Source organism: Borostomias antarcticus (assembly GCF_949987555.1).
Source record: "Borostomias antarcticus genome assembly, chromosome: 23".
NCBI classification, from domain to species: domain Eukaryota; kingdom Metazoa; phylum Chordata; class Actinopteri; order Stomiiformes; family Stomiidae; genus Borostomias; species Borostomias antarcticus.
In genome coordinates this window covers 12,803,915-12,948,093 of record NC_140256.1, presented here as the reverse complement: position 1 = coordinate 12,948,093, position 144,179 = coordinate 12,803,915, and the positions used below count along the sequence as shown (strand labels likewise).

The 144,179-nt window shown below is 44.3% G+C and overlaps 1 protein-coding gene across 2 annotated transcripts; it reads right to left on the bottom strand.

Moving 5' to 3' along the window:
- Positions 1–37,807: 37,807 nt before the first annotated feature.
- Positions 37,808–124,349, bottom strand: atosb (atos homolog b). Of its 2 annotated transcripts, none has more exons than XM_084457356.1 (11): positions 124,075–124,349; positions 96,537–96,686; positions 72,536–72,725; positions 72,138–72,255; positions 70,501–71,835; positions 68,539–68,597; positions 68,258–68,357; positions 40,114–40,272; positions 39,705–39,773; positions 39,222–39,427; positions 37,808–38,888 (listed from the first exon to the last, which is right to left on the bottom strand). In XM_084457356.1, exons 5-11 carry the CDS (start codon positions 71,653–71,655, stop codon positions 38,735–38,737), a joined length of 1,902 nt encoding a protein of 633 aa, XP_084313482.1. In that variant the 5' UTR covers positions 71,656–71,835; positions 72,138–72,255; positions 72,536–72,725; positions 96,537–96,686; positions 124,075–124,349; the 3' UTR covers positions 37,808–38,734. The 2 variants fall into 2 exon arrangements, with proteins under 2 accessions (XP_084313482.1, XP_084313483.1); XM_084457357.1 differs by lacking the exon at positions 124,075–124,349 and adding an exon at positions 97,075–97,184.
- Positions 124,350–144,179: the final 19,830 nt, after the last annotated feature.

The window sequence follows — 144,179 nt, the reverse complement described above, 5'->3', positions numbered from 1 at the left end:
CAGCAGGTGTCCCTGCCTCCCATGCACCTGGTCCCCTGCGTGTCCTGGCTGATCTCCGTCTACGTGAGGGAGGCGGCCAGTAGAATGGAGGAGACCAAGGCCAGGGTCACCTCCATCTTTGGAGACATCCTGAAGATGGACTCCACCAAGAAGGCAAGCTTCACTACTACTTATACTACAATGTATAGTGCAATTCATATATTATAACAACAGCTGACATTATAACATATATATTGTAACAGTGACAGTTGATTTTATATTTCAGATGACAAAGAAGCTTGCGGGTGCCGCTGCTCACACGGCTGCCTGGGTGACCAACGTCGGCAACGAGTACGGGCAGGTGTTGATGTCCGTACTCACCGACCGCGAGGGCGACGGTCTTCTGCCCATGACAGCCGGTCTGATGCAGCGGTACAGAGAAGCCGGACAGGCCCCTCCCTCGGTCCTGTACGTGGACCGGGACTGCTGTTCCCTCTCCGGGGGACAGAGCAAGGTACATGTTGACATGTTGTTTTAGTTAATGCATTCTATTATGAGCTGTGTTCTTGGCACTTACCTTTTTATCAAATCACACAACAGGTGGCGGCGATGTTCCCGGAGTGGGACAAGCTGGTGATCCGGTTGGACGTGTGGCACCTGATGCGGCGCTTCGCCAGGGGGGTGTGCACCGACAGCCACCAGCTGTATGGCCTTTTCATGGCGAGGCTGTCCTTTGCCATTTTCGAATGGGACAGTGGCGACGTCGCTCGCCTGGAAGAGGCCAAGCGGTCCGAGGAGGGGGACGCCGTGGTGAAGCTGTCGGCCAGAGAGCTTGCCCGTCACTGCCGTCGCCGGACGCGAGGCACGGCTGAGACGGAGCGGCTCATCCGGGAGGTCCTGGACGCCTTCTGGGACGTGGCGGACACCAACGGCGTCAAGCTAATTGACCACGCCCAGATGGACAACATCTGGAGCATGCAGCGTCGGCATCTCCACTGCATCCAAGACCCAGAGGAAGTGGAGCTCTACACCAAGACGGGGGAGTTGACCAAGGGAGGGGTGGTTCTCCCAGTCTACCGGTGTGCCAGAGGCTCCAATTCCCTGGAGTCATTCCACCTCCACCAGAACCGCTTCATTCCAGGTAAGTGTTGTCACCAGAGGGAAAGAAAGAGGGAGGGAGAGAGAGATAGATGGAGAGGAAGAAAGAGAGAGATTATTGAACATGTCCCACCTCTTTGTTCCAGGCACAGCAGCCAACACCCTCCACTTCCAGGTGTACCTGCTGGAGGGCTTGGTGAGGTGGAATGAGGACCGTGGCAGGGCTGCAGTGGAGGATGCCAGCAGGTCAACGCTGCGTTGCTACAGGTAGATGCATGATGGATTGATATTAACACGTAATTATTAATATTTGGGCTGGAATAACATCTGTGTATTACTGGCGCTGTATAAATCATCTGCTTTTTCCTTGCCTACAGTGCCAAGCTGCAGCAGTCCTTCAGCCAGCTCACCCAAGAGTTTATGGGTATGACGCTGGTTGAAAATTACACCAAACTCAGGGAGTACACAGGTAACTAATGAAACTAATGATCATCACCCATGATTTGCGCTCATCAATCAATCAAAGCTTTATTTGTATAAACGTTTTAACGGTGTTGTGTCCTGTTCAGGGGAACTCATCGGTGTGGAGTACCTGTTGTCCCAAACATCAGGTGATGCGGTGGAGGACCTGGGCAGGGATCCTGACACCCCTGATGGGATGGACGACGCTGCGGTGGACCAGTGGGATGAGGGGTTTGGAGAAGAGCCGGAAGACGACCCGGAGGAGTTACGTCTCCTGGAGCACCACCACCAGCTCCTGCGCCAGGAGCAGACGCTCCCCCAGCCCAGCGCCTCTCTTCCCCCTCCCGCCGCCTCTCTTCCCCCCCCGGCCGCCTCTCTGCCCCCTGCCGCCGCTTCACCATCCCAGTCTGGTCCCGTCCATGGAGAAGGAGGGAGAGGCGGGAATTTTTTTTTTTTTTTTCTTTTGTTAGTTTTTTTGGGATGATGATGTTTTTTGTGGGGGGGGGGGGGGGGCGAGTTTATTGTATTGAGTTTAAATTTAGTTTAGTTTTGTATTAAATAAATAAATATTTGGACAGTTGAAGACCTATCAAAGTTGTGTTCATTTCAGCTGTTTTCCAATTCTAATAAGGCTCTCATAAGTACTTTTGATTACTAAAAGCAGATACAGGTTTCATCCCTGGTACATTAACAGTAATATAGTAACAGTTATATTTTATCATGTACATAAACATATTTAACAATGTTACAACACAGCCTCTGAGGCGGCTAGAGACGCACGGTCTTCACTGGTGAAGGCAGGTGGGTAGCCCGGCGCGGCCTACACTGTTCAATACCGGCTCTGACCCAAGGGGGCGGAGTCTCGCCACCACGCCACTGAACACGCCACAGACACCACAACTCAGCCCTTGAGTGGGCTAGAGACACATGATCTTCACAGGTGGGTGCATGGCGATTGCCCGGATATCATTGCACTGCCCCCAACCGGCTCTGACCCGAGGGGGCGGAGTCTCGCCACCATGCCACGGACCTCACAACACAGCGTCTGAGGTGGCTAGAGACACACGGCCTTCACTGGTGAAGGCAGGTGGGTCACCCGGTGCGGCCTACACTGTCCACAACCGGCTCTGACCCGAGGGGGCAGAGTCTCGCCATCACGCCACTTCAAAATAGACAGATATTGATAGTAGTGGCTCTTCTTGCTGTTGTTCATGCTGGGCACATGCAGTAGTCTACATACAATAAAGTCAGATTTTGTTCTAAAAACATAGTCACCTAGTCTCCCGATCTCTCACAACACTTCCGGATGGAAGAGATCTACAACAATAGCAGGAAAATATATAATGCATTAAGATTGGGCCTAAAATAAATTAACCACAGTGTTAAATACACAGGTCTATATTCAGGCATGGACAAAAATATAACAAATTGTATCTTATTAGCATATATACCATCCCGCCTACTCCAACTGGTCTATTACCAGTAGTTGAAGAGACTTCTAGTAAGCCAGAGTGAAGTGTTTGTATATTCATGTCTTTGGGTCAGAATTTGAAAAGCCATTTATGAAGTATGTGGGACTATAGTCAAGTTAGGGACATTCTGAGGCACCCCCCATCAACTTGTTTTGTTTTTGCATTGTTTATGTACTGCGATACTGTATTGTTTTATTCACTTGCAATTGAGATATTCATGTGCATTCATCACTTGTGATTTCAATAGATTCATTATGGCTAGAACGAGTTATGCTCCCAAGGGCACAGTAGAGGGCAGCAGTGGGCCTTGGGTACAGGTCAGGACGTCAGTGCGTGCGGACGTTCAGTTCTCCCAGAGGCAGCGTTGAGAATGAGAGACTGCTGCGTGAATGATGTGTGCCACGTTTTGTATTTTGCAGGTGAGATAATGTGACAAAATGTATGCAACGCCACTGTATGATGAATATGTAATGTATGGAGGATCTGCAATGTAGACGTTCGTTATGTTGTAATCTACCGGAGTTTTGCTAGTTGCATAAAAGTACGGAGCTCCGCCTAGCAATACAGATTAGCCATGTAACGTTAGCTAGCTGAGTGGTTAATCCCTACTAACACACGCAGGTTGCGCAAACGTTCTACATACGGCCGCTATAGGTGACGATTCATCTGCGCCGCGTGCGGAAATTAAGCGGCCATTTACGGAAACGCGAGATCTGCCGTTTAGTAGACGCTACGTTAGAACGACACGTCATTCCGAAGTTGCGGCCGCGTGCAAAGAACGCACGTGATCACGTGGGCAGGAACCTCCATTATAAACTCACTTGGCTGACACTAGATTAACAGGTATTTATATGACTTGGTCTGCACGTCTTTTTCGCACGGTGCAAATATGGTGCGGCCGCGTGCAAAAAACGTGGGCAGGAACTTCCGTAATAAACTCACTTGGCTGACACTAGATTTACAGGTATTTATATGACTTGGTCTGCACGTCTTTTTCGCACGGTGCAAATATGGTCACTTACTGACCACTGGCTATATTTAGCATTTGCAGTACCACTGGCTATATTTAGCATTTGCAGTACCACTGGCTATATTTAGCATTTACCAGTACAAAAACAAATTAATGCTATATGGGGATATAGCAGCAAGCATTATGATACAAACCAATATAAGACTGAACAGTTTAGAACATTTTATTACACAAAGTACATTACAAATTAAAAGTATACATATTTACAAGGATGAGGTTTACGGTCTGTCACATTACTCATAGCCAGAAAAGCAAAAAAAAAGCATGTACAAGCTCTGGCTAGCAACCCATTATCTGACAATTGGAAAAGTTCTAAAAACAAAAATGAAACAGTGCGCATTCTGTGGCAGGCAGACCGGGAACAGACCGTTGTATCCCACAAAAAAAAGGTTAAAATTTACAAAAACTATTTACAAAAAAGGCATCCATCCTGGCAGGCTGGAAAGGCAGGTTTAGGGAGACGGGCTGGGGGTCATTGGCACAATTCAACCTGGATCAAATAATCATATATATTTCGACATTGACTTTTTTTTTTCAGAATAAGGTCCCATGAGGTAAACCGGAAGGATAAGGGATTTAGGTGAGATACATATCATTATTTGATTAAATTATGTTTGTAGATTAAGTATACAAACCAACTGCAAATTACGTTCTCGGTTTGGATTATTATATTTGTAATTCTTTCAACAGGAAGGGGAGGGACTTGGTGCTCTGGATTACCACTTTCCTCTGTAGGACGTTGGCCGCACAGTAACAAGTAAATTGCAGCTTTGTCTCGTGGTGAAGAAGGTTTAATTGACTATAAATAAGTGCCCGTTAATTTTGACATTCAAACGCATTATGAAGTCGTTCATTTGGTTATGTGTTAGTCTGTTCAAAGATTAGCTAGCCAGCCGCGCTGTGTAGCTTCACTTCAGGTTAGCTAACGAGAAGCTAGTTAGCCAACGTTACCGTGAAATACTCGTATAAATTAGTTTCGACGCAGATCAAGTAATAATAATCTCCCTCACACTAATAATTGCATATATAGTTGCTGTAATTATACCAAACATTAAGTAACGTTAACTCTTACTATTACTATACGTAAAATATTGTGTACTTATTATTTGTTTCACCTTTGGCAATCCTGTGGCCATCAGAGGTTGCCTAGCTAATGAGCATAATGTAAATGTGTGGTGTGTAGGATCACAAATACTGATCCTACATCAGTTTGTTGGCTGACTTGACTGACTGACTGACTAACTGGTTGGCTGGCTGGAATAACAAGCTAACAATCTGCTTTATTCAATAAAGGTTGAAAAAAAGTTACTTACTGAAGCCTCATCACCTTGGCTGATCATAGTTAGAAGGATGTTGACCGTGTGTGTGTGTGTGTGTGTGTGTGTGTGTGTGTGTGTGTGTGTGTGTGTATGTGTGTGTGATCCATCCATCCAACAGGATGACCTGGGGGGCCACAGGAGCCTGGTTATTAGTGGGCCACCTTACTGAATGGATGCTCTCTTCGACCCCTGCAGCGCCCGGTCCCAGCATGGCAGACTTCTCTCTTCAGTGGTGTCAGGACCCTGCCTGCAAGGGGATCAGGACAAAAGTCTGTGCACCGAAGGTGGAGTTCCTGAATGATGTATCTCTGAATTCCCACGTAGGGAAGGGAGGATAAGGGCCCCATTTGATCTCCTTGTGACTACAGCTGATCCAGGTCATATACAGTATGACAATGGTGCTATCACCACAGATCGGTGTACAGCCGCAAAACCTCTGTGTAGACACAAAAGGCTCCCATGCAGATCCCTCGGTTCGGTTCTGCAGGCTAGTTTACAACCATGAAGGAGCACCACATCCAGCCAGGTGTGGCGGTGGTGGGCGGCAAAATCAACGTGCTGGCAGGGTGAGAAGGGCTGCTGGGAATGGGCTGATGTACTGTTGATGGTTATTTGGCTATATAGCTTTGAAGTTATCGGACACTCCATTTGGTGTGCAGGTAATTGGATCTCTCTGAATGGTATGATATTTCAATGTCAAACCCACAATACTGAAAGCATACCCTTTGACCTCCTCAGATCCATGTGCGGTGTACAACCCTAAAACCTGTGTGTATGGGTATGAAGCGGGTGTGCTGAAAATATTGGTAATGTGATTTGTATTTTTCAATGAGGTGTGCAACCCTAAAACCTCTGTCCTGTGGACAGAAGTGGCTCCTATGTAGATCCCTCGGTTCGCGGTGCATCTGGCTCAAGGCAACGAAGGGGATGTCTCATATCCCTGGCAAGCAGAGTCTCCAACGGCAAGTTCTGGTATTCTCATAGTTCACAGAATGTACACTATATTGACAAAAGTTGGGACACCTACACATTACACCTACAGGTGCCTTTATGACATCCCATTCTAAATTCATAGACAATAGTATGGACACAAAGCAAGGTCCATAAAGGCTTGGTTAGGTGAGGTTGGTGCAGAAGAACTTGACTGGCCCGTTCAGAGCCCTGACTTCAACCCCATCGAACACCTTTGGGATGAACTAGAATGGAGATTGCGAGCTAGGCCCTCTCGTTCAACATCAGTGTCTGACGTCACAAATGCTCTTCTGGATGAATGGGCAAAAATTCCCACAGACGCACTTTAAAAAGAGTGGAAGCTGTTATAGCTGCAAAGGGGGGACCAACTCCATATTAATGCTTATGAATTCAGAATGGGATGTCATAAAATCTCCTGTAGGTGTAATGTCTAGGTGGCCCCAATACCTTCGTCCATATAGTGTATTTGATTGTCATATGTTTTGGGCCCAGACATTAAGATGTCATATGGTTTGTAACTAGATACTTAACAGAAGAATGTTAACTAGCTAGTTATGGCACTTCTCTTCAAGGGAAACGATGACAGTTCACTGTGTCAGTGCCTTATATACCTTTTCATCAAGCAAACTTGACTTTCATTGGACGCTTCACTCTGGATCAAACATTTTAAAATATTAAAATCGTAATATTTGTTTTGTTTTGTTACTATTACTATACTTAATATATATATACTACGTTATCACCACAGATCGGTGTACAGTCGTAAAACCTCTGCAGACACAAAAGGCTCCCATGCAGATCCCTCGGTTCGGTTCCGCAGGTGGTTCCTTTTCATTTATTTTCTCTTCTGCTTCCTCTCCTCTTCACTATTTTCACTCTGTATTGCTCTACTTCTCCAGTAGTGTTGTTTTCGCCTGCTGCCTTTTGCAACGTGACTGAATCGTCAAGATACAAGATCAGTTTATTAGCCAGGTATATGGTTTACACATACCAGGAATTTGTCATCTCTCAAACACAACCTGTGCTTCTCTCTTAGTGACTGACTTGCAATTCACAGCTCTTTTCATTCACTCTCCCTCTAATAGCTGGTGTATTCATGTTTGATAGTGTATCTACATGATGAGTATGTTCTAACTTTGTGTGTGTCTGTCTGTCTGTCTACACAGGCTGTCAGACTGTTTGGATAAGAAAGCAGAGACCAATGAGCTCAGGGAGAAGGACATGAAGCTGACAACATCCGCTTTCAGGCGCTTGGCTCTGCCCACCAGCTGGACCAGCTCAGAGAGTCCATGAACCGCATGCAGGTAACTCCACACACACAGTCTCAACTACACAGGTAAGCCAGGACAGCAAATGGGGGAGAGGTGAGACAGACCTTGAGGTCGAACCTGTGACTCTCAGCCTCCTTCTGTTACTCAAGCCTGTCCTATAGCTCAAGCGTAGAGGAGGAGGAGAGAGGACTACTGCATGAACTAACAGCCTGCTGTCAGGCCTCTGCCTATCAGAGTTTGATGATTGAGACTGTCACTCTGAGAAAGTGAGTAGCAGAGGGACAGAGAAGCAGAGTGTTACTCTTTATACCTTACTCTGCAACTGCTGTGCTTTACAGACTCAGAAGAAGAGCTGGACAGTGCATGGCCCTTCAGCTACAGGGCAGGAATGGTCAAGCCATGGAAGAGTCGGAAGAGGAAGATGAAGAGGATGATGACGACGACGACGAGGGTGAGTTCAGAAAGCGACCCAAAATCTTTAATAATAAATGTATACCTGCACATTATGAGGGGGAGGACCCGTATGCACACACACACACACACACACACACACACACACACACACACACACACACACACACACACACACACACACACACACACACACACTCTTCTTGAAGGGTGGCTGTGTAGTCTGTGAAGGAGGAGCTGTGGACCCGTCACCCCAAAGAGACACACCTCCCACTCTGCTATATGATGCGTTTATGTTTTGCTGTGATTATAGCAATATGTGAAATTCAGCACTTAACGGCTTACTGCTGCTGCGTGAATATCCCACACACCGCCACACTAGTGTGTGTGTGTGTTTATAATGCAGGTTAAATGCCTAGATTAACCTCTTTCTTTCTTTCTTTCTTTCTTTCTTTCTTTCTTTCTTTCTTTCTTTCTTTCTTTCTTTCTTTCTTTCTCTGTCTCTCTGAAGGCTCATCTGTTCGTGTTGCAGCTTGTCTATAGTTAGTTAGTGTTAGTGAGACCTGTTCTACCGGGTTTGATTAAAAAGAGACTACTGATTTCTGATCACTGTATCAGAGTGAGTGAGTCATGCTGGCACACACACACAAACAAGGTGTGAGCCGAGGTGGGCTAGGGTTGATATGAGATAGGTGTACAAGCTTGGTGGTCTTCTCTCTCTCTCTCTCCTCTCTCTCTCTCTCTCTCTCTCTCTCTCTCTCTCAGGACTGAATGGTGAGGATGGTTTGGAAGAGACGGCCATCAAAGTCCCTGAAATGTCCAAATCACATTCAGACATGCAGCTGCTGAGACAAGGGCATGACTGCAGATACATACAGGTGAGAACAGTGAAATGTAAAAATACACATACATGTAAAGGCGCACAACCCACATTCACTCATACACAGAACAAGTCACACTTCTTCCTTTAATGCCCGCTCTTTCTCTCTCCCTCTTCACCTGCAGTATTTTGATCTGGAGTCTTACTGTACCTGCAGCTGAACTGAGAGGGATCTGAAGATGCCCTGTGTGCATGTAGGTCCTGGCTGGCATATCCTCATTACGTCCATGATGGTCTGATCTGCATGTCTGACTCTCGATTCATCACAGTAATCCTGGGCTCACACTACAGGATTTTAAAAATCAATTTCTAAATCGGGTTGCATTACACAAGGAAATCTTAACAGATATTCTTCTTGTGAATCTCAAACATGCACCCACCACAAGATTTGTGAATAAGGCATATAATCACACATCTGGGTCTGTGAGCCGATCGGGAGGTTTAAGATTTGGCCTATAAACCCCTCACATTTCACAAGATAATCTGTGTCGAACATCAGTAATGACCAACGTTCCAGACCAGATTTCTCCTCCGATTGTCGGGAGTGGTGAATCGGGGATGAATCAGCCCAAATATCCTGTAGTATGAGCTTGGCATACGACAGCCTTATTAGAGTGTCTGGAAGGGGTTGTCTTTGTGTTAGTGTGTGTGTTTTGTATGTCTGTGTGTTTGTGTTCTTATTTAAAAATATTTTTCTGTCTCTCACCTTCCTCCCTCCCTCCAGTCTATGAGGAGGTCTCCATAGACCCAGTGTGTGGCTGAAGGCTGGTCCCGGTCAAACCAGACCTGCACACAAGGGAGGAAGCAGACCGGCCGGTGCTCCAGTCAGCTCCAGTCACATGGTCCTGTCTTACGCCATGGAGATGATTGCGGCCCTGGGCTGTGTGTGTGCCAGTGCGCATTAAAGTTACAAACCTATTGAGACTTGTGTTTGAGTTGTCTTTGGCATTATTCAGCTGTGATGTCCTCTCCAAGTACAGTAGCCTAGTTTGATTTTGACACATTTTCCCCCTGCACTGCTGCTGTACTTTTCAGCTGCTAAAACACCCAATTTCCCCACACAGGATTCCTATCTATCTATATGTTCTCATTTGTTAATGGCAAAAACGTTTTGGGAGAGAATAAAGATGTGAGTTTTCAAAATCACTTTACACTAAGCATTTCAAGACCAGGATCTTCACCGTCTGAATCCATCTCATGCAGGGTTTGCAATAGCCTGAGGTCAATATTGCCTGTGCATAATGGTGTCTTTGCACCATGCTATACTGGAGTTATATGTACATATTGTGCACAATGCACACTTTCATATGCTGTGCACCATTCACCATAACGGAGAACGGAAGACATCAAGTTCGATATACATATCCAGGTGTCTACTGCTGCAACAGTTGAATATAAAATGTGGACTAACCTTGTTCAGACCAGATTTGAATGAAGTACTGAGACGCGCGTGTGCACGCTGTGTTGTCAAGCTGCCCTGGCAACAGCTCATTCCGTCACCTTTAAATCGAAGGTAAGTTGACGTTAGCAATGTTAAGACAGTTGGCTAGCTAATATATCATAGCTAAACCATGTCAATGTTATTACTATGCAAAGTATTACTAAAATACAGTTAACGCACTTTTTCCAGTTAATTCTGCTTAAGTTAAAATGTTTTTGTCGACCAGTGTTTGAACGCTAGCTAGTAATGCTAAAGCAAATGATAGCACTAACGTTAGCTAGCGAGCTGTAGGGTGAATGAGAATATTTAAGTCCAACATTTGATGTTTATTGACATAGCGACAGGTTTAACAAGAATAAATCACGAAATGTTATTGTAAACCTCCATATTCATGAAGCAAGAGACGTTGGCGAACACCTAAATTGGACAGGATTAGCTAGCTTGATAATCTTGGCACCGTCAGTTTGCTCTGTTAGCTAGTTAACGGTCTAGCCTCCTGAATGAGGCCCAAACTCAAACTGCTGTTTGGTATGCACGTTGAATTTATCCTAGCTATTTGGGATTAGTGTGACCTGTGTGTGTGTGTGTGTGTGTGTGTGTGTGTGTGTGTGTGTGTGTGTGTGTGTGTGTGTGTGTGTGTGCGTGCATGCATGCATGTGTGAGACAGTGTGGGTCGATACACGTGCAGTCCTATATGCATGCACATTAGGGCTAAACTATGAAGTTTATTATAGCTTCCCATAGAACCACAATGAACATAAAGGCTAGTGCCTCCTCGTGGACAGAATAAAACACTACCTAATTATAAAATAAGATATTCATGGATTAGATTTGGCATTTCAATGTACTAATCGTACTAACTGGTGTACTTTTTTCCCTCTTTTCTTTTTCTCCATAGATTTGATAGTGACTCAGGTAAGTCAACCATTGTGTGAGATATATTTTGATTATATAGTTGTGGGTAGGACCTGGAGAGTGGTGATGTGATGTCGTCATTTTGGAAATGCATTTTTCTAGATGGCTTTAATGATGTGTTTTAACTTTTAACTGCAGTCTGGAAGTTTCTGTTAAACACATAATGACATCAGACTTCACCAGTTTATTGATCTAATGTCTAGTAATTTATATAGCCTTACACTTTGAAAACCTCTGGGCTACATATTGTGTATTTACTAATTGTTAATCTCTCTTCACAGAGCAACTTGTTGGTTCAACTTGTTGGATAGTCTACCCTTATCAGTAAGTCACACTGCACTCATTACTATTACCATCTGAGATGGGAGGGTGGGGGGCATGCTTTAAACCAATCACAATCGTCTAGGGTGGAGCTAAGCCCTGGATGCAATGACAGTTGTCAGCTCAATGCAGACAATAGACCATGCTTGAAATATAACAATTCTTCCATAAGAAGTAGACAAACATGTAGGAACGTCCCTATTACCCCTTGGCCCCAATGTGTCCATCAAAAATCAAGAAATGAACGTCGGACGCAGGCATCGAACACCACGCCGCTGTCATTAATTACAATGGATTCATTTCTTTAGCGTCTGATAGTTGATGATTGATGCAGACGCCAAGCTGTCAGACAGCAAGTTTTGTAAACATATTCTTTCTATCGCCTGTCCTTAAAATCATCTACCGAAAGAACCAAGCAGGCCTGCAGTGGTGGCCGCTGATCGCCAATGACATGGCTCATCTTCAAGACCTACATCTGTTGAGTTAGACTATGTCCAACTCAACCCTGTAATAATAATAAGAGACTAGTCTGACTCGCCGGATGTAGTGTTCATCTTCAAGACCTACATCTGTTGAGTTAGACTATGTCCAACTCAACCCTGTAATAATAATAAGAGACTAGTCTGACTCGCCGGATGTAGATTTTGGATATAATTATTATCGGGAGATTCTCCTTGCACCAATCATCCAGAGTCCTTCCCTTCTGCTGCGTGTTACTGTTTTCAACCGTCGTTGCATCTGGGGCCCTAACAATTGTGATTGAGTGGTTTAAAGAAAGTGTTTTTCCCCAGACAGTGTCCAGCCAGACCTTTCTCCAGCGCTGGCACAGCATAAACAATGTTTAGGTCTGGCTTTGCGAGACTAATAAGATACACACTCTGTCTCTCCTGTTCAACAAGTTCTACCCAAGTGAAATATAATTTTAATTGTTGAAATAGTTTTATTTGAAAACACTAACATAAAGAGGTATATGGGGATGCCACTGATTTTAAGAATTTACATGTAATTCTGTACCTAAGGCAACCCATATTTGCACCACTCCTAAAGCTGGAATGATAACACTTGATATGTGTGATTCAACATGGATGTAGAAATAAAATATATATTTTTAAAAACATAATATACAAGCAGGTTGGCATAATATTTGCTATCTTACCAGCACATGTATTTAAATGGAAAGATTGCTGAAACTTAAACGCTTCTGAATTATATAGACTATTTTAACACCCTTTTTTCTTTGTCTTACAGGTGTTCCACCGCTACTGCCACCAAAACAGCTTTTATCAAAGCTTTCTACTTAACAAGCATTCTATCTTTATCTCTCTCTCTCTATCCCGCTCTCTCTTTTTTACAAGCAATCTACATAACAAGCATTCTATCTTTATCTCTCTCTCTGTCCCGCTCTCTCTTTTTACAAGCAATCTACATAACAAGCATTCTATCTTTATCTCTCTCTCTGTCCCGCTCTCTCTTTTTACAAGCAATCTACATAACAAGCATTCTATCTTTATCTCTCTCTCTGTCCCGCTCTCTCTTTTTACAAGCAATCTACATAACAAGCATTCTATCTTTATCTCTCTCTCTGTCCCGCTCTCTCTTTTTTACAAGCATTACAGCAATTCCAAGCATTAACAGCAATTCCAAGCATTAACAGCAATTACAAGCAATTTACAGTCCTCATTTTACAGCGCCCAAACTTTGCCCTATTTTCTCAGCGCCTGATTACTACAAAGCCTCTCCTTTACCAGCATTTCATTTACAAGCATCTCTTTTACCAGCCTCTTAATTACATGCGTCTCTTTTACCAGCATCTATTTATAAAGCATTTCTAATTACAAGCATTTCCATTTACAAGCCATCTTTCTGTCCCCTATCCTGTTCTGTTCTATACTGAAGCAAAGTGTCAAGAGTAGAATTTATTATCCACAGATTTACATCTACATTGTTTAGACATCTACATTGAAGTAGTTAAACATTACTTCTTTGGACTTTTTTTGCACTGAATTGTATTTGCATGTATTCATATAGCCGTGTCTGAAGTTAAAATAATACAAACTGTTGCTTTGATATATTTGAAAAGTGCATTTCATTACTCATTGTACCTATCTACATATACAGTACATTTACTAAGTAGAAGTAGTCTAATTTGTGTAGCCTTACCAAAGTTTTTGTTCTTGAGACACTAATAAAAATACACAAAGGAGGAACTCTACTCATCTGAAGTACACAAGGAGGATTCATCTGAAGTGATCCTGTCAGCAGATCAACATAACTGGTTCCATTGAACGATAAACAGGGTGTACAATACAAAGTGCAAGACATCTAATTAAAATTCAATTATATAAGTAGTAATACTGTTGTTGCTTTGCTAGATTACAAAGTATTGTGTTTAATATATTGGTTGCGCACAATAAAAGTAAAACATTCAGATTTGTGGTTTTGGAGCACAACAACAATGCCAAAGAAGAGTAAAAGGTCCCAAGTTCTAAGACAGCGCTGGCAAGGGTCGACTGAGATTCACCGTGCAACAACTGAACAGGAAGAATGTGCTGGTCCTCAGAGCCCTGGAGAGGTCAAGGTGTCTGCAGCGTCTCGTGCTCACAGTGTAACACAGGGAGGTCAACGTGATGCATCGTGTGTACCACAGGTATCTTATGCAGACATTGTAAAGAGAGGACATCAGAGTGATGATCTTTGTGTACCAGGGCCATCTCATGCTTACCAGGTGAACCACAGTCAAAGTGATATGTCATGTCGACCACAGGTATCCCACGCAGACAGTGTAACAAGGGGACGTGATGATCCATGTGTAGCAGGACCTTCCCATGCAGACTCTATAAACCTGGGAGATCAGCCTTCTGTGAAACATGTCTGTGCATCCCGCAGCCAGGATTCTCCTAGATACGGCCCATTTAGAAATACCCAGTGTACATGTAATTCACTAACTTTCCTTGCATTCCTTCATGAGAATGAAAACATCACCACAGCAGACCTCAACCTCGTTTTGGATAAGGGTGACGTTATGTATCAAAAGGCCAGGAAAAGGTTTCCTCAACACATCTTTTTGACTACTGACGAGCTACCCCATGAAGCCCCTGCACGCAGGTTTACACACCATGTGAACATGGAACACCTTTCCAGATATGGCACATTAGGAGACTACCTGGAGCTGTAGATGGCTTTCTGGACCTAGAGGCAGGATTGAGCTGCTTGTTATCAGATGTGCAGTATGCGTTGCTGTTGATGACAGGGTTATGTATTGCCGTATTCAGAACCAGAACAGGCAGATATGGTTTCTATGACCCACACTCCAGAACAGCCGATGGTTTGCCCTTACTCCCGGGATCACACACTCGTGGTACTGCTGTCATGCTGACATTCACACATCTTAGTGATATGATTGACAGGCTCATAAAGTATCACACGATTTTGGGCACACAGTCCTCCTGTAACTATGAGTTGAAGCCTGTGGAGTTTTACAATGTGAACAGAGTCAACCTGAACAATGCCATCCCAGACACAGAGAGTCGGCCTACAACTCACACTGCTGCTCTATCAACTGCTCTTCAAAATGAGTCAAGCCTGAGTGCTGCAAAGGTAAAAACTGTTGACTCTGATGTATGTGAAGTATTATCCACTGATATGGAACCTGAACCAGAACCATCAGGCTTGAATTCTGTCACGTCACATGACACTCCTCAAAGTGAGTCAAACTCAACTACAGCAAGGACAAACACTGATGCCACAGAGGGAATGTCTACTAACATCACCTCTATACCTGTGAGACACGAATCAAACTTATCTGCTCCACTGATAGATACTCTTGCCAGTGATAATGTCTTACATGACATCTCAAGTAAACTCTCAAAACTTACTAAACAGCAAATGAAAAAATTTAAAAGGAGACAATTGCTCTCTGAAAAGGCATCCCAAAGAAAGGAGAATCAAAAAATGAAAGAAAAGGAAAAGTATGCTTCAAATGAAACGTATAAAGCAAAGAAAAAATCTCACTCAAGAAGGAAATATTCGAATGAAGAATTCAGACAAGGAAAGCGAGAGTACGTTACCCGCTATCGTAACAATTCTGAATTACGACAAAAGAAAATAAATAATATAGCAACACGTTATAAAGAAAACATTGACTTTAGGCAGAGTAAAAAAAAATATATTAACAACAAATACAGACAAAACATTGATTTTAAGCAGAGAAAAATGCAGTACATTACTAACAGGTACAGACACAATGTTGACTTCAAACAGAGACAAATGCATTATATTACAAACAGGTACAGACACAATGTTGAATTCAAACAGAGACAAATAAAGTACGTTACTAACAGGTACAGAGACAATGTGGATTTCCAGCAGAGACGAAACAAGAGGCAGCGATCTTATATCACTCAGCGTTATGTACATGACCAAGCATTCAGGGTGAGACACAGACAACTAATGAAACAGAGAATGCAAGACAGGTATAAGAACAATCTTGCATTTAGGAGTAACATGAAATGTGCAGCAAAAATAAAACATAAATACAGATGGATACATAAACAAACACGTGAGAGTGTGTTTATCTCTGTTTGCCTCTGTGATCAAAGAGGCCATATCTCTTTTCAGATCAAAAATAAAGGCCGGCCCCACTTATGTGTGCACTGTCTGTCATAAGGCATCATTTCCAAACCAGGTACGACCCTGCACAAGGTCATATTACATCAAAAATCCAGCCGTGGTTGCAGCATGCCTGACAGGAAAGTATGTCCATGTGTGTCATGATGACTGCAGGAATGAACAACAGTGCAAGGTGCCTGATGAGAGAAGGAGAGAGTGGATTTGTTACACCTGCCATAATCATCTAAAGAATGGAACCATGCCAACCCTCGCTGTGGCAAATAACTTAATGCTCGCCGACATCCCTCCTGAACTGTCTGATCTCAACATACTGGAGAGACATCTCATAGCCAAATGCATTACATTTGCAAAAATTATTCCTCTTCCCAAAGGCCGACAGAGAGCAATCCGCGGTAACGTTGTTTGTGTCCCATCGGAGGTACAGGAGACAGTCAATGCTCTGCCCAGACTGAGAAGTGAGTCTCAAGTCATGAGAGTAAAACTGAAGAGACGGTTGTGTTACAGAGGTCATCAGCTGTTCCAGACTGTTACCTGGTCCAAACTAGTGCAGGCGCTGCATAAACTCAAACACATTCACCCACAGTATGAGGATGTAACTATCAGAGATGAGGCTGAGTTATGTGATCCAACACTTCCCGATGATGATGATGAGGATGATGATGACGATGATTATGATGAAGCTGATTTGATGGAAATTGACAGGTGTGAGAGCAATGCACTGCGTGAGGCAGAAAAGGATCCTGAAAATGAGCAACAAAACAATGACGTGCTGCCTAGTGATGACGGTCAACCTCAGGAGCAGAGAGATGATCCAGAACAGGAGGGTGACATGCCTAATGGAGGTCTTGCTCTAGAATCATGCCTGCAGCCACGTGATGTTTCAGAGGAGATATTATGTTTTAGTGAAGGAATCTACTCTGTTGCCCCTGCAGAAAGGAATACTCCAGTCAGCTTTTTCAGAACACCTAAGCTAGAAGCCATGTCTTTCCCTGTTCAGTTTCCCACTGGTCAAAACACACTGGATGAAAAGAGACCCATTCGATTAACACCTAGTAGTTATTTCAAAACAAGGCTTTTCGGTGTCGACAATCGGTTTGCCAGAGATACAAACTATTTGTTCTTTGCACAGTTTGTGACTGAAATACATTTGGCCACTTCCAGCATGACAATACAGTTACGTAAAGGAAAACCTTTCACCAGAGATGGACGCAGAATAACCTCAGGAATGTTGCAAGACCGACGCGAGGTTGAGAGACTGGTGAGAAATAAAGATGCAGTCAGATTCATGCAGCCATTGAGAGGGACGCCAGCCTACTGGGAAAAAACAACAAAAGATCTTTTTGCCATGATCAGACAGTTGGGAAGTCCTACATTCTTTTGTACATTTTCAGCAGCAGAAATGCGTTGGCCTGAGGTGATTGAGGCAATAAAAACTCAGCAGGGTGAGGAGGTTAATTTTGAGGAGCTTGACTGGTCCACAAAGTGTGATATACTGAGAAGCAATCCTGTGACAACAATGCGCATGTTTGATAAACGTGTTGAGGCCTTATACAGAGATTTAATCTTGTCTCCTGCGCAGCCCCTTGGCAAAGTTGTTGACTTCTTTTACCGCGTGGAATTTCAACACAGAGGAAGCCCACACATACACTGTCTCATATGGGTAGAAGGTGCACCTGTGTTTGAGCAAGATGATGACCAGACTGTATGTAATTTTGTGTCCAAATATATCACAGCCCAGCTACCCGATCCACATACACAACCTGAACTGTATAAGAAAGTAACAGAAGTGCAAATACACAGCAAAAACCACACAAGGACATGTTTTAAAAGTCTAGGCTCTGGATGCCGTTTTGGATTTCCCAAACCACCCTCCAAAGAGACAATGATAACAAGACCTGGAGATGATCCGCTCGAACTGGAAACAGCTAAGGAAAAGCTTAGACCACTGAACCTGCTGTTGAATCAACCTGCCGCCGCCTCCCTGAGTTTAGAGCAGCTACTGGCTCAATGTAACTTAACACTCGGTGATTATGAGGGATACCTGCACATGATGAACAAATCCAGCGTACTGGTACTGAAACGTGACCCAAAAGACTGCTGGGTAAATGGATACAACCCCTATCTACTCGATGCTTGGGACGCTAACATTGACGTGCAGTTTGTACTCAATTATTTCAGTTTAATACATTACATTTGCACATATATATGCAAAAGTGAGAACGCTGTAAGTGAGTATCTTAAAACACTGATTCTGAACTCAGGAACCCGGGAGTATGCAAATGAATGTGATGAAATGAGGGAGATTATGCAGGCTTATTCCAAAAAGAGAGAGGTCAGTGCTCAGGAGTGTGTGACTCGTGCATGTGGAATCAACATGAAGAAGTGCTCACGCGGTGTCATATTCATACCAACAGATGACAACCCCCTGAGAATGAGTCGCCCCATGGCATACCTAGAGAGCACAACATCAGAAAGTGACAATGTGTGGGCGACGTCTTTGACAGACAAATACAAAGCCAGACCTGAAACACCAGAGTTTGAGGAGATGTGCTTGGCTGATTTTGCCTCTACTTGCAGAATTGTCTATGGCCGACAGACAAAAGGTAAAAATGTTTTGCCCCTGCTGAATGACATGGGATTTGTTCAAAGGAGAAACACAGACAAGCCCGCTATCATCAGATATTATCGCACATCACAGGAGAAATATCCCGAGAAGTATTATGGCACATTCCTCACCGATCAGACCAGGAACTGAAAAGACAGTCTTTACCCACGTATGAGTCATTCTACAATGGTGGCTGGGTTCAACTACCAGGTTCTAACTATGGAGAGTATGTCCCACACGTTGTCAAACGAAACAGAGACAAATATGAGAAAAACAGTGAAGAAATTGAGAATGCAATGGAGGAGTTTGAACAGAACAGAGGCGCGATTGATGAATGTTGTAATCTGGCGCCAGAATCCGAAGCAGTGAGGTTGGAGTGTATTGAAGAACTGGAGGCAAGAGAGCCAGATCATGAACATGTACAAGATAATGTCCCAGAGTACAGTAATCAGGCTGCTGCAGCAACAGAAGTCAGAGCCATCAGAGAGCCCCCTGCAATAGACCCCACACTGTTACGCCACATGTATCAGAATCTCAATCAGAAACAAGCATGTGTATTCTATGCAGTTAGAGACTGGTTCATAAAGCGCGTCTGTTGCCTAAATCCAGAGCCGTTTTTTTATTACATAAATGGTGGTGCTGGAACAGGAAAGTCACATCTCATCAAGTGCATCTATTCAGAGGCATCTAAGATACTGTGCAAGCTGCCGAGACGTGCTGAGGAGGCTGACATATCAAACCCCACTGTCCTATTGACTGCTTTCACTGGAACTGCAGCCTTTAATATATCAGGTACAACACTGCACTCTCTCCTCAAGCTGCCGCGAAGCCTAAAACCTCCATTTCAAGGACTTGGTAACAAATTGGATGAAGTCAGATGTGAACTTTTAAATGCTGAAATCCTTGTCATTGATGAAGTGTCCATGGTGTCAAAGCCCCTTTTTGCCTATGTGGATGTCAGACTCAAGCAGATCAAAGGCAGCCAGAGTCCCTTTGGAGGTATGTCAGTCATAGCTGTTGGAGACTTTTATCAGCTACCACCTGTGAGACAGTCCAAGACCCTCTGTGTATACGACCCACGTGAGATTGACCTCTGGCAGGAACACTTTCAGATGATAACTCTCACTGAGATTATGCGTCAGAAGGATGATGTCGCCTTTGCAGAAATGCTGAACCGCATCCGCGTGAAAGACAAGTCACATGCGTTGTCTGAAGCAGACAGAGCTTTACTGTCACAGACCATCACCGAACCAGCACTTTGTCCAACTGACGTCCTGCACATTTTTGCAACTAATAAACAAGTTGATTCACACAACTCTGCAACATTGGCTGTGCTCCATTCTCATATCACCATCATTGATGCAGATGACTATAAAAAGGACCCACACACCGGCAGAATGGCACGACAAGTCAAACCATTTAAAGGAGGCAAAGATGATTTACCAGATACACTCAACGTTGCTGAGGGTGCTCGTGTCATGCTCAACAGAAACATAGATGTGTCTCAGGGATTGGTGAATGGATCGTTCGCTACACTAGTCAGGGTAGTAACCTCTGAACACAATGGTTTTGCACACGTCACTATGCTTGGGCTCAAAATGGATGATGAAACGGCTGGAAGGAATTACTGTAACAGAGTACCAGGAGGACCCGACAATCTAGTGTACATTGAGAGAGCAGAGGATAATCTGAAACAGAAAGGAGTGGTACGCAGACAGTTCCCTATAAAGCTTGCCTTTGCTTGTACAATACATAAGGTTCAAGGTATGACAAAGACATCAGCTGTAGTCTCGCTTAAACACATTTTTGAACCCGGCATGGCCTATGTAGCTGTCAGCAGAGTGACCTCTCTCAGTGGACTGCACATCCTGGATATGGATGAGAGAAAAATATATGCCAACCGAGAAATCACTGCAGCCCTAGAGACCATGAGACAAGTCAGCTTGGACGACATGATGCCTCTTCTTCACATCAAACAAACATTAAACAGACACGACACTCTGACCATCGTTCACCATAACACAGAAGGATTGCCATCTCATGTCAGTGACATCAAGAGCCACCATGAACTGTGTCTTGCAGATGTTTTGTGTCTCACAGAAACTCACCTACAAGGCTCTTTCGTTGCACAGAGTCTCCATTTAGAGGGCTACAACATGTTCAAACGCAATAGACACCTGTCCTACACCAATTTTCCTCAAATAAACAACATAGGTGGTGGTGGAGTTGCTGTTTATGTTAAAAACCACATTAGAGTGTGTGAAAAGCGGTACATAGATAACGTAACTGACCTTGAGTTTTTGGCTTTGAAGGTTGAAGCCCCAGTGAGTGCACTGATTGCAGCCGTATACAGACCTCCAGACTACAGTGTGAGATCATTCCTGTCTAACCTGGGAAGCCTTTTGGACTCATTGGAGATCATGGATTGTCACCCCATCCTTGTCTGTGGCGATTTCAACGAGAATCTCTTCTCCAACGCACGTAAACCAATACTTGAGCTGTTTCAGTCCAGGGGATATGCACAACTCATCACTGCTGCAACTACAGAGAAGAACACACTGCTAGACCTCATTTTCATTTCCCAACCACAGCGTTGTCTCCATTCTGGTGTAATGAAAACCTACTATAGTTACCACGACCCTGTATACTGTGTAATGTCCTCGAACAGTTCATAAAGAAGTCAGCTGAGTTTTAGAGATAAAGAGAAAATGCAAATGACTTGCGAGTAAACTTAAATATTTTCAGTATGAGCTTGTTTAGCTGGTCTACTCAGTATGTGATATTTTACAATTCAATAAAAATGAAGGCTAACTTATATAAAGCAAGACATATTTGACAACAATTGCTTCAAGCAAAACTTTGTGGAATTTTCTCTAACAAAGCATAGTTTAAAGTATTAAAGTATTAAAATATTCAGATTCAAATATAGATTAGCAGTTTAACAAGGCATAGAATGAAAGAGCATAGTTTAACAGATATTGTTTAAAAGAGTACTTTGACATAGCACATTAGATCACAATTTATCAGAAATGTAGTACAATATTCTCAATGCATCCAAAGTAGATAGATCCTCCATTGCAGCAGGCCTCACTACTTGGCCTGCTGCCCCAGCCTCGCAGAGTGAGGGACATAGAGGCTGGGAGGGAGGGACGGATGGAGGATCTAACTAATATAAAGCAAGACATATTTGACAACAATTGTTTCAAGCTAAACTTTGTGGAATTTTCTCTAACAAGGCATAGTTGAAAATATTATATTAAAGTATTAAAATATTCAGATTTAAGTATAGATTACCAGTTTAACAAAGCATAGAATGTAAGAGCATAGTTTAACAGACATTTTGTAAAAGAGTACTTACTCTATATTTTAATAGATCACAATTTATCAGAAATATATATATATTCGCTGCAAGCAAAGTAGGTGGATCCTCCGTTGCAGCAGGCCTCACCACCTGGCCTGCTGCCCCAGCCTCGCAGAGAGTGAGAGACATAGAGGCTGGGAGGGAGGGAGGGATGGATGGAGGATCCCACCTCACAGCAGAAGTTGACTCGGTCACCCACCTCAGCCCAGAGGGGCTGCTAAGCCTCTTCCCGAGCTGCCATTCGAGGTGGAACTGTCCCCAGCCCAGTACAAGCCCACGTCTGTACCAGCAGCCCCCAGACGATCAAGAATTCGTTTCAAGGTACAGTATGGAATCAAAATAGAAAATTGTGTTTTATATCATTGCCACCAAATTTGTATATGTTCTTGATTGTTGTCCTTGGGATGCACTCTAGAACAATGTGTCTTGTTGCAGGTGGAGGTCAGTGATGAGAGAGGACCAGAGGCCCAGGTGGAACACCAAGAGAAATTGTGTTGGTGTCAAAGAGGCGCCCTATCTCCATCAGGGCAGCCTGCATCCCCCAAGCCTTCCCCAGAGCCCCCTGCAGAGAAGGCCAGGAGGCCCGCCAGGGGCACGATGAGAACCCTGCTGGCTCGGTCCTACTCCTCTTCCAAGGACATGGGGGCTGTGGTGTCCCTTGCTTCCCCAGCCCCAGCCAGGAGGGGGCGGGCCCAGGAGCCACACAAGACTGTAAAAGGATTCACAACACCACTGCCCTCCTGCCTACCAGACAGTTTAAGCTCTTCTACTGCTCTCCTGCTGCAGAGAGGTTGCCACACCAGGACCCCATGCTGGCCCTCCTCAATCTTCAGACTGTTATGACTTTATTCCTGACAGAACAACATTGACAAAACACAACACTGGAATTGCAAGCAAAATGGACAGGTTACCACACCCCCGCTGCACGTCCTCATATGAACTTGACAAAACACTGAACACCACTGTAAGCTAAATGCACTTGCAATGCTTTGTAGTTTGTAGTTTGGTTAGTGGAGTAATCCTTTGAGGGTATAATCAGTCCCTGACTGGTCCGGTCACAATGTAATTTCTGGAAGTAATTTTTTCTTTTTCATTTCAAATCTTTATACTTGTAAAGCACTGAGGTTTCCCTCATTTACAGTGTTGACGAGACACAAATATTAGCTGAACCAATGCAAAGATTACTAGCCTCAATCATTGCCTGGCTATTGACACAGGTTTGAAGCAAACAAAACAAACCAGAAACTGCTAATGATGGCATTCATGCCATTGCTGATGGACACAGCCAACTATGGTGATTATGACATTCATACCAAGTCAGTTTCCAACAATAGGCGAGTATGGAAGGTTGGTTAGCCAATGACAGGTAAAATCCCACTCAAACTTTTGGGACAACCTAAGGCAGGCACAGTCACAATTACTCAGCCAAAAAGTGAAACTGGTATCCTACAATAGGCAAGTATGGAAGGCTGAATAGCCAATGACGGGTAAGATCCCACCTTCAAACTTTTGGGACAACCTAAGGCAGGCACAGTCACAATTACTCAGCCAAAAAGTGAAACTGGTATCCTACAATAGGCGGGTATGGAAGGCTGGATAGCCAAAGACGGGTAAGATCCCACCTGCAAACTTTTGGGACAACCTAAGGCAGGCACAGTCACGATTACTCAGCCAAAAAGTGAAACTGGTATCCTGCAATAGGTGAGTTAGCCACAACCTAAGGCAGACACAGTCATGATTACTCAGCCTCAGGATAGCCTAAAACATGATCACGATTACTCTAGACTGGTGAGACTATCCTGACCTCACAAGCCCACATTCCGTTTCTCTCCACAGATTAGTCTGGCTTTCCCCCTATCTAGAACAATTTCCAGAAATTGCTTTGTGACCGGACCAATCAGGGGCATACAGTGTCTTAATAATTTTTAAATTGTGTTATATTTAATATTATTTTTAAATTTATAAACCAAACATTCATGATCATTTTAAATTATTTATATAGTTTTTTGTTATAATGATTATTCATTTAATTTCACTAAATTACACATTTAAATATGAAAACATTTCTAAGTTAATATTTTATTTTAAACAACCACTTTATCTTATCAATTTATATATCATATCTTGTTTTGTTATTTATGTTGTTTTCTTTTTTTGCATTTTCCTTTATTATTATTTATTATTATTATTATTTATTAGTTTTTGCAATGCACTATTTACTGGTCTCTCTTGATCTCTTTTAACTGACTAGAAGAATGAGCACATCTCTCCTGTTTTAGCTGAACTGCACTGGCCACCTGTTTCTTTTAGAATTGATTTTAAGGTTCTTTTAAGCTTTTGCTTGTGGCTACCTTCTTATTATAGTGTTTCAGGCCAAATTTGACTGGTCTGTTTTAACTGCTCTTATTAACATAACAAACCATAAATCACCACCACATTGTTTCACAGGTTAAAAAGGCATTAAACAAAATGTGGTGATGAGTTATGGATTTTGCGTTAATATTAGAGCAGTTAAAACAGGCTTAATCTTTTCACACCATGAATTGTCAGAATGACAATCTTTAGGCTGTAAACTCATTAATACCTTTTATTTATTTATTTTTACTTTTTGTACAGCTTTTCAATTTATGAAACTATAAGTCACCATAGTGGTCTAATACATTTTATAATCTACTGTATAATCTTTTTTTCTTCTTTTTTATTGTATTTAATTTTAGATCATTAGATATTATATGTGAATTTTTCTTCTGATGTAGCTAATTCTTAGAAAAACTACTTTCTATGTTCAGGTCATCATGAACAAAATGTAAGACACAACTGGTAGGCTGCTCAATGATGACTTATGCTTATGTATAAATATACTTTTCATGCTTTATACTCATTTAGATATTATTCAAACCGTTTAAAAATTATTTTGTGTATATACATATATATATATATATATATGTGACCGCCGCTGGTGATTTGGTCCTCAACTAGGCATTTTCATTTTTCAGTTTTTTACAGATTATGAAAGTGCAGATTGTAAGCTTTCAAATGAGGTCTCATACATTGAAATCTGAACATATTTGAAGAAGATATGCTTATTTGAATGCTAGTACTGCCAAATCAACTTAGCTGAGAAATCGCCCTCCAAAGTTCTCCAACAATTTCACACCTCTGACTGCCAGGTAATGGGCGTGAACAATAGCCTGGTAACCGCACCCCCAGCCACTCCCCCACTGGACGATCTGTCATTATCTGTCAGAGTGGCTGTCAACTTGGGGTATTACCTGAGAGTGGGGTGCTCTCTCACTGATGACCCCACACTCTTTGAGTCAGTATTAATCTTGTGTTGTGAATGCAGTTAAGAACAATATAAGATGAAGTTCAAATTTAACGTTCTTTATTGTCAAATACATGATATACATTACAAGCATAAGTAGTAAAGTGTACAAAAAAAGGCAACAGTCTAAGTGTTAAAGTGTACAGTCAGTTGTATAGACAAGGTGCATAGTGTTCATTGTGATCAAGTGCACAACAAAGTAATAAGGTGCATAGTGTTCAATGTGATCAAGTGCACAACAAAGTAATAACAAGGTGCATAGTGTTCATTGTGATCAAGTGCACAGCAAAGTAATAACAAGGTGCATAGTGTTCATTGTGATCAAGTGTACAACAAAGTAATAACAGTCCCCAGCTCAATACTCAAGGTAATAACAGTACTCGGCTCAGTATTCAATATTCGAACAATGCAGTCTGTGCAAGTGTGCGCAAGTCTGTGCAAGAGAACACGCAATGCTTCAGTATACAAACAGGAAAAGGCTGTGGCCTTTCTCCTGCAGTGCTGTCCATCCTGATGATCTGCAGTGAATCTACAAGCGGACAGTCTTGTTCTGAGCTGCTGTGGAGTTTGGCGGGGGACATGTGATGTCTCGTCCCTCATCAGAACAGAACTCTCTGATCTTGTTAAAGAGATATGTCTGTCTGGCCATGTCCAGTCCGGGTGGGGCTTGCACAGGAAGACCTTCTCTGGGGGGCAGGACATCAGGCTTGCGCAGCAGCTGAAACTCGACTGCTGGTGCATCACGGTGTTCTCTGGCCACAACCATGCCAGGTCTCTCTGCATCAAAACTGCAATAGAATAGAAGGAAGAAAGTACATTAAACTATTGCCCACAGTACTGGCACTCCATATACATAAAATAGTACCAGAAAGTGTTGATTAAATAGACTAGCTAATGCATGATAATTACCTGAAGTGCTGGTAACTCGAAATCTGTGGGAGTGCCCGGAAGTAGGGTTTCAGATGCTCTTGCCAGTTGTAGCATTTGCATGTCCAAGCGCATGGGGGTCTGCACTTGTCCACCATTCTCCTGGTAGTCTTGGGCTATGGCCTGGAGCTTGTTCTTGCTCATGCTGTAACCAAAACAAAAAACAAGGTGTCAGACTAACATACCTCTCATGCTCTCTCATTCTGTTTCTCTCTGTAATAGCTACCTAGCTAGCTAGATATTAGCTGCCTCGCTGGCTAGTTTAGGAACACAGGGCTAGCTCAGCTAACTAGCATGTTAGCTAACGTTAGCTAGCTAGATATTAGCTGCCTCGCTGGGTAGTTTAGGAACACAGGGCTAGCTCAGCTAACTAGCATGTTAGCTAACGTTAGCTAGCTAGATATTAGCTGCCTCGCTGGGTAGTTTAGGAACAAAGGGCTAGCTCAGCTAACTAGCATGTTAGCTAACCTAGCTCAGCTAACTAGCATGTTAGCTAACGTTAGCTAGCTAGATATTAGCTGCCTCGCTGGGTAGTTTAGGAACAAAGGGCTAGCTCAGCTAACTAGCATGTTAGCTAACGTTAGCTAGCTAGATATTAGCTGCCTCGCTGGGTAGTTTAGGAACACAGGGCTAGCTCAGCTAACTAGCATGTTAGCTAACGTTAGCTAGCTAGCCTTTGTTAGTTAGTGCTAGATTTGTTATGCCAGCTAGACTCAGTCACTTGTTTAGAAATGAGCTACTGCTAAACGACTAACGTTAATGTAAACAGCACAGATAGTATAAAGATAGCTTACTCGAAGCATTGTCCTCTTCTTCACTACCACATTCCGAGTTTGTACCATCGTCAACATCCATGTAGTCCTTTAGGTACGAATCCATAAGTTCTCCATTGTCGAATCGTTGAGCGGCGTTGAGCAGATCTTTGTTCAGAGCTTTCGCAAAAGCTGTAGCATCCATGGGTAAACGTGGAACTGAAATGTAAACAAACACGGCGTGCAGTTCTTATGGGCAGGGTGGGGGCGGAGAACCCGGAAGCAATAGCCAATGAAAACAAATCATGCTAATCGATCTGCCCGCCCCCAAGCCCGGCTCGAAATCAGCTAAAAACGAGCTTAGTTTGCAGACTAATTAAACGTATTTCGTGAACCTAAAACTGTTGTCTGTTATAGTAAGTAGGTTCTTCACAACTTCAACTTTGGTAATACGCAAAAAAACAAAAAACGAAAAAAAACGTTTTTTTAGCTATTTTGCCCTCTAGCGCATTTCGGGGTTTGCCGAGTTGCGGACCAAATCACCAGCCGCTGTCACATATATAAATATTTTTTCTCATTAATAGTACTATTATGCCTGTTTTCACACCGCAAGGACACATTTTCTTCAGAGGGGTCAATAAACAGAATTTAAACAACTTGCAAGCTAAAGGCTCAGTTCAAAGCTTAAACTACTCTATACGTATATAAGTTCTTCTTTAGGTAATGCAGTTAAGCTTCCAATTCTGACAGTTTGAAATTTCAGCTAAGCTTCCCGATTTTTCAGCTTCCTGACACAGTGGAGATACAGATGCATTGGAGGTTTCACAAAACCAAGTTTCAACTTTCCAACAAGTTTCACTTTGTTTTTTTTATTTTCATCTAAGCTTCCAGGTTTTCCAGCCTACAAGCTTTTTATCAATAAAATCCATCATTTATTCCATGTTTCAGCTTTGACAGTATTCAGTTGATCTTCCAGCTTTTGTAGCACTGTATTAACGTTTTAGCTTATTAAGGCAATGCAGTTCAGATTCCAACTCTCCCAGTTTCATATTTCAGCTAAACTTCCAGGTTCTTCAGCTTCCAATCTTTTTAGCTATACATTCCATCATTACAGTGTAACAGTTTATCTTCCAGCTTTTGTAGCAATGTATTTAAGTTCTTAGCTGCTTTATGTAATGCACTTCAGCATCCAATTCTACCAGTTTCACAGTTCAAATAAGCTTCAAGGTTTTTCAGCTTTCAGGCTTTTCAGCTTTCAGGATTTTCAGCCGTTCAGGTGTGATGCATTTGACATTTCAGATTTTTGACATTCATGCATTTTCAGCAATGCTTTTGCTATTCCGTTCAGCTGCTCAGCATTCACACGCATTTTCTGCAGGAAATGCAATTTTCTAGTTAGGTGGGCTAGCTTGTAAAAGCTAGCCCAACTTGTGATATTCCCACTATTTCTTTCTTTATTATTATTATTATTATTATTATAATTCTCCCCAGTTTTTTGGCCCTTAACTACTTCTTCATACTTTGTGCTAGAAACTTCATTCAAACTTTAAAATGTTCATCGTCTTTAGCTGTTTCCCGGATGTATTCAGATTTTTGATATTTTTTATAGTTTTTTAGTAATTTAACTTTTAATAGTAATTTTTGTGCCATTGAAACTGCTGGTGGAATGTTCAGTATCATTATGTTTTTAGAGTGGTGGCAGCTGTTGCTTTGAAAATATTCACACAATTTGTAAACTGCTGGCACTCCTACAGTTTTGAAAGCTCACACACATATTATGCATCAAAACATTCACACAACTGTGCTGATTCGTACAATATAAGTATCTAAGCTGTGTGACTTATAGTTTTCACGGTATGACGATTTGTTCGGCAACTATGCTCCCCATTGAAACGTATGGGCCCACACTCTAGCTTTTGAGATGCTAATTTTGCATTTTTACCCTTTTTCTAACTCGTCGCCATGCCTACAGTTTTTAAGCTACACGGACATATCATATCCTAAAATGTTCAGCATTTTCTCAGGATTCCTACGGTGTCAATATCTAGGCTGTGACATTTATACTTTTTGAGAGAGAGCTGTCTGAATCGGACATGCCTTTCCATTGAAGTGAATGAGAGGATGCTCACAGTGTCAGTTGGGATTTGAATTTGGGGACACGTGCAGGCTCTCTGTACAGGCACCCTTTTATGACTATTATATTGTGGTAGCATTCCTATTCCTTCCTTCCTTCCTTCCTTCCTTCCTTCCTTCCTTCCTTCCTTCCTTCCATCCATCCTTCCGTTCTTCCTTCCTTCCTTCCTTCCTTTCCTTCCTTCCTTCCTTCCTTCCTTCCTTCCATCCTTCCTTCCTTCCTTCCTTCCTTCCTTCCATCCATCCTTCCTTTCTTTCTTCCCTTCCTTCCTTCCATCCATCCATCCTTCCTTCCATCCTTCATTCCATCCTTCCTTCTTTCCTTCCTTCCTTTCTTCCTTTCCTTCCTTCCATCCATCCTTCCATCCATCTTTCCTTCCTTCCTTCCTTCCTTCCTTCCTTCCTTCCTTCCTTCCTTCCTTCCTTCCTTCCTTCCATCCTTCCTTCCTTCCTTCCATCCTTCCTTCCTTCCTTCCTTCCTTCTATCCATCCATCCATCTATCCTTCCTTCCTTCCTTCCTTTCCTTCCTTCCATCCATCCTTCCATCTTTCCTTCCTTCCTTTCTTTCCTTCCTTCCTTCCTTCCTTCCTTCCTTCCTTCCTTCCTTCCTTCCTTCCTTCCTTCCTTCCATCCATCCTTCCTTCCTTCCTTCCTTCCTTCCTTCCTTCCTTCCTTCTTTCTTTCTTTCTCTTTCTTTCTTTCTTTATTTCTTTCTTTCATCCATCCACCCTTCTTTCTTTCTTTCTTTCTTTCTTTCTTTCTTTCATCCATCCTTCTATCTTTCTTTCATCCATCCTTCTATCTTTCTTTCATCCATCCATCCATCTTTCTTACTTTCTTTCTTTCATCCATCCTTCCTTCCCTCCTTCCTTCCTTCCTTCCTTCCTTCCTTCCATCCTTCCTTCCATCCTTCCTTCCTTCCTTCCTTCCTTCCTTCCATCCTTCCTTCCATCCTTCCATCCTTCCTTCCATCCTTCCTTCCTTTCTTTCTTTCTTTCTCTTCGTGGTGGCGTGGTGGTCTCGCCACCACGCCACAGACCCCACAACTCAGCCCCTGATTGAGCTAGAGACACACAGTCTTCACCAGTGGGTGCAAGGAGACTGCCCGGAGGTCTTCATGGTGGAGTCGGGTAGGTGGCCCGGAGAGGGGTACACTGTCCCCGACTGGCTCTGACCTGAGTGGGTGGAGTCTCATCACCACGCCACTATCCACGCCACGGGCCCCACAACTCAACTCTTGAGTGGGCTAGAGACACAGTCTTCATTGGTGGATGCATTGAAATTGCCCAGAGGTCACTGTACTGTCCCAGACTAGCTGTGACCCAAAGGGGCGGGGCCTAACCAGCACGCCACTATCCACGCCACGGCCCCACAACTCAGCCCCTGAGTGGGCTAGAGACACATGGTCTTCACCGGTGCGGGCGGGTAGGTGGCCCGGAGAGGGGTACACTGTCCTCGACCAGCTCTGACCTGAGGGGGCGGAGTCTCACCACCATGCCACTGTCCACGCAACAGACCCCACAACTCAGCCCCTGAGTGGGCTAGAGACGCACGGTCTTCGCAGGTGGGTGCATGGAGATTGCCTGGTCCATAGTAGTTCTAGCAGTAGCTGTTACATACAGCTGCAGCAGCTAGCCCACCTCACATTTTCTCCAGGAAATGTACTTTCTAGTTATTATTATTCTCCCCAGTTTTTTGGCCCTTAACTACTTCTTCATACTTTGTGCTAGAAACTTCATTCAAACTTTAAAATGTTCATCGTCTTTAGCTGTTTCCCGGATGTATTCAGATTTTTGATATTTTTTATAGTTTTTTAGTAATTTAACTTTTAATAGTTATTTTTGTGCCATTGAAACGGCTGGTGGAATGTTCAGTATCATTATGTTTTTAGAGTGGTGGCAGCTGTTGCTTTGAAAATATTCACACAATTTGTAAACTGCTGGCACTCCTACAGTTTTGAAAGCTCACACACATATTATACATCAAAACATTCACACAACTGTGCTGATTCGTACAATATAAGTATCTAAGCTGTGTGACTTATAGTTTTCACGGTATGACGATTTGTTCGGCAACTGTGCTCCCCATTGAAACGTATGGGCCCACACTCTACCTTTTGAGCTGCTAATTTTGCATTTTTACCCTTTTTCTAACTCGTCGCCATGCCTACAGTTTTTAAGCTACGCGGACATATAATAGCCTAAAATGTTCAGCATTTTCTCAGGATTCATACGGTGTCAAAATCTAGGCTGTGACCTTTATACTTTTTGAGAGAGAGCTGTCTGAAGCCAACATGCCTTTCCATTGAAGTGAATGAGAGGATGCTCAGTGTCAGTTGGGATTTGAATTTGGGGACACGTGCATGCTCTCTGTACAGGCACCCTTTATTGACTACTGTGGTAGCATTCATATTCATTCATTCCTTCCTTCCTTCCTTCCTTCCTTCCTTCTTTCCATCCTTCCATCCTTCCTTCCATTCCTTCCTTCCTTCTTGCTTTCTTTCCTTCCTTCCATCCTTCCTTCCCTTCCTTCTTTCTTTCCTTCCTTCCATCCTTCCCTTCCTTCCATCCTTCCTTCTTTCCTTCCTTCCTTCCTTCCATCCTTCCTTCCATCCTTCCCTTCCTTCCATCCTTCCTTCCTTCTTTCTTTCTTTCCTTCCTTCCTTCCTTCCTTCCATCCTTCCTTCCTTCCTTCCATCCATCCTTCCCACCCTTCCATCCTTCTTTCTTTCCTTCCTTCCTTCCATCCTTCCTTCCTCCTTTCTTTCCTTCCTTCCATCCTTCCTTCCCTTCCTTCTTTCTTTCCTTCCTTCCATCCTTCCCTTCCTTCCATCCTTCCTTCTTTCCTTCCTTCCTTCCTTCCATCCATCCATCCTTCCCTTCCTTCCATCCTTCCTTCCTTCTTTCTTTCTTTCTTTCTTTCCTTCCTTCCTTCCTTCCTTCCATCCTTCCTTCCTTCCTTCCATCCATCCTTCCCTTCCTTCCATCCTTCTTTCTTTCCTTCCTTCCTTCCATCCTTCCTTCCTCCTTTCTTTCCTTCCTTCCTTCCTCCTTTCTTTCCTTCCTTCCATCCATCCTTCCATCCATCCTTCCTTCCTTCCCTTCCTTCTTTCTTCCTTTCCTTCGATCCTTCATTCCTTTCCTTTCCTTCCTTCCTTCCATCCTTCCTTCCTTCCATCCTTCCTTCCTTCCCTTACTTCCATCCTTCCTTCCTTCTTTCCATCCTTCCTTTCCTTCCTTTCCTTTCCTTCCTTCCATCCTTCCTTCCTTCCTTCTTTCTGTCCTTCCTTCCATCCTTCCTTCCATCCATCTTTCCTTCCTTTCCTTCCTTCCTTTCCTTCCTTCCTTCCTTCCATCCTTCCATCCTTCCATCCTTCCTTCCATCCTTCCTTCCTTTCCTTCCTTCCATCTTTCCTTCCTTCCATCCTTCCTTTCCTTCCTTCCTTCCTTCTTTCCTTCCTTCCATCCTTCCATCCATTCCTTCCTTCCTTCCTCTTGCTTTCTTTCTTTCCTTGCTTTCCTTCCTTCCATCCTTCCCTTCCTTCTTTCTTTCCTTCCTTCCCTTCCTTCCTTCCTTCCATCGTTCCTTCCTTCCATCCTTCTTTCCTTCCATCCTTCCTTCCATCCTTCCTTCCTTCCATCCTTCCTTCCTTCTTTCTTTCTTTCTTTCTTTCTTTCTTTCTTTCTTTCTTTCTTTCTTTCTTTCTTCCTTTCTTTCCTTCCTTCCATCCTTCCATCCATCCTTCCTTCCTTCCCTTCCTTCCATCCTTCTTTCTTTCCTTCCTTCCATCCTTCCTTCCTCCTTTCTTTCCTTCCTTCCATCCTACTTTCTTTCCTTCCTTCCATCCTTCCTTCTTTCTTTCCTTCCTTTCATCCTTCCTTCCTTTCCTTCCTTTCCTTCCTTCCATCCTTCCTTCTTTCTTTCCTTCCATCCTTCCTTCCTTCCTCCTTTCTTTCCTTCCTTCCATCCTTCCTTCTTTCTTTCCTTCCTTTCATCCTTCCTTCCTTTCCTTCCTTTCCTTCCTTCCATCCTTCCATCCATCCATCCATCCTTCCCTTCCATCCTTCTTTCTTTCCTTCCTTCCATCCTTTCTTTCTTTCCTTCCTTCCATCCTTCCTTCCTTCTTTCCTTCCTTCCTTCCTTCCTTTCTTCCTTCCATCCTTCCTTCCTTCCTTCCTTCCTTCCTTCCATCCTTCCTTCAATCCTTCCTTCCTTCCTTTCCTTCCATCCTTCCTTCCATCCATCCTTCCTTTCCTTCCATCCTTCCTTCCATCCTTCAATCCTTTCTTCCTTTCATCCTTCCTTCCATCCTTCCTTCCCTTCCTTCCTTTCCTTCCTTTCATCCTTCCTTTCCTTCCATCCTTCCTTCCTTTCATCCTTCCTTTCCTTCCTTCCCTTCCTTCCTTCCATCCTTCCCTTCCTTCCTTTCATCCTTCCTTCCTTTCATCCTTTCTTCCTTTCCTTCCTTCCATCCTTCCTTCCTTTCATCCTTCCTTCCTTTCCTTCCTTTCCTTCCTTCCATCCTTCCTTCCCTTCTTTCTTTCCTTCCTTCCTTCCATTCCTTCCTTTCCTTCCTTCCTTCCATTCCTTCCATCCTTCCATCCTTCCTTCCTTCCTTCCATCCATCCTTCCTTTCCTTCCTTTCCTTTCCTTTCCTTTCCTTTCCTTTCCTTTCCTTTCCTTTCCTTTCCTTTCCTTCCTTCCTTTCCTTCCATCCTTCCATCCTTCCTTCCATCCTTCCATCCTTTCTTTCTTCCTTCCTTTCTTTCTTTCTTTCTTTCTTTCTTTCTTTCTTTCTTCCTTCCTTCCTTATATTCAAAGAAATATTCAGAATGACACTCTTTTTCAGGCTGCAAACTCATTAATATATTTTCTCCTCTTTCAGCTATTGAACTCAATAAAACTATGAGTTATGATGAGTGGTCTTATCTATTTTTGAGTGTAGTACTAGCAGTACTTATAACAAACACCTACTGCAACACCTCCACAGCTACTGCTCCGCCCGGGGTGGGCTATAGACACATGGTCTCCAATGAGGGGTGCATGGGGATGGCCTGGCAAACACTGACCTGCCCCCGCAACCTCTGACCTGAGGGGGCGGAGTCTCGCCACCACGCCACTATCCACGCCACCGTCCCCACATCTCAGACCCTGAGTTGGCTAAAGATGCAGTTTTCACGGTTGGGCGCATGTGGGTGGCCCGGGGAGCAGTACACTGTCCTCGACCGGCTCTGACCCGAGGGGGCGGAGTCTTGTCACCACGCCACTGTCCCCACCTCTGCCCCTGAGTGAGCGACAGACACACGGTCTTCACTGTTGGGTGCATGAAGATTGCCCGGATGTCAATGCACTGCCCTCGACCTGCTCTGACTGGAGGGGGCGGAGTCTCGCCATCACGCCACTATCCACGCCACTGACCTCACAACACAGCCTCTGAGGTGGCTAGAGACACACGGTCTTCACTGGTGAAGGCAGGTGGGTAGCCCGGCACGGCCTACACTGTCCAAGACCGGCTATGACCCAAGGGGGCGGAGTCTCGCCACCACGCCACTATCCACGCCACAGACACCACAACTAAAGACCCTGAGTGAGCTACAGACACACGGTCTTCACTGGTGGGTACAGGGACATTGCCCGGACGTCACTGCACTGCCAGCTACCTGCTCTGACCCGAGGGGTCGGAGTCTCGCCATCACGCCACTACCACGCCACGGACCTCACAACACAGCCTCTGAGGTAGCTAGAGACACACGATTTTACTGGTGAAGGCAGGTGGGTAACCCGGTGCCGCCTACACTGTCCACGACTGGCTCTGACCCGAGGGGGCAGAGTCTCGCCACCACGCCACTACCACGCCTCGGACCTCACAACACAGCCTCTGAGGTGGCTAGAGACACACGGTCTTCCCTGGTGAAGGCAGGTGGGTAGCCCGTTGTGGCCTTCACTGTCCATGACTGGCTCTGACCCGAGGGGGCGGAGTCTCGCCACCACGCCACTATCCACGCCACAGACACCACAACTAAGACCTTGAGTGAGCTACAGACACACGGTCTTCACTGTTGGGTGCATGAAGATTGCCCGGATGTCAGTGCACTGCCCTCAACCTGCTCTGAATGGAGGGGGCGGAGTCTCGCCATCACGCCACTATCCACGCCACGGACCTCACAACACAGCCTCTGAGGTGGCTAGAGACACACGGTCTTCACTGGTGAAGGCAGGTGGGTAGCCCAGTGTGGCCTATACTGTCCATGACTGGCTCTGACCCAAGGGTGCGGAGTCGCGCCGCCACGCCACGGACACCACAACTCAGCCCTTGAGTGGGCTAGAGACACATGATCTTCACAGGTGGGTGCACAGAGATTGCCAAGAGGTCACCAACGGGTTGTGACCAAAGGAGGCGGAGAATTGCCACCATGCCACTATCCACGCCACAGATCCCACAACTCAGCCCCTGAGTGAGCTAGAGACACACGTCTTCACCAGTGGGTGCACTGCCCCCGACCAGCCCTGTGACCCAAGGGGGTGGAGTCTTTCCACCACACCACTATCCACGCCATGAACCACAGAACTCAGCCCTTGTGGGCTAGAGACATACGGTCTTGACCGTCTGGTGCATAGAGATTGCCCACAGGTCACTGTACTGTCCCTGACAGGCTTCGAAGCTATACATTCCATCATGTATTCCATCAGCTTTGACAGTATTACTCTATTGCTCATCTTTCAAGCTAAAGGCTCAGTTCAAGGCTTAAACTACTCAGGTTCAAAAGTTTAACAGTATTTAAGTTCTTAGCTTCTTTAGGTAATGCAGTTCCAATTCTGCCAGTTTCACATTTCAGCTAAGCTTCCAGGTTTTCCAGCCTACAAGCTTTTTAGCAATACATTCCGTCATTAATTCCATGTTTCAGCATTGACAGTATTACAGTTTATCTTCCAGCTTTTGTAGCAATGTGTTTATGTTTTGAGCTTCTTTAGGCAATGCAGTTCAGATTCCAACTCTCCCAATTTCATATTTCAGCTAAGCTTCCAGATTTTTCAGCTTCCAATCTTTTTAGCTATACATTCCATCATTACAGTGTAACAGTTTATCTTCATGCTTTTGTAGCAATGTAGTTAAGTTCTTAGCTTCTTTAGGTAATGCACTTCAGCTTCCAATTCTGCCAGTTTCAGCTAAGCTTCAAGGTTTTTTCAGCTTCCAGGTTTTTTCAGCTTTCAGGATTTTCAGCTGTTCAGGTGTGATACATTTGACATTTCAGATTTTTAACATTCATGCATTTTCAGCAATGCTTTTGCTATTCAGTTCAGCTGCTCAGCATTCACACGCATTTTCTGCAGGAAATGCAATTTTCTAGTTTTATATTTGATGTTTCTATATTTTTATGTGCCTGGTTAGGCACAAACGGGGAATTGTCATAGAAATTGTAGTTTCACCACCTCACCACCTCCCTCAACCTTTCACATAGCTGTGCTAATCTAATTTATGACAGGATGACCTCCAGGAGGTCAACACACCTAGACGTTGTCTGCTCCAGAATAACCATCCTTTGTCCCATTGTCCCTGCAAGAATTACCGCTTTTTCTCATGTCACGTGTCTGTATTCTCGACCACTGTTGATGATGTCTGCCATTTAATATGACGTGTACAGATGGGTTAGTCAATCACATCCCTGGAAGCCTCATACCTGTGTATTGCTTTGAATATAAGGCCGCGCAAGACCAGACTGCAGACTTCTGTTGGATGAACCACTCACGTGCGTTGTCCTGAAGTCCTTGCGCTCATATGTTTTCTCAATAAACCAGACTTGACCTCTTTGAGCGAACCTTGGCAAATCCTTTTTGACTTTAGATCAGTTAAAAATCTTCTACAGGTCCCCCTCGAAAACGAGATGCTTTATCTCAAGAGGTTTTCCTTCAATAAAGTTACCAAAAGATTAAATGTAGTGGTTCCAGAATTCAAAGGATTTTTAAATTTCTAAAATTCCTCCCTATTGGTCAAATATTCATGCTTAGTTGTTTATTTGGACCACAAACATCTGAGTTGTACAATAGAGGCTATATTTAGTTCTGGAGTTTAGCCAAGCCATCTCTACTTACAGTATTATAAGCTAGGAGACGCTTATCATAGTCACAACTGTCACCTTCACAACCATCTGCAAAATGTATTTACACATCATAAGATGATAGTTCAGTGGAGCATCTGTTAAGTGATAGGAATACCCCATGTAGGGTTAGTTTTCTAGACACGCCTAGAGGTATTTTCAATGGAGAATGCATTTAAGTTTATTTAATTTATTTTCTTTCTTTTTTTTTTTTTACTTTAATCTTTATCCAGGAATGGGGGAACATAAGTGTTCAGATACCATGACGCTGTAACATTCACTTGAAGACACAGGTATTACTCGCCAGTCGCAGAGTTTAATCTTTTAAATATACATTGTCTTTTTTCCATATTAAATACCCCGGCCTCCCACCCCACCCTCTCCCTCCCTCAACTCCCTTTGCTATCTCTGATTCCTCTGTACCTCCTCCACAGAAAGAGCAAGTCCAGCTGAAAACACACTCTCTACTTGTGCAGCATATTGCTTTTTAAGACATTTGCGAACATAAATTAAAATACTACATCTTTGTTTTTTTCTTTTCTGCTCCCATACAGCACTGTTTTGAACAGAATCTAAAAAAAACAACAGTGTCCCTCAGTCTGGCTACACAAAACAAAATGGCGAGTCCCCTGCCATTCACAACATGGTATAATCCCACACCCTTTCAGTCCCACATTGTGGTCTATACCATGACACTTGTTTGGGGGAGGGTTACTGGGTCATCTGTAGACATCAATACAGTGTGTCCTGGTTGTGACCAATTGACTGGGCGTTTACAGGATGTGTAAAATGGCTGATGTCCAATCAACAGGCTTCTTTTGATCTCGTTGACTCACTAGTGTTCCTGTCTCCTTTATCATATTCTCTCGTCTTTGCTGGCTAGAATGCTTTGCTTATGCTTTCCAGCCCTCTCAATGGGATGTGCTTACAGTCTTCTCATTCAGGAAGTGTGCGCTATTCGCGGCTTGCTATTGGTTCACATGTTCAGGCGACAGGGTTGTCATTGGTCCACCCCCGGGGTGAGGGGCGGGGTGCAGGCAGAGTGAAGGACAGCGTGTAATGGCACTAGAGGAAAACTCGGTTTAGTCACAAGGCATGCATGTTAACACTGAACTCAAGAGTCTCACCAGAAGTATTCATGTGTACTGTGCGTGTATACATGTATGTGAGTTTGTTTGGGTGTGTGTATCAATGCTTGTGCATGTCTGTGTGTGAGTGTGGTATGTCCAAGTCTTTTCAAGTTTCTTGTCCATATTTTTAGCAGTCTGTTCCCCCTGCCCCCTCTGGGAGTGGGAGGGGGCTGCGTAGGCATCGGGTTCAGGGTTGAGGAGGGGTCAAACGCGAGGGGAGTATTTGGGGCTTCTTGGCACCTCGGTGAAAGATTTCAGCTCGTAAGGGATCCCCGTGTCCACCTCAATGGATTTGCGGGAGAATAGCAGCCGGATATCGTTGTGCAAGTAGATTTTCCCAGATTTGGAGCTCTGGAATCTGAGTTAAAAACAAAAACAATTCTAGGAATGAGTTAATACTCTTGTCAAAGCCAACTAAACTGTATTGAAACAGGACTGCTTTGGCCAAGTGTGCAAACAATTTCAGAAATATATCCTCAAAGAAAGTTGCAGCTGTGACATGCCTACTGTATAAGGATAGACTGTGATTGAAATTCTCTATTTCACTATAAACAATAGATTTGTGTACTGTATTGATGAAAATTGATGGATGCATAAAGGCACATGAATAAACACTTGCACTGCCCGGATAAACAGAAAAATTGATCTTAATTGCAAAGGATGAATAAAAACAGCTGAAATGTAGACATACCTGAGGTGTATCAGGTAGCAGAGAATCTTCTTCCTGTCCACAGCCCCGCCCTCTGGAGGCCCCTCGCCTTTCCTCTCTAGCCCCTCCTCCACAGGCATCAGGAAGATGCGGTGACGCAGGAAGGTCATGTGATTGACAGGCATGTCCCCAAAGTTGTACGTCACCAGGAACATCTTCACCACAGTTTTGTTGGGGTTGAATAAGGTCTGAGGAAAGTGAAACAGTGGAGAACAACAGTCCAAAAAATCAAATAATTATGTCACTCAATAAAAGTCCATTGAAAACCTCACATGAAGGCTGGCGTACAGCCAAATAGACAGTGGACAACTGTGACAAGTTATGACAGAGGAGTACAATACCCGTCAATGTCAAGAAATAAGTCAAGGACTCTGTGACCTTTAAAAGACACATTTAAAAGTGATGAAACGGGAAGCAAACAACTCAAAAATAGCTGTGCAGAGGAGAAAGGGAGGGTGATCTCACCACTTGGATGGTCCCTGCCCTGGGTACGCTGTATCCTCTCTTTCCAAGAGGGTCAAGGGAAATCACCCCCTGAGAGAAGAGGAAGATGATGCAACATTACCACACATCACATAGATATACAGTAACACATATTACAGTATAGCTATTTACTGTACACTATATACAACGAGCATGCAGTACTCATAAAATATTAGAGATCCAGTGGTCCAATAGATGATGACTTCATAAGCAATTTCAAAGCCCTCTGTGAGAACCAATTATGTAAACTCTTCCGTCTCTTTTGGACCTTACGGCTTGAGAATATCCTTCACACACACACGCACGTGTGCGCACGCACGCACGCAGGCGCACGCACGCATGCTCGCACTCACAACACACACACACACACATTCAAAGCTTGCCAACTGACCAGGAAGGGTGAGGGTGCACTGTGCTCTGAAATGTCGTAGTAGGTGACCTGTACGGGCAGGGTGACATGCTGTGGGCAGTAGGATCCGCTGGCCCCGATCTCTGCTGTGAAGCCCTCGATGTGCCCCGATGGAGAGAAACGCCCCTTTAAGATGGATTCCTGCAACACAGGGACACATGAGTGGGACTGGTAAGTTTATCTCAAGTGTCCCCTCATAGATGGACTACAGACACACAACATCGACAAACATTAAACTCATCAAAATCTGCAGTGGGAAAGCCAGTTGTTAGGTTTCTGTACAACTATCATCTTTAGGGACACTCAAAAGAAAGAGTATGAACTCAGATTTTCTATATGCAGTTGTGATGGGAAGAGTTTAAACATAGGTCCCCTGCAGGAATCAAGATCGTGTCAGCCTGTTGAGCTAAAACCGAGGTATCACCTACAACGCCAACTGTAAAGGACCTGGGCCTGTATTCACAAATAATCTTATACTATTCTTAAGAACACTCCTAAATAGCACTTAAAATGTATTACCAAAGAGATGTGCTTAAAGCTGCAGGATGTACGATTTCGGTAATATTTTTAACATTTAAAGGTGCAATATTTGGCTGACACTAAAATTAAATAAAATACATAATCTGTGGAAGTCGCAGGACTGCAATAAGTGCGTCCAATCATTTTGAGTTGCCAACTTGAAATGATTGGATGTTTACCTGCCTGTCAACCTACCTACCTGCCTTGTGAGTGTCATTTGTTTTCCTCACATTTTAAGGAGTTTTGGTGGGAGGCCTGAAGGGAGGGGTGGGAATTTTGTTGGTTGCATTTAAAGCCTTTCAAAATCGTTCTCACAGGAGATCACTGCATACTGCACCTTTAAATATTGCTATATAGCTATGATAAATCAAGAGAAAACCATGTCTTTGTAGAGCGGTGTTTGACTCAACTAAAGTAATTATAATAATAATTTGGTGTCAAGTCAACCCCAGAACAATTTTTTTAAAGTGGGGGAAAAGCATGGAGCTGGGGGTGCCTCCTCCCATAGAGGTGTGGCCACATATGGTTCAAAGCGTGTGCGTGTGCTGAGATACAATGAGCAACAGAGGGTATTCTTCTATGGCCTTATGGGAGTGTGGGCATACCCAAACCCACAAACCATGAAGGTGAAGCTGAATTTATCCTGGCAGATGGAATTTTTGTTCACTGCTAGCTTGTAGTTTGTTTGTAGCAGACTCATAGCACTGATGTTTCATACTGCAGCTTCAAGAGACCCATTTTGAGTACAGTCATGAGGGCAAATATGAGTGAGAAAACTAGCTAGAACAATTACCAACTACCATCTGCATTACAAAACCATGGTCCCTTTGTGGGCAGACCACGGCAGTGTTTGGCGACAGTACAAGTAGAAGTGTTTCAATCCTAACCTAGAAATGAGATCCGATCAACTAATCTCTGCTGTTGTGTACTTTTCCTCTTCCATAGACTTATGAGATAAAGATGACATTCCATGGCTGGTACACTCTGTGCCAACCAGCAATTGTTGTGGTTAGCGCCAAGGCGGCGTAGGTTAACTTGACAAAACAAGGCCACAGAAGAGACCAGAAAGACAGTCTTATCGGAGAAGAGACGAGGGGGGGGGGGGACACTCAAACCACATTAGAACGTTGCAACGAGACCAAAGCTTTGATTTGGGTCCAGACAGCATACAGAGAGGTCAACTGTACATTAGACCAGGGGTGGCCAACCCGTGGCTCGCGAGCCGCATGCGGCTCTTTGCCCGTCAATGTGCGGCTCCTCCATCCATTTATTTTAAAAAAGTTGGCTTGCCTTTCATAAAAAAAATAAAATAATTAATTCCATAAGAACGTTTCTCTCTCTCTAGTTTCACTGTGCATTTCTTCCAGCCCATTTTAGTTTATTGTAGATTTGTCATAAAATCATATGATTCGCTAGGTCGCGAGGAAGTCGCGTGAGAACCACTTCAAAACAATCATATAGGTAGCAAATCACCTTGGTAACAAAATAATTGTAAACAAAATAATTTGCTTTGCGTGGGTCATTCTCTTTTACGACAAAAGCTAACGTAGCCTAGGCTACTGTACACAACCAAAGAATGGCTGGAAAGAAATGCGCAGCAAAAAGAAAATATGAAGACGAACACAGGACATTTTTTACCCGAGTGGGAGAGTCATTTTTTCTTCATAAAACGTAATGGTAAGCCATTCTGTCTGATATGCCAGACATCATTGGGACATTTCAAAGCCTCAGATGTCCAGTCCAGCCCAACCCAGCCCAGCCCAGCCCAGCCCAGCCCAGCCCAGCCCAGCCCAGCCCAGCCCAGTCCAGTCCAGTCCAGTCCAGTCCAGTCTAACCCAGCCCAGCCCAGCCCAGTCCAGTCCAGTCCAATCCAATCCAGTCCAGCCTAACCCAGCCCAGCCCAGCCCAGCCCAACCCAGCCCAACCCAGTCCAGCCTAACCCAGCCCAGCCTAACCCAGCACAGTCCAGCCCAGTCCAGCCCAGCCTAACCCAGCCCAGTCCAGCCTAACCCAGCCCAGTCCAGCCTAACCCAGCCCAGTCCAGCCTAACCCAGCCCAGCCCAGCTTAACCCAGCCCATCCCATCCCAGGACAGTCCAGCCTTACCCAGCCCAGACTAACCCAGTTCAGTCCAGCCCAGCCCAGCCCAGTCCAGTCCAGTCCAGTCCAGTCCAGTCCAGTCCAGTCCAGTCCAGTCCAGTCCAGTCCAGTCCAGTCCAACCAAGCCCAACCTAACCCAACCCAGTCCAAAATATATTATGTCAGAAAATATCTTGTTGTAGGCTTTGTATTAATTTTAAATAAATTAACTTTAAATGTATATTTAATGGACAATAACGTTTTTCTTCTTATTTTAGACTGGGGTGCCTTGGGATTTTAAGTACTTATGAAGGGTGCGGTGACTGAAAGAAAGGTTGAGAAACGCTGGTATATATGGTGTGGCTCTTAGTCTCTGACTGGTTGGTCACCCCTGCATTAGACTATATGCCATCGTCTTTTGTATGTCAAACCTTCTGGAATAAACAGCTTTTGATGTCGCTCAAATCCTGTGTTGGAGAGAATCATTTGGAATACATAAGAACAAGGAGACACTGGACTGTGTGGTATTGTGTGAGATTGGGGGCCGTCTTTTATTGTCATCAAAGCACAACGCAGAGCTTAATAAGGACAATGATAAAAGACAACGAAAGTCAACACTACCCACCAGCCCCCACTGGTGAAGACCGTGTGTCTCTAGCCCACTCAGGGGCTGAGTTGTGGGGCTCGTGGTGTGGATAGTAGCGTGGTGGCGAGACTCCGTCCCCTCGGATTACACTGGGTCGAGGGCATTTCAGTGACCTCCGGGCAATTTCCGTGCACCCACCGGCCCACAGCTTGTGTCTCTAGCTCACTCAGAGGCTGAGTTGAGGGTTCCGTGGCGTGGTTAGTGGCGAGACGGCAAGACTCCGCCTTCTCATGTCATAGCAGGTCGTGGACAGTGTACCCCAATCCGGGCCACCCACCTGCCTTCACCAGCGAAGACCGTGCGTCTCTAGCCCACTCAGGGGCAATCTCCATGCACCCACCTTTAAGATACCTTCCAGCTCTCTCCTGTGAACTGTCACCATAGCAAGCACAGCGCAACAGCAGCTCTACAGCACCAAAGCACAGAACACACAGAATTCACTTGCCTACGTTTCAATGGGGAGCGCTGTTGCCAAACAAATCGTGTGAACATTTTGATATATATGTGTGTGAGCTGTCAAAACTGTAGGAGTGCTAGCAGTTTACAAAATGTGTGAATATTCAAAGCAACTGCTGCCACCACTCTAAAAACAAAGTTACTGAACATTCCAAAAGCAGTTTCAAGAAGTTTCAAAGGGACAAAAAATAGTTTTAAAAGTTAAATTTCTAAAAAAATATTAAAAAAAATAAAAAATCTGAATGGATCCGTTAAAGAGCTAAACATTGTGAACATTTAAAAGTTTGAATGAAGTTTCCAGCACAAAGTAGTTAAGGAGACAAAAACTGGGGAGAAAGGACATTTCCTGGAGAAAATGTGAGGTGGACTAGCTGCTGCAGCTGTATGTAACAGCTACTGCTAGAACTACTACGGACCGTGCGTCTCTAGCCCACTCAGGGGCTGAATAGTGGGGTCTGTGGCGTGGACAGTGGCGTGGACAATGGCGTGGTGGCAGAGACTCCACCCCCTCAGGTCAGAGCTGGTCGCGTACAGTGTACCCCTCTCTGGGCTTTCTCAAAAGTGCTAGTTTTGTCAATGTTTTGATCTGAACCATTGTATATGATCATAAGTAACCTTAAAACAGGGCTAAACATGCATTTTCCCTTTACTACTCCTTTAAACACTGCAGGCATGGCGACTAGTTAGAAAAAGGGTAAAAATGCAAAATAAGCAGCTCAAAAGTTAGTTTCAATGGGGAGCGGTTGCCGAACAAATCGTCATACCTCAAAAACGGTAAGTCACACAGCTTAGATACTTACATTGTACGAATCAGCACAGTTGTGTGAACGTTTTGATATATAATATGTGTATGAGCTGTTAAAACTGTAGGCATTGCAACAGGTTAGAAAAGGGGTAAAAATGCTAAATTAGCAGCTCAAAAGTTAGTGCGGCACCATACGTTTCAATGGGGAGCGCAGTTGCCAAACAAATCGTCTTACCGTGAAACCGTAGCAATTAGTTAACACACACACACCTACACAGACATACACCAGTCCACTTCCGGCTTTAGGCTTAGTCCCCCCTTCCCCTAACCCGGGTCTGTATCTTTTTCCTACCCCCACCCTACCCCTGACCCCTGCCTCTACCTGGACCCAGGCACACTCACACACACACAGACATACACCAGTCCCGGGCTCAGATCCCCTTCCCCTCATCCCTCCCCTCCCGCCTTGTTGAGAGGGGTCAGGGAAGAATTTTTACTTATCTGGTCACTTATCTGGCCCCTGGATGATACTGTTTCTTTGCCTAGGACAGCTGGTTATCTTCACACTTAGGGTGGCGTGGAAAGGGCAGCAATTGGATGTGTCCTGAGAACTTTAGCACCTGGGACTGGGAGGGTCCAACAACAGGTTTATGGACAGGAAAGGGGGAGTTGCAGAGCTTCTGGTTAAAAGCAGAGACACAGATCAAATTGGGCGCTCTCTCAACTGACCAGCCTTGATGCAGGTTGCTTGACAAGAAGCCACACTCGAGTATTTGTAACAATCCTTGGATGAATAAACTCTGGTAACTTTGTTGAACTGTTTTGCTTCTTAACCCATATTGAACGAGAAATTCTACAACTGCCCTACAAAGCCAAAACACTAACTTAATTTTTGTCAAAAATGAGTTTGTCATTTTTGGGACTTTAAGCATCTACTTTATCAAGTATCTTTAGTCAATTGTGTTGTTTTTTCGAGAAAATAGTGGGTTGATTTTACCTTAACTTCCAAAAGTGCTACAGAAGCCAAGGCAGAAGAATGTAACCTCAGTTACGGTTCTTTGCCATGGCTTCATGGCACTCTTCAACTTTTGATTTGAGATATGGTAGACTACTCTGCCTTTGTTTTGCTGTGCATCAACGTGGAGTTAGCCTACTGTTTACTGCACTCAAGTTACGGTTCTATATTAGTATAATAGTCTATCTGTCACTGAAACATTTCTGACACACTTTAGCTAGCTAGGTTATAATTTGAGAAACAACACTATATGCAATCAGAACAATGCAAACAAAGCATTGGAAACAAGCAATGCTTGCCAGCTATAAGTTATCGTAAATCATGTCAGCCTTTGACAGCTCGACAGCGAAACAAACTTGGCAGACTGTGATAGCCCAACAGTGTGAGACACTTTCCAGGACAGGCGCGAGTGCGAGTGAGACACCTCCTAGCCTAATCACACACACGCACGCATATGCATATGCATGTTCAGCACTAACGATTCACAATTAGGCCTAAATAAAGATAAACATTGCCTACCTTTAATCTATTGCAAACGCCGACAAATTATATCTACAGCTGTTTTGAGTACACTGCATTCAAAACGTTTAATACATTATTCTTTCTTGACAGGCTGACAGGTTTCCTACTGGCATTCATTCAATGCAATACAAAACGCGAGTCTGAGTCCACTATCCTTGCGTTGGTTGTAATCGTTGCATTCAATATTGTCTAACATTGTTTGCAGAAAGTTATCCTCCACATGCATGAACGTGTGTTTGTTGACCGAATGGATGTTGACGTTTGTGATGTCAAAAAAACAACATCCAATCACGTTCGCTCTGAATTGAGATCTCTTTTTTTCTTTCGATCTTCAAATGCTGTGGTCACAGCCATTCTCTGGACTGGTTTACACAAGGTATTTAACCACCTATAGGTTTAATAAATATATATATAATTGATCCAGTGAGTAGATCTCCATGAGTGTGGGCACCCCTGTCATAATGTAATAAATAGGTCCTAATGATATGTGAATTTGTAGGCCTAATGCCTGCAAATACACATTAATTCATACTCATTTACATGATATTATACGTATGTTTATATTACATCAAGCCTAATTGTGCCATGATCAGTAGGTTTTATGCAGATGTTATCATTATCATATACAGGTACTGATTTTGTATAGTGATCATCAACCAACCAATTGATTGATCAAATTGAAGTTACTGCCTTTTGCCTTGGCATGACTCATTATTTGCAGGCAATGCAAAGGCAGAGTACAGTAACCTCCAAATAAGGGTCAAAGGTCAAGTTTTAACTAAATATTTTTATGTAGATAAATTACTTTATAGAAAAACAAATAATTGCCAAATTTTCAATATCATACCTACAATAGATTTGGCTGACTTTAAAGTCATTTTTCTCAGTTCTGCACTCTGGTGAGTTAAGGTCTTTTGCATTTGTAGGGCAGAATAGTGTGAATGCTCTAAAGCATTCACACTAAAACTATAAAGAACTGGATAACTAGTGTGAATGCTGACACTTTAATAATTAAGAAATAGTGGGAATATTACAAGTTGGGCTAGCTTCTACAAGCCTCATAAGAAAGAAAGAAAGAAAGAAAGAAAGAAAGAAAAATAAATAGTTGGAATATCACAAGTTGGGCTAGGCTCTGTAAACTAGCCCACCTTAAAATCCATGATGAAATCTACACGCCAAAATGATCAAATTAAAGGGCCTTTCCCCACTTGCCCCAGCACGCATGCGCACAGGCCAGCGCGCAGACTGGCTATTCTCCGGCTCACATTCTCTGCGCTACGATCGGATTGTTGCTGAGGAATGACGCCGACAATATTCTCGGCACCAACAACGATCGTAGCGCAGAGAATGTGAGCCGGAGAATAGCCAGTCTGCGCGCTGGCCTGTGCGCATGCGTGCTGGGGCAAGTGGGGAAAGGCGTGTAAATATCATATTACAGAGGCTAAAGACCCCGTATTTGAAAACAACAACAATGCCTCGCGTTGAGGAATCGCAACTGTCGATTCATTCAATCTGATTGATGAAAACAACCGTTTAGCGGCCGAAAATGGATTTTGAGAAACTGCATTCTCGGTGCCCCGATCACCGTCATTACATGGATATACTGGCTCGCGCTGGATTTTAAATTTCTTCTACAGGCCTCCGAACAACACCAAAGTGATCTCGGTGAGTCAAACTTCTTATAATATGTCGTAAATAAGGTCCAGGTTGTCAAAAACGAGCATTGCCCTTTAGGATGCAGTTTTCACGGTTGGTTGCATATGGGTGGCCCGGGGAGCAGTACACTGTCCTCGACCGGCTCTGACCCAAGGGGGCGGAGTCTCGTCACCACGCCACTATCCACGCCACTGTCCCCACATCTCAGCCCCTGAGTGAGCTACAGACACACGGTCTTCACTGTTGGGTGCATGAAGATTGCCCGGATGTCAGTGCACTGCCCCCAACCTGCTCTGACCGGAGGGGGTGGAGTCTCGCCATCACACCACTATCCACGCCACCGACCTCACAACACAGCCTCTGAGGTGGCTAGAGACACACGGTCTTCACTGGTGAAGGCAGGTGGGTAGCCCGGCACGGCCTACACTGTCCAAGACCGGCTATGACCCAAGGGGGCGGAGTCTCGCCACCACGCCACTATCCACGCCATAGACACCACAACTAAGACCCTGAGTGAGCTACAGACACACGGTCTTCACTGGTGGGTACAGGGACATTGCCCGGACGTCAGTGCATTGCCCCCAACCTGCTCTGACCGGAGGGGGCGGAGTCTCGCCATCACGCCACTATCCACGCCACGGACCTCACAACACAGCCTCTGAGGCGGCTAGAGACACATGGTCTTCACTGGTGAAGGCAGGTGGGTAGCCCGGTGCGGCCTACACTGTCCACGACCGGCTCTGACCCGAGGGGGCGGAGTCTCACCACCACGCCACTATCCACACCACAGACACCACAACTAAGATCCTGAGTGAGCTACAGACACACAGTCTTCACTGGTGGGTGCAGGGAGATTGCCCGGACGTCGCTGCACTGCCCACGACCTGCTCTGACTCGAAGGGGCGGAGTCTCGCCATCACGCCACTACTACGCCACAGACCTCACGACTCAGCCCTTGATTGGGCTAGAGACACACGATCTTCACTGGTGAAGGCAGGTGGGTAACCCTGTGCGGCCTACACTGTCCACGACCGGCTCTGACCCGAGGGGGCGGAGTCTCGCCAGCACGCCACTCTCCACGCCACAGACACCACAACTAAGACCCTGAGTAAGCTACAGACACAGAGTCTTCACTGGTGGGTGCAGGGAGATTGCCCGGATTTCAGTGCACTGCCCCCGACTGGCTCTGACCCGAGGGTGCGGAGTCTCGCCACCACGCCACTACCACGCCTCGGACCTCACAACACAGCCTCTGAGGTGGCTAGAGACACACGGTCTTCACTGGTGAAGGCAGGTGGGTAGCCCGGTGCGGCCTACACTGTCCACAACTGGCTCTGACCCGAGGGGGCGGAGTCTCGTCACCACGCCACTATCGACGCCACAGACACCACAACTAAGACCCTGAGTGAGCTAAAAGTTTAAAAGTATTACTATAGTAGTACTATTCTTGGCTGTGATATTTATTGTACCGAGTAAATGTTTACATTGTATATTGTCTTGACCCATTGAGGAAACTAAATGTGAATATAGGCTAAGCAATACCTGAATTTTAATGTGCAACATGAACAAACTCTAGCCTACTAGAATAGTCGATATTTTCACATTGCACTTGCAGACCTTTATTCTAAGCCACAAGAGACACTTATTCAAAAATAAAGTGTTAACTGAATCAGATTATTGTTGGAGTCAATTTATTTTTCAGTAGCCTTTATATTGCATAGAAAACTGTGCTCATGTGTCACGCTGTGTTTGTAGCCCTCTGCAAATACCAACCCCACCCATACAGCAGTAGGCCTACAACTACATAACATTGGTTGGATAGGCTTATAATAGCCTAATAAAAAACTAAGTTTGAGCTAGCTAACGTTACCTACCATTAGCTCAACCGGGACAGTTGCCAGTTAGCGATGAGAGGCAAAGTCCCAAGCCCAGTTGATAGCCTCCATCGTGGGATGAGGGTGGTGCAATTGGCCACTATCCAGCTTCATACACCCAACGTTAGGCTAGCTAAGCTAGCTAGCAAGCAAGCAGTTGCAAAGTCGAACAATACAGGTTGTAAAATGATGCGGGGGCATATCTCTCGCTAGCTATGCATGCTGTATTATATTATTTTAAGAGTTGGCCCCAAAACACAAAAACGTTAATTTGAAGTTAAAAGCTAACAAAAGCTGGGGCAGTCTATAAACTGGGGCCGTCTCATTCATGACGGCGACAGGCACTAGCCTGGCAGACTGCATCGAATAGTTATCAAACAAGCTTGGGAACTAACGCGTCAGACTAAACAAGCTTTTTTAGGCAATGCAGTTCAGATTCCAACTCTCCCAGTTTCATATTTCAGCTAAGCTTCCAGGTTCTTCAGCTTCCAATATTTTTAGCTATACATTCCATCATTACAGTGTAACAGTTTATCTTCCAGCTTCTGTAGCAATGTATTTAAGTTCTTAGCTGCTTTATGTAATGCACTTCAGCTTCCAATTCTGCCAGTTTCACAGTTCAAATAATCTTCAAGGTTTTTCAGCTTCCAGGCTTTTCAGCTTTCAGGATTTTCAGCCGTTCAGGTGTGATGCATTTGACATTTCAGATTTTTCACATTCATGCATTTTCAGCAATGCTTTTGCTATTCCGTTCAGCTGCTCAGCATTCACACGCATTTTCTGCAGGAAATGCAATTTTCTAGTTTCCTCAGTTCTTCCACTGGCTTCCGAACTCACAGGTACGTTTGAACGAACCCTCTCATGGTTTTGAGTTGTATTTGCCTTGTTTTCGTTTCGGATTGTGTTGTTGGTCTGGCATATTGTTGAAAACAAACTCCCCGGGGAAGGTGGTGGCGATCTAAGGCATTGTTTTTAACAGTGGCAGTTTAGGATTGGTGATATTGCATTGTTCTCTGACTTCGTCCTTGTTTAGGCTACCGGGGTTCTCTTCAGAAGAGGTGTAATTTTGGGTTTGGGACTCGCTCCCTTACAGTTGATGTAGACTACAGTTTAGATTGTTTGTCGGCTTGGCTGTAGTTAAGAAGTGAGAGTGCACTTCTAGGATAACGTTTTGGGTTGTTTTAGTTCGATGTTCCAGAATTAGCACAGAAGGGAACCTGTTGAAGTTCGCAGGGAGTGCGATTTCCAAATAGGCCTAATTGAAGTTCGCAGATAGTGCGATTCCCAAAGGGGTTGAAGTTCGCAGTGGGTGCGATGACCAGCTAATCTCCGGAGTGTCTGTTTTTGTCCCCGAACGGGGTTGTGTTGTCTTTGTGTTTGTCTAGCGCTATTTCGCCGGCTCAGTGGTATTTTTGATTGCATTTTTGAGCTTCGGCTCTTGCCTTGTATTGTTTGTTAAGCACGCTTTTATCCAGGTAGGTATTGTTCACATTTTGTACATTGTTAAATCGTAACTGCTAGATTTCCAGTAGGCTAGCTGGTCGTCTGGGAGACGCAGAAAACACCACTCCGCTCTCCCGTGATCCACCATCGAGCCAGAGGGAGAACAAAGGACCAGTTGCTGGGTGAGTTACTTAGCGGTTTAATGTGTCTTTGTTTCTTTCAAAATTGTATTCTTTCCCGCCGTGAGTTAACTATAAGGTTTCCTTTCATTGCTGTTTTGGGGTTTTAGGCTGCGTCGTGTTCATTAGGGATTCTACTGCTAGCTTGCCGCTTGATATCGTCAGTTTGTCTAGCCCTGATGAGATTGTTGCGCTGAAGCATTATTCTGCGAGCGTTTGTTGGCAGATTTCGTTATGCGCTAAAGCATTTTCGATTTCTTACATCCCCATCTGACACTTAGTGTTCAATTTTTGCTAAGATTCGGGCTCAGCTAGAGGTGTTTGAGATGTCTAGGTTAAGGGAAAAGCCTGTTAATTCTATAGACTGGTCTGCTTTTAAGATTTGGGAGAGAGTAGCACGAGAGGGGTTTTTTAGGTCAGGAAGGAAAGATAAGGAGGTTCAGCAGACGGTCTCTCCGCCATTTCCCCAGCAGAATAACTCTGATTTAAGATTAGATCTGTCCCCCTCAACTCTTTGCCCCGTGCTCACACCACCCAACCAGGCTGTTGTTCTTTCCCCTTTTCATGCTCCCGCCATTATTAGCCACGTCCCTTCTCTCTCTGCCGTATCCCCTCCCAGTATTGCCTCTGCGCCAACCGATCCTTCTTCCCCGCCCATGCAGGCGCCTCCACAATACGAATTAAGCGCGCCCCTTTCTACGAGATATTACACCAAACAAGAACAGATCAGGAAGGAAGAATTGGCTAGAGCTATATCTGAGGCTAAGTTTAATTTGGAACAACTGCAAATGGCTAGAGATAGTCTGGAGGGACCGCAAATACAAGCCCCACTGATACGCTGCCCAAATCCTGTTCCTCGCCCTTCTCAAATAAATGATGCAGCTGGTTACGCGGCCTGGACTCCAGAGATTAGGGTTTATAGACCGTGGCGTTCTGATGAACTGCGTGATGTAGCTAAAACCTTGCCCGATCCAACCAAAGACATGAACGAGTTCGAGAATCTTTTTAACAGTTTAGTTCAAATGTATGAGCCTCACGCAGAGGAAATCGCCATGATCATGAGACAACTGCTTGGGTTAAAATGGGGGGATGTGAAAGATACGTTTGACATTACGTTGCCTTTTTCTCATAACGATTTTACTGGCCAAAACGCTGCGCTGTTGAACAGAATCAAAACTCGATTCCCTAAGAACATGGATTGGGACCGTATCACTTATTGTAAACAAAAATCCGATGAACAGTTCGAGAAATTTTGGGAACGGTTAGAATCAGCCTTCGCCACACACAGTGGCATGGACAAAGCGAATGCTGACTACAAAAAGATCTTGAAACAACAGCTAATGAATAACACTCTTTCTTCGTTGTCCGACCTTCTTTGTCTCTCGCGGAAGTTGTTGACCATTTCCGCTATGCGGAACGTCTCCGTGATCACATTCAACAACGTGATTTGCAAGAGGCGAGAGCGCGTGCAGCCAAATTGCAAGCTGCTCAGTTACGACAGCTGGACAATCAAACTGCTGGTGCGAGGTGGAACCACACAATCAAACAATAGGAAGCGTTCTGGTAGGGTTAGGCGAGGGAAAAGGTATAATCGAAGTGAAGACAGAGACGATTCATGCTTCCATTGTGGTCAGTATGGCCACTGGATTGAACGGTGTCACAGTTACCGCAGGCAAAATGAGAAGAAGAATCCTGCAACCTGGGATTCGGCGCCACCTCCTGGAGTGAACAACCCACAACAGTCATGACTAGGCCAGGAATAGACAGTCTAGCTGAGGGACCGTCAGATAGTACAGCTTGGAGGATGAAGAGCAGGTTGTTCATATTTGTCAAATACCTTCATCTGCATACAGCATCGCCTAACAACCCAATTATATATTTTTTAATGTTTATGTTAAATATCTGATGTTTATAGTTTGAGGCACATTCATCGGGTCTGAGTGTTTTTCTGAGTGTTTTTACAGACAACTGTTGTGACGGGTGAATGCCGAACCAGGAGAAGGGCACAGGATCGGAGGTGGAGATGGAGGTTACCGGCCTGCTTCCCTACAGATGGGCGACACCTGTGGTTCGTGGGATGCAGGGCCAACGCCATGTCACCGACTCACCGTGACAACAGATAAGTATGACATAGGGAAGAGACCATTTTGTCCGAAGCGTGCCCAATACTCTGTCCTCAAATGCAGAAGAGGGAAGTTTTAGATAATTGATATTTTGTTAATTGTAAATGAAGCGAGTTCATTTTAGTGTTATTTTATTTGAGTAATGCATTTTTTTTTTCCCATCTCTGTTTTATCCTGACTTCAGGGAATTTTCGTTTTCACCCTTAGGGGGTGTTGTTTTGTTGAGACAAGAATGTTTTTATTTTATTTTTTATTTCATAAAATGGCGAGAGAAATTCTAAGAGCAAAATCCAATTGCCTTGATCACGACTGGGGACTGGGCATGTTAAAGTAATTCTTACACTGCCCCTGATGTCACTGTAGGCTACTGCAGAGCCTAGATCCCTGCTACTGTCCGATTCGGTAAATGGACAAAAGCTAGGTCCCCACTGACAAACTACATAGACTGACGAGCCTGACTGGCTCTAACGACACTTGAACAGACACCCTGTTTAAGTTTTCCTGACTATGACTAACACCATGTTCCCCAAAGCAGGATCATCTCCTGCCAGGAAGAGGAGATGATAGAATGTGACTTGCACTTAACGATGTTTCTGAGTATCTTCAACAGACTGCTGATAACCGTTCCTGACCAAAGAGGGGAACAGGGAGACCACACCAGACCAGAGGACTCTCCTCTTGCTCTCCTGTTTTGTCTATGCTGTCTCTGTCATATGTGGATTCACAGGTCTCTCCTCCCATGTCTCTCAAAGACATTGCCGACCTGCAAGACTCTGCTCCCCGTATGAAATCCCCACTAAGGGAAGGCGACCATTCCGGACGCCAGAGAGGGCTTCTTGCATCATCTCCAACCAGGCCATTGGGTCCTGATCCGCGACCTGGGGCAGTACCAGATTCAACTCACCACACAGACGGCTGCCAGAGTAGCTGAGAGAACTTTGTGGGTCCATGAGAGCCGTTGCGTCCCAGACCAAGGAGCAGACGAGCAGCCTGAGAAGAAGAGGCCAGAAGACATGGAAGAGAAGTAGAAGTAGCGGGGTGAACCTACCCGTCAAAGATGGAACAATCAGGACCATGGCATTCAGGCCTGTGTGGAATAGCTGTCAAAAGTAGCTGAGAGGACGGTCCATGCAGCCGAACCAGAGATCTCAAGAGCAAAGCAGTGGGCCGCCACACTGTCCTCTCCTCTGATGAGCAATCGGAGAGTGACCTTGCCGGTCACCGCCACATTGTCCTCTCCTCTGATGAGCAATCGGAGAGTGACCTTGCCGGTCACCTCCTTCTCGTGGTCGTTGTTATGACAACGTGAACAAGCTCAACAGCAATGACTGCACCACATAAACACTCACACTGGAACCTATATTGGACATTCAGAGACGCAAACATGGAAGCTACGATCCAGAAGAGGAAATGACATTCGATTGTTCACAACAGGAGTGAATGAACTTTGAAATTATCTTGAAAAAATATCATATTTGTTTAGAAGAGTTGCAATGGTTGAAACATGAGTTGATAAATGAATTTGAAGAGTTATTTCTTTGGGTTTTTCCTCTAAATTGACCAAGAGGTTTTTTGCCCTTTTGGTAACCATGTCATTTTTTTTACCTTGTTTCTGTCAAACTTTAAATCAAGGTTTTTGGTGAATGGTTGTCCACTTTTAGACTAGTAATCATGTCATATTTTTTACCTTGTTTCCTGTCAAATTTCTGAAACAAGGGAGTTTTGGTGCGTGATTTGCATGTGGAAAGAAAATCTAATTTTTGTTAAATATTTCACAATAAAGTTCCTTTTTACTCTGCGCCACCTAGTGGACAAGAATAGATTATGTCCTTTCCACATGTATAGCATAGCTGAATGTTTACACTTTGTTTGGATTTTATATTTGACCTCCGGGAGGTCCACACACCTAGAAATCTGTCTACACCAGAATAACCATCCTTCGTCCCTTTGTCCCTTTGTCTCCAAGAAATTGCCGCCTTTTTCCCATGTCACATGTCTGTATTCTCGGCCACGCCTGCCATTTCATATGACGTACAATGGGTTAGCCAATCATATCCTGGAAGCGCCTCATGTCGGGTTAGTTTTCTATACACGCCTAGGGGTCTTTTCAATGGAGAATCTCCACTTAAGTTTTTATTTATTGATTTATTTCTTTTTTTTTTTAACTTTAGGAATAGTCTTAATCTTTATCCAGGAATGGGTTCAGATACCATTCATAACATTCACTTGAAGACACAGGTATTACTCGCCAGTCGCAGAGTTTAATCTTTTAAATATACATGGTCTTTTTTCCATATTAAATACCCCGGCTTCCCACCCCACCCTCTCCCTCCCTCAACTCCCTTTGCTATCTCTGCTTCCTCTGTACCTCCTCCACTGAAAGAGCAAGTCCAGCTGAAAACACACTCTCTACTTGTGCAGCATATTGGTTTTTAAGACATTTGCGAACATGAATTAAAATACTACAGCTTTGTTTTTTTTTCTTTTCTGCTCCGTACAAGACTGTTTTGAACAGAATCAGAATCTAAAAAAAACTGTGTCCCTCAGTCTGGCTACACAAAACAAAATGGTGAGTCTCCTGCCGTTCACAACATGGCATAATCCCACACCCTTTCAGTCCCACACTGTGGTCTATACCATGACACTTGTGTGGGGGAGGGTTACTGGGTCATCTGTAGACATCAATACAGTGTGTCCTGGGTGTGACCAATTGACTGGGCATTTACAGGATGTGTAAAATGGCTGATGTCCAATCAACAGGCTTCTTTTGATCTTCTTGACTCACTAGTGTTCCTGTGTCTCCTTTGTCATATGCCCTCATCTTTGCTGGCTAGAATGAGGGGTCTTATGCTTTCCAGCCCTCTCAATGGGATGTGCTTACAGTCTTCTTAGTCAGGAAGTGTGCGCTATTCGCGGCTTGCTATTGGTTCACATGTTCAGGTGACAGGGTTGTCATTGGTGGTCATTGATCCACCCCCGGGGTGAGGGGCGGGGTGCAGGCAGAGTGAAGTACAGCGTGTAATGGCACTAGAGGAAAACTTGGATGGAGAACACTTTCACGTATAGTATATTTTTATACTGTATTATACTGTATTACATCAATACATTTGTATTACTCGCATGTAGTAATCATTTTATTAAGAATAATGAATAAACTTCACTTTAGTAGGAACTGTGTTATTATGAGAGAGGGCTGTTAGTAGTTTAACAGGTCAGTTACAACAGATGTTCTGTCCTGAGTCAGCATTCCTTTGTCCCTGTGCCAACAAGATAGCCAAACAGTCACCTCTAGAGTGAGTAGCCTACAGTTGTAATGTGATCCCAGGAAGCCCCGTGTCCAAAGAGGGGGCAAAAATGTTTGCCAGCAAGGTTGAACAGAAAACAAGAGAAACTAAATGGAAAGGTTTACATTTATGAGATATAAAGTGCCTATTCGCGCAAGTTGTCATTAGCCGGTGCTAGCATGTCCAGTGAGCAGCAGGGAGATGAGGCTAGCGTTAGCATGTCCAGTGAGCAGCAGAGAGATGCGGCGCGTTTGAATGAGCTGATAACTGGGTTGATTTGTCCTAATTGTGCAGGGACTGTTCTTAAAATTAACATAGATCCTCAGAATAGTGGGTTCTGTAGTACTTTGCTCTTAGAGTGCAGTCTTTGTGAGAAATGGCTATCGCAAAAGTGTCTACACATCGACTCGGCTTCATGATACAACTAGGAATGATGTTGCATTTGATGTCAATGTGAGGATGGTCCTCTTAGCGTACGAGTTAGGGTTGGGGTATGCAGCTCTCCAAAAGATTAGTAAGTGTTGGATCCCAGGGCTTCATCTGAAAATGTATCAGAAACATGACAAGAGGGTGACAGGTAGGCTATTGAAACGTGTTCCCTCTCTCTCTCTCTCTCTCTCTCTCTCTAGCCAATATCAGAAGCCTATACATATGCACAGTAGTCTCCCTCTCTCTACCTGTGGCATTTCTACATGCATCCATAAACTGACCAAATAAACTGTTTTAATTTCAGTTGCTGAAATAGAGAGAGGTCTGGAGTCCTTGCACAGAAGCAGAGAGCAGATTAGGCAGGCATATGCAGATGTGGACCCAGAGGTAGGTAAGCTGACTGCCAATAAATGCAAAATGTTACAAAATTATTACAGTTATTGAGAATTATTACAATAATTCTCAATAACCAGCGTTCAGTGGACAACATGAAGGCGGCAATATGGGGTAGTCTGTTTCACTGATGACAACCCCATGCGCACCAGGAACATATTGTGGTTTTAGGACAGTTTTGTGGGCTGCAGCTGAGTGGGTTCTACAGACCAGGGGCCTCATTTATAAACATTGCGTAGAATCCACGTAACTAAGTTAGCTTAGCTAAGTGATTACTAAAATATACGCACAAAAAATCTCCGATTTATAAAACGCTGCGTATCACAACCCATGTTCACTCAGGCACGCCTACGCCAGCTGCCCTTTATAAATCACAATCAACACTTAACTTGGCGCACGTGAACGCGCGTTCTGATCACACCCCAATTAACGCCCACAATTGCCTATAAATGGTCAGTGATACGCCTATACATATGCAACGACAATGGAGCCGAGTGCAAAAGGCAGAAAGAGAAAGATACATTTTACCGATGCGAGGTGGAGGTATTGGTCAACGAGGTAGAGACGCCGCAAAAGTATCTTTTCGGAACGATGATTTCACATGTGCACGACTGATAAGAGCACCTGTTAGGCCTGAGTGGTCTGTTAGATAATGAATTATCTATCATGCAGGCTATATTGGCATTCGTTTAGTGCGGTAGGCCTTATATAGGTGGCTGCTTATATCCAAACTGATAATCATTATAAGCCTATAGTGTTGTTACATGGGTAATGGGGTTTGGATCTATATTGCACGTAATCTAATGCTTCACAGGGTGGCCCATGAATAAAATGCCTAACTTATCAACGTATAAACGGGTCAATTTACAATGACATCCATAACAATGCAAACATGTAGGCCTATAGTGACTACTTAAGGCAAGTATCCCCAATTTAACTGTACGACAGATCTGAGGGTTCTTTGCAGCAGCCAATTTGTGTATTTTCCGGGATATCATGCATTTCACATACTTTCTCAAAACATTCTGTAGGCATATAGAAGCTGCGTGTTCTAATGGATGTTGCGGGATAGCCAAGCACATATTAGAACATCTGTGCCAAGTACCGGCATATCCAAGGCCCAGTGCGTCATGGCCTACTATAATCCAGCTATATCAGTGCCTGTATCGAGGTCTTGTAAAAATATGGGGTCCATGGATGAGTTTCATGTGATTCTATAAAGCGTAATTATAGCTACACACATGACGATTCGTCATTCAAATTAATAATCTAACTTGCTCCCTTGTGCTCTTACAACTTGGAGACGCATCACCTATGCGCTGTTTTGCGCACAGCTAATTCTACCAAAGCGGCATGTGAGCATTGGGATGACATGCGTTTTTAGGCCCACATTCCTCGTATGCCTGCTACATGACAATCATAAGACAATATGAGGATATATGATGATGTACAATATAACCTAATGTAGCCTACAGTTGCCTCAAGTAGGACATTTCCATTCACCGCTCAACATCATTGTAATTGCGGCTTGCCTCAGTGGTCATTCGGGTTTACATAAAAGCCTAATCAAATATAGGCTATAAATACATAAATACATTAACGAATGAATAGGTGGATAATTAAACATACGAATAATTAACTAAATAAATGATTAACTGAATAAATATACTTCAACGCCGAATGCAACATTTGTTTGGTGCGGTATAGGCCTTATAGTTGTAGGCTAACGACATACGGAATCATTACTATGATAAGCTATAGGCTCGTGTCGTGTTGTGTTATCAACGTAATGTGGCTTTTATTCATAGGCTACTGCCCGTGATGCTTCTCGGGATAGCCTATAAATGAATAGGCCTACAACATAACATTATATTATGACACAAATGGGTAAATTCACAGACACATCCAAAGCAATGCCGACATTATTTCGTGATTAGGCTACGGTGGCGATTGATTCCGTTTAAACTGTGTGACACATTGGAGGGTTTCTTGCAGCGACCAATGTATTTATTATTCAATATGTCATGTGTTTCGCAGACTTTCCCGAGTTTCATCCCTCTGCCATCGGAGTCGCGTTTTCCCCTTTCTCCAGAAACGTGCTTATCGTAGTTAAAGGAGGGTCGAAGTGTGCGTAGAGTTACGCACACCTTCCGCCAACTTATCGCTCAGCTTGTTTTTTAATAAATACCGAAAGTTGCGTAGAAAGTTGCTCAGCATGGGTTACGCACGCTTTTGTACTTACGCAACGTTTATAAATGAGGCCCCAGCTGCTTAGAACAGTTTTGTGAACTCCAGCTGAGTGGGTTCTACAAACTAGCTGCCTAGAACAGTTTTGTGGATAGCTAGTGTGGTGCCATCTGAGGAGTGACTCTGTAGACCTATGACGGCGTAGCTTGATGTCTCCTATGGTGTTGCTTTTGACGATGGTTATATCACTTGTTTGTTTGGCAATCTATATTTAGCTTCTATTGGTTTTTACCCTGCATTGTTTACCACATCTTGTCCTGTGTATTTATGAATCAGCTTACTCTTCATGTTCATTCATTCATTCATTCATGTTTTCTCCATGTAAAACGCTTAAAAAAAACCAAAAGGTTAGACAATCTGTTTTCTCATGCATGTCCTCGTCAAATGTGTCTATCTTTGTCCATGATCTGTTTAACAAAATAATACAAGCTTTTTAAAAGGGAATGTTCTCTTCCCTACTAACATTGTCTCGTCTCTAGTCTCGTCTTACTAACACCCCACTCGTGGGCTGTACCTTGACGTGGTGAGTGGGCTTCCAACTAAACAGGTCTTGCTTCTCTATACAAAATGTCTACTCCTGGACTATTTTGAATCCAAGACATGCTGTGTTATTCAGTTTTCAGTTTCTATGTGTTTTCAGATGTTGTGTAATGTTGTTACTAATGATGTGATTGGATATTGTGTTTGTAAATATTGGTTTACAATGCAAATGTATGGTTTTTTACAATACAAATTTTCAAAGCCCGTTTTCTCAAAATGAGTTATTTCTCATCTTTGGGACATCAAAACCACCACTTGAGTAGCACCTACATACACCTAACTTTCCAGTTTTGTTCCAATCCATATTCTGAAGGGTTTGGCCAAGGGGGATTTTTTAAATTTCATTCATAGCCTGATTTATATAAGAGTTTATCCCTAAAACATGGCGAAAATTGGTCTTTTTATGACTGTTGGCAGTATTTTCTGATTTCTGAAGTGAAGAAAAGAGATATAAAAAATCCCCCTTGGCCAACGTTTTGAATAGGGATATGTGAACAAAATGAAACAAGAATTTTGAATCTGGCTTGAACCAATTAAAAAAATGGATGTCCCGAAATTATGCAAATTAGCGTATATTTAGCGCATATAATGCCTATGACTAATATTTGCATATTAATCCATAAGATTTCAGAAAACTTGTAATACAAAAAAGATGCTCCTTAATGTACCTAACAAACTGGGGGAGTTTGATGGTGATACCTATTAAGGATTTCTTTTTTCCTATTCACCTGGGGTGTCTCCCCTTAACAGGTCAGTTACAACAGATGTCCTGTCCTGAGTCAGCATTCCTTTGTCCCTGTGTCAATAAGATAGCCAAACGGTCACCTCTAGAGTGAGTAGCCTACAGTTGTAATGTGATCCCAGGAAGCCCCGTGTCCAAACAAGAGCTCAGCTGATGCAAAGACCAGCTGACACATTGACCAGTCAGAATATCAGTTGAACTGTTTGTGACTATATCTGTGTTAATGAACATTACTTGTATGCAAATTTGTTTGTCATGTGATTCCTGGCCTGAAGCCAGATATAAGCTCGGCGCCTCGTATGAGAAAGTAGTATTTGCCTAGAGATTCGGCCCTGTGTAGGCATGCTCAATAAAGTGATGATTAGACGTTTGTGGCCTCCTTGAAGTTCTGTTACATACGAAGATTGATGCTTTTGAAATACACTGCACACGTACTGGCGTTAGCGGCATGCTAATGCTAGCACAATCGAAATGGCTAAGATAACTCACTTACTGTATAAACACTCGAAACAATGATCAACAAATTAACTAAACTCCTCATCAAAGCCAGACACATCCCTTTCGAACCTGGCCATTGGAAATTGTTGTGTTGATAGTTGCTGTGTTGAAGAGAATAGTCCACTCTTCTGCTGTGAAGACACAACTGGCTAGTTACACATTGCTACACCTCCCGATTTACAGAGAGAGCCATTAGGTCTGAACAAACAAATGGGTTAAATGATAGTTGGACTTCAAAAATGATGGTATAGTCGTAAATGAGGCTCCATGTCCAAAACTCTGGACTACTTGGACATCTCCTGTAACAATTGAAACCAATTAAATCTATCCCTCACACCCCAAAGAACAAGAGTGGACAAAATGTGAAAATTATGGACCCTGAAAAAAAAGAAGAAAACCAAACTGGATTCAGGAGCAATGCCTGTTTCTGGCACAGCTGGTGGATGAGAGAAAAGCTGTGATTAGATGAAAATGTGGCATGAGCTTATCATCGAAAAGCAAAAATAACTAGGGCTGCGAGCAGCATTGAGCGGGCCCTCGCACCCCACGCGAGTCGGGGTGTGGCGCCGTTAAAGGCTGTGCTATTTCGGTGTCCAGTACTGAGAGAAACTTCATGTCACCAGTAGGTGGCGCTCTAAGCGTGACTCAATACCGATGCATAGATGTGTTCAGGACGGTACCTTGATGAAGCGTGAGAAATGTTGAGCAAATTGGACAATGTATGTAGGAGTTATGATGACTTCCTGCTTGACCTGTAGGCGGCGCTATAAGTAGGACTCAATACTGACCTACAGATGTGTTCAGGACGTGACCTTCATCAACCCTGAGCAATTTGTTGTAAATCAGATAACGTATGTAGGAGTTATGAGTACTTCCTGTTTCACCAGTAGGTGGCCCTGTAAGTGTGACTCAATATCCATGCATAGATCTGTTCAGAAGGTGACCTTCATGAAGCGTTAGCAATTTGGTGCAAATCGGAAGATGTATGCAGGAGTTATGAGGACTTCCTGTTTCACCAATAGGTGGCGCTATAAGTATGACACAATACGGACACATAGATCTGTTCAGGATCGAACCGTCATGAAGCGTGAGATATATTGGACAAATTGGATAATGTATGGAGGAGTTATGAGGACTTCCTGTTTCACCAATAGGTGGCGCTATAAGTATGACGCAATACTGACACATAGATGTGTTCAGGACAGAACCGTCATGAAGCGTGAGATATATCGGACGAATCGGATAATGTATGGAGGAGTTATGAGGACTTCCTGTTTCACCAATAGGTGGCGCTATAAGTATGATGCAATACTGACACATAGATGTGTTCAGGACAGAACCGTCATGAAGCGTGAGATATATCGGACGAATTGGATAATGTATGTAGGAGTTATGAGGACTTCCTGTTTCACCAATAGGTGGCGCTATAAGTATGATGCAATACTGACACAGATGTGTTCAGGACAGAACCGTCATGAAGCGTGAGATATATCGGACGAATTGGATAATGTATGTAGGAGTTATGAGGACTTCCTGTTTCACCAATAGGTGGCGCTATAAGTATGATGCAATACTGACACAGATGTGTTCAGGACAGAACCGTCATGAAGCGTGAGATATATCGGACGAATTGGATAATGTATGTAGGAGTTATGAGGACTTCCTGTTTCACCAATAGGTGGCGCTATAAGTATGACGCAATACTGACACATAGATGTGTTCAGGACAGAACCGTCATGAAGCGTGAGATATATCGGACAAATCGGATAATGTATGGAGGAGTTATGGGGACTTCCTGTTTCACCAATAGGTGGCGCTATAAGTATGACGCAATACTGACACATAGATGTGTTCAGGACAGAACCGTCATGAAGCGTGAGATATATCGGACAAATTGGATAATGTATGGAGGAGTTATGAGGACTTCCTGTTTCACCAATAGGTGGCGCTGTAAGTATGACGCAATACTGACACATAGATGTGTTCAGGACAGAACCGTCATGAAGCGTGAGATATATCGGACAAATTGGATAATGTATGGAGGAGTTATGAGGACTTCCTGTTTCACCAATAGGTGGCGCTATAAGTATGACGCAATCCTGACACATAGATGTGTTCAGGACAGAACCGTCATGAAGCGTGAGATATATCGGACAAATTGGATAATGTATGGAGGAGTTATGAGGACTTCCTGTTTCACCAATAGGTGGCGCTATAAGTATGACGCAATACTGACACATAGATGTGTTCAGGACAGAACCGTCATGAAGCGTGAGATATATCGGACAAATTGGATAATGTATGGAGGAGTTATGAGGACTTCCTGTTTCACCAATAGGTGGCGCTATAAGTATGACGCAATACTGACACATAGATGTGTTCGGGACAGAACCGTCATGAAGCGTGAGATATATCGGACAAATTGGATAATGTATGGAGGAGTTATGAGAACTTCCTGTTTCACCAATAGGTGGCGCTATAAGTATGACGCAATACTGACACATAGATGTGTTCAGGACAGAACCGTCATGAAGCGTGAGATATATCGGACAAATTGGATAATGTATGGAGGAGTTATGAGGACTTCGTGTTTTATGGCGAAATGTCAAACTTTGGCAGGGCGCCACGGCAAGGGTGTTTGGTGAAAACTCATTTTTTTTGATAACTTTTGATCACAAAGGTCTTAAGATGAAGCTGACCCGATATGAAGTTGATCGGATGAAATCTGTAGGAGGAGTTCGTCGAAGTACGAGGCATGGAAATGGTCAAAACAAGGACAAAATGGCACATTAAGAGCAAAATGGCGGACTTCCTGTTGCATGTTGGGTATAGCTCCAAGAGACATTTAAGTGTGGCTCGATGAAATACATATGCCCACCGAATTTCGTTAGCCTACATCAAACTGAAAGGTGGGGCTCGCCATTTTAAACTTTCCAGGGGGCGCTCTTGAGCCGTTTTGCCATGCCCATTTCCGTCACCCATGAATTATCAAATTTTTCACCGGGACTGACGTATCTGCAAAGTTTCATCCGTTTTCATCGATGTTCAGGCCGCCTAAAAGGCATTTGTTTGGAGTAAAGGAGAAGAAGGAGAAGAAGGAGAAGAAGGAGAAGAATAATAACTAGGGCTGCGAGCAGCATTGAGCGGGCCCTCGCACCCCACGCATGTCGGGGTGCGGCGCCGTTAAAGGCTGTGCTATTTCGGTGTCCAGTACTGAGAGAAACTTCCTGTCACCAGTAGGTGGCGCTCTAAGCGTGACTCAATACCAACACATAGATGTGTTCAGGACAGTACCTTGAAGCGTGAGAAATGTTGTGTAAATCAGACAATGTATGTAGGAGTTATGATGACTTCCTGTAAGCAGTAGGTGGCGCTATTAGTATGACCCAATGCTCACGCACAGATGTGTTCAGGATGCGACCTTCAACAACCCTGAGCAATTTGGAGTAAATGGGATAACGTATGTAGAAGTTATGAGGACTTCCTGCTTGACCTGTAGGCGGCGCTATAAGTATGACTCAATACTGACCTACAGATGTGTTCAGGATGTGACCTTCATCAACCCTGAGCAATTAGGAGTAAATGGGATAACATATGTAGGAGTTATGAGTACTTCCTGTTTCACCAGTAGGTGGCGCTGTAAGTGTGACTCAATACCGACGCTTAGATGTGTTCAGAATGTCACCTTCATGAAGCATCAGCAATTTGGTGCAAATCGGATGATGTATGCAGGAGTTATGAGGACTTCCTGTTTCACCAATAGGTGGCGCTATAAGTATGACGCAATACTGACACATAGATGTGTTCACGACAGAACCGTCATGAAGCGTGAGATATATCGGACAAATTGGATAATGTATGTAGGAGTTATGAGGACTTCCTGTTTCACCAATAGGTGGCGCTATAAGTATGACGCAATACTGACACATAGATGTGTTCAGGACAGAACCGTCATGAAGCGTGAGATATATCGGACAAATTGGATAATGTATGCAGGAGTTATGAGGACTTCCTGTTTCACCAATAGGTGGCGCTATAAGTATGACGCAATACTGACACATAGATGTGTTCAGGACAGAACCGTCATGAAGCGTGAGATATATCGGACAAATTGGATAATGTATGGAGGAGTTATGAGGACTTCCTGTTTCACCAATAGGTGGCGCTATAAGTATGACGCAATACTGACACATAGATGTGTTCAGGACAGAACCGTCATGAAGCGTGAGATATATCGGACAAATTGGATAATGTATGGAGGAGTTATGAGGACTTCCTGTTTCACCAATAGGTGGCGCTATAAGTATGACGCAATACTGACACATAGATGTGTTCAGGTCAGAACCGTCATGAAGCGTGAGATATATCGGACAAATTGGATAATGTATGGAGGAGTTATGAGGACTTCCTGTTTCACCAATAGGTGGCGCTATAAGTATGACGCAATACTGACACATAGATGTGTTCAGGACAGAACCGTCATGAAGCGTGAGATATATCGGACAAATTGGATAATGTATGGAGGAGTTATGAGGACTTCCTGTTTCACCAATAGGTGGCGCTATAAGTATGACGCAATACTGACACAGATGTGTTCAGGACAGAACCGTCATGAAGCGTGAGATATATCGGACAAATTGGATAATGTATGGAGGAGTTATGAGGACTTCCTGTTTCACCAATAGGTGGCGCTATAAGTATGACGCAATACTGACACATAGATGTGTTCAGGACAGAACTGTAATGAAGCGTGAGATATATCGGACAAATTGGATAATGTATGGAGGAGTTATGAGGACTTCGTGTTTTATGGCGAAATGTCAAACTTTGGCAGGGCGCCACGGCAAGGGTGTTTGGTGAAAACTCAATTTTTTTGATAACTTTTGATCACAAAGGTCTTAAGATGAAGCTGACCCGATATGAAGTTGATCGGATGAAATCTGTAGGAGGAGTTCGTCGAAGTACGAGGCATGGAAATGGTCAAAACAAGGACAAAATGGCACATTAAGAGCAAAATGGCGGACTTCCTGTTGCATGTTGGGTATAGCTCCAAGAGACATTTAAGTGTGGCTCGATGAAATACATATGCCCACCGAATTTCGTTAGCCTACATCAAACTGAAAGGTGGGGCTCGCCATTTTAAACTTTCCAGGGGGCGCTCTTGAGCCGTTTTGCCACGCCCATTTCCGTCACCCATGAATTATCAAATTTTTCACCGGGACTGACGTATCTGCAAAGTTTCATCCGTTTTCATCGATGTTCAGGCCGCATAAAAGGCATTTGTTTGGAGTAAAGGAGAAGGAGAAGGAGAAGGAGAAGAAGGAGAAGGAGAAGAATAATAATAATCCTTCGAGTTTCAATAGGGCCTCGCACCGCCAGTGCTCGGGCCCTAATAATCCTTCGAGTTTCAATAGGGCCTCGCACCGCCAGTGCTCGGGCCCTAATTATTGGGATGAGATCGTCCAAAATACCAAAGGGGCATTTCCAGTACAATGAGGCACAGAGGATTGTGAGAAACTATGGTATAATGTGCATTCTAGGGCAGTGGCTCTCAAATATTGGAGTATTGCAGGGGGTTCATGAAACTTGAACATGTTGAAACTAAAAATGTTACTTAAAAACATATACATACTATAATAAGCTCAATAAAAACATCTAAATGTACATTTTAAGTGTACGTTTGATAGACCACATTTTATATTAAATAGTCTCCACAACATCAGCTAAAACACCCAAGTCTTCATGCGTTGTCTTTGCTTGTAGCAAAAGCTAAAAAGCTATACACCATACTGAAGCCGAAGACCTGTTACTTCCAGCTGCTGTTGAATTGGGCTAGATGCTGGACCAAAACGCAGCATAAAAATTTAAAACTGACTTTGTCAAATGTTAAATTTCAAACATTTGAAATGTACAATTAAAGTGTTTTTCAATTACAAGGCTGTTCTTTAAATCAGACACTGTATTGTACATCTTTAAAGGATTTTTTTTCTACCAAAAATGCTTTGCGCTGGTCAGGGGGTACTTGGCTGATTTCTATTTTTTATTTTTTTTAAGGGGCACATTATTGGAAAAAGTTTGAGAACCACTGGTCTAGGGCTCGCACGTAAATGACTGAAGCATCTATTAAATGGTTATTTGAGTGTAACTTATTGCACAACCATGTTGTGATGGGTTATGTATACAGGTAGGTTCAGCAAACTGTGCATGAGTATGATAAACAGGAATGTTAAATATTATAGGGGGGAGTTCAGCAACCAAAATGCTTAGTCATGTGGCCAGAAAATGCAGGGTTGCCCTTATTTTCATTTCAGGCATGATTACATGACTGTGTTGTGTTGGTGAGTCCTGTAGCCTACTAAACCTACAACGTACATAATTCCGTCCCGTTCTAGTCTATATCTCTTCAGCTATTCCATTTGTTCTGATCTGCTGCTGTTTTACTAAGAAAATTGACTGACTAAGAAAATTCCCAGCATCTTAAAAGTCCTCTCCAGCACTCCTGACTTCTTCCTACTTTAGGACTGTTCTTAACCACTAAAAAGACTTTAAGAATCACTTTTAGGAAAGCTCCTACACAGGAATTCTTACAAATGTCTGATAATTTTGCCACTTAGGAGTGTCTTAGAGATTCTCATCAATAAGTTGTTTTGTGAATATGGGCCCCGACGTTTTGTATTTAGCCTGGGTAAAGGACAGTGTGTGTGTGTGTGTTTGTGTATCTGTGCGTGCGACTATACCTCAAAGTTGCCCAGCAGAGATCGGCTGATGGAGGAAGAGGGCCAATCTGAACGAGAAGAGCGGCAGGTGTCCGTACGCCGCCCACTACGCAGCTGACGACTGGAAACACACACACACACACACACACACACACACACACACACACACACACACACACACACACACACACACACACACACACACATAGAGGGAATTACTGTAGGTCACTATTACATGCTGGGCATTTGACAATTGCTCAAAATGGCAAATTATGGGTAATTTCCAAGTGCAGCAAATATACCTTTTCAATCGCATCCCACTCTTCAGCCTCCTCCCTGCTCTAGTGCAGTCGGATGCACTCTGAAATCACAACACATCTTAAACATCATGTGCAATAGATTGTGATACATATGTGATGTGCTCTAACAGACTCAGTCGCAAGTCACAATGGCTAATTTGCATAGGCATGCATTTTAATGTCTATACATTGATTTCTGTCCATTTGGGGTTTTTAACATATTATAATAAAACAAAGCTTTCATTATCTGTAGGAATTATTTATAATTTCGACTGGGAAATATAATTTTGAAGCACAGAAACAAGAGATGTTTTTTATATGGCTGACGTAGTAACTAAGTATAACAAATACACATCCATGTACAGTATACGCTTAGACATGGCTATACATGGCTATGTATACGCATGTGTATGCACATGTGCGTGAATGCACGTGTGAATGTGCAGGGGAATGTGCACATGCATATGTCTGTACGTAAACACCTATAATGGGCACGCCCGCCTGGCAAAGGATTCAATGTTACCATGTTTGATATTGTGTTAATAGTTGTGTGAATAACAAAATCATTGAATAAATGTCTCAAAATTAACTGAAAACTTTGAATGCGTTTTTTCTACAAAACATGATTTTGTGGCCTCCGATATGTATTAGGGCATAGCTCTGGTCTTATTTGGAGTAGAAAGATAATATTGGTATCATTGCAAAGCTAACATTGTGTTTTCGGGTCAAAGTGACTGAATCTGTGAGAGCAGGTCACATATAACTGAGAAATACTCTGATACACTACACAATGCACTTAGATTTGTCAAATAAAATGCACAAGACAACAGCAATAACAGTCTACCCTGCTGAACCACGCACAAATGACCATGCAGTATGTGTGTGTGTGTGTGTGTGTGCGCGTGCGCATCTCTACTCTCTACTTACAGGGTACTGAGTCCCGGACACTGTCTCATACACACACACATTCCCCATATCCAGGCTGCTGCTCATAGTAGAAGGTACCCAGTCTAGTCTTCTCTCATGGGCTAACGCTTCACTAGTTAGCCAGTCACCAGCTGACCCTTTGCTAACTAGCCCCTCTACAGAGCACGGGGCTATCTGTCAGCTCGGCTTAGTTTCGCCGCACTCACTCTCAACCATGGTGGACATGTTAGAATCTCTCTCTCTCTCTGTCAGTTTCTCACTGTCCTGCCTTCTTCACAGTCTTTTCTTAACCTTTTTTCTTTCTGTCAGGACCTCACTTCCTTCACTCCCTCTTAATCACGCAATCTCTCTTTTCTCTACCTTCACCTCCCTCTGTGCTATGCTGCTCTCCCGGGTCGCTGTGCTCACTCTTGTGTATGAACCTATGGGGGGGGAAGTAGGCATGTAAGCCTCTTTTTTCACCAAAGGCAACCCTGCTGCCCGTTGCCTCCACTCTTTCTGGAAACTGGAACGTGCCATGCCAGAGCGCGGGGGGGGGGGGGGGGTTGTAGAGTGTGCAGTGGAACAACGTGCCACATGTGTGGGTTGGGGGAGACAATGGAAGCCCCCTCAATGGACTTCATTCTGGAGCCACTCAGTGTGTTCCAGCACTCTGGGATAATGAGTAGGGAATCCCCCCCACACACACACGCACGCACGCACGCACGCACCAGCACTATAGCTCTACAACACTATTATTGTGATGGTCATTATCATTGCCCATAGCAATGTATTTTTTATCCTTAGCTTTTTCATCCTCAGTGTTATATTTATATTTTTATAGTTTATATTTTTTTATGTGTAGTAGGTATGTATTCTATTCTATATGGCTGTACACAATGACTATCCAATCACTGTGCTATGACTGTCTGTCACTGTTGTATCTGTCTTATGTGTCCACTGCACAAATTAAGTGAAGTGAATTGAATTGTATGCCTCCACTGTGTTTTAGCGTGGAACGGTGTTAGAAAGTGTGCAACCATGTGTGATTGTGCTCACCTTAGGGCGGTCCCGCGCCGAAAGCAGCAGGTGGTTCCAAAATGGCGCGGCCTTGGAGTCGGTGCTGCGACAGGAAGCCAGGCCCAGCCCCGGTGCCAGCAGAGCCAATCGGCTCCTCTTGGAAGTGGACGGCCCCTCGTCCTCCGAGCACGACTCCCCCGTGTCACTGGGTGACAGCAGCTTCTTCTTGGCGGGGCAGGGGCCCGAGCGGAGCCCGTTGCTCCCAGGGGTCTTTTCCCAGGAGGCCAGCCCATTGGTGGAGCAGGAGGCAGCCTGGGTGGCGCTCCGCTCTGGCGGTGACTCCTCCAGCCCGGCCCCCCACTCGGTGGCTTCCTCCGGCTCCTGGAGCTCCGTTGGGAGGGGGGAGAACGTTCCTGGGGGGCTGGAAGGGCTGGGGGGCTGAAGGGACCCGTATGAGCCCCCGTCAGTGCAAGAGGTGGGCTGTCCCGCTGAGGAGACGCTACTGCAGCCCTCACCTCCAGGGCTGCCCGTGGTGCAGGCCGGCGCGTGCACCCCGGGAGGAGGCTCAATCCAGGGCAAGGGCCCCACGGAGGGTCCCTGGTCGCACGGCTGGCTGCAGGGGTCACACATGGGAGGCGCTTTGGGCGAGAGCGGCGCCCATACATCAGGGACGGGCCGGTCGTGGTTGTGCTGGGCAGGGCGCCGGGCGGGGGTGTGGCTGGGAGAAAGAGGCGGAGACCTGGGCGAGAGGCCGCCCTCAGACTCTCTGTGATCCACAAGTGTGCAGGAGAAGATGGAGCCCAGCCCCCCTGGTCCCCCGATGGGCGGCCCCGGCCCACACAGCACCACTCCCTCCAGGCCATCCCTGTCAGGAGAGTTCCCTGCCAGGTGGGGGTGCTTGGGAGTCAACTGGGGCTCATCCAGCCCTCTCTTCACCCCCACCCTGACTGGCCGAGTCTGGGCCTCCATGGGGGTGTCTGTGGCTGCAGAGAAGCCCCCCAGCTGGGAGAAGATGGAGAGCTGGTAGACCTTCTGGAGCCGGATCTCCTCCTGGCCAAAGGGCCTGGGGATCCCCGGTCTCACCCCAGGATCCAGGATTGGTGTTGGGGCCGTGGGAGGAGGAAGGTCCCCCTCCTGGGCTGGAAGCTCCACAGGAGCCTCCTTACGCGCCAGCTCCACATGAATGTGCCGCATGGCTCCTACTGATTGAAGTGAGTGTCTCAGCGACTTTGTGCAATGAGGTCAAGTAGCGAATGGGAGTTCTACAAAGTGCAATTAGGAGGAGAAGAGATGTCCCACAGGAACAGGAAGTCCTATAGTCCCTGCTGAGATGTCATCACACGGTGTGAATCAGGAAGTCCAGCCGCACAGCACCTGAAACCAGCAAAGATGAGAAGTTATTACACAGTACAGCAGTACTATTATAAAGAGACATAAAATGTACAAAAGTAGAAAGATATGAACAACATACAAATAAACACAACAACAATGCGTAAACCAGTGAAATCAAGCAAAAATGGTCGTTTAGCCCATATATTCAGTACGAATCCGTTTCAAAATTTTGGTCCACTTTGCCCACAGGTATCTCACCTCTGTGCCCATCCTTGTCCGATTCTGCCCTCCTGCCCACTCCACCCCTGGCACAACATCTGGAGATTGTGCCAAAAAGTTCTTACCACAGGAATCTGTTCATCCCCATGGCAACCACCCCAAGATGGTACCAGCATCCCCAGATGGGCAGACAGGAAGAGGCAGGGTAGGAGCAGGAAGTAGAGGAGATACAGGGACTACCACCTGGGGAGAAATGTATGGAAATTTGCATTAGCATTTTAGAGATGTCTAATATGTACTGTATTGACATTGACAGGTGATGTTTATGACCGAAAAGGACTCATTTTTTATGTCACTGAGTAATGGGTCAACTTGCTTGACAATGGAATTAAATCATTCAAAAGGACCATTGTGAGTAATGTGGCGGTTCCTTAAATGGGAATCAAACAGCTAAATTGCTAACTGCTAACATTACAGATTTGAACTAGTGAAACTCATACTCCTGAGAGTGTAGCGGTCTTACCAAGGGGCGGAACGTCAGTGAGGTGGGAGGGTCCTGAGAAGAGGAAGTACTGAGGAACAGAGACAGGAAGTGTTTCTTCTAAAGCTCCCCCTGTGATTGGCTGACAGTCGGACACGCCCTCCCTCGTCACCTGGGCGTGGGGTGTGACTCAGTGGCCGCATCATGACACAGGCATTCCACAGAGAAACCCCTGGAGATAGAGAGACAGACACAGACAGACAGACAGACAGACAGACAGACACACACACACACACACACACACACACACACACACACACACGTCAATCAACATATCGATTCACTATCCACCCTATCAATGATTCCAGGAAGCCTTGGCATGGGAGTATTCAGCAGACACTGTTAACCACTCGATATACCAGTCCATTAGAGGCTTCCAGAGAAAAACCACAAGAGAAGTCAATAAAGTAATCAATCCATCAATGTGTTTATATTATTATTATTCTTCGTTTGGGTTGGTTGTTATTGTCCTCTCCCCCCAATGTGTTGAATCAACTGATCCTTTAGAGTATTTGAAAGCAAAGTAGTCTTTACATAGTGACACTGTCACTTTTCTGTTCTTTTTTTCCTCGAAAACACCTCCTTAAAGATACTTGAAGATGCATGAAGAAAGTACAATGGGCAAGGGAGAATAGGGAGTTAAAGAAGCATAGATAATTTCAGTTGGACCATTAAAAGACATCCCAAACTAAACCAAACAGGAGCAGGTCAGGCACAATGGGACAAATCTCAACCCACTTGGCCCGGAACCTGGGACAGCAGCTGCCATGACAACCACCAGCCGCCATGACAACAGCTCTTTTGTACTGGGCCATAGAGCTAGGGGTTGAAGATGCTTGTCCAAGAAAATCACCCAAGAAAATCGCCAGACTCGACAAAATGGCTGCTTCCAAAAGGTCAACATGGGCACTATGTCAACTGAAATATGAAACCCTTTTTCGGTTGACATGCCAGATTTGAAACCCCTAGCCTTCTGAACGTTGTTGTTCAGTTGCACTGAATTCTACCAATTAAGAGAGGGATTGAGTAGATGGTTAATTGACTAGCTGAATCAGGCTAGTGTTTGAAAGGACCTAAACCATGTCCTGGCTGGTGTTCCTAATGTATTAAAGGGTTCCACATATGCTAAACTCAATCAAAAATGTATTTTTCACCCTCATTTCGGTTTTTGAGAGTCTTACTGATATGCCCAGTCCCAATTCCTAACACTCCCTGCTCTCTCTGTATTGCCCGTGAGCGCTTTCCCCGCCTCCCCCCTCCTATCAATTGCTTCATTTTCCGGAAGTGTCGGCCCTGACGTCACGTTTTTTGAGAATTTGCATACTTCGCGTTGCGTAGGCCACCTTATCATTTACCTAGCCTCGGGTCTCCAGTCTCTCCTACGAGGTGGACATTAAATTTGGTAAACCAAACAAGCCTCTCCACTCCCTCCCACACGATGAAAGAAAGGATAAGTGGTTGAATTTTATTTATAATTGTAATATTCCCGAAACCCTTCCTAAATCAGTCTTAGTGTGCCCTGCGCACTTTACTCGCGAATCGTTCATAAATCTCGGCCAGTTTGAACAAGGACTTGCAAAGTTCCTGCTTCTAAGGAACGATGCTATACCAACTGTTCGTGAAGACGCTGAAACTGTAAGTACAAAAATACCAAACTCCACGAATTGTGCTTTGTGTGTGTGGATGGTGGCTGTTGTAGCCGGCGCGCTAACGTTAGTATTATTCTAACAGGCACTTAGATTGTTTACAGTTGGCTCGCCTATTTGCTATTTTGGTAATAACGTTAGGCCTATGTGACTGCTATTTTAGCCTCCTGGTTTAACTAAAAAGGCTCGGGTACATTAGCCAACAAGTTGCTGGTAAGCTATAGACCTTTTTCTGTGCAACGTCATCATCCTGTTTCGAAATTGCACACGCATCGCTGTAATGACACCTGTCAATAGAATCGATGCATTTGATTGATGCACCTGGTGGCAACCCTAACCGTAACGGCTGGTGGTTGTCGTTTTCTGGAACGCTAGGCAGGTCAAAATCTTAAGGAACCAAATTAGCTGCCATCTTTTCAAAACAGCAAAGTGGGCGGTAACATTACCTGGCGGGAACAAATTTAAATAAATAATTAGCATACTCTGAATCAAGTCAATTCAGCCTGGGGGGGAGGGGGGGGGATACTAAAATAGCCCTGATAAATAAATACATGTTTATTCAGACCAAAGGACATTATAGAACACATTTTTTCGGGACCAAAGGTAGAGATAGAAGGTAGGTTAAATTAGCATATGTGGAACCCTTTAAATGATGGGTCAAAAGAAAGAGCTTTAGCATGAAGTGCCATAGGGATACAGTATTAATCTCAGAGCACACCCTAAAGCCTAACGTATACTCAGTTGACAAGTGTCGTAGGGCAAATGTTTGTCGACAGAAAAAATATGTTGACCGTCATTTAGCATTTATACTTCAGCGAAGTGTCTGATCACCTCCATGGTAACTTGCCGATGCGTGGCTGATTAATCCATGACAACGAACATGCCTTCTATCTATCTATCTATCCAATCAAAGCTGTGCGACGAAAGTGACGGCGTCTGCAACATTAGAAAGTTTGATATGCGCAAGACACCCCTGTCCGACACCAAAAAACTGTCAACAGTGGGGAAATTTCTGTCTGTCGACACTTTCAAAAGTGTCGTACGACGAAGTATAAATTGGCCTTAATGCATTAGAGATACAGGTACACGTCTGTGTTACGACGAGCATACTGTCCTTCCTCCCAGTGTTCCCTCCAAATAGCAACAAGAAAATAGCAGCAAGAAAATTACACAACAGTCTGCTGATGACAAGGGACATTTGGACCCACTGAGGCTTGTATAAACAGGTGTATAAAGAGAATAGGGATGGAAAGAGAAAGAGAGGGAAAAATAGAGGGATTCCCCATCTAGGGAGGAGGGAGGAGGATGGATTAATAGGGGAGGTATGCAGCAGAGAGAGAGGGGGATGGGAGAGGGAGAGAGTGGCTGAGAAGGATAGAAGGGGAGAAGGTATGACCAAAGAGGAAGACACAGATCAGATAGAGCATGTGTTTGAGATAGAGGGAAGGGGGAGAGAGAGAGAGAGATAGAAAGAGAGAGAGAGAGAGAGAGAGACCATCAACGGTCTTGTTCCGTGTTTGTGTGACATAAATGAGAATCAGGTTGCCTTCCAGTGGGTCATCATGTTCTCACCGAAGGCACGGTGACAGTGACAGTGTTATATCAGGGCCATGCTCGGTGATGGTACAGGACAGAACTCTGACACGGCAACACTGGACACACACAGGTGCACACACACCAAGTTAAGCGCACATGATGTGTATTACCCTAACATAGATTACTGAACAACATCCAGCATCCATAGATCAACTAATCACACATACGTACATACACACACACACACACACAACATCATCGACCTTCAGGTGCGCTGCTCTGTGGCTGCCCTGCTGCGTGCGCCGCCTGGCATTGTCTGCGTTTTTGTCTTTTTGCGTGCTTTTATTAATGCGTTTAGCACTCTGTATTCTCACACTTCATGCTGAAGTTATCTATTATGGATCTTGTTCTTTGGACTGTGATCTGACTTTTCGTGGTGATTTTACAAGCCGATTTCACCCAAGGACTCAATCACGAATATGCCGCTGGCGGCGTCTCCCGTGATTTTAAATACAGCCGTGAATCCTTACTGCTGTTACGGAATGATATAGGCCTACCTCCGGACTATTCAGCTATTGCAGACTTGATACCGAACTGTATTAAATCGAGCCCAGAGAGCGGTAGTCCCATTCCTCGGAAGAAGCAGAAACACGGATGTAAGGGTGGCATTCGTCGCAGACTGAAGAAGCTGAAAAACAAACTGCCCCTGCCTACTATCCTGCTCATCAACGCGCAGTCCCTGAGAACGAAGACAGACGAGCTGTCAGCCAACACCCGCTACCTGCATGAATATCGAAGCGCCTGCATCCTAGCGATCACTGAGACCTGGCTGGACAACAACGTCTCCAGCGAAATTGAGCCCTCTTGCTTCTCAGCGTTAAGGACGGATCGAGACCCCAATATAAACGGCAAAGCGCGAGGGGGCGGCGTCTGTCTCCTCATCAGGGACGAGTGGTGTCGGGCAGTTGTGGTGAGAGAGCGCCTGTGCACCCCTGACATTGAATTACTGTGCGTCTCTCAGGCCCCATCACTTGCCCAGGGAGTTTCCTCAAATCTTTGTCACTGCGGTGTACATTCACCCAAAGGCAAATTTTAACAAGGCATTGACTATTTTTTAACTTATCACAGAAACTCGAGTCACTCTCCCCTGATGCACCCAAGCTTATCCTTGGAGACTTTAATAACTGTCCCGTTAAACAGTGCCTGCGCACGTACTACCAATATGTGGACTGTTCCACTAGAAAAAACAAGACACTAGATAGGTGCTATGGAACTGTAAAAGGTGCCTACTTGTCATCACCTCTCCCACCACTAGGGGCATCTGACCATAGGTCGTCTATCTTCGCCCTATCTATCTATCAGAGGCTACTGGAGAGGGAGAAGCCTCAAACAAAGACTGTCCGAATCTGGAATGATAGCATTTTGGCCCTGCAGGGCTGTTTTGACTGCACTTTATGGGAGGTTTTTAAGCACCCTAATATAAATGTCTGGGTCGCTGCAGTGTCAGACTATATAATTTTCTGTATACACTCAGTGATACCCACGAAGACCTGCAAGTCATATCCTAATGACAAGCCCTGGGTGTCTAGCAAATTGAAGAGGCTTATATCTCAGAAAAAGCAAGCCTATAGAGACCAGGATGAAACAGTTAGGAGGGACTTACAGAGGCAAATAAAGAGACAAATACAGTTGGATAAGCATAGCTATAAGCAAAGAATAGAGACCACTCTCGCAGCTGGCAATCCTAGAGAGGCTTGGCAGGGAATTAAAATGATGACCAACGTACCACACAAGGGCAGGAATAAACCTACCCTTGCCCTACATGGTAGTGAAGGACTGGAGATGGCTAACCTGCTCAACTCCTTCTTCTGTCGCTTTGAGAGTGGCAACAGTCCTGAGCCTACAGTGATGCCTACCTCACATAGCTTCTCTATCAAGGAAACAGAACTGCTCCACCTACTTAGAGGCTGTAACCCTCGTAAAAGCCCAGGCCCTGATGGAACTGTCCTGAAGCACTGTGCTGAACAGTTGGCACCAGTGTTTACTGACATTTTTTATGTTTCCCTTTATCTTCGTAAAGTCCCTGACCTATGGAAAGCGTCTACCATTGTGCCTGTGCCGAAGATCCCAAGACCCACAGGGCCCAATGACTTCCGACCAATAGCTCTGACACTGTTAGTCATGAAGTGTTTTGAGCGCCTGGTGAAGAAGCACATTGTGGCCCAAACACAGCACCTGATGGACCCCTTGCAATTCGCCTACCAGGCCTGTAGGGGGGTGGACGACGCCATCCTGACTCTACTGCATCTCCTGTACACTCATCTAGAGAAGCCAAAGACTCATGCTAAGATCTTGTTTGTGGACTTTTCATCAGCTTTCAATACCATTCAACCTAGCATTCTAGCTGATATACTGGCAACAGAATTCTCTCACTGGAAGCTGGTTTGATTTCATGGATTGTTGATTTGTTACCGGTAAAACCCAGCAGGTCAGAGTAGGCACGTCTCTCTCTGATAAAAATGACCACACGCGTAGGTTCCCTTCAAGGTTGTGTGTTATCTCTCCTGTTTATCTTATACACCAACGCTTGCACTAGCACTTTCCCCAATAGGCACTTAATTAAGTATGCAGATGACACAGCCCTGGTGAGGCTCCTGTCTGATGAGGAGGAGGAGCATGGGCTAGTCCTTGACTACTTCCTCAAATGGTGTGAGATGTCAAACCTGCTCCTGAACACATCTAAAACTAAAGAGATGTCCATTGATTTCAGAAAGCAGAAATCCCCTCAGCCCACTTTTATTAATGGGGAACAGATTCAATCTGTGACAGACTACAAATACCTGTGTATTGTGCTAGATGCTAAACTGAAATGGGACCTGTGGTCTGACCTTCTGAGTAAGAAGATACAACAAAGAATGTACTTCTTAAAGAAACTCTTGTCCTTTAACGTTCACAACAAGATGCTCAAAATGTTTTACAGTGCCTTTATTGAAAGTGTCCTGACCTTCTGTATCAGTCGCTGGTTTGGTAATGCCACTGAAGCACAGAAAAGCTCTGTCAGGAAGACTGTCACAACAGTAAACTGTTAGGGATTACGCTTCCAAGGATGGAATGCATTTACAAAGACAGAATTGTAACAAAGGCAAACAACATTGTGAGCAATGAGAGACACCCTCTTGCCTCGTCTTTTGAGTTGCTGCCGTCTGGGAGCCGATACCGTGCAGTGTTAATTTCGTTGACAAGAACTATGACGAAAACTATTCGTCAACGAAATGTTTTGGGTTATGGTCACGAGACGAGAACTAAATAAAAATGATTGTATGATGACAAAAACTATGACTATATCTATTCACATTTTCGTCAACAAATAAAAACTAGACTAAAATGGTTATGGAGGGTCGTATGGGAAAAGTTCAAATCAGAATGTCGAGGTTCGGGATGTGCGCAGTAGGATCATGGATGTATTAATAGAACGAGTTGGATGCAACCTACAGGTAGCCTGTGTGTATTTAGCCTACATTTGAATAGTACCGTTGCTACACCGGCCGGCGGGAAGTCAACTAACAGCATACGACTGCTGCGCCTGAACTGTTCAGTAAATTACCACAGTTCAGAAATGTCTTTGTCAGCGTTCGCACACCGGGAGAAAGAGGAGAACAGACATCTGGATAAACTTCATATTTGATGCAAAGGAAAACAAAACCATTTGTAAACCGTGTGGGGTGAAAATGACTGGCAAAAATACAACAAACTTAAAGACATTTGGAGAACAGTCATCCCGAAATTCACGAGAAGGTAAGCACCCCCCCACCCCCGGCTAACGTTACTGTATTAGCTAAAACCTAGCTGGTGTGTTTCTGAAATACTTCAAATACAATACAAGCTAAAAGAAACCAGTGTTTCACGTAGGTTTGTGGCGGGGGAGAACTGAAGTGTCTGATCATTGCAACGCTAACGTTAGTGGCTAGCTAATGTTAGGCACAGGTTAGCTAGCAACAAGTGGGGCTATGCTTGTGGCGGCTGGCGGGGGTATCTAGCGTTAGCTAGTCTGGGTAAGCTAGCTAAGCAACTACTGCTGCTTTCTAATGTTATACTGTAGCTAGATGGATAAAACACGAAGTTAGCTACCTGGCGCCGCCATAGCCCCTCTCCTCCGGTGTGACGTTAGCTAGCCTGTGCCTGATGTTAGCTAGCCTGACTAGCCAACTAGTGCTGACATGATAATGTTATAGCTTGCTATATCAGGCACAAACACAGTTAGCATCAGACTGGGGGAGAGGAATGCTTCATTATGAAACTGTCTGACACAAGCAGCCACGCTTCTGTCAGTCTGCCCCAGGGCAGCTGTGGCTACAGATGTAGCTTACCACCACCGGTATGACTGTCTGAATGAATACTGGACTCTGTAAAGCGCTCTGGGTTTCATGAAGGGCGCTATATAAATCCAACTTGATTGATTGATTGAACTAAGCCTGTTAAATTTGAGTTGTCTAAATCTATGGTAGATTTTGTCGACTAAAATCGTAATGATATTTAGTCAACTAAAACTAGACTAAAACAAGTCAGATGACTAAAATATGACTAAAACGAAATGGCATTTTAGTCAAAATACTATGACTAAAACAAAATCATAATTTGCTGTCAAAATTAACACTGATACCGTGCTCCTTTTTCTAGAACCAATAGAAGCAAGTTATCTTTTGTCAGACAGGCCATCAGGCTCCTTAATAAGTAATGAAATATGTTCTCTTCCTCTGGGGCTAGGGCTAGGGTTAGGGTTAGGGCTAGGCTACAATGTCCAGCTGGTCTGAACGTTCATATATATGGTGCCTCCTAAATGTTGATGATGTTTTCTTGTTCCTTGTCTTTTTAGTTAGTCTTTATTGTACTATCTGTGTGAATGCACGTATGTATGATGCCTTGCGTGATGTGTTCTCGCAGCACACCAGTTTCCCTAAGGGGACAATAAAAACCTCTAACTCAACCTCACAGTGAGTATGACCCAGTCCAATGTCACCCCTGTAATTACTCTCTAGTGACATATGTTCTCCTTGTAGTCACACGCCATTACCTTTGAGGGGTCTCTCTCTCTCACGCGCGCGCGCGCACGCACCCTAGACACTAAGCTTGGCCTATGAGAAAACAAGCCAGAGAACCCCCAACCCCTATTTTCTTCCATAGCTAACAGGTGGTCTGGGTCCCCGGGGTGTTGTCCCAGGGACATGCTAGCCTATTGGGAGCAACCCAGGGGTGTGTAGCGAGTCCTCTTTTTTTCTGACCTTATTGTCAACCATTTCCCTTATAGTCTTAAGGTTAGTATGGTCCTATTCCTAGGCCTGGACCCAGAGACAAGAGAGAAGGGGGAGATGCTGCAGGCTTGTGAGATGCACTGGCCCACACGCTCCTTGCCCCTCCAGAGCAACGTGATGTTGAGATGATGCATATGTATTGTATGGATGTATATAGCCCATGTGGTTATGCACAAGCATCAACGGAATGGGGGAGAATCTCAATAACGCTGAGGAACCCAGTCAACATGTACATCACATTAACTAAGAGAACTGAAAATGGAGCGAGAAACAAAGGAGAGAAATAGGCATGCAGAAAGAAAAAGGGGACAAAGAGTGAGAATGAGAGAAAACAGCCAGATAGTCACTAGTCTCACAATGCCAGAATTTCGAGTAACTGCAACTGACTCCTATGAACACAGCTGGGAAAGGAGTGCTGTGTGACAAGTGGTAAGCTCTATATTGTTTAAGGCTAAAGGCCAACACTGCAGGGAACTAGCCTTTAGCATTACAGTACCATGCAGCCTTCAGAGACTGTGTCCGCATTTTCAAGATGGCTGAATCAAAACAGCTACACATATATTATATTAAAAATATATATATATATATTAAAAAGCAAACTAGCGACAAAATGAGATGAGGACTGAAAGAGAGAGGGGGGGTGTAGAGAAAGAGTGGATAGAGCCTGGCGTCTGTTTATTTTCTGCTGTCATCTGACCATCACCACCTCGTACACATCTAGACTTGAGGGAAGACAGAAATAATGTTGCTCATCTAACTGTGGAAAACCTAAGAGCTAAAAATGCTTACGCAAACGGAGTGAGTCTGAGCTGAATATATAGTTTGTATTGCTTCTTAAGGGACATTTAGTGGTAAGCATGCCAGTCATCTGTGGTCAAATTCGATGCGAGTCAAATGGAGGTTCATTCTGGTGTTAGGTTAAAGTGGGCTGTCTGAGCCTGTGTGTGTGTGTGTACAGGGGGTCTGTGCTGACATGCTGGCTAAGCACAGATTTGGGCCATGAAGGCCGGTGGTTGTTAGAGTTAAAGGGGAGGGGCTGGGGGGGGGGGGGGGGGGTAATTGTAGCCCAAGAACACAGTGACAAACACACAGACACAAGCACACAAGTTGTGAGGCACTTGGGACAACTTTGACCCACAGACAGCCTGCATGTCATCTAATGCCTGGTGGACACTAGAAGATTTTCAAATCTTAACCGATTTTAAGAACGTGAGAGACTACAAACGACAGATTTTAACCTTTTTGTTCATATTTTTATCGTAAGAATGCACACACTAGGCGATTCAGTCAAGATGTAGGGCCACGTTTGGCGTTTATACTAAACGTTTTCAGAGTGGCGATTCCAGGGACTTGGGATCTCGCAGAAACTCTCGTGATCAAACATAACAAAAAAAACATGTTGGCAGACATTGTCCTCAGCTGCAGAGATATAGAAACGACTACTACATTACAGTCATTTAGCAGACGCTTTTATCCAAAGTGACTTACAATAAGTGCATTCAACATCTCTCAACGTAGTCAAGATAACTATTAGTTGCCAGAAAGTGCATCTTCTTTCTAAACAAGCATGCTTTCCAAATGAGCTTAACCAATGCTAAAGTAAAAGTGGAAAATCAGATAAATACAAATATAGTAAGTGGGAAGAGGAAGAGGAAGCTAACGTTATTGCTACTGTACAAACTAACAGTATTGCTATTAGTACACAGGTGGAAGGGAGCATGAAACCTGTGATAATTAGAAATGTTGTCATTTTTATACATTCTCTGACCTTCCACTGCCATGTAGATGCCTTTCCATATTAATATTACTGTGCTCTGGGCTTGTACGAAGATTACTGTCAATTACTGGGTATAAAACATCCTATGGATCGGAGTCTCCCCGATTAATAATAAACATGTTTGATATTTACGATTTGAAATAGAGATCCGATAATCAGTTCCAACCAGCCTCGCATCAGGAACACCCCGCGATTGTCAGGAGGGGAGAATCAGACCCAAAATCTGCCCAATGATCCTCTAGTGAGCACCCAGCGTGTATGGGGTCGCAGGGTTCATTACATTACATTACAGTCATTTAGCAGACGCTTTTATCCAAAGCGACTTACAATAATTGCATTTAACGTAGGAAAAGCCAATGTACTACTACTACTTGCCAGAACTCACAAGTGCATCTTCTTTCTAAAACAAGTGACTAAGAGCATAATCTAGTGCTGAAGGCAAAGTGCAAGAATAGCAATCTAAAGTACAGTGCAATACAATACAATACAATAAGTGCTGAGGAGGGAGGATTGTTGTAGTACTTCTTGAAGTTTTGAGCCTGCGACGAAGATGGGCAGCGACTCTGCTGTCCTGACATCAGGGGGCAGTTCATTCCACCACTGCGGGGCCAGGACAGAGAAGAGCCGTGACCGTGTCGATCGACCGCAGGGGCCTCGGAGTGACGGGGCAACCAGTCGCCCCGAGGTAGCAGAGCGTAGCGGTCAGGAGGGGGTGTAGGGTTTGACCATGGCCTGGAGGTAGGAGGGGGCTGTTCCTTTCATTGCCCTGTAGGTTAGCGCCAGAGTTTTAAACTGGATGCGAGCCGCTACAGGGAGCCAGTGTAGGGAAGTTGTGTGGGAGAACTTGGGGTGGTTGAACACCAGGCGAGCAGCGGCTTCCAGAGGTTTAATGGCTGACGTCCCGGTGCGGGCAGTCCTTCCCCGGGAGGAACAGCAGCTCAGTCTTGTCCAGATTGAGCTTGAGGTGATGTGTCGTCATCCACTCCGAGATGTCAGCCAAGCACCCAGCTTTGCATGTCTCCACTTGTGTATCAGAAGGGGGAAATGACAGGACCAGTTGGGTGTCTTCGGCATAGCAGTGATAGGAGAAGCCATGCGAGCGAATGACAGAGCCCAGAGATGTAGTGTAGAGGGAAAACAGGAGAGGACCCAGGACAGACCCTTGTGGAACCCCCGTAGTCAGACTACGCGGTTCCGACATCAACCCTCTCTGTGTCACCTGGTAGGAGCGGCCCGTCAGGTAGGATGCAATGTTGCAATGGTTCAATGTTCAGGGCCGACACCGAAGCTCTTAAAATACTTAAGTATTTGCCCCGAGTTCATTAATCACACCCAGGTGTCACACTTTGAAGATGGTTGAAGTGTGTGGGCCTACATTAGTGTGGGAAGTGTGTGGGCCTACATTAGTAGGCCCACACACTGTGAACATACCTTAATACTTTAATTTTGATGCTGTCTGGCTTGACTGACATTGTTGAGCTGAGTATCTGAACGGCCTTTGAAAAACACACAACCTCCTATCGAGTTTGTTGCTAAATATAAATACTTAGGCATTTGGCTTGACAAGAATCTTAGCTATAAAGTGCACATTGAGACGTTAACAAGGAAACTCAAGTTTACGCTGGGGTTTCTCTACAGACTAAAATTATCTCCATCTGCACGTAAACACCTAGTTATAGCCTCTTTTTGTCTCAGCTTGATAATGGTGACACAGTATATAGATCTGCATATCCCACTACCCTGGCTAAACTTGACCCGCTCTACCATGCTGCTCTGAGATACATTTCCAACTCAGGCTAAAGGACTCACCACTGCACATTGTACACTTTAGTTGGTTGGTCTTCACTTGCCATGCGCAGGATGCAGCATTGGTATGTCTTAATCTATAAGGCTATCTTTGCCAAGCTACCCTGGTACATTGGCTCCAAACTTACTCTTACCGACGACGCGCATAACCTCAGATCCAGCGCTTGGCTGCGTCTCAAAGTGCCACCTGTGCGGACTGAGACCATTTATTTTGGCCCTTGGTCCTGGAATGACCTTCAAATAAATCTTAAAATTGACTTATTTCTTTACCAAGATTTAAACAAAAGATCTTAGAACTGCTTACCACAAGCTGCTCCTGCCGCAATGTCTAGCTATAGGCTATTTCTATAGTATTTTATATTGCACTTGTGCCTTAATCTTACCTGTTGTTCCTTCATTGTATTTTACCGTATTGTTTATTGTTGTCTGCTTTTTGGCACTGTATTCTTGCACTGTATTTCTGTATCCTCGTTGTTATCTGTACTGTATATCCTGTTTCAACTTGCTACCTTCTTGGCCAGATCACCATTGTAAAAGAGATTTTGATCTCAACCAGTTCTTATCTGGTTAAATAAAGGTTAAATAAAATTGTAAAAATAAAAACCCCAATCCAAACCTTACTTTCTGGGGTTTTGTATGATATTCGTACATAGGGGCATTGTGTGAACACCATCAAACTATCAATTGTGTGTGTTCTTTAGATTTGGAGAACTAGACAATTAAATTTTTTTTGTCCTGTTTTCAGCTCGTTTCTCATGTGACGTCACACGACTAATGACCAGTCCCCCATGTCTCAGGAGCACTCGCCTATCCTCGCTCACAAAAGTACAAAAGAAAACTTGAATTTTGACTTTTGTGCCATAACCACCCATCAGTAAGTTCACAGACTTGTTATTGCTTTGATACAGAGCATGATTGATTACCATCTCACCAATGATCACACCAATGATCAACCTTAGCTAGAAAATTTACCAACATTTTAAAATGTTGACTTTTTTCAATAGCTAACCAACTTTTCAATAGCTAGCTCAACACAAGGGTAGTTCAATTTAGGCTAACGTTAGCCCGCTAGCTGAATATGTTGCTATATAGCTAGTTTGATAGTGTTACCATTACAAAATCAAAGTTGTCTAGAAGTCGGTTGTGTCCACATATATCCCGCTCAAACTAACGCACAGCCGCCCTTCTGACGTTAAGCTACAATGCATTTACTTTTGGTAACGTTAGCCCTCCAGTGCAATGGCAGAAGCATGCACAGCGCACCATACTGTACCCTTCCCTGGAATTAAACACTGAATTAATCAGGTGCAAACTGTGCTGTAAGGTTTCCAAAGTGATAGCCTACCAGAACTATTATGAGTGTGCTATGTTGTATAGGCCTATAAGCAACGTTACCTAGTCAAAGTTGGCTAGAAGTCTGTTTGTCTCCAAGAATCTCCTGATTGTTCTCACTCAAACTACATTCGATATGCTGTAGACTTACCGATAAATAACCTATTGTTGTAATTTATGTTGTTTTGTATATGCAAAATAACTGCTATAACTATTCATTTTTATAATTTGTCCCCTTTTGTTGTAGCATGATCACTAACTCCAATACTGGGACTCGGGAGGTCCAAGTCCCACGCTTCAGGGCTCTAGAGGTGCGCAGGTCCTGGAGAGCAGGTTGCAGCCAACGTCACCTGATATTATAAATATAGAATTTTTAGAACAAATTTTAGAAAATTTGAACATCCACCTATTTTATGAGAAAGTATGTCTTAATTTTATATCATGTTGTATGCGCAATGTTACCTCTCTGGGAAAATAAAGATGTAGGCCTACAGTTCCAGTGCTATTTTTTTGTCATGTATTATTCTAGAAAATAATAGCCTACTTCCAGTGGTGGAAATGGGAAGGTTTTACTGGGGGAACCCACATTTTTGCATGTGCGCAAAAATGCAGCAAGCAATTTCCATGCAAAAATATTTTTGGGGAGGGGTGCTCTCGCAAAGTCGAGTAGCAAAGCACCCTTATGGAGGTTTCTTGGTGTCTGCCAGCACAGTAAGGCTCTTGAGCAGTGGTAGAGTAGGCCTACTCTCTTGCTATATACTCGTCAGTCACAATCTACAGTATAAGTATCAATCGATCCAGCACAACAGACTAGCACCACAAAGGCTGGATAATATACTTTCACTCACCAAAAACAGATGGAATAGAATAGCACCCCCTCATCATCATTAGGTCGTCCTCAGACGAGCTTGACAGCGAAGTCTCCAATCCTCTTGGTTGTCCATACATCCAGCCAGTTCCGCAGAACTCTCCACTCCTGTGTCACTCCTCAGTACATCCATGTATGTTGGTGTGGGATGTCCTCTTAATCAGTGCCCATGTGTTGTATCCCAGAGCACCAGCTTGCTGGCTGGGAGTTCATGATGTCTGTGGCAGTGGCCAGCAAGTTTCATCCTCCTGGATGCCACTTTCTCACTCAGCTTTGGTAGCCCCCCCATACAGATGCTTGTTGGTAACATGCTCGTTCTGGTTGATATTAAGCACCACATGCAGCATTCTGGTGTAGCACCCATCCAGGGACTTCTGCAGGGTAGGCTTCAGGGTCCAAGTTTTACAGCCGTATAGGACAGACTCCACGGTCGCATGTAAGAAGCTCAGTTTGATGTGTTGAGGGAGATTGGAGTTCTACACACTATTCATGCCATTCAGGGCCCTCCATGCCAGCGCTTTTCTCACCTTAAGGTGAATGTTATGATGAGTTGACCCGGGAACCCAGGTATTTGAAGTCGCTACCATTGCATAGCATTGCATAGCATTGCCCCCTGCTGTCTTGAGGAGGTGGGTGGTCGAGGGGGGTGTTGTAAGTGATTGCCTCGGTCTTCTTTGTATTCAACCTGAGGCCAACCCTGGCACTCTACTCTGTTCAAGAGCTCCTGTGCCTGCTCCACACAGTTGGACATCACAGATGTCATCTGCATAGTCCAGGCCTGCCAGAACTACAGTGGGGTTTCTTCTAGACTTCCTAGGTGTTATTATGAAGCCAAGCTCCTGCTGATGGCTTTCCTAAGCGCATAGTCCAGGGCTACAATGAAGAGGAAGGGGGCAAGAGTGTCCCCCTGTAGCACTCCTGCTAGGATGTCAAACTCCTCACTGTTGCCATCTGGGGTTACAACTCTGGCTCTTGTGCTCCTGTACATGGCCTCTATGGCCCAGAGTAGGTTAGGAGGGCCTTAAGGATTTTAACCTTCACGCCTCTGTGTATTGAGTCAAATACTTTTTTGAAATCAATTCAACACAGGACTGCTGTTAGGTTGTTCTTTTTCACCTCCTCGATGATCTTCCTTAAGGCCAGGATGTGGGCTACGGTGGTCCTTCCTTTTCTGAAGCCATTTTGGTTGTCCCTCAGGTGAGGATCAATGGCATTTCGAATCCAGTTTACCATCATGCGGTTGTACATTTTTGCTATGCCACGTCAGGCTAATCAGAGCTTGGTAGCAGATCTCCAATATGATGTTGTCGAGACCATAGTTCTTAGGGACCTCTGATGCCATCCAACACTTTGCTGTGGCAAACTCCGTAGCTGTAAAGGGGCCATCGTCAATCACAAGATTTGTGAGGACTGCAGGTATTTCTTCCTCAGCTCCTTCCACTGTTGGTTGTGTGCTGGGAGATCCCGGAAGTGGGTGAACCAGGAGGCCACTCTCTCCTCTGGGCTGCAGCCTGCTAGTTGTCCCTCCCTCGACCTCTTGCACCCACTCATCTAGTTTATGACCCTCCATGACTCCTTGTACTGTCGTTCGCCATGCACTGCCTCCACCTTCCTCACCTTCTCCATCAGCTCCTCCCCTTTGATCCTGTCGTACGTGTTGAACAGCTGCTGTTTGGCCTCGTTCAACACTTCCCGACTGTCTGTGGTCCTCTCTTCCTCAAAGCTTCTACGTGCCTCTTCCATCCGTGCCCGCGCCCTCATGACTTCCGGGTGCTTGGATCTGAGGGAGGCTCTGAGTCTCCCCTTTGTCGGCACCCACCTCCTTGTTGCCTCCTCGTTAGCGGCGAGAAACTGCCCATATGTTGTCCGAGGCTTTTCCTCTTTGGCCTGCAGTTGTAAGCGGCTTCTCACCTCCGCCGTGTAGCTGGCCTGTAGGTCGGGGCTTCTTGCGAAGGCCTCCCATTCGGGCCGAGGCCTCGGGATGTTCTTGTGGACCCTCAAGCTCAGACGCACCCCACAGAGACCACACCGTGGTCAGAGCCTACAGAGTCGAACGTACTGTATGACTCTGCGTTGAGGATGGACTTCCTCCATTTCCTTCTTACCAGTATGTAGTCCAGCTGATGTAGCATACCGGTAGTTCGGTCCTGGAATGTCCATCTCTTGCCCATTCTCTTACGGAACAAGGTGTTGGCGGCCAGGAGCTTGTGTTCCGTGAGCAGAGCAGTTAGATGTTCTCAGTTACGATTGGTGTTGTTGTTGTATGTGAAGGGTGCATCTTCTGGTCCGAGCCTCGCATTGAAGTCCCCCAGGATTACCAGGAAGTTGTGAGCTGACACATAGTGGATCACTGTGCTTAGGTCCTCGTAAAACTTCTCCACTTCCTCAACTGGTGCTGCGTTGGTGGGAGAGTACACACTCATGACAGCTGTTACCGGGTTCCCCTCGAAGTCAGCAATAAGGATCCTGTCGGTGTGTTGCTGCACCCTACGAGCTTTTCGTGCTCGAGGGCTCACCATTAGCCCCACACCACCAGTGGCAGCCTGGGCATCATTCCGCCATGCAGATGAGGTGATGAACAAACATTCCCCCACTCTGCGGTATACAATTGGCTGGTCAGTGTGCACTCTCCTGTGCTCCTGGACTCCCAGGATCTCCACTCCCCTCTCACCAACACAGTGCGCTAGTTCCTCTAGCCGTGTCTCCTCCCTTACTGTGTTTGCGTTGAAGGTTCCCATAATAAATGGTCTCCTACAGCGCAAAAGTGCATTGGACAGTGGGCTGTGGTCAGACTGAACTGAACTTCCTCCCCAATGGAGAGGGTTTGGGGTCCAGTCGTCAGTGTCCCCCCGAGGGAGGACCAGCACCACCGTCTACTGCTTGGTTCCTGCAGACTCCTGCCGCCGGAAGTATAGGATTCTCGATGATCAGTGTCTCCATTGTCAGGCCTTACAATGCTAGTTAAGGACTGTGGGGTGCAACTCCTCACAGCCCTACTCTGGCCGTTTTGGGCTTAAAGCCTTCATCCGCCCTTGCTCCACACCTCCAGATGGTATACGGTGTGGAGCCAGGCGTGAGCAGCACCTGTGGTTTTTGTTCGGAGTGACCTTCTCCTAGATGGGTTGCCTACCATGGCTGTGGGCCCCATCTGCCCATGCCCTTAGCCCATAGCTGGGACAATGGTCGGCAGGAGCAAGGGCGTGTCCACACACGGGTGGGCCTGCGCGCCTTGCCTCTGAGGCCCACTGTTGCTCCGAGATCCCCTACAGTTTAGACTGGGACCGCGAGGTACCCAGTTACCATGTGTGGCCGCGGGGAGGCACTGTAAGAGTCTTGGCGTTGGAGTGGCTTTGTACTGGCAGAAGGAGGCTTACGCACTCGGCTCATCTTTTCACCCTCAGGAGGGCTAGCCAGCGGCGGTAGATGAAAGCAGAGTAGCAAGCATAAGCGGCATGCACTATGCATGCAGATCTACTGTAAACTCTAATGCACTGTTTTTAAATTCACAGATGTTGTAAACAAAAAGCATCATACTATTAGTTCTGTTAAAACGAAGAGGTAAATGCTTGACTTGCTTCTTATTGATTTTACTCATGACTATGATAGCTAGGCCAACATAAAAAAAAATTACAGAGATCTACTGATTATTTCCCCTGGATTTTATTAATGCTTAATGGCTGCTTGCTTCCAAAACATGTTCTCCTGCCATTCTCTGCTACTCTCATGCTGTCTTCCTCTCCTCACCACTGCATTCTGTCTCCTCCGCTCTCTTCTCTGTTAAAGACACATGACAGACAATGAGAATACTGTATTAATAAACTACTTTTAGGCTGCCAAATGAAATCTTGGAATTCTGATATTAACATGAATGTATGTCTTTTAAAAAGAAAGGGTTGACACTGCCTCATCTAACCTCTGCTGTCCTCTCCATTCTGTCTCCTCAGTTCTCCTCTATTCTCTGTAAACGGCAAATGAGACAATGAGAAACAATAGTTATTAATAAGCAACTTTAGGCCCCCAAATGAACTCTTCATATGTGTTGAAATTCTGATATTAACATGACATAAATGTAAAAATCCCAGTTGTCATAAAGTTCTTCACTTTTGCATTTCCCAAAATAAAATGACTGCCTCAATTGAGAGATTGATAGCTAGCTTGCTAGATAACATAAGCAACAGAATCTAGGAGGTTAGCTAGCTAGCTAACATCTTCAGTCAGTTAACATTAGCTAGCTATAAGAGCTAACTTACGTAGCTAAGATCATAATCAGCTATCATGAATTTTGAGATCTAACTTCAAACAAAGTCAAAACAGAGTGCAGAAATTTAAAACAAGAGGTGTGATCCTTTCACCTGACAGTCAGACAGTCAGTGATTGACGAAGTTAAAGGAGTGGTAAAGGGAAAATGCATGTTAAGCCCTGTTTTAAGGTTACTTATGATCATATACAATGGTTCAGATCAAAACGTAGACAAAACTAGCACTTTTGAGAAAGTCTGATAATTGCTCTACCACCGTTTTGGTCATACAATGGATGTGGGTGGGCACCTTGAAAAATCTTTCAAAAACATGTTAAACTCTCGATTTCAAAGACAAGAAGCTCACCGAGGGGTAATTGGTGTCCGTTGGTGTTCTGACATCAAATTCGCCGCAAAGTATGAATCCTGTAGGGTTTTATTGATCATTTTATGAAATCCATTGACTTGTATTGAAGCGACCGTTGTAGATGTGTAGATCAATCCGCAGAGGGGATTCAGGAAGCGGAACTACTTATGGTAGCTATTGTTATTGTTTATGTTGCTAGGCTACCTAGTTTGCGGAAGTTTACACGTATGTGCTGCGAATAAATAGTTATATGCTAAATATTTTAAAAAGCCTTTCCAGATTAACTAGAATCTTACTTTATGGCGAATTATATGTCAGAACGCCAACTAACACCTCGGTGAGTTTCTTGTCTTTGAATTTGAGAGATTAACATGTTTTTTGAATGATTTTTTACGGTGCCCACCCACATCCATGGACAAAACGGTGGTAGAGCAATTATCAGACTTTCCTAAAAGTGCTAGTTTTGTCAACATTTATTTTGTATATGATCATAAGTGACCTTAAATAGGGCTAAACATGCATTTTCCCTTTACTACTTCCTTAACGTTAGCTAGCTAACGTTAGCTAGCTAACGTAGCTAGCTACGTTACCTAGCAACTACTCGCGGTAGCTAGCTAACTTCAGTGGGCATTTCAAAATACCACGCGCGCACTGACTTACATTTTCAACAATAAAGAAATTAATCGATCGTCAGATAATCAAGATTAACATTACATTAACAAGACTAGATGACAAATGCCACCATTATTTAGAAAGCACATTGTTGAGCTTCATACCTGCTGATGATCCGACCAATGTCGTCTGATGCGTCTTACTGAACAGTCCAAAAAGGAGCTGATTCCAGCAGGAACATTCACACGTTCCCATTGGCTGTCTGGATTTGTGGCGCATTCGGGTGCATTCAGCAAAATGAATGGGTTTTAGACATGGTGTGAGATGTGCTATAGTGATTCATATTCAGATTCCCCCCAATAAAAAACATTAAATAGATTTTCAAAATCTGAGAGGGAACGCTGTTCCCCCTCGAGTTTTACTCGGGGAATGCCGTTCCCCCACATTCCCCCCCATTTCCAGCACTGCCTACTTCTCATAATGACATCATCTTCACTTGATCAAACACACCTGTGTACTGAATTGTATGTCCTAAAGCCTTGTATTGCAGTGTTGTGCTGCGCATATAGGGGCTATTGTGATAAAATTATGTTTACTACATTTTGGGGTGGGGGGTGAAAATATTAAATCAAGTTTAATTTAAAACAAAATAATTATGTTCTACAAAACATTCTGTCATGTGCCTTATCATCACTGAAGTGGTATTCTGCTCCACAGCACCACTGCAGGAAGCATTGCAAATTTTTTTATTAAACAGCTCCAGTAGCGATATTGTATTATAACCAAAAGGGCATTACAATAACATTCAAAAAGAGAACTATTGACTGCATGACCTGTTACGTCTCCGGACTCCACCGCGCCCCGGAGTAGGCTACCCCTTGTCCACTGTGCGCTCATGGAGTTTTGGTGCACGGCCTTCTGTCTCTCCAAACATTGAATCGCTGTGCTCCGCATTAAGTCTGCTACTTAATTAATAGGATAATTTAATAAAATAACTTAATAATAGGCTAGATGTAGGCTACATCCTCTCCCCCTTTCTGTAAAGTGTATTGTGTTGCCTTTGTATATGAAATGGGCTATAATGATTTAATTGATTTGACTAATAATCAGTTATTGCAGTGGTATTCTGCTTGATTCCTTTATATCACCACAACTGACAATGTTGAACCCAGAACAATAATGTTTCAGAGTGCAGCTAGCTGTGTTGGCCACCTTCGATAAATAATTAGACTAGAGAACAATGCAGATTTAATGTCGGCTTCACATCAAAAATGATGTCTTCTGGTAAGATCCACAGTTGCAATTATTTGATTGATTAGCTTAACGTTATACTGTTCGTAGCTGGCTGAAAGCTGTTTGTCTAATAGCACAAGCCTCCAAGCTTGCGTGGTCGGCTGCTTTTCCTCTTTGTCGCGGGGGATCATTTTTCCAAATAATGCAAATTCGAGGATATGGCCTGTTAGGTATTGTGTATCTTCATAATGTTTGGGGTTTAAAAGGTAGTGTGACATCCCACGTTGCTTATATTTAGGACTTTGTAAATGCCTGTACACTTCCTGGTGCCGAGGTAACTAAAGTATGGTTACAAACAACAAATGTGTGGAAGTTGGGGTAACGGCCTGTCAATCATTTCTCTCGCTCTCTTTGACACGCCCACAGAATGAGGTGAACTTGTATAGGGGGAAATTTGGGCATACAAAAATGAGTTTTATAGTACTAAAAAATTATGGAATAACAACATTTATGGACATATTCACTCTGATTTTACAGATAACTGTCATGTCATATTCAACCACTGTTTTATCCCTTTAACTCTCCTGACCCCTCTCTCTAGCTAAACCCACCCTCTAGATCTCCTTACCCCTCCCTCTAGCTCTAGCTAACCCCACCCTCTAGATCTCCTGACTAGGGTTGCTGAATTTCCCGGATTTATCTGATTATAAATCCCAGGATTTTTCAGACCATTTCCCGGGTTTCCTGTAGAAATTGGAAGTGCTTTTTAAAATTGGATTTATGCTATGTAGACAAATAAATGCAACAGAATAATGATATTGTAGGTCAAGGTCAAGGTCAACTTTATTTATAAAGCACATTTAAAATCAACCGAAGTTGCACCAAAGTGCTGTACAATATATAAAATAAGCTAAAACAAAAAACAGAATAAAGTGCACATAATCACAGAACAATAAAAGGACAGGACACAAAACAGGACAGGGGATGTAGGCTATCAGGCCTCAAAAGCCAGTGAAAAAAAGTGTGTTTTAAGCTGAGATTTAAAGAGCCCTAGGTTCTGTGCATGTCTAATGTGTGGAGGGAGGCTGTTCCAGAGCTTTGGGCCAGCCACCGCAAAAGCTCGGTCACCCTTGGTCTTAAGTCTCGATCAAGGGACTATTAAAAGAGTCTCGGAGGAGGACCTCAGGGTTCTAGATGTCGCCCGAACTTGAATCAGTTCAGCCAGATAGTGGGGGGCCAAACCATGTAGAGCCTTAAAAATAAAAATTAAGATTTTAAAATCAATCCTGATCCTGAATACTTGTATAATAATGTAAAACATTAAACATTTTATTTATAAAAATCAACATGTGAAAACGAAAGAGCTCAAATTCGCAATTTAAAAGTAGGATATGTAAAAAAGAAATCCCTTGCGCTTACATTGTAGGCTACACTAGGCCTAAGCCTAAACATTTAAATGAACCAAATTCCTATCCCATCTCGATTAGGCTATTTCACTTTCCTCTGTTTGATAAAGTGGGACTTGAGGAAGCAAAAAGCATTGATGGAGCAGTCGCTCAGCCGGTTTCTAAGCTTAGTGACGAACTGTCCGCACACTGAGGCTCACTCGGCTTCTACAGACGTTGGCTGAATAGTGCTCTGGACTTTTCACGCACGCATCGATTGCTTGCTGCAGTTCAGCCTGCAGGCTCAGGGTGGTTTGACTCTGTTCGGTTGATTCCGTTCCCTGATCTGGTGGTGGTTGGACTTGGGAAGGCTCCTCAGTGGCAACAAAAAGACGCTCGAACAGACGAGTGCCGTCTTCAGTAGCCTAACATAGATCGTGAGGGCATAGCGAAGAGCTCATCTCCGGGATTGACTATCACCGGGTTGTGGAGATACCTAGACAAATAAAGAATAGGCTATATAACTCACTATCATGATATTTATTAGCCTGTATTCATAAGCAGGCTATTGGTAGGCTATTATTGTTGTAATTTTATTATTAGATCATGGTTAATATGCTACAGCAATTATAATAGGCTAACCTACATTATTAATATTTTTATTATTATTAGCCTATATGAGACAGTGACACTGCACACTATGCAGTGCATGTTTGCCTTTTGTTCGATGTAGGCCTCTGATCCACCGCTGTAGTTGGCTAATGCCTATGATCCACCGCTGTAGTAGGGCTTAAACTAACCGGTGCTTCTTTTTCTTCACATCTGCGCGCATAACTTTTTAAACAATTTTTATATAAACATAGCTCATATGTCCACTTATCTAAGAAGAAAATAATACATTTCATACAATATATTGAGTGTTTATTAATTGTTTTAGGCTACTAATGCACAATGGTTAAAATTCCAGCCCAAGAAAACGCCAGGAAGACGGGTCCCGATGTCCTTTCCCGGGATTCAGGGGACTGATGCTTTCCCGGGATTCCCGGGATCCCGGTTTCCCAACCAGCAACCCTACTCCTGACCTCTCCCTCTAGCTCTAGCTACCCCCACCCTCTAGATCTCCTGACCCCTCTCTGAAGCTGACAACACCCTTTAGCCGTCCTGACTCCACCCTCTAGCTAACCCCACCCTCTAGATCTTCTGACCCCACCCTCTAACTCTCCTGGCCACACAAATAAACATGTAAACTCATAGAAACGTATAACTTACACACAGTCTGGTAGAACAAGTTCAGCAGAATAGGCCAACGATACAACATGGGAATGCAAACACACACAGACATTAAACTAGCCAGATTACCTCATAACCACACCCAATCTACTCCTAGCCCACAACAGGCACACAAGATAACAAAAGCACACACACACACACAGAGCTGATAAAGTTCATCAGCTGTTGAATGAATTACAAATGATCAGCTGAACCAGATGTCTTCATACAGAGGAGCAGAGATGTAATGACTAGAAACACAGAGAGAGAGAGAGAGAGAGAGAGAGAGAGAGAGAGAGAGAGAGAGAGAGAGAGAGAGAGAGAGAGAGAGATTCTATACTAAGCCAGCTCAGGAAGATAGGTGCTGAAAATGCTGTTTGACAGGGGGGTCCCTTTCTATCTCTAACTCCCTCTACACCCCCCTCCCCCTCCCTCTGTGTCTCTCTCTCTTTCTGTATCTCCTTCTCTCAGGCCCTCTCATGTGGCCATTTTAGGACATATGGAGAGTCCCAACCTTCTGACACTGGCGGCGACAACAACAGCAGCAGCAACAACAACAACAGCATCATTAACATCCCCAGGCGCATACTAGCTTGTGACACTCACCTTCCCAGGAAGACTTATTTATTTCGCCCTTCCTTTGCCTTCCTCTCTTCTCTTCTTGTCTTTGAGTAGAAGGCGGAGGAGTCTCTCTCTCTCTTTCAGCTGGGAGGTTGGGCGTCTCATGGGCTAGACTGGCCTCTCTCTTCCTTTCTCCTGAATAGGGTGCGAAGATAGAAACAGTCCTCTGTGAGAAGAACGCACTGGCCCGGGGCTGGTCAGGTTGTTTCTAGTATGGTGGCTCGGACGGCTCCCTGTCCTGGTATGCCTCTCTCTCTCTCTCTCTCACTCCCTCCCTCCTCCTCAATCACTTTTTAACACACACACATAAACCCCCTCACCCCCAACTCACTCTCTCTCGCTTGCAGGTTTCCCCGCCCCTCTCTCTCTCTCTGCCTCCGCCCCCCCCCACACAAAAAATATATATATCTTGAGTACAATGAAAGCAGTTCATACTGGCTTCCCCTCTCCTCCCTCAAACCCCTTAGTCTTCTCTCTCCCCACTTTCTGTCCGTCTTTCTATTCCCAGGCCTCCTCCCGTCACCTTTTCTGTCTTCCAGCACTCTTCCACCTCCAGTCTTCACTGTCTCTCCCTTCTCTCTCTCTTTTTTTTCAGCTCGCTTCCTCTCAGCTGATAGATTCAGGCGTGCTCAGTTGCCCAGTCAGCAGTGAACGCATGCAGGGGAGGGAGGGGGGGTAGGGGAGAGCTAGCTGCTGATTGGACAGGGGAGGGGGGTCAGCTGTAGTGGCTGAGGCCTTGATTGGCCAGGGGGCGGGGTGCTGAGGGAAGCTGAAGCCCCGCCCACCTGTTCGGTCTGTTTGGCTGAAGCGGAGAGCAGCAGCAGCAGCAGCAGCAGTAGTGAGCCTTCCCAAACAGCCTCTCGCCTCTGTGTCTCTCAACAAGTGTTCCTGTGGCCTACATGATTAGTGTGCACTCCATACCATGTGCACACGTGTCACATTAAGTCTGCATACCAGACCTGTCTGTGTTATCTCACCTCAAATGTACATTGGTGTGTCTGTGTATGTTAAATGTGGAAGGCACCAGCAACAAACCGTTACTGAACAGATTGGTGCCTGAGAGAATGAAGATGCAACACGTGCTCTGATCCCCATCCCCCTCCCTGTGCGTACACAATGCACCCCCCCCCCCCCCCAACACATACCATAGGCATGTTTACAGAACCTAGGCATGCTAAGGAACCTGGCTACTATTATACACTTGTTTATTTGCACTCTTGTATAGGGTTTCTGCATATTTTATATCTACTGTAAATTTATATATAGTCTGGACTGTGTTACTTTGTTGTCTCTTTGATGCTGTAACAATACAATTCCCCCCGGGCATCAATGAAGCGCGCGCGCGCGCGCACACACACACACACACACACACACACACACACACACACACACACACACACACACACACACACACACACACACACACACACACAACAAGGGCACCACATATGCATAACACACACACACACACACACACATACACTTACACACACACACACACACACACACACACACAAACGCAAACAAAATGCACACACATAGGCTTCTCTTGCAGCAGAGGGCTTATCTTTGGCTGGGGCACAGAGAACACACCACACGCAAGAACTTTATCAGCTGAGGGAGCCAACCGCACTTCCTGTTAAGAGTGTGTGTGTGTGTGTGTGTGTGTCTTGCCATCTGTGGGCTAATAAGCAACTGCATGCTCACTAGACAAGGTCTATTTCAGACAGAGGTACAGTGACAACACAAAACAGAGTACACAGTGCAATGATCTGTAACCACCCACACGTACGTACTCACACACACACATTTAACAGTCACAACTTTAGGGTCATGCCTGTGTGAAGGTGAACCTCAACTGACATATCAACTGACAACTTACTGGTTGAGACTTGTGGTATTGACCTTTATAATTTTGTGGTATTGTAAGCAGGAAAAGAGACTATCAGGCCTGCTTTCTTCACCACGCATGACAGTCAACTAGGACAGCATTTGCATGACCTTCTAGTCATATTTCAATGCTGAAACTTATCAGTGGGCTAAGATACAAACTGAGCTAATAATTTCATTGTGTGTGTGTGAGAGAGAGAAAGACAGAGGGAGAGATAGGTAGGCAGTAGTTGTTTTGAGGGGTATGAGGGGTAAGAGTGAAGGTAATAGTAATAAAGAAATAAATTAAATGTCTGTAAACAAACCTAGTAGATTGTCTTTTATGTGTAGATTGAAAGGATGTTGTGCATACGTGTGTGTGTGTGTGTGTGTTGGAGAGAAAGTGTGTGGAGGGGGTTTAAAAACAAGAGAAGCCTCAGCTATGCACATCCAAATATAGAGACGGGGAGGGGGAGGAAGAGGAGGAGAGAGAGGAAGAGCACAAAACAGATGAACAAACAGTGCAGAGAGAAAGAACTGAGAAGACGACAGAAGACAGACAGACCGTTCCTTCCTTCATCTACTGTACTGAGCAACATGTTTGTGAAACTCTGAAGTCTCTCGTGCTCAAAGCTTCTAGAACTGGGCACGGGTGAATGCAAATTAGTACAAACTAGTACAAGACTGTTATTTAGGCTCTCACATTCCAACACAAACACACACACACGCACGCACACACATGCATGCACACGCACACTCTGACACACACACACACACACACACACACAGCAATGGCCCTTTAAGAATCCTTGTTCACCTCCATATATGGGAGACAAAGGGGTGTGCCCTCCTTCCTCAAGTCCCTCCTATTCAAGGGTGTCGTGAAAAGAACGAAGCAAAGAGTATTCTGTTCACACACACCAACATATTCACACACACACACATGCGTGCACATGCACACAACACACACACACGTCTCCAAGACTTGGGATCAGCGGGTGCCACTTCCAAGGTACAGAAAAACAAGACGTTCAATCTCTGGCATGGCTGTACAAAATAATAACAAAAAAACACAAGCATTCAACCATTAGGACCAGTGACTACACTCGCACTTCATGTCAGTGTGTTTAATTTTGTAAGAGCCGCTGAATTGACATACTCATTAACGAAAAAACTCTTCGATCCTCAACTGGACGCAAACTAAATCCTGACCCTGACCTAAAAACTACCCCTGACCCGTACACCCGCGCTCAGCCGGACCCGTCCTACCGTCAACAACACTGGACAAGAGTCGATTTTGTCGTCGGGCCCAGATGTTGTTTCAGAGCAACAACAAGGCCTGGACTATACTGAGATGCCGAGAACACTGGGAGGGGAAAAGAGGGGGAGGAAGGAAGAGAATAAAGAGAGAGAAAGGGGAGGAGGGAGAGAAGGAGGATGGGTGGGAGAGAGAGAGAGGGGGGGGGGTTAGATGTGTAGGCTAACTAAGCGATGTGGAGGTACCTCTAGTTGTGTGTGTGTGTGTGTGTGTGTGTGTGTGTGTGTGTGTGTGCGCACGCGTGTATGCATAGGTGTGGAGGTTTTATGGCAGGTGCGTGAGAAAAGCGCAGCATAGGAGGGTGCTGGGTGATGACAGGTCTTTAGGGCAGGCTAGTGAATGAGGTAGAACAGACAGATACACTGTACAGCCTTGTCCTGAACATACTGGCCTGGTGCAAAATCATATTAAACTTGAATAAAGCTACAATTAGTGCTCAGAACACTTTAAACACAAATGTAGCTCATAAAATGCTTTACAAGGTGGTGAATTTTTCAATTTGGTGGTTAGCTGTCATGGGTGTGGTAGGTACAGTCCAGGGCTTGACATAAGCGCTGGCCCGCTGGCCCGGTTCTGTCTTGAACACCTCTGGGCTAGTAAATAACTCTTTTCAATGGCCCGCTCGGGTTTGATGCTATTTTAGGCAAGGACCAATATTTTATGATGCAGCACAAGGACAACTAGCCATCTTAAGAAGAAATGTTTAGTTTATTAGTCAGTTTTATTTATTTTCCAAGTATTCTTTCGAGAAAAGGGGAATTGTCATTTACATCATAGAATGTCTGGCCAAATAACATGTAGGCTATGTTGTGTTGAGACTCAGAGATGGCCTGCCTAATAAGTCAGATACTTGGTCTGCCATTTCATCATTAATACAATATGGTAAATGTGGATGGTTACACCAATTGACACTGGGTTGTGTCAAATGGTGTAACCAGTGTTTGTTCATGAAAATATGCAATTATACCGAAATATTAATTATATTCCTATTCCTATCTAAGCGTTATATTTTACTGTAGTGTAACATGTTTTTAGCCATTTTGACATACATTTCCATAGATTATAACAAAAACCAAGGTGTTTTCAGCATACCATATGACCCGCTCGATGTTGCAAAACTGGTGAAATATTAAAATTTGAGATCACCCTGATAAAATCTATTCTTAGGTAACATACCTACGCTGTGCTAGCCAGACCACCCAGTGATCGCACGTAATCTGGGTTTGTGGATAGATGAACAGTTAACTTTTAAATCTCATATTGAGAAACTTGCTTCTAAGCTGAGCCAAAAGGTTGGCTTTCTGTACAGAAATCGCTCAAGATTCCCTCGATTCTGTCGGAAAAAAGTTGTTGAGTCAATATTTTTATCTGTTCTTGATTATGGAGATGTCATTTATCGTCACGCTTCAGCTACCACCCTGAAACCATTGGACTCTGTGTACCACTCTGCACTTAGATTTATTACTGGGGATGGGTATGATACACACCAGTCTCCTTTACAGTAAGGTTGGCTGGCCATCCCTGGCAGCTCGGCGAGACTATCATTTGCTCTTGTTCATTTTCAAGGCGTTGACCGGCAAACAGCCACTGTATATAGCTGCCCTGTTGGACAGGAATGCTCCAGCCCATCTAACACGTTCTAGTGACTGGATCACACTTAAAGTTCCACGGACTAGTACAGGACTTGGCAGGACAGCATTTACTTATGCAGCCCCAAAGTCCTGGAATGAGATTCAGTCCAAGTTAAAGCTGGAAGTTCTTCCTTCCCTAAAGGAATTTAAGGGGAGACACCCCAGGTGAATAGGAAAAATAAAATCATTAATAGGTATCACCATCAAACTCCCCCAGTTTGTTAGGTACATTAAGGAGCATCTTTTTTGTATTACAAGTTTTCTGAAATCTTATGGATAAATATGCAAATTAGGCATTATATGCGCTAAATATGCGCTAATTTGCATAATTTCGGGACATCAATTTTTTAAACTGGTTCAAGCCAGATTCAAAATTCTTGTTTCATTTTGAGGTTTCAATCAAAAAAAAAAAACATGTTGCAATTGATTATTATTATGAGTACACCTACATACACTCTTGGTTGATAAAATATTGAATATTTACCAATTTTCTCTGGTTACACCACTTTTGCCATTTTCAGGCGCATTTGATCTTACTTTTTGGGAAAAAAAAGTGCAAATGTAATTTCAAATGACATAAAACCAGCATAAATACAAAATCCACATATTAACACACCTGATGCAAGCTTTTAAAACAGTATTTCTCACAATTTTATTTTTTTCATCTTTCCCACCCTTATTTGTCACTGACCCTTCTATAAAATGCTTGCCATGTATGTCCTGTTTAACACTAGCAGCGCCAAGCATTTGAAACTTACCAGCTTCGCCGGGAGTGGGTCAAAAGCCCCCGCAGTCTTTAGAATGGGAGGCTGTTATTGACACACAGTGGCCGCTAGATGGCGCTCATGTGTGTATTTGTGACACCAAATGCGGCTATATCGGCTTGGGCTACAAATAGATACACCTGTGTAGAAAGAAGATGGTCGTGTCTGGGACTACATTTTCCCAAGCCCTATTATCAAATAGAAAGCATATCACTGATAACACTTGAAAAATAAGAACACATTGGCGCAGTATGATGTAGGACTATTCACCTATTGAGCAATTTATGGATATATTTATGGATGAATTCTGTGTTTACTCAGGCCCGGTCGGATTTAGCTAAGCCGCTGGGGTAGGCTTGTGTTGCAGTTTTACCACATTAGTTATTATTTTCGAAATTTGAGCTGAAAGGCATTTTTCTTAACATGTATTATGATATATAGATATATATAATACTAAATAAATATATAATATTTGGGCGGGTTTTTATCGCATTGGGGGGATTTGGAGCACTCATTGGGGCTGGAGCACCAATCTGGCAATCCGGCTTGTTTACATCCGGACGTGAAGTATGTAGCAATATTCTGTGGTGGGCAGTAATAGTTGCATCGACACTACTGGAAAGCCGTAAGAAGAAGTGATTGAATACATTTTCCGCATGTTTGTTGTATTCTATTTGACATGTTCCTTTGCCTCATTTAGCACCAGCTGCAACAATCTCCTCCAAATCCGTTCTCTCCGTTAGCAGGGCTAACGTTGCACTCAGTAGCTTGTGCTTATTAGCTAGGTTTGGTAAAAAGCTTGTGCAGTGGAGGGGTACTTTTGGGGGAATTATTGGATTATGCCAGCTAACGTTAGTTCCCAAGCTTGTTTGATAACTATTCGATGCAGTCTGCCAGGCTAGTGCCTGTCGCCGTCATGAATGAGACGGTACCAGTTTATAGACTGCCCCAGCTTTTGTTAGCTTTTAACTTCAAATTAACGTTTTTGTGTTTTGGGGCCAACTCTTAAAATAATATATTTATATGTAAAATAATTTTACAACCTGTATTGTTCGACTTTGCAACTGCCTGTTGGGTGTAGCTGGATAGTGGCCAATTGCACCACCCTCATCCCACGATGGAGGCTATCAACTGGGCTTGGGACTTTGCCTCTCATCGCTAACTGGCAACTGTCCCGGTTGAGCTAATGGTAGGTAATGTTAGCTAGCTCAAACGTAGTTTTTTATTAGGCTATTATTAGCCTATCCAACCAATGTTATGTAGTTGTAGGCCTACTGCTGTATGGGTGGGGTTGGTATTTGCAGAGAGCTACAAACACAGCGTGACACATGAGCACAGTTTTCTATGCAATATAAAGGCTACTGAAAAATAAATTGACTCCAACTTATCTGATTCAGTTTACACTTTATTTTTGAATAAGTGGCTCTTGTGGCTTAGAATAAGGGTCTGCAAGTGCAATGGGAAAATATCGACTTCTAGTAGGCTACAGATGTGGGAAGTTAGAAATGTCACATGCTGCAGCATTTCACCTCGCGGTATTTGGCAGGGAAATCCCGTTGGAAATCTCGTGGGATTTCAGACGGGTGTTATTTCGTTTTAGTGATGCACCACCGCCAGGTGGCGTCTTTGAGTAGATTTAGCAGGCTGGGCTATAGGTTTTTCTCCTATAGTCTACGAATGAAGCATCATTAAGTTTCACATTCTTTAATTTAAATGCTCTGTTGTAAAGCACTTTGAGCTGAATTTATCGGTATGAAAGGTGCTATACCTTGTTCTCAAACACATGTTTTCTCCATCTGGATGTAATTTAATTATTACGAACACCTATATCTAGGCCTACAGTAGCCTATCTATCTCGGTAACTGACGTCGGGTAAAGACGTGGTGGCTGTTTGGTCAAATGTGCAAAATAACAGTATTGTAAATATATTTGTTAGTAAAGATATGGTGAACGTGGGGGTTTTGCGTTTTGTTTCTGGAACGCATTCAACTGGTAGGCTACTCGTAAACCCCGGAAGTAAATTTGAAGACGGGGCATAATGTAGCCAAGTCTGAGCGCAGTAGGCTATATGGCTTCAGCACGATACAAAGAAAGAATAAGCTTGATCGACTTGTGGATCCATACAAAATTGACATAGTCGCCATGAGTAAAGTCACTCATTACCAATCATATCCGGACATTAACTATCTTGTGCATAGATAGAGGCAGGTTTGACAGTGTGCGTTCACATGCACAATATACACAATATTTTGTTATTTGAATGATCTTGAATATATATGTGACCGCCGCTGGTAATTTGGTCCTCAACTAGGCATTTTCATTTTTCAGTTTTTTACAGATTATGAAAGTGCAGATTGTAAGCTTTCAAATGAGGTCTCATACATTGAAATCTGAACATATTTGAAGAAGATATGCTTATTTGAATGCTAGTACTGCCAAATCAACTTAGCTGAGAAATCTCCCTCCAAAGTTCTCCAACATTTTCACACCTCTGACTGCCAGGTAATGGGCGTGAACAATGGCCTGGTAACCCCTCCCCCAGCCACTCCCCCACTGGACGATCTGTCATTATCTGTCAGAGTGGTTGTCAACTTGGGGTATTAACTGAGAGTGGCTGCCAAGTGAGGTGCTCTCTCACTGATGACCCCACACTCTGAGTCAGTATTAATCTTGTGTTGTGAATGCAGTTAAGAACAATATAAGATGAAGTTCAAATTTAACGTTCTTTATTGTCACATACATGATATAAAGTACAAGCATAAGTAGTTAAGTGTACAAAAAAAGGCAACTGTCTAAGTGTTAAAGTGTACAGTCAGTTGTCTGTTTTATAGACAAGGTGCATAGTGTTCATTGTGATCAAGTGTACAACAAAGTAATAACAGTCCCCAGCTCAATACTCAAGGTAATAACAACAGTACTCAGCTCAGTATTCAATATTCTAACAATGCAGTCTGTGCAAGTGTGGGCAAGTCTGTGCAAGAGAACAAGCAACGCTTCAGTATACAAACAGGAAAACAGGAAAGGCTGTGGCCTTTCTCCTGCAGTGCTGTCCGTCCTGATGATCTGCAGTGAATCTACAAGCGGACAGTCTTGTTCTGAGCTGCTGTGGAGTTTGGCGGGGGACATGTGACGTCTCGTCCCTCATCAGAACAGAACTCTCTGATCTTGTCAAAGAGATACGTCTGTCTGGCCATGTCCAGTCCGGGTGGGGCTTGCACAAGAAGACCTTCTCTGGGGGGCAGGACATCAGGCTTGCGCAGCAGCTGAAACTCGACTGCCGGTGCATCACGGTGTTCTCTGGCCACAACCATGCCAGGTCTCTCAGTATCAAAACTGCAATAGAATAGAAGGAAGAAAGTACAATAAACTATTGCCCACAGTACTGGCACTCCATATAGATAAAATAGTACCAGAATGTGTTGATTAAATAGACTAGCTAATGCATGATAGGATGAACGTATTCTCACCTGTTGTGCAAAATCAAAGCTGTAGTGCATAGTGATCTTCTTGCTGGCTGGTATGGAGGGGCCCAGGGAGAGCTGCAAATCCTCACCTTTTTGCTCATCCTGTAACCAAAACAAAAAACAAAGGTGTCAGACTACCATAGCTCTCATGCTCTCTCATTCTGTTTCTCTCTATAATATAGCTACCTAGCTCGATATTAGCTGCCACGCTGGCTAGTTTAGGAACAAAGGGCTAGCTCAGCTAACTAGCATGTTAGCTAACGTTAGCTAGCTAGCCTTTGTTAGTTTGTTATGCTAGCTAGACTTAGTCACTTGTTTAGAAAGGAGCTACTGCTAAACGACTAACGTTAATGTAATGTAAACAGCACAGATAGTATAAAGATCAGCTTACCCCAAAGCAAAGCAGAATGCTTGGCGGTGGTGTGAATCTGCTACGTCAATCGCGTTTGCTTGGTAGCAACATGCTTTGCTGATACAGTCATCTTTGTATCACAGGTCATCAAGAATAAACTCCGTGTATGAACGAGTCCTGCTCTGCTGGAGTTTTAGCTGCTCTTAAAACTCTTTCCATGTCCTGGATGCCATCCCCGTCTTCTCTTTAGCAAAAGCTGTAGCATCCTGCAGGACTGAATGTAAACAAAGCCGGCGTGGGGGGGCGGAGAACCCGGAAGCAATAGCCAATGAAACCAAATCATGCTAATCGATCTGCCCGCCCCCAAGCCCGGCTCGAAATCAGCTAAAAACGAGCTTAGTTTGCAGACTAATTAAACGTATTTCGTGAACCTAAAACTGTTGTCTGTTATAGTAAGTGGGTTCTTCACAACTTCAACTTTGGTAATACAAAATAAAACAAAAAACGAAAAAAAACTTTTTTTAGCAAAGTTTTAGTGTCCCAAAACTGTTAAATCATTCCCCATGTAGTTCACTGTGAGTCGCACTCAATACATCCATGGTAATAGGGAGGGAGTGAACCATTTCAAACACATCTCTGGTCATCTCCGTTAGCCATCTTACTCGTCCTGATGCCATGTTCCATATGAGAACACTCAGTTAGCCTAATGTATTAAACTTCTACTCGTCCCGACAGTTAACAGATATAGACCCGGCGACATTTACAGAGATAGAAACTATAAATAGATAGGCTTTGTTCGTAATAATTAAATTACAACCAGACAGAGAACAAGGAGTTTGAGAACGGTAGGCTCATCTAATGTGCGAGATGAGCTACAGCAATGGGTCAATGAGTGGTATTACTGCGCCCCTATGGGCAGGCGAGCGGTGGTGCGGAATGCCGTAAAGCGCCTGTTAGAATACCGCGGGTCAAGTTACATTCTTATGTTCCCACATCTGTAGAGTTTGTTCATGTTGCACATTAAAATTCAGGTATTGCTTAGCCTATATTCACATTTAGCTTCCTCAATGGGTCAAGACAATATACAATGTAAACATTTACTCGGTACAATAAATATCACAGCCAAGAATAGATGTGAAAGTTGTGATCAAGATGCATTGGACTTGGCCGGCTTGTGGATTTATAGATCTTTCAAACCTTTATTTATGCTCGAGAGGCACTAAGGTTGCCCTCATTTACAGTGACGACGAGCGATCTTGCACCCAGCCACTGCAAAACTGTCAGCTAGCAGTCTAAAACTGTCAGCTGGCAGTCTAAAACTGGCAGCTAGCAGCCTAGCCTATTTGCAAAACTGCTGCAAAAGTGGCACCTACCATCCTAGGCTATTTGCATGTCAATGTAGGCTCATTGAGAATTCTGTGAATGGTGGGGGTTGTAGTGTGAGCCTGCCCACTGACTGTGCAAAACATTGGGTTTCAAAATGAACTAGGGCTGCGAGCAGCAGTGAGCGGGCCCTCGCACCCCATGTGTGTCGGGGTGTGGCGCCGTTAAAGGGTGTGCTATTTCGGTGTGCTGTACTGAGAGAAAGTTTGTCGCCAGTAGGTGGCGCTCTAAGCGTGACTCAATACCGAAGCATAGATGTGTTCAGGACGGTACCTTGATGAAGCGTGAGAAATGTTGAGTAAATTGGATAACGTATGTAGGAGTTATGAGGACTTCCTGTTTCACCAGTAGGTGGCGCTGTAGGTATGGCGTAATACTGACTTACAGAAGTGTTCAAGATGCGACCTTCATCAAGCATGAGCAATTTGGAGTAAATCGGATAACATATGTAGGAGTTATGAGTACTTCCTGTTTCACCAGTAGGTGGCGCTGTAAGTGTGACTCAATACCGACGCAGAGATGTGTTCAGAAGGTGACCTTCACGAAGCGTCAGCAATTTGGTGCAAATCGGATGATGTATTCAGGAGTTATGAGGACTCCCTGTTTCACCAATAGGTGGTGCTATAAGTATGACACAATACGGACACATAGATCTGTTCAGGACCGAACCGTCATGAAGCGTGAGATATATCGGACAAATTGGATAATGTATGGAGGAGTTATGAGGACTTCCTATTTCACCAATAGGTGGCGCTATAAGTATGACGCAATACTGACACATAGATGTGTTCAGGACAGAACCGTCATGAAGCGAGAGATATATCGGACAAATCCGATAATGTATGGAGGAGTTATGGGTACTTCCTGTTTCACCAATAGGTGGCGCTATAAGTATGATGCAATACTGACACATAGATGTGTTCAGGACAGAACTGTCATGAAGCGTGAGATATATCAGACAAATTGGATCATGTATGTAGTAGTTATGAGGACTTCCTGTTTCACCAATAGGTGGCGCTATAAGTATGATGCAATACTGACACATAGATGTGTTCAGGACAGAACCGTCACAGAAGCGTGAGATATATCGGACGAATTGGATAATGTATGTAGGAGTTATGAGGACTTCCTGTTTCACCAATAGGTGGCGCTATAAGTATGACGCAATACTGACACATAGATGTGTTCAGGACAGAACTGTCATGAAGCGTGAGACATATCGGACAAATCGGATAATGTATGGAGGAGTTATGAGGACTTCCTGTTTCACCAATAGGTGGCGCTATAAGTATGACGCAATACTGACACATAGATGTGTTCAGGACAGAACTGTCAGAAGCGTGAGACATATCGGACAAATCGGATAATGTATGGAGGAGTTATGAGGACGTACTGTTTCACCAATAGGTGGCGCTATAAGTATGACGCAATACTGACACATAGATGTGTTCAGGACAGAACTGTCATGAAGCGTGAGACATATCGGACAAATCAGATAATGTATGGAGGAGTTATGAGGACGTACTGTTTCACCAATAGGTGGCGCTATAAGTATGATGCAATACTGACACATAGATGTGTTCAGGACAGAACCGTCACAGAAGCGTGAGATATATCGGACGAATTGGATAATGTATGTAGGAGTTATGAGGACTTCCTGTTTCACCAATAGGTGGCGCTATAAGTATGACGCAATACTGACACATAGATGTGTTCAGGACAGAACTGTCATGAAGCGTGAGACATATCGGACAAATCGGATAATGTATGGAGGAGTTATGAGGACGTACTGTTTCACCAATAGGTGGCGCTATAAGTATGACGCAATACTGACACATAGATGTGTTCAGGACAGAACTGTCATGAAGCGTGAGACATATCGGACAAATCGGATAATGTATGGAGGAGTTATGAAGACTTCCTGTTTCACCAATATGTGGCGCAATAAGTATGATGCAATACTGACACAAAGATGTGTTCAGGACAGAACCGTCATGAAGCGTGAGATATATCGGACAAATTGGATAATGTATGGAGGAGTTATGAGGATTTCCTGTTTCACCAATAGGTGGCGCTATAAGTATGATGCAATACTGACACAGATGTGTTCAGGACAGAACCTTCATGAAGCGTGAGATATATCGGACGAATTGGATAATGTATGTAGGAGTTATGGGGACTTCCTGTTTCACCAATAGGTGGCGCTATAAGTATGATGCAATACTGACACATAGATGTGTTCAGGACAGAACCGTCATGAAGGGTGAGATATATCGGACAAATTAGATAATGTATGGAGGAGTTATGAGGACTTTGTGTTTTATGGCGAAATGTCAAACTTTGGCGGGGCGCCACGGCAAGGGTGTTTGGTGAAAACTCATTTCTTTGATAACTTTTGATCACAAAGGTCTTAAGATGAAGCTGACCCGATATGAAGTTGATCAGATGAAATCTGTAGGAGGAGTTCGTCGAAGTACGAGGCATGGAAATGGTCAAAACAAGGACAAAATGGCACATTAAGAGCAAAATGGCGGACTTCCTGTTGCATGTTGGGTATAGCTCCAAGAGACATTTTAGTGTGGCTCGATGAAATACATATGCCCACCGAATTTCGTTTGCCTACATCAAACTGAAAGGTGGGGCTCGCCATTTTAAACTTTCCAGGGGGCGCTCTTGAGCTGTTTTGCCACGCCCATTTCCGTCACCAATGAAATATCCGATTTTCACCGGGACTGATGTATCTGCAAAGTTTCATCCGTTTTCATCGATGTTTAGGCCGCCAAAAAGGCATTTGTTTGGGGAGAAGAAGGAGGAGAAGAAGGAGAAGGAGAATAATAATCCTTCGAGTTTCAATAGGGCCTCGCACCGCCAGTGCTCGGGCCCTAACTAACGTTAGTGGACGAGTGTGCCTGACAAATGTGAAATTAGCAGAATCGTATTGTCTTAACTCAGTAGTGGCGACCGCCCATGACTATTGCTCTCGATGTAATTTTGTGTGTGGAAAAACGAGACAGTGCCAGTTTCCAGTGCAATGTTGTTGTTTTTTTAGGCTTAGCCTAGCCTAGCCTAATGTATGGCTGAACAGCCAGTCAGCCCCTTTGTGATTTCAGATTATTCTCAATCTCACGCACCGTTCCTTCATGGATCACGAGGGTAGCCTACCTACACCGAAACCAATTCAATTGGGTGATAAGTGATATGCCGATAGGCCTATAAAAACATACATGTTCAAATAAAATGCCACATCAGATGCCACAAAGTAAACATCATCTCATCACTTAGGAGAGTTGGCTGAAATAAAAGGTTGCTCCCTGTCCTTTGACATTCGCTACCAGCAAACAGACAGCTAGGCCTATTTTCATGTCAATGTAAACTAGTGGGGGTTGGGGAGGGCTACAAGGTATGGCTTGGTTACTCTACAGCCCTACCAAGAAATGTTACTCATAGTAAGCTAGTTCTGCTTCATTCTCACAGCAATTTTCTGTATGGAGGCTTTAGCGGCTTTACAAACCCTTCTCTAGAGAGAAGCCGTCTGACCGCCTGATCCCAGCATGGTATGAGGTGGAGAAGGACAATCTGGTCTCTGAGCTAAGGCAGGTTAGCAAGGTAGCTGGACAGCCGTCAGTCAGGACCACTACCTTACTGTAACTGTGCACTACGTCTGGGAAGGTCAGATGAAAGAGAAGGTCCTCAAGACGAGAGCCGTGTACGAGGCACAGACAGGGCATGCTGTGGCTGAGGAGATAGATGAGATCATGGAGGACTTCAGCATCCAAGAGAAGGTTGTGGCAGCCACAGTTGACAATGCCTCCAACATGGATGTTGCTATAAAGAAGCTCCACCTTGTCAAATTTGGGTGTTTCGCCCTTACACTCAACATGGCAGCTCAGAAGATCTACAAAATCCTACAAGTGTCCAACTGGGCAGCCAGGGTCCGTGCCACAGTGGTGTGGATGAAGAGGTCGCACATGGCCAAAGTGGTCTTGAAGGAGAAGCAGCAACTGCTCAGTAAGATCACATCTCAGTACATTCTTTTGATTATAGATACATGATTGAAAAATTAATGATATTAAAGTGTAATGGTCATTTAATATTGTTTTTTGAATCATGCTTTTTATTATTTTGTCATTAAAGATAACAGCAACATACAATATGTTATTCACTCAAATAGTTAGGCTATATGAAAATGTATGCTAGTAAATGGATAGATTTTGGGTGACTAATTTTGTTTGTGTGTGATTTGTTTGTGTTTTCCTGTCAGGTCTACCCATCCACATGCTCATCTTGGATGTCAGTACGAGGTGGAATTCTCTCTTTCTCACGATTGAGAGATTCTTTGAGCAGGTCCCTGCCATCCAAGCTGCTCTTATGGACCCACAGCTCAGGAAGTAGGTGGAGAAGGACAGAGTCAACAGCATGGACACAGGGGACTTCAGGAAGGCAGAGGAGTTTGTGGAGCTGATGCGTGTGCTGCACACATCCACACTCTGTGTCTCCAGTGAAAGAAACCCAACCTGTGGCCAGATCATTACAATCCTCCAAAAGTTGCAGGCCCATTACACTGTGCGCCAGGGGGACTCTGCCTTCGTGATCGCCATCAAGCAGGCCATTTGGGGTGATCTCTCCAAACGCTACCAGGACAATATTATACCAGAATAGTCGTGAGATATAGGGCAACACAGGGATATCATTGTTTTTTCAATTCAAATAGAGGCATGAGCATGGCTGACACAATCCGGGGACTTTTCGGTCGCACCTCGTGTATGTATGTGTATATATATATATATATATATATATAAATGAAATAGCATAGAACAGTTAGTTAAAATAGCCAAATACATCTATAATCAAAGCCTAAAATACAATTATGTAAAATATTTTTTTTAGTAAATTGTTGTTTTTCACTTTACTTTCCCCAAATGTAATACTGGGATGTAATAATACTGAATAATGACTACACACCACATAAACCTTCATGGAATGTCTGGAAATAAAAAGACCAAGGAAACAGGTTCTCTTTCTCCAAACGTATCATTTACTTGTAATTTTTCACTGGAATGAACAAACAAACAATGGACTTGTTACTCCATAAATTAATCAAATCAATAAATAAACCATCTCATGAAGTGTATCAAGCTATGAACAAGATATCTGATAGCAAAGCCAGTGGTCTTGAACGCATCTCAGCAGAACCAACTAGGATGGAAACTGGCGTGGATAACGTGGCTGGTGTGTGCTTCTCTTTTCTGAAAAATACAAAACAGAGAAACAACATAAATGATAAATTAGATTTATAAAGCGCCTTTCAATACACCCAAGGACGCTTTACAAGAACAGAGAAGACCAATGAGACAAAACAACAGGCAGGACCAACAACACAGGGTAAGCTAACCAAGTAGGTAAACTGGCCTGGGCCTGGGCACGCGCGCACGCACACACACACACGCACGCGCACGCACACGCACGCGCACACACACGTGTGCATACTCTAGTAGAGCACTGGCAAAACAGACATTCACTGGCAAATTAAACATTCATTGTTGGATAGAACGATGTATATATTGCAGGACGTAAATCATTAGGCCTACTTTAGATTTGGTTTTCACTGAAACAAGAAGTCGGCGCACTTCATATTCGGTCAGCTTCATCTTAAGACCTTTTTGATCAAAAGTTATAAAAAAAATGAGTTTTCACCAAACACCCTTGACATTTCGCCATAAAACACTAAGTCCTCATAACTCCTCCATACATTATCCAATTTGTCCGATATTTCTCACACTTCATGAAGGTTGCATTCTGAACACATCTATGCGTCGGTATTGAGTCACACTTACAGCGCCACCTACTGGTGAAACCGGAAGTACTCATAACTCCTACATACGTTATCCGATTTACTCCAAATTGCTCATGCTTGATGACGGTCACATCTTGAACACATCTGTAAGTCAGTATAGCGTCATACCTACAGCGCCACCTACTGGTGAAACAGGAAGTCCTCATAACTCCTACATACATTATCTGATTTACTCCAAATTGCTCACGCTTGATGAAGGTCGCATCCTGAACACATCTATAGGTCAGTATTGAGTCATACTTATAGCGCCTTGAGTCGTGTTACCTTCAGGGGTAACGTTTTCCCCAACGTTCTCCTCCTCGATGTTCAAAGCTAAAAAAAATAAAAAATAAAAAAACAAAAAAGATGTGAATGTGATGTCTCCATTTAACATGTACCGTAGGTTAGGTAGGCTATGCACACTGCAGTGCTGCATTTGGGTTAGCGCTGTTCTATCATAGCTTCACTTGCTATGTTATGCATTTATGGTTGTTCTTGAATTGATTGTTTGGGTCTGCATACAGTAGAAGTGTGGCAGATTGCAACAATGTATTAAGGGGGTGTGCCGCGGATATTAAAACTAGCAACAATGTATTGAAGCTACGACGGTGTTGATTCTTGATCCTCTACTAGGCTACACGAACACAGACACCGCACAACAATGACACAAACCTAACGTTAGCTAGCCTAGGCCTACACTGTAAAACGCTCACATAGCGAGTGAATACACTACAAACAAATTGATATATATTAGCTGACATGCATACTGAAGAAATGTAGGCTACTTCACCTGCAATGTCGTTCCTGTCCGTTGACAGTGCAGTGACAGGACGTTGCTAGGCCAGCGATCGCAGCCCGAGCTGGAGCCGGAGAATGCACCTCGCTTGGCGGCAACGGAGCACTCTCCACTCCGCTCTCTTGAGCTCCGGGAATTCCCCAAAACAGTGGGGACTCATTCCCATATATTTCTATAATGAGCTCAGTTGTTCTTTTTACTTTTGGGGGGGGGGGTCATCCGCCAGTCGCTGGGTTTTTTCGTTTGAACAGTTCCTTTTTCGATTACTGAACCATATTTTAAAACTGTTTTTGGACATCTTTAACTGTTCGGTTGACCGTTGGGTTTATGGCGTTTACTTTTTTTGCTATCTTTTCCCAGGCTTTTTGTCTTCTCGCATTCCCATTTAGTTGGTTGAAACAGCTAAGTAAAACACCCTTCTCCGCATTATATTCCTCCAATAAACAGAGGTTTTCTGACACATTAAACGGTGTTGATCTTTCGCTGCCAGTAGAGGTAGCTGTTTCGTCCGCCATTGTTTTTCTCTCTGTCAAGTGTCTTACTTTACCTAGAATGCTTTGCGTGAGGCTATCTAAGTCGGTCTTACTTTAGTCACTCATAGGTGAGCTTTATGCAACAGGTAAATGTAAGTGTCTATAGTAAGTCTGACTTAAAGTCAGATCTAAGTCCAAGACTGGGTCTAGCTTTATGCAACCGGCCCCAGGGCTTATCCATGTTAGCCAGGCCGCAGGCGGGTAGAGCTCCTGGGAAGGGACAGTCAAGGGTCAAGCCTCACCTCATCTCTGACCAGCCTGGTCATTATTGATTAATTATAGACATCTGTGATGAACTATGCATCTTTTATCTGTAGAATTCAGCTCCCATCAGTCATATTAACGATACAGGTAGAGAAACTCAGTCTATGATCAGTTAGCCTAACAATATATATATATATATATATATATATATATATTAACAATATATTTTCATTTTGCTAGCATTACCATTTTCTATATTCTATATAATAAAACTGGTTATTAAACCCACCAGGGTTTTTAATGATGATCAATGCATCAACCCAGTCAATAAGCAATCACTACGGGGGGGAAAGTGTGTGTCGTCCCTAAGTGATTCTTACATCCTAGCAGGCCTGATAATAATGATCTTAATAATGATTATGACCTCTATTTGACCAGCAATGTATTTTCTTGACGTTTTTCATGTTTGTTTGTTTGAGCCTCAAACAACATTAACCTCTCCAGAACACTGAAACATGCTTGGCTACAAGATCAGACACGCTGCTCCCACTCAACACATCAGCCGTTCGGAAACACTCCCTCCGACACACACACAGTCACACACACACACACAAGCGAAAATGCACGGCACATACGTAGACACGGGCTGTATTTCAAACCGAAGGTCTCATCCCTACGCCCTACACCCTACGCAGTGTATTCCCTTCGCAGTGAGCACTGTGAAGGGCATAGGGAGTAGGTGTCAAAAACGCTCGTTTGGAATGCCCTTCAATGTCATTTTCAGGGCTGTCGCATGTGTCGACAGCCTGTCACAAGATACTAACCATAACCATTGTTTATGAATTAATCCTATCTTAACTGAAGATAAGCTTTTCGAGTGGGAAAGTGATCCTGTGATCAGTGTCCTGATCTCAAGCTATTATAAGCCCAAAATGGCAGGGTTATCGGATAATTTCACGAAGTAAATGTGCATCACCTGTTTAAGCAGCTGAGTTTGACACAACTGTAGATCGGCTATTGATAGTTTTGCGTCCGATGTCTCATTCATATCTCAGCCAAACACAACTATGCTTGAACTTTTCCACTTGCTAGCTTGTGCTTCTCATTATTATCTTTGGGAGAGTTGCTTGTGCACAGGAGGGATTCTTTATTGGGAAATAGCCATTGGATTGTATTCAGACATAACGTAGGCTGGTAGCCTACTGATCACAGCCGACTGATGCACCTTCCCTTCCTGCGACGGAGGGTTATCAGCCAGGCTGGAGTTTTGTCTCTCATTGCTGACCAACAGCTGCCAACTTGGGCGTAAATCTTACATTGTAAATCGCCTCCCTACGCCTTAGGGCTGGAAGGGAAAGCGGGGGACCATCCAAGCTGTGTACAGCAAGGATGGGACACTGCTGACCTCAACTGAGTGAGGATGCCTCCTGGGTGCTCCTAGGGAGGTGTTCCAGGCGTGTCCGGCTGGGAGGAGGCTGCGGGGTAGACCCAGGACCAGGTGGTGGGACTACATCTCTGCACTGGCCTGTGAGCGGATTCCCCAGGCAGATTCCCCAGGCAGAGCTGGTTGATGCTGCTAGGGAAAGGGATGCCTGGGGCCCCTTGCTGGAACTGCTGCCTCCGCGACCAGACCCTGGATAAACCGATGGCGATGAATGGATGGATGGAGTGTTGACGCTTATTGTTTTAGAGGATGTTATGCGTTTCTGTCAGACCTGTTTTTATGACATCAGGGACCAGTTTGGAAATAAATGGTTACCACTACCACATTATCCCTTGCATTCAATGTCTGCTACAGTATATCCATAAATAAAATGAATCAATCAGGCCCTACATCTGCTCTTCGAATAACCACAGGTTATCTTTGAGGCTAGCATTGCACTAATATTGTTAAAGCCCTAGCCATATATCCAGATATTGTCCTTAGAGTATATATACAGTAGTGTCCATTTTGCTGTGGGGTGCTAGGCTTAGCATGGCCACTTATGGTTTTCTATATGCCAGTCGTTTGGGAGGAACAATGGGCCTCATTCACCAATATCTTCTTAAGTTCTGTTCTTAAAATTTCTTCCTAAGAAACCTGTCTGATTTACGACGTGTTCGTAAACCGCTGGAAGAGTTCACACCTGCCTTCTCTTAATGGCGAATCTCATGGTTTCTCAAGTTCAAAGCTCGTGGCCGCTCACATGAATTAGCATAGGTAACTCCCCGCCAGCCCCATATAAGGATATGCAACTACAGGGTCGTGCGCAGATGTCACTTCTCTGAATGAATACCGGTAATTCGCACCCTTGACTCGCCAGCTTTTCGATAGCATAAAGGTTTAGGTGGGGTTGTGTCAGGTGCATTAGCAAGTCAGAGGACTGCATGTCGAATCCAGCGTGGGCAATCAAAATCTGATTTTAATTCAGCCAAGTAGGCCTCCTACTACGAGGAATTTGCCTTGGTGCATAAACAGCGCAGCAGAACAGTGCAACATGTCAACGTGATAGAATACAATATACAATAGCCTACAGTCTACAAAAATGTAGGCTATATAGCCTACACAGCTGTCAACGCTAGCAGTTGACAAGAGGTAGGCTACCCTACTTATCTGATCTCATCTACATACTGTAGAAATGGTCCTTATTGTGTCATTTGTAAATTGAGTATTGGAGTTTATCTGTAATGACCATAACCTTGCAGCCGGCGGCAACATTTCACTGTGACTGGACATTAGGCTGCATGTGACAAATAAAGGAATTGTGAATGTTTAATCTTGAGGAGAGATATGCAGGCTACTGGAGGGGGGCCGGCATGCCCACCATTGTCCGAGTTCGACCAGCGCGTTGGTGCCATAATAGGGACAACAGTAGGCTACTGTTGGGTGTGCGCGCCGCTGGCGATATGGATACAGACACCAGGGACATGGGCTAGCCTACCACCCTCTCCGCAGCAGACTCTCCGTCTAGCGCACTAGGACACATCCATCTGTAGAATTGAGGTGACCGCAATCACAAATTGATGAAATGGTCATGGATTTGTTGGTATTATACTGTATATACAGCGAAATCTCACGGTGCTTTTGCAGAACGGTCAAAGAATTAAAACAAAACACAACTCATTAATTTACACCAAAATCACAAATTATTAACACAATCTAAATATTTTATATCGAAATCTTCAAGACTGATCAACACGAATAACAAGCAATTCGGAGCAAAATTATTTAAACGATGACATCAGATATTCTGATGCACACGTTTACAATGGGAATTATGGTTGCACACGTTTACAATGGGAATTATGGTTATGATTAGGACCTGTTATTGGGAATTATGCAAATATAATTGTATTTCAATCATATCATCCAACTGTAGAATTAAGGTGACCGCAGTCACCAATTTTGCATTGTCATTTCCGCACTCAAATGGCCTACTTGCGACTCCAATTCAGTGTTCGTATATTCTGTTCTTAGCTGAGAACAAATCCCAGATGAGAAACCATTGGAGAATTTTCTTAGAAATGGCCTAAGTACAGTTTAAGAAGAAATGCTTCTTAAGAACTTCTTTATTCGTTGGTGAATGAGGCACAATCCCTGTGTCCCTCAAGCTTGGACTGTGTAGTACACACACACACACACACACACACACACAGCCCGAGTGGACTGCCAATGTAAACTAGCCTTTTGGCTACAATTGGGTACATTTACATTCTATTTTATAAAATGTTTCATTTACGTTGTCCCTCTCTAACAAATAAAATAAACTGAACTGAAACTGTGTTCTCCGTTTGAAGGGCGCTGTGCTACAGTTTGAGGAGTGTATCATTGAAAACGAGACTTATTAATGCTTCAGAAGTCTCAGAATATAGGCTACAAACTTTCTGTGGCATTTCTAAACATGGACAAGGTAGTGGGTGACTCAAACCGAAACTCAAGTGGTCACGAATTGCAAGTGACCAGCTGTGGATTAAAAAAAAAAAAAATTAAAGTGAAAATTCTTTCATCAAGGGAACAGGAGGGTAGGTTAATCAACACACACACACACACATTTGTATCATTTGGGCTTTTCAGGATATATGGCACAGCTCTCATTACATCAGTGTCTCTGGTTTTCAGAGTGTAATCTCAAACCTTCTTGGTTTATTCAGGAGTGTTGGTTAATCTCTGGGGTAATCTGTCCTCAGGTCTGTTGTCATGCTTGCCTCAGCCCCAGGGAACCAGACACCCTCTTGATACGCACCGCTCCAGGGTTCCGCCACTCAACTAACTGTCTAATCTCAGATGAACTCTATGAAAAGGATGCTGAATATGAAGGGATGATAATGAGTATCCGCACATACTCATTGGAAATCTAAACACGCATGCACATGCACACACACAAACACACACACACACACGCACAAACTGTGAACTGGACTTAACTGACCTTTCCAGGTCACCTATTCTCTAAGATGTGTGTGTATGTGTGTGTGTGTGTGTGTGTGTGTTCTTGCGTGTATTAGCCAGCTGGTACAAGTCAAGGGGTGAAAGGGACTGATGAGAGTTTGAGGGTTACAGGGTAACCAATAGGGCTGCCACAATTTGTCGACTAGTCGTGATGACGTTGATTATGAAAATTGTCGCCGACATATTTAGTAATCGCCATAATCGCATGTTTTTTGGGGAGCTGCCGCTTCGCTTTTCCGCCCGAAGCTGCCGGTGTGAACACAGCATTAGCCTGATTCCTGTCATTGATGCACATGCGCAGTATTGGTCATCCTGCCAAAAAGTGACATCACAGGAAAAACAAGAAGCTTGCTCCACAGCAGGAATAAATGTCTAGCCGTCCCATGAGCCGTCCTCGTAAGTCCAAAGTGTGGGAACATTTCACCCACAATGTTGAAAAGAACAACGTGAAATGCAAAATCTGCAAATCCGAACTCGCTTATCATGGCAGCACGACTATGATTATGATGCGCGAGCATCTGAAAAGGAAGCACGTTGTGGCGGCGGATGATCTCGAAGAGGAAGGCTCGTCTTGGCAAGCTAAAAAAGCTTGTTAGCCGCTAACCATAACGTTAACATTGGCGTTAGTCAATCAGTCAGCTAACTAGCTAGCTTGTTAGCTGCTAACATAACTTTAGTTATTGGCTTTATATTGACAAATGACAGATTAGGTTACATATCGACTGACATTTTTGCGGTTTTGTATGTGTGGACTAATTTGATTGGTTGATTTTTCACTTGGTCTTGATTTCCGTAAGCCAGAATCCTTTTACCTGGACTGTTAAGTGAATGACGAGCTAGTAAGACAGCTGTCAACGGACCGTAATGTGGACTGTATTTTCACGAGGCCTGTAGGGGGTGACAGAGCACTACCAAAACACGGATGAAAATGGCAGAACACAAGACGCATATTTAAGTCAAAAACAGTCTGAAAGTTACAAGTCTTTCTCCATTACGTTGTGTAACGTTATCATACTGACGTTTGGAGAATGTGTTGCTGGAATGCAATGCAGTGATAATATGATACTTTCCAAATAGCGAAAAATTTTGTCTTATACGTTACAGTGCTAAGAAGAACCATTCTTCTATGGACAGCTATCTTTCCAAGACGCCAACGTGCACACCCCTGCAAGCCAAAGCCCTGACCGGATCCATCCTTAACATGCTGGTTAAGGATATGAGGCCCTTATCCATGGTTGATGATGAAGGGTTTAAAGAAATGATCAAGCAGTTTAACCCTGAATATCACAACGAATACCTTCCAGGCCGATCCCATTTCACTAAATTGATGGAAAATAAATATGACACAACCTTTCAGAATGTCAGTCTCTTCCTCTCTCTCTCTCCACACACTCACACACACACACATCCACCCATCCACCCACCCCCACACACACATATACACACACACCCACACCTATCCACACACACACACATCCACACAATAGCAATTTGTATTTATGATTGAACACATTTCACTTCAAAATGTAACTAAAATCATATTTGATGTCTAAGGTAAAGGAGACCCTCAAAGCTGTTAAAGGCTCCCTCGCCCTGACTGCTGATGTGTGGACAAGTTGTGCAACAGAGGTGTACCTTGGCGTGTCCTGCCATTTCCTCAGTGACGATTGGCAAATGGAGAGCTTCAACCTTGCCACCATGCCACTTGAGGAGAGACATACTGGTCCAAACATAATGATATGGATGGAGGAGGTGATAGCAAAGTTTGACATCTCGCCTGCCAAAATCATAGCAGTATGGGAAATGGGAAAGCTGGAAGAAAAATATGGATGGGCCTCTACCCGTTGTGCAGGGCATCAACTCCAGCTCATAGTTAATGCTGCCCTCAAAGAAACCACCATCAGCAGAGCGCTAGGTGCTGCGAGGGCGCTAGTTGAACACTTCAAGAGAAGCGAGCTGGCCAGTACAAAGCTGAAGATGAAACAGGACCAGATGCAGGTAGCGAAACACACACTGATCCAGGACGTCAGTACAAGCTGAAATAGTACGTTGCACATGTTAGAGAGACTCCTGGAACAGCGCTGGCCTGTCACTGCCACTCTCTCAGATCCTGAGGTAACTCCAAGGGGCAGGCACTACTTCGACTTGAAACCAGAGCAATGGGCGCTGCTTGAAGAGCTGAAGCAAGGGCTGGAGCCTTGTGAGACTGCTACCGTTTACCTTAGTGGACAGCAGTACACAACCGTTTCAGGTCTTTCACAGGTAGTCAAAGGGCTGAAGCGATCCATACAGCAAAGCCAATTTGAGACAAGGTCAGGAAAAGCATTCTTGGTCAGTGCAGGAGATGGGATAACAGATAAATGGGGAAGTCTGACCACCATCTCAGCAGAGAAAGAGAACAAAATTGTTCTTTCAGCTGCCTTGGACCCCAGGTACAGAAAGCTGAAGTTTGTGGCTCCTGAAGATGGCGCCAGGGTGCAGGGGGCTGTTCAAGTGCTTGCTCTCAAAAAAGCAACAAAGGAGCCTGGGACAAATGGGGGTACACGACAGCAGGAGGCGGCCAACGTTCGAGGCAGAGGGGAAAAGTCAGCTCTGGACAGCCTCCTTCAGTCTGACACAGACAGTCAGAGTGAGGATGAGGAAGAAGCGTCCCAGGAGGACCAAAAGATCCTAATGGTGAGAAATGAAGTGCATCTGTACTTCGCAGAGTCCTCAGTATCCAAAAAGGATGACCCTCTCAAATGGTGGCGTGCAAATGAGGGGCGTTTCCCCACACTATCAAAGCTGGCAAAATCGTACCTGTGCATCCCTGCAACCTCCACCCCATCCGAGAGGATCTTCTCTGCAGCAGGGAACATCTGCTCTCGAAAGAGAGCAAGCCTCTCCCCAGAACATGTGGAAATGCTGACTTTCCTTGCTATGAATAAATAATTGTTAGTGTGGTAAAGGTTTTGGTCGAAAAGGACACTTGAAGTACATCTTAATCCACACAGGAGAGAAATCTAATTGCTCAGTCTGGTAAATGTTTTGCTCAGAAAATGCAGTTTTTTGTTGTATTTGAGAAGAGTGAGACCAAACCTTTTCTCTACAAGTATTTCTTTTTGTGGATAGTTGCTCTTTTTTTAATTGTGTATAGTGCCTATCTCATTTGATTTCACAGCACTGTTCAATACATTTAAAATGTATGTTTGATACAAGAGATGAGTGAAACAAAGCAAAACTTAGGCTATTTATTTTTGTTTTCTTTGGGTTGCCTAGTCCCTAGCCTACCTCTTTTTACTCAGCAGTTTGCACTCTACATTTAAAAATGTTTGATGCCCGAGTGAAACAGAACTTGCATAGGCTACAAGTATTTATTTTTTGTTATTTTGCACTATTGAAAAATGCTGTTACATGCAACGTTCAATAAAGATGAATGTTTGAGTGAATTATCATCTTCCTTGTCTTTATTTTTGGTTAACAGCACATGCCTTAAACAACGTCAAGCTAAATGTAAAAGATGATAATGGTTGATTGATTGAGTAATTGCAATAAGCTGTAATTTATGATCTGATTAGTCGACTAATCGTTAAAATAATTGTTGACTAATCGATTATCAAAATAATTCTTTGTGGCAGCCCTAGTAACCAACCAATGCTGTGCTCTTTTAAAGCCAAGGAAAAAGCTGTTATTTACCCAACTAGTGCACACACAGCGTTACTATCCTCGGCTAGTGGGGGTCAAAGCAGTGTAACTTAGCCTGCATGGACATACAGGACACACACACACACCAGTGAGTCATCAGTCATGAGGTGCCCCTTGACCTGTGTCAGGGTCTCTGTATCATCTAGTTGTCCTTAAGTGTTTATTTCAGCTTCACCCCCGCCCCCCCTACAGTTTATGACGTCACTCACAGCTGAGGACTTGTCACTGCAAGGGCAGGTTCAAGATAAGAATGTAGACGTGCAGCATTTCCGATATTTTAGAAAGGCTCCAGTTCAGGGTGTGTGTATTATGGTCAGTGTGCATGTGCATTGTAGTGTGTGTGTGTGTGTGTGTGTGTGTGCATGTGTAATGCACTGCCATCCAACACAGAAGAACAAAGAGAAGGCAGAGCCCTGGCTGGACAGCACTACAAGCCTCAATGCTGGCTGGTCTATTAGTACGGTTGCATGCTGCACACCTGATCAAAGGAGAGCTGCATTATTGGAGATATGTTCCAAGGTAACCAATCCCACACATTGCAAGTGATTCTCTGCAAATCATTCACCCATGACTTTTAGGGAGATTCTCTTAAGCTTATACTCGGCTACATTACAATACCGTCATAATCTCTAAAGATGTATGGCACGTCGCCCCTCCCTCGCACGTATGGAAAGATACAGATGCATTCTGCTACAGTGTATGTAGTTATGACAAGGCATGCATGCGCCTACACGCCCGTTTGTCATAATTGTAAACCAGAATGGACTTCATCACTTCTTGTTCCGCAGCACGCGCACGTATCGTCTGTTCACGCACGCACGCCAACACACAATAACACACAGAACAGAAAGAAGCACAGAAAGACTGGGGGTGGCAGACAAAGCCGAGGAACGCCCCCAAGATAGGCTACAGTTACTGAAGATTGCATGAGTGTGCAATAGCCATGCCCAGATGCCAGTGGCTACATTCCTAGAGCTAGCTAGATTTTCCAATGTTTTATCTATACAAATTTGAATGTGTGAAAATTCAAATATTTTATGTTTCAGAAACCCTATCGAGTCTATACATATTGATAGCATTTAGCAAATTCTAAAATGTGATCGTTATAAATAAATAAAAAAAGTGACATTCATATGGAATTGATTCATATGAAATTGAAAAAAAGCTAATGTAGCCAGGGCAGCTGGCATCAGCACCAATAGAATACGCAGCTAACTAGAACAAAATGTTAGCTAGCTACCATTAAAAGGCTGTGTTACTCACCCACGGAGTATCAGGTTGGCTGGCAGGCTAACACATTCTCTTTTAAGAAACGGTTTGGCCTTTTATCTGTAACGTAGTCTAGACTGCAGATGCTGGCCCGAACATTTCAAAATCTAGCGATAGTCTGTTTAAATTCAAAGACAAAGCAAGATTCTTTGCTATAGCAAACAAGCTAACGCTAGCTTGCCAAAGACAGGTCAGACTGTAATAAAAATGTTCGTCTTCTCGTCTCTCTTCGGCTCTTTAGCCAAAAAGCTCAGTTCCTTGCTGGATAGGCTAGCTGGCTACGTCCCTCCTATCTGTTTTTCTGTATTCGCAGCTGTTTTAGGTGAAGTCCTCGCCCATGAAATTCGTGTGCCTTTAACAACGATGTTTCCGGGGTTTGCTGAGAAATAAGTAGGAGGAGGGTTTTACAGACAGCTGGGCACCTGTCATTTAGGCGATTGGTTACTTGAACTTCCATAAGCCAACCACAACTCGACGTTTACGCCTCTTTTTGACTGAGCAAACATATAAAAAAATCTCGGAATATGATTGGATAATAAATTATCGACGCGTAACTCTAAAACACGCCCAGTACACGTGCTATTCCGCCCCCCCCTTATCACAGGACTCCACAAGAGCGAAAAAGAAGCAGTTTTGGAATCGATGTGGTTATGACCATATTCATCCCTACAGCGATTTTTATATCTTCCAAATCGGTAGATGAAATGTTTCTAACTGTTGTAGACAGGACGCTGTCAACTCGTTCCTCCCTGTCCCCGTCAAAAACATGTAGCCTAATCCTCCCTTCTACAGAATCACTGTCATCCAGTTTACTTATCAAACAGCTGGGCCTAATAATGGGATTCACTATGAATTCTTGGAGAGGTAGGTAGCCTACAGTTACAGGAGTGCCTATTCTGACGCCTTTGCCCAGCCCACACACATTCTAATCATCAGGAAAAACCTGCTCGCCACATTATGTGAAAGAGTGGCTGCCAAAATGTAAACAAAACAAATACATCTCATGCTGTATTCAAATTTTGTTATGTTACTGGAATAAATGTTATTTATTCCAAAATGGATTAAATTAATTTTTAATTTTGAAAAGTCTTTTGTGGTGTGACAAAGTTGGCACTTTATGCTAAGTAGTACAGCAGTGTCCATTCATAATGTGCCAATAGAAAGAGGGAGATGGAGGAGAGGTGGAGGGAGATGGAGGGGAAGGAGGGAGATGGAGGAGAGGTGGAGGGAGATGGAGGGGAAGGAGGGAGATGGAGGAGAGGGGGCGGGAGGGAGGGAGAGAGGGAGGGCGATGGAGGACAAAAACAGGCTCAATCAGGATTAGAACCCACGACTCCAGATTGTAAAATTAGCACCCAAACACTTAGCCAGTCAGTATGGTAAACTAGGCAGTATGGTAAACCTGGCAGTATGGTAAACCAGGCGGTATGGTAGACCAGGCGGTATGGTAAACCAGACAGTATGGTAAACCAGACGGTATGGTAAACCAGGCAGTATGGAAAACCAGACAGTATGGTAAACCAGGCAGTATGGTAAACCAGACAGTATGGTAACCAGGCAGTATGGTAAACCAGATAATATGGCAAACCAGGCAGTATGGTAAACCTGACAGCATAGTAAACCTGTCAGTATGGTAAACCAGGCAGTATGGTAAACCTGGCAGTATGGTAACCCAGGCAGTATGGTAAACCTGATAGCATAGTAAACCTGGCAGTGTGGTAAACCAGGCAGTATGGTAAACCTGGCAGTATGGTAAACCAGGCAGTATGGTAAACCTGGCGGTACGGTAAACGAGACAGTATGGTAAACCAGGCAGCATGGTAAGCCAAGCACTATGGTAAACCAGACAGTATGGTAAACCAGGCAGTATGGTAAACCTGGCAGCATAGTAAACCTTGCAGTGTGGTAAACCAGGCAGTATGGTAAACCAGGCAGTATGGTAAACCCGACAGTATGGTAAATCAGGCAGTATGGTAAACCATTCAGTATGGTAAACCAGGCAGTATGGTAAACCAGACAGTATGGTAAACAAGGCAGTATGGTAAACTAGGCAGTATGGTAAATATGGCGGTATGGTAAACTAGGCAGTATGGTAAACCTGGCAGTATGGTAAACCAGGCGGTATGGTAGACCAGGCGGTATGGTAAACCAGACAGTATGGTAAACCAGACGGTATGGTAAACCAGGCAGTATGGAAAACCAGACAGTATGGTAAACCAGGCAGTATGGTAAACCAGACAGTATGGTAACCAGGCAGTATGGTAAACCAGATAGTATGGCAAACCAGGCAGTATGGTAAACCTGACAGCATAGTAAACCAGGCGGTATGGTAGACCAGGCGGTATGGTAAACCAGACAGTATGGTAAACCAGACGGTATGGTAAACCAGGCAGTATGGTAAACCTGATAGCATAGTAAACCTGGCAGTGTGGTAAACCAGGCAGTATGGTAAACCTGGCAGTATGGTAAACCAAGCAGTATGGTAAACCTGGCGGTACGGTAAACAAGACAGTATGGTAAACCATTCAGTATGGTAAACCAGGCAGTATGGTAAACCAGACAGTATGGTAAACCTGGCAGTATGGTAAACCAACCAGTATGGTAAACCCGACAGTATGGTAAATCAGGCAGTATGGTAAACCATTCAGTATGGTAAACCAGACAGTATGGTAAACCTGGCAGTATGGTAAACCTGACAGCATAGTAAACCTGGCAGTATGGTAAACCTGACAGCATAGTAAACTTGGCAGTATGGTAAACCAGGCAGTATGGTAAACCTGGCAGTATGGTAAACCAGGCAGTATGGTAAACCTGGCAGTATGGTAAACCAGACAGTATGGTAAACCCGACAGTATGGTAAATCAGGCAGTATGGTAAAGCATTCAGTATTGTAAACCAGACAGTATGGTAAACAAGGCAGTATGGTAAACCAGGCAGTATGGTAAACCTGGCAGTATGGTAAACCAGGCAGTATGGTAAACCTGGCAGTATGGTAAACCTGACAGCATAGTAAACCTGGCAGTTATGGTAAACCTGACAGCATAGTAAATCTGGCAGTATGGTAAACCAGGCAGTATGGTAAACCAGGCAGTATGGTAAACCTGGCAGTATGGAAAACCCGACAGTATGGTAAATCAGGCAGTATGGTAAAGCATTCAGTATGGTAAACCAGACAGTATGGTAGACCTGGCAGTATGGTAAACCAGGCAGTATGGTAAACCTGGCAGTATGGTAAACCTGACAGCATAGTAAACCTGGCAGTATGGTAAACCTGACAGCATAGTTAACCTGGCAGTATGGTAAACCTGGCAGTATGGAAAACCCGACAGTATGGTAAATCAGGCAGTATGGTAAAGCATTCAGTATGGTAAACCAGACAGTATGGTAAACCTGACAGCATAGTAAACCTGGCAGTATGGTAAACCTGACAGCATAGTAAACCTGGCAGTATGATAAACCAGGCAGTATGGTAAACCTGGCAGTATGGTAAACCAGGCAATATGGTAAACCTGGCAGTATGTTAAACCTGGCACTATGGTAAACCAGGCAGTATGGTAAACCTGGCAGTATGGTAAACCAGGCAATATGGTAAACCTGGCAGTATGGTAAACCTGCCAGAAGACGTAAAGATGAAATCAAGAGAAATGGGCCATGTTTTGTTTTAACTTATGTATCCGCCCAGTGATTCGGATCCACTCCAAAATTTGATGGGTTCCAAGCCTCTGTATTCTGTCTCCTGCCCTTTTCATTGCTCCCATGGAGGTCTAGGCCTATGTGCAAGTCATGCCAAGCATTCTATTTGTGATCAAATGTGTGATCGTTCAGTAACTAGCTTGTTTTTGCCCCGTAGTGGTTCAACTCTGGAACTGAAATTCATGACACAAAAAACGTGCCTCTATCTTCATCTCAGGGGAGCAGCTCTGTATTGTTTAAGCAGCCTTCTATATCCCTACTACCATAATCCGGTTGCAGCAATGTTGCAGCAACGTGCAATTTAGACGTTTGTATGGTCCACTCAACGTCAAGTTAAACGCAAACGCGGTATCGGCACACAAGTCCCTGAGTAATGTGCAGGTCCAACGTGCCCCTAACGTCCATCCATCCATCTTCATCCGCTTATCCGGGGTCGGGTCGCGGAGGCAGCAGCTCCAGCAGGGGGCCCCAGACATCCCTTTCCCTAGCAGCATCAACCAGCTCTGCCTGGGGAATCTTTAGCCGCTCACAGGCCAGTGCGGAGATGTTGTCCCGCCACCTAGTCCTGGGTCTACCCCGCGGCCTCCTCTAAGCCGGACACGCCTGGAACACCTCCCTAGGGAGGCGCCCAGGAGGCATCCTCACTAGATGCCCGAACCACCTCAACTGGCTCCTTTCGACGCAAAGAAGCAGCGGCTCTACTCCGAGTCGCTCCCGGATGACTGAACTTCTCACCCGATCTCTCAGGGAGACCCCAGCCACCCTCCGGAGAAAACTCATTTCGGCCGCTTGTATCCGTGATCTCGTTCTTTCGGTCAGGACCCATCCTTCATGACCATAGGTGAGGGTGGGGACGAAGATAGACCGGTAAATCGAGAGCTTTGCCTTTTGGCTTAGCTGTCTTTTCGTCACAACAGTGCGGTAAAGCGACTGCAGAACCGCACCAGCTGCTCCGATTCTCCGGCCAAACTCCCTCTCCATGGTTCCCTCACTCGTGAACAAGACCCCCAGATACTTGAACTCCTTCACTTGGGGTAAGGACTCATTTCCTACTCGGAGCGGACAGGCCACCGGTTTCCTGCTGAGAACCATGGCCTCAGATTTAGAAGTGCTTATTCTCATCCCAGCCGCTTCACACTCAGTTGCGAACCTATCCAGAGAGTGCTGGAGGTCGCAGGCAGCTGATGCCATCAGGACCACATCATCTGCAAAAAGCAGCGACGTGATCCCCAACTCACCGAACTGCAAACCCACCTCCCCACGGCTACGCCTCGATATCCTGTCCATGAAAATCACAAACAGGATTGGTGACAAAGCGCAGCCCTGGCGGAGGCCAACCCACCGGAAAGGAAGACGACTTACTGCCGAGGACCCGGACACAGCTCTCGCTCTGGGTGTACAGGGATTGGATGGCCCTAAGTAGGGACCCCCTCACCCCATACTCCCGCATAACCCTCCACAAGACCTCTCGAGGGACCCGGTCGTAAGCCTTCTCCAAGTCCACAAAACACATGTAGACAGGTTGGGCAAACTCCCAAGCCCCCTCCAAGATCCTTGCGAGAGTGAAGAGCTGGTCGGTAGTTCCACGACCAGGACGAAATCCGCATTGTTCCTCTTCGATCTGAGGTTCGACTATCGTCCGGACCCTCCTTTCCAGCACCTTGGAGTAAACTTTCCCTGGGAGGCTGAGTAATGTGATGCCTCTATAATTCGCACACACCCTCTGGTCCCCTTTTTTGAATACACCACCCCAGTCTGCCACTCCTTCGGCACTGACCCAGACTTCCACGCAATGTTACAGGCATTGCCCCCAACGTGCAATGGATGTTTAGAATGTGCATTATAGTCTGTCACACTATGGATAGCCAGAAAAATAAAGTACACACAATGTCTGGCCTGCAACATTATAGACAAGTTCTAAAAACAAAAAGGATAAAAAATTAAAAAAAAACATCCTGTTAAAAAAAGTAATTTACAAAAAATGACAGGCTGTGCTCAGATGGGCTGGGCTGGGTTGGGGGGGGGGGGGTTCAGATGGACTGTGCTTGGACGGGCTGTGCTCAGACAGGCTTCTGCAGATACCTAAAGACATAATGAAATGGCTGTAAATACACAACAAAAATGCACAAAAAAGTGGTACCGAATCATTGGAACCATGCCGTGTCACTGGGTAGGAGAAACAAAAAAAAAGACATCACTTACCCTTCTGCATTTAGCAGGGGCATGTTTCAATGTTTCCTGCATTTGGGTGGCCATCTCCGCCATCATAGCCTTCGGCATGGAGACGATAACTGCACCTTTAATATAATAAGAGCGGTTACTAGTAGTTATAATTACTGCTTTAGATGTATTTTTGTAACATTTTTTTTATTTTTTATGTTAGCATTAGATAGCTAACTTTAGCTACATGCTAAAACAAGACTTCAAAACTCCTCGAGCCATTTAAATTTCCCGGGCTTGGTAAACCATAAGCTCGCGACCCATACACTTGCGAGTCAGATCATAATGCAAGTGTTCGTTTAGCCCCTCTCAGGCTAGTGATGGGCAGTCTGACTCTTTTCAAAGATTCGGTTCATTCGAGTTGATTCATCTAATTGTGCCTGAACCTTTCGAGTTCATACATTTTTTTGTCAGCGCAAGCCCAGAACACGAACGTTTGACAGTTTACCCCACAAAACTTCTCTCCGATGCAAAGAATGCATGCATTACCAGTCAACATGTGTATTTACATTAATACATTTAAAATGTTTGTCTCTATTAACGTTAGCTATAATTATAAAGATTCATTCGTTCATTTTCGCCCATCACTAAAGTTAACGTTAACTTCCTCTCAAGACTGTAAAACAGCCCGTTATCAGTCGCCCATGTTGGAGGTTTTAGGCTAGTGAATGTAGATAGCCATCTAGATAGATATCTATCTGTCTATTAATCTTTATATCCTCCTAGAGCTTAAACCTCCAAAAGTGGCCGACCGTGAAAACCCTTGGGTGGAACTAGTGTTCGTCCGTAAATTTCCTATGTACTGTACGTAGAAAGGACTGTGGTAGCAGATGCTAAGTCATCAGCGCACTCATAGTTCCTGAGAAGGGCTAGTGTTCGTCCAGACCTCGCTCTAGTTAGCTAGTTAATGTTAGCTAACGTTACTTACTTGTGGAGTAGCTTTTCTTTTTCTCGTCCATCTTCGATGTTGCTGGCATTCACAAAGCATGCTCAAAACAGAGAGAATTATCATAAACACGTGTATCTTCGTCACCATGTCAACCATTGCAAGAAACAATTAATAAAGCAACAACTAGCTAGTATTACGCTTCAAGCTCAACTGAAGTCCAGAGGCGTGTCGCTGCTGAACACATGTGCCTGTCTCCGTCTCCAAAGTTCCGTTAGGTTACACAAAGGGGTTTCCGGTCTCTACATTGATGGGAGCTAGTCCCCACTGACAACACAAGCACTAGCTAGGCAAACTGAACTCTGTACCTATGCTGTATCTTTCATTATATTAACTTTCATTATATTAGTAGTGTATATCCATGGTGTCAGTCTGTGTCCTGAAATCACTTTTTTATTTTTTAACACTACACAATACTGTATGCATTATTTGCATATGCAAAACCATATGCATTTTTTTCCAAACCGCCGAAAAATTTTAACTTTCTCAAATGAATTAGAATCACCAGGGAATGATGATTATGGAATAATATATTTTTCACTTTTATATTTATCAGAATGGCACTATCAGAGATTCTGCGCCTTGGCTGCTCAACCGGCCCCTACACCAGACCGCCCCCTGTCGGGATTACAGTGCTGGGCGAGAAGGAGCAGATGAAGGTCCTTAAATGGACCTTCAAAAATGATGAGTGCTCCCCCACCCTCATAAAAATGCTGATGGACAAGCTGAAGGTTTTTACTGTTTTATTATCATACCTATATTACATGCTACAGTGGCCTGCCCACGTGACCTTAATTTGCATCCTACTGTAGGTAGGCTAAATACATTGAGCTATAGGGTACATCTGAATGAAATCAGTTCTCAGTCTAAATCAGCTTGACCTTTAGAATCTTCTAAACGGACATCAGTAGCACTCACAATAAATCTCTCACAATATTCTCAGATAAATTGAACTTTTATTTGAATTAAACTAAAAAACAACTAAAACATTCATGTCACATTGTTTGACAATTGCTACATGTCTTTTCTAGATATCTTTTGACCTCTATATGTGTGAATTGAAATATGATAGCCTACCAATTTGTTCTTGGTCATAGCTACTGGTGTCTGTAGAAATATGTCTCTGTCATACAGTATGAATAGATTTCCTATTGTACTCTATTGTAATTTGCTTTATGCATGCATCTCTTACTTCTCATTAGGTGGGCAAAAGCTATGTCCTCCGAGGCTACCAGGTCCGGGGAGGGGACAACCCCTCTTTATTTATAAGGAGGGAAACGCAGCTGTTCATGCCGGCCCCAATTGAGGTGAGTGAAGATCTCAGGGCCACGGGACACCTGCTCCTCCACCCCCAGTCCATACTCCAGGACATCAAGTCCCATACCACTGGAGGACTGGTTTCCCTGGAGGGGAGAGTGGTTGAGGTTAGTTCACATTCTGAGTTAATAGCCATTTATGTGTGCCTTACTACTTCAAAATTCAGGCTGGCTATTAAAATTGTGATCCAAAGACTTGAATACACAGACAGTTCATTTGTTGAAAGAGTATTATAGGCCTAGCGTTAATGCCTTATTTATTGTCCTGCTATTTGTGGTAGATGTCGGCGGTGACCAAGGTGACCAACCCCAGGGAAGAGTTCCCTGTCCGGTGGGTCACTATTGAGAAGGTAAATATGTTTTAGTAATAGGATTAGGGGTCTAAAATTCTAAACGTATCACTTAGTGCATTGAATTATTATTATTTTTTGCTATTTTCAGGATGGCGAGAGGGTGGTGGTGTCCCTGTGGAGGGAAGCCACCCTCCTCGCCACTCCCCTGAATAGTGGCCTCCGCCTCACTCATTTGAAGGCGACGGTTGGGGACTATGGGTACACCGCCCAGTCCACTCTTTACACCACAGTAGAGGTAAATTATGTTGTGGTAAATGTGGGGAAATGGTGATTTTAGGAAATAGCTTGGTATATGTGCATAAATTCTGCATTACCTGTCAGGTCAGTCCACAAAGTGCTTATTGTTTTTAACTGTACACTTATATGCCTTCTAAATATAAAGACATGAAAAAGTGCTGGTCCCATCTCAATAGGATGTTACTGATAATAAGATAAACTTGTGTGATCTCTCTACCATTTTCCCAAAGCTACACCTGTTCAGGTTTACAAGCCTTGCAGAGCTCTGTTGTGTCTAGGACCACATAATTGTTGCTTGCTAAACAAAATGGTTTCTGAACAACAGCTATCGTAGTAGTAGATTAATCTTAATAGTAGATTAAGGTATACATGCATATTGCTTATTATCACACATGTACAGGTATGCTCTAATTTGATAAAACTGCACAGTTAATTTGCATACATTATTGCATAGTGCTTGTGTTAATTGGTACTTAAAATGGCACAGGAAAATAAGTATAATATGGAGCAAAGGTACTTGAAAATAATTAATATACATTTAATAATGTCTGTACACTGAACTTATGTTTGTTTTTTTGTTCTGCAGGACATCGAACAAACGTCAGAGAGAGCGTTTGCGGTGTGGGGCTGTGAAGGGGACGGGGACACCCTGTCCATTCTCCTCTCCACAAATGAGGAGCTGAAGGTAGCCAGGGACTTGTGACTTATTATTATTATTATTATTATTATTATTATTATTAGGGGCCAAGCCCCTATTGTAATTGGTATTATTATTATTATTATTCCGCCATGGGAGTCTATGGCAGGCCCTATAGCTGATTGGTCGCTTTTTACGAAACTTGGCAGCGTCGTAGAGGCAGCCATGGAGCAAGTCTCACATCGATTGGCCAAAAGGTGATTCTCCCTGTTCTGTTCTGTCGTAAGATGCTGAGAAAGCATTCGACAGGTTGGAATGGGACTACCTGTGGGCCACATTGGACAAATTCGGACTGGGTACTCGTTTTATAAATATGATCAAAGTTTTATATGCAAATCCCTCTGCAATGGTCTGCACAGGCAATATTTGCTCCTCCCAGTTTCCGGTGTCTAGAGGAACACGCCAGGGATGCCCTCTTTCCCCCTTACTATTTGCCCTTTCTCTAGAACCACTGGCTCAGAAAGTCAGACAGCAGCCGTCGGTGCATCCCATCACTTTTTGTAATACAGAACATCGAATTTCATTATACGCAGATGATATCCTTCTTTATGTAGGTAATGTTGGTTCTTCAATATTGCATTTACTCGATACTTTTGACTCATTCAGTTTACTATCCGGTTATAAAATGAATTGGACAAAGTCAGCACTGATGCATTTGAACACAGTCACATCTCAGACTCCCCTGCCCTCCCATATACCAGTAGTTAAGAGTTTCAAGTACCTAGGTGTCGATATTTATCCCTCTATATCTTCTATTGCAACACACAATTTTCAGGGCATAAACAGTCGTATTGAAAGGGACTTTAAGCGATGGTCAAATTACCCAAACTCACTTCAGGCTCGTATCAATAATTAAAATGGATGTACTCCCTCGTGTTAACTTTTATTCTTCTATGATACCTCTTGCCCCTCCTGTGGGCTACTGGAAAAAACTTCACTCATTAATCTCCAAATTCATATGGAATGGGAAGAGACCCCGTTTAAAATTGACTACTCTCCAGTGAGACAAAAAGCGGGGAGGGCTGTCACTACCTGACTTTAGGGGGTACTTCTGGTCCTTTGTGTTACGTCCTCTTACTACATGGCTTGACCCTAATTCCTCTGTCTCTTGGAGACCAATCGAGGAGAATCTTTCGCAGCCTCACAGATTGCAGGATCTAATTTATTCTAATGTACCATTGGAAAAAAGCAAAATCATGTTTAGGCCCTATAATTTCATTCCTTCTTACAACTTACCGTAATGTTATGAAGCATGGGTACACGGATCTTAAATGGCACAACCACTCTCCTGTTTTCAACTATTTTTCCCTTCTCACTGGTAACGTACCTTTTTCATTATCATGTTGGAAGAACAGAGCAGTTAATGTTTTAAAGGACTTGTATAGTGATAGTGGTTTGTGAGCCTTCAATGATTTACAGGGTATATACGATCTTCCAGGATTGTCTTTTTTCCTTTATCTGCAGTTAAGATCGGCCATGCCGGCATACGGTGTACCATGGGGATCAGCGCTGCCTACACATCCTCTTCATAAACTATTAACCTCAGTAGGACATACGCGAGGAGTGGTTTTATAAGTTTTATAAGCCGTTGCCAATTGAAACCACATGGCGTAGGGACTTATCTATAAATGATGAAGAGGTTTGTTGGGACATGGTATGGAAGAATTTCTGTGAAACATCTAAGAACCCTGATCATCACTTAATACATTATAAATTCGTTCATAGGATGTACCTCACCCCAAGAAGACACCATTCAATGAAGATAATTATGTCTCCCAATTGTGATCTATGTTCGCACAGCGCACTGGGGACATTTATGCGTATGTACTGGGAATGTCGTGATGTGGTCAGGTTCTGGAGGGATATATCTCTCACTTTAAGTGATATGCTGGGGTTTAGGATCCCTCTTTCTCCGACTGTGTTTCTACTTAATGATGATTCCTCGTTAAATTTGACTCAGCAGCAGAAACGCATATTATGGGCCGGTCTCACTGCTGCCAAGAAAATTTTAGCTCTGAGCTCCTTAGCTTGGCTGCAGTGGGCCTACTCTCTCCTTGAAATCATCCTGATGGAATGGTCTGTAGCCCGAATGATGGGGCCAGCGCCAAGACTCTTAAAGCGTGGGATGTGGCTTACAATTTAGTTAAAGAGACGTTGTAACGAGATAGACCATAAGCTTGTGGGTGTGTTTTATTTGTTATTGGTGAGAGAGATCCGGGGTGGGGGTGGGAAGGGGGTCGCCATTGGGTGGGTGGAGGGTAGAAATTTAAGTAAAAATGTTTGTTGTACAATTGTATCTTCTATGTTTTTCTTTCAATAAAAAATTGATAACAAAAAAAAAAAAGATTGGCCAAAAGGTGGCGCTGTAGCAACCGTTTGAAATGGCGAACTTTGAACAGGCATATCTCAGGCCCCGTTTGACCTACAGACATGAAACTTTGCACACGTATGTCTCTCCTCATGCCGAACAAATTTGCCTCAAGAACCCATAACTTCCGGTTATATAGATTTTCCATCCATCCATCCATCCATCTTCATCCGCTTATCCGGGGTCGGGTCGCAGAGGCAGCAGCTCCAGCAGGGGGCCCCAGACATCCCTTTCCCTAGCAGCATCAACCAGCTCTGCCTGGGGAATCTTTAGCCGCTCACAGGCCAGTGCGGAGATGTAGTCCCGCCACCTAGTCCTGGATCTACCCCGCGGCCTCCTCCCAGCCGGACACGCCTGGAACACCTCCCTAGGGAGGCGCCCAGGAGGCATCCTCACTAGATGCCCGAACTACCTTAACTGGCTCCTTTCGACGCAAAGGAGCAGCGGCTCTACTCCGAGTCTCTCCTGGATGACTGAACTTCTCACCCGATCTCTCAGGGAGACCCAAGCCACCCTCCGGAGAAAACTCATTTCGGCCGCTTGTATCCGTGATCTCGTTCTTTCGGTCATGACCCATCCTTCATGACCATAGGTGAGGGTGGGGACGAAGATAGACCGGTAGATCGAGAGCTTTGCCTTTTGGCTCAGCTCTCTTTTTGTCACAACAGTGCGGTAAAGCGACTGCAGAACCGCACCAGCTGCTCCGATTATCCGGCCAAACTCCCTCTCCATGGTTCCCTCACTCGTGAACAAGACCCCCAGATACTTGAACTCCTTCACTTGGGGTAAGGACTAATTTCCTACTCGGAGCGGACAGGCCACCGGTTTCCTGATGAGAACCATGGCCTCAGATTTAGAAGTGCTCATCCCAGCCGCTTCACACTCAGTTGCGAACCTATCCAGAGAGTGCTGGAGGTCGCAGGCAGATGATGCCATCAGGACCACATCATCTGCAAATAGCAGCGACGTGATCCCCAGCTCACCGAACTGAACTGCAAACCCACCTCCGCGCGGCTACGCCTCGATATCCTGTCCATGAAAATCACAAACAGGATTGGTGACAAAGCGCAGCCCTGGCGGAGGCCAACCCCCACCGGAAAGGAAGCCGACTTACTGCCGAGGACTCGGACACAGCTCTCGCTCTGGGTGTACAGGGATTGGATGGCCCCAAGTAGGGACCCCCTCACCCCATACTCCCGCATAACCCTCCACAAGACCTCTCGAGGGACCCGGTCGTAAGCCTTCTCCAAGTCCACAAAACACATGTAGACAGGTTGTGCAAACTCCCAAGCCCCCTCCAAGATCCTCGCGAGAGTGAAGAGCTGGTCGGTGGTTCCATGATCAGGACGAAATCCGCATTGTTCCTCTTCGATCTGAGGTTCGACTATCGGCCGGACCCTCCTTTCCAGCACCTTGGAGTAAACTTTCCCTGGGAGGCTGAGTAATGTGATGCCTCTATAATTGGCACACACCCTCTGGTCCCCTTTTTTGAATATTGGGACCACCACGTCTGCCACTCCTTTGGCACTGACCCAGACTTCCACGCAATGTTAAAGAGGCGTGTCAACCAAGACAGCCCCTCAACACCCAGCGCCTTCAGCATTTCTGGACGGATCTCATCAGTCCCTGGGGCTCTGCCACTGTGGAGTTGTTCGACTACCTCAGTGACCTCCTCCAAGGAAATTGACGACCTCCCATCATCTTCCGGCTCTGCCTCGATCGTAGAGGGTGGATTAGTCGGGTTCAGGAGTTCCTCAAAGTGCTCCTTCCACCGCTCAACAACCTCCTCAGTTGAGGTCAGCAGTGTCCCCTCCTTGCTGTATACAGCTTGGATGGTCCCCCGCTTTCCCTTCCTGAGGTGTCTGATGGTCTTCCAGAAACACTTTGGTGCCGACCGAAAGTCCTTCTCCATGGTTTCTCTGAACTCCTCCCACACCCGCTGCTTCGCCTTGGTCATGGCCGAAGCCACAGCCCTCCGGGCCAGTCGATACCCTGCAACTGCTTCTGGGGTCTCCTGGGCTAACATATCCCAGAAGGCCTCCTTCTTCAGTCGGACGGCTTCCCTGACCACCGCTGTCCACCACGGTGTCCGAGGGTTACCGCCCCTTGAGGTACCTATGGCCCTCAGGCTACAGCTCCCAGCCACAGCTTCAGCAATGGAGGCTTTGAACACCGACCACTCATGCTTGATGTCCCCAACCTCCACAGGGATGCCTGAGAAGCTCCGCCGGAGGTGGCAATTGAAATCTCTACGGACAGGCTCTTCCTCCAGGCGTTCCCAGTTCACCCTCACTACACGCTTGGGTTTTCCAGGTCTGTCCAGAGGTTTCCCCCGCCATCGAAACCAGCTCACCACCAGATGGTGATCAGTGGACAGCTCTGCCCCTCTCTTTACCCGAGTGTCCAAAACACATGGCCTCAGATCAGATGATACGATAACGAAATCGATCATCGACCTTCGGTGTTCTGATGCCAGGTGTACTTGTGGGCATCCTTGTGTTCGAACATGGTGTTTGTTATGGACAAACCGTGACTAGCACAGAAGTCCAACAACAAAACACCACTCGGGTTCAGATCGTGGTGGCCATGCCTCCCAATCACGCTCCTCCAAGTTTCTCCTTCATTGCCTACGTGTGCATTGAAGTCCCCCAGTAGGACAGTGGAGTCCCCTGCAGGAGCCTCAAATAGGACTCCACTTAGGGTCTGCAGGAAGGCCGAGTACTCTGAACTGCTGTTCGGTGCATAAGCACAAACCACAGTCAGAGTCCCCCCCCCCCCACAGTCCTAAGGCGCAGGGAGTCGACCCTCTCGTCCACTGGGGTGAACTCCAGCACAGAGGCGCTCAGCTGGGGGCTAGCTAGTATAGCCACACCTGCCTTACGCCTCATACCGTGAGCAACTCCGGAGAAGAACAGTGTCCAACCCCTATCCAGGAGTTTGGTTCTGGCGCCGGTGCTGTGCGTGGAGGTTAGCCCCACCAGGTGTAATTGGTATCGCTCCACCTCCCTCACAAGCTCCGGCTCCTTCCCCCCCAGCGAGGTCACGTTCCATGTCCCCAGAGCCAGCCTTTGCTGCCTGGGTCCGGTCCGTCGGTGCCCCCCGCCTTCACCGCCACCTTGTTGGCAGCGCACCCGAGCCCGACAATTCCTCCCGCGGGTGGTGGGTCCACGGGACGATGGAGGATGAGATGTGTTGCCACGTTGCTTGTTTGGGCTGGGCCCGGCCGGGCTCCATGGTAAGCCCGGCCACCAGGCCCTCGCATGCGGGCCCTCCGTCTTGGCCTGGCTCCAGACGAGGGCCCCGGGCTTCCTCCGGGCCGGGTCTCTCTTCCTTTTAGTTGTTCTGTCATCAGGATTTTTTTACCTGTAACCCCAGGTAGAGGGGCTAGGGGGTACTACCACTTGCCCAAGGTAGACCCCCAGACTAGTGGAGGGAAGGAGGCGTCTTACTTCTTCATTCTAGTTTTGCACAGAAAACTAGCCACTGCCCACTGGCCCGTTTTCCGCCATTTTGAATTTTTTGAAAAACGCAAAAGATCTATCTTCTCCTAGGAAGTTTCGTCAATCTGCGTGACACTCGTTCCACACAATCTAGGGACCGATATCTAAAGTTTCATCTCGGCAAAAGTTGAAAATTAATTATTCGAGCCACTATCAGCGAATTAATATTGCAGAGGGTGTGGCATTTCACATGAAGGTCTATAAATTATGAAGGCTTTGACCAAACACCACAAAACTTTGTATGCATATCAACACAGATATACCGATGGTAACCCTTTATTATTGTCCCAATCAAACTAAATGGAGGCGCTAGAGAGCTCATTTTTATTTTAGGCCTAACCGCCATGCAGAGCTTTCCGAAACGTGGTACAGTGGTACCAGGGTATGTCTAATGGTGATTGGAGAAAGAAGAGCCTGATTGGCCACAGGGTGGCACTATAACCAGCCAAAATACATAAAAGGGGCTAAAATGCAAACTTTGAATGGTCATATATCATGCCCCGTTGGAACTAGAGTCATGGAACTTTGGAGGCATATATGTCTCATCAGGTTGAACAAATTTGCCTCAAGGAGCCATAACTTCAGATTATGTTAATTTGCAACAATTTTGCATTTTTTGAAAAACACTTAAACTCTATCTCCTCCTAGGAAGTTTTGTCAATCTACATGAAGCACAGTAAATAGAATCTAGCAATGAATATCTAAAGTTCCATCTCAGCATAAATTAGAAAACTTGATGAAAAGACCCACTATGAGCAATTGAATATTGCAGAGGGTGTGGCTTTTAACAAAAAGGCATATCACTTCTGAAGGAATGCATGGAACACCACAAAACTTTGTGTTCATATCAACAATGTCAGCCCGAGGCAAAGCCTCCATTACTGGCCAGATTAAACCGAATGGGGGAGCTAGAGAGCTCATTTCCTGTTTAGGCCTAACCGCTTGGATGGTATCCAAAATATCCAAAATTCTTAAAAGTGGCTTAAACGCAATTGATTGCTGCAGCGCCCCCCGTGGCTAAATGGGGTTCATAATGCTGGTATGGGTAGCTGATGGCATGCTCTACAACTTACTAATTGGGCACAACACTGTCAATTACATTTTGATGTTTATATAAGCATTGTTGTGCAAAGGGGCCCCCATTGCACTTTCATTGTATTTTCATTGCTAGAATTAAAGCAACACGTGTCATCTCTTTTTATATGAAGAATGTGCTTGTTTCACTCTGAAATAATCAAGATCACTACACTTGAATGCATATGGACTCCACTTTAGTTTGACCGTAGTCATTCAGGTCAATTGGATGGAAATTACCTTACTTTAACTGTGAGACTTCCTAAACATTACAGAAATGTCATTAGTAGCCTAGGTTTATTGCAACATGTTAAGTGCAAATCTTAGTTAATTGACACAATTGCAATCTCCCAGAAACACTATTATCAGCTATATTATATATAACATACTTCCTAGGAAAAGGGAGAGTAGCCAATTAGCCTACAGACTTCCACCCAGGGAGAGGGTAGATTATTGATTGTTTTTGAATCTTCTAGATGCTGTAGGGTCGTCACATTCTTCTAATTTCATCCAGGGAGAGGGTAGTAACTTTTAGCCTAGGGAGAGTGGAGTAGTCTATAGCGTACATATTTCAACTAGGGAAAGGGAATGGTCTATAGCATACATGCTTCATCCAGGGACATTGCAGTAACCCTCAGATTACATAGCCTACTTACACCAAATGTATGGGTGGGAGAGGGGCATTCTTCTGAAAACTTTGAGGTTAAGAGAGAAACAAGAATTGTGAGTGTTGTTCACAGATTACTGAATTGTCAAGCTAACCCTGCAGTAATACTTGATTGTTAAGGTGGGTCTCCCAGGCAGATGGAAGGCTGGGAGAATGACCATGTGGGATGTAGACATGGAGAGAAATAGGTCCTAGAAATATGTCCCAAAATAGAAGAAATGTATTGAGATGCTTAAAAGGACCTGACACTCACTTGACATCATCAGATGAATTAAATGTGATTGTGGTTGTATGATGATGATGTTGCATGAATTTAACCTGATGTACCTAGTCAGGCGACACAGACAGTCACATGCATAGCTCAAATGTGGCTATGGCAGATGTTAGGCATGTTTCTGTTACACAAATGCAATCAGCGTTCATAAAGAATTGATGTGTGTGTCCATCTTTAAAGTGTGCTTTAAGACTCTGGATATTGTGTAGAGCCATTGTAAATGAACTGGATTTCATGGGATTCAGTGTGTGAGAGGCATTTAGTGTAACATGTGACATAGGTAGAGAGGTGATAGTTGGAGAAGGCTGCAAATGAGAATAAACTAGGGAATGTTATGACAGGTTTGATGGGAAGGTTAGTTGTCCAAAGAGTAACGAGTGCAGTGGTGTGTATTGTATGTGGCATGTGTGACAAACTGGATGGTAGAGTGGTAAAGAGTGTCAAGTTTGGAAAGTGTACCTTTTGCAGTATATAGCTTACACACTTCAACCAGGGAGAGGGTTTTAGCCTTTAGTCTAAACACTTCATCCTGGGAGAGCACAGTAGCCCACAGACTACATAGCCTACTTACACCAAGTGTAGGGGGGGGCATTCTTCTGAGAACTGTGAGGTTTAGAGAGAAACAAGAGTTGTGAGTGTTGTTCACAGATAGCTGAATTATCAGGCAATCCCCACATTGAGACTTGATGGTAAAGGTGGGTCTTCCAGGCAGATGGAAGGCCTGTAGAATGACCATGTGGCCTGTAGACATGTAGAGAAATTGGTCCTAAAAGATATGTCCCAAAATAGAATTATTGTAATGAGATGCTTAATAGGACCTGACACTCGTTTGACACTTTCAGATGAATTGAATGTGATTGCAGTTGTATGATGATGATCATGGTGATGATGATGCTGTTGCATGAATTTAAGGGGAGACACGGTAGGTGAAAACATCGTTTTTCAACGCCCTGGTCAAATTTGAGATTTTGTGCTAGTTTGCTTCCATAACATGTCTTCTTTCATACTAGTGGAAATAAAACATCAAAAATACGCATTTAGATGTTTATTTTACTTCATTTAGTCTGTTTGCGTCTGTAGATTCTTCCTAAAATCACCAAAAGTTAGCATTTTTTCGCAACGAACCACAGCGCGGCCGTCTTTTGGATCCGCTGGTGTAATATATCGATAGAGAGATCTCTCTCTCTAGCCTGATGTTATCGCAACCAAACCTGATAGTTTCATTTGTATCAGCAACCAATCGTGGAAATACAAAGGCGGGTTTGATGCTAACCGTGAAATCTCATTGGCTGTTGTTGATTTCTGAGAACGTGATTGGTTCAGCGCGTCATGTGACACGTTTCCATTTCCTGATATCTAATCCAAACAATGCCGTCTGTAAAGCGTTCTAAACGTAATAAGCAACAATGACAACAGTGTTTGCCCGCAAGGTTGAACAGAAAACAAGAGAAACTAAATGGAAAGGTTTACATTTATGAGATATAAAGTGCCTATTCGCGCAAGTTGTCATTAGCCGGTGCTAGCATGTCCAGTGAGCAGCAGGGAGATGAGGCTAGCGTTAGCATGTCCAGTGAGCAGCAGAGAGATGTTGCGCGTTTGAATGAGCTGATAACTGGGTTGATTTGTCCTAATTGTGCAGGGACTGGTCTTAAAATTAACATAGATCCTCAGAATAGTGGGTTCTGTAGTACTTTGCTCTTAGAGTGCAGTCTTTGTGAGAAATGGCTATCGCAAAAGTGTCAACAACTAGGAATGATGTTGCATTTGATGTCAATGTGAGGATGGTCCTCTTAGCGCACGAGTTAGGGTTGGGGTATGCAGCTCTCCAAAAGATTAGTAAAGTGTTAGGGATCCCAGGGCTTCATCTGAAAACGTATCAGAAACATGACAGAGAGGGTGACAGGTAGGCTATTGAAACGTGTTCCCTCTTTCTCTCTCTCTCTCTCTCTCTCTCTCTCTCTCTCTCTCTCTCTAGCCAATATCAGAAGCTTATAGCCTACATATGCACAGTAGTCTCCCTCTCTCTACCTGTGGCATTTCTACATGCATCCATAAACTGACCAAATAAACTGTTTTAATTTCAGTTGCTGAAATAGAGAGAGGTCTGGAGTCCTTGCACAGAAGCAGAGAGCAGATTAGGCAGGCATATGCAGATGTGGACCCAGAGGTAGGTAAGCTGACTGCCAATAAATGCAAAATGTTACAAAATTATTAGTTATTGAGAATTATTACAATAATTCTCAATAACCAGTGTTCAGTGGACAACATGAAGGCGGCAATATGGGGTAGTCTGCTTCACTGATGACAACCCCATGCGCACCAGGAACATATTGTGGTTTTAGGACAGTTTTGGGGACTGCAGCTGAGTGGGATCTACAAACTAGCTGCTTAGAATAGTTTTGTAGACTGCAGCTGAGTGGGTTCTACAAACCAGCTGCCTAGAACAGTTTTGTTGATAGCTAGTGTGGTGCCATCTGAGGAGTGACTCTGTAGACCTATGACGGCGTAGCCTGATGTCTCCTATGGTGTTGCTTTTGACGATGGTTATATCACTTGTTTGTTTGGCAATCTATATTTAGCTTCTATTGGTGTTTACCCTGCATTGTTTACCACATCTTGTCCTGTGTATTTATGAATCAGCTTACTCTTCATGTTCATTCATTCATTCATGTTATCTCCATGTAAAACGCTTAAAAAAACACAAAAAGCTAGATAATCTGTTTTCTCATGCATGTCCTCGTCAAATGTGTCTAT

Excerpts from the sequence above, each read along its gene's own strand:
- atosb (XM_084457356.1), bottom strand. The coding sequence starts at position 71,655 with ATGCGGCACATTCATGTGGAGCTGGCGCGTAAGGAGGCTCCTGTGGAG. Across the intron at positions 68,598-70,500 it reads CGGCGCGGGACCGCCCTAAG|AGTGCATCCGACTGCACTAG; the intron begins GTGAGCACAATC and ends TTGTGATTTCAG. Across the intron at positions 39,428-39,704 it reads GGGCAGGGACCATCCAAGTG|ACCTTATTCAACCCCAACAA; the intron begins GTGAGATCACCC and ends CACTTTCCTCAG.